This window comes from Pelobates fuscus, chromosome 3, assembly GCF_036172605.1.
Source record: "Pelobates fuscus isolate aPelFus1 chromosome 3, aPelFus1.pri, whole genome shotgun sequence".
Lineage (NCBI taxonomy): Eukaryota > Metazoa > Chordata > Amphibia > Anura > Pelobatidae > Pelobates > Pelobates fuscus.
The window spans coordinates 86,062,707-86,206,885 of NC_086319.1; positions in this window are offsets into that span (position 1 = coordinate 86,062,707).

Consider the following 144,179-nt stretch of genomic DNA (forward strand, 5'->3'; position numbering starts at 1 on the left):
TTATTAAAAGATTGGGCAGATGGAAATCCTCAGTCTACAACCGATATATTCCTCATCCTGAGAAAGAAATGAGGAAAGCTTTTAAAAGTTTGGCTTTGTAAATTTGATGCAATAAGTGTGTTTTTCTTTAATACCTTTTCACCCTCTTTGCATGAACCCGATTTACATATATTACTAATATGTTTCTGAACATATATATTATATTATTCACTCATTCACTCACTCTCTGGGCCAGCCTAAGACATCATGCTGCCTAGGTCCAACGATAAATGACAATGGGGGATAATGTATAATAAACACAGGTTACTGGCTATGGGGGGGATAATGTATAGTAAACACAGGTTACTGGCTATGGGAGGATAATGTATAATAAACACAGGTTACTGGCTATGGGGGGATAATGTATAATAAACACAGGTTACTGGCTATGGGAGGATAAGGTATAATAAACACAGGTTACTGGCTATGGGGGGATAAAGTATAATAAACACAGGTTACTGGTTGTGGAGGGATAATGTATAATAAACACAGGTTACTGGTTGTGGGGGGATAATGTATAATAAACACAGTTTACTGGCTATGGGGGAGATAATGTTTAATAAGTACAGGCTACTGGCTATAGGGGGGAAAATGTATAATAAACACAGGTTACTGGCTATGGGGGGATAATGTATAATAAACACAGGTTAATGGTTGTGGGGGGATAATGTACAATAAACACAGGTTACTGGTTGTGGGGGATCATGTATAATAAACGCAGGTTACTGGCTATGGGAGGATAATGTATAATAAACACAGGTTACTGGCTATGGGATGATCATGTATAATAAACACAGGTTACTGGCTATGGGGAGGATAATGTATAATAAACACAGGTTACTGCTATGGGAGGATAATGTATAATAAACACAGGTTACTGGCTATGAGGGATAATGTATAATAAACACAGGTTACTGGCTATGGAGGGATAATGTATAATAAACACAGGTTACTGGTTATGGGAGGATAATGTATAATAAACACAGGTTACTGGCTATGGGGGGATAATGTATAATAAACACAGTTTACTGCTATAGGAGGATAATGTATAATAAACACAGGTTACTGGCTATGGGAGGATAATGTATAATAAACACAGGTTACTGGCTATGGGGGATAATGTATAATAAACACAGGTTACTGGCTATGGGGGGATAATGTATAATAAACACAGGTTACTGGCTATGGGGGATAATGTATAATAAACAAAGGTTACTGGCTATGGGGGATAATGTATAATAAACACAGATTACTGGCTATGGAGGATAATGTATAATAAACACAAACACACACAAAAAAAAGAATGCAGCTTCAGAATTAATCTAAAATGTATGCTGTCTACGAGGTGATGTGGTGGAATCAGTAAAAATAAATTTACTAGGACAAGATTGCCACATGGTATGTGCACTTGCATATGTTGATGTATCGGTTGGTTGGTTGCACGTAGCTAAGATACAATCAACAGAGTACTGAGCAAGTGTAGGAATACAGGATATACAAGTATTTCCCCTCCTCCATTGTGCTGGGCAAGCCATGTGGTCAAACAGGAATTTAGTCTCTATTCAGTTGATTAGATAAGAGTATGTGTAGGTTGAAGTGATTATGGGAGGAGCTACATGCCTATATAAGGGACCTACACTGTATGATCAGGACTCAGACTTTGCTGTTTTTTGGTGACATTAGTCCCTCTGAGTCCCGGTCGGTGAACCGAATAAAGAATCTCTTCCTTCCTGAAGAAACCTGTGTCCATCTCTCTGTGCTTGGCTTCCGTCAGTTTCTCCGGTATCATTTGGTGCAATTGGCCGGGAAGCTCATCGTTCAATGGTAGCTGAGAAGCAGAGGCGTGAGACGGTCTATCTTTGCCCACGCTCTCTACGGCTGCACCCCTGAACTTCTGCGTGGACCTCCTTTCGTCTCGGCGCCACTGGTCTGTTGTCCAGGAGATCATCAGCCTCTACGTAGTAAGTGCTGGGGTGTCCCCGTCGATGAGTGTGAACCCAGGTTCAGGAACGAGGAGGTAAGACGACTACTGTTTTAGACGGTGGACCCACTAGGGGTATTGGATACCGATTGTGCGGTAGGCCCATAAGGGGTTATTTGTGTATGGAATCTGCCCCCTCCAGTGGAGGGAAGGAGCGAAGGCGCACCGCTCAATTAAACGCCCTGTAGTCAGCCCGTTTAATTTTGGTTTGGAGTCAGGCTGGGTTCTGTGTAAATAGCCCAAGCCGGACACCGGTGTCTTGTCTAGACTAGCGTTCTAGGGTGTATATTACGTTCGCTAGGTCGGAGGGACCGGGAGACTAAGCGGCGTCTGTGTAAATTCGGTCCGCTAGATCTCAACCTATCTTGGCTAAGTGGGAAGGCGTGTAAATTTGGAACCCACTAGATTTTTGATAGAGTATATAGACTAAGAGGGTGCTGTTGTAAATTCCGCCCTCTAGTTCGCTATATGTGGTGCTTGGGCAGCGTGGCTAACCAAAACGGATGTAAATAGTTTTAGGTAGTCCATCGAGGTACTGGCCAATAGATTAGTTGGGAATTGTAAATGTGTTAAAGATTGTTGTAGTAGCATGTATATCTTGCTAGATAGCGTGAGCTCTGCCGTCTAGCGAGAGTGTGAATAGTGTGTAACTGTATTATAGCGCACGGTACCATAACCATGTATAATAACTACTGATATTGTAAATAACTACTAATAACTGTCGTCTAGGTTGTATGTTTAACACCATAACCACTACTAATTGAACTGTGACTTTGAATTGTACTCTAACCAATGCTAACCGTACTATAACTACTGTTTGTAAAGACAATGTTACTGGGGTATGTTATAGACGGGTAATTCAGATATAGGAAATTATAGCGTGGTTGACTGTATAGTTTTGCCAAAAGGCACAGTAATAGTTATTTAGTGACTGGTGTAACAGCTGTGTGTGTACGGGAATTCCCTGAGTGTTTTGTTGTGTGCGTTTCGCTTAGTAACTGTACCACGTGGTGCTGTTGCCAAGGGAACGGGTGTGACCGTTGGAAGTGTGTTTGCTTAGTTTCTGTTGGAGACGATGCTTCATTGTTAGTATGGGTGCGTCAGATTCAACGGTTATGGATCCCTTAGGATGTATGTTGAAAAACTTTAAAAAGGGATACACTGTGTATGATTTTGGGGTAAAGATGTCTCCAACACGCCTGACTACTTTATGTAGTAGGAAATGGCCTACTTTGGTGGCTGCATGGCCACCACGTGGCAGTTTGGATCCTAATCTGGTACAGCGTGTACACGTGGCTGTATCAGGTAGGCCTGAACTTTACGGCCAGTTTCCGTATATTGATTGTTGGAAGCAGGCCGTAAATGACTTGCCAAAATGGATCCGGGTATGCCACGAGGAACAATGTCGCCTCATGGTGGCGAGAACTCGCTTGTCCACTAAGGCCGTAATTACGCCCATTTTGGACACACCTCCTGAATCCGAGATCCCCATGCCGCCCCCTTACTTCTCCTCCACAGGAAGAGGAAGAGGAGGTGCTGTTGGTAATGCTACTCCCCTTGCCCCATTGTCCCCACCTACCCCCTCCTCTAGCTCAGAGCCCAGCCCTCTTGTTTTAAACCCTCCCCTTCCAGTACCTACCTCCGTTAACCCCACCTATCCAGATTTGACGTCGTATCTAGGTCCTGGTCAGGCTCCTCCTAGCCCGGCCCGGAATATTTTACTCACTGATCTCCCCCTCAGTAAAGCGTCCCCTTCCCCTCGTCTTACTACCCCTCGACCGGAACCCCTAACTGACGTTTCTAAACGAAGCCCCATACTAACCCGACAACTGACCGGTATCCTCCAACCCCGACATTATCAAATGCCTCTCCGACTGACACCAGGCCCGACACACATTAACGGTGACGGACAGTTACAACACGCTGATCCTGTATTCGTCTATGTTCCCTTCACTACTACTGATCTATTTAACTGGAAGACCCATAACTCCTCATACACCTATAAACCTCAAGCCATGACGGATTTGTTTATCTCCATAGTCCAGACACATAATCCAACTTGGGCTGATTGCCAGCAACTGCTTATGACATTGTTTAACAACGAGCAAAGGACACGGATAAACCAAGCGGCAATTAAAGCGCTGGAAGAAGTGGCCCGTACACAAAATCAGGCCAACCCAGCAGTATGGGCCGCAGCACATTTTCCAAATACTGATCCGGAGTGGAATGTCAATGGCGCAGATATGGCCCATTTAAAAGCATACAGGGACGCTATTATTGTTGGCATGAAAGCAGGAGGAAAAAAGGCGATTAATATGTCTAAGACGTCTGAGGTATTGCAGAAATGTGATGAATCGCCCAGTGCCTTTTATGACCGATTATTGGAGGCATACCATTTGTATACCCCCTTTAATCCAGAGGCTCCTGAGAATTCCCGAATGGTTAACGCTACCTTTGTCAGCCAAGCCTACGGAGAAATAAAGCGCAAGCTACAGAAGTTAGAAGGGTTTGTAGGGATGTCCATAACCCAACTAATGGAAATAGCAAATAAGGTCTATATGAATAGGGAGACAGAGACGAAGAAGGAGGAAGAGCGAAAGATGCGAAGGAAAGCGGATATGCTAGCGGTAGCTATCGCAGGCGTAGATAGAAGGGAAAAGGAAGCGTATAGGGGAACGGATAAAGGTGAGAATAAGTGGAATGGGGAACCTTTGAGTAGGAACCAATGCGCGTAGGGAAGAAGGGCATTGGAGAAGTGAGTGTCCACGAAGGGAACAGTATGAGAGAGACAGACCTAGGGCAGGATATAGCAGTAATTATAGAGGTAAAGCGAGAGGTAGAGGAGGTCCTGGAGGAAATAGTGGGAATAATAGAGGAAGTGTTAGTGGAGATAGATATTACCCAGCAGCGGAGAGACCCCGCGAGAGAGAGGATAGGGACTTTGTGGGTTTGGCTGACACAGTCATGGAGGACTATTGATACCGACCAGGCTCCATCCCCCTTGGCCGAGCGGAGCCTATGGTCGATGTAGCAATAGGGGGAAAAAGGAGTTCTTTCATGATTGACACTGGTGCTGAACATTCGGTGGCGACTGACCTAGTCGCTCCTCCTTCAGGAAGAACTATCACCGTAATAGGAGCAACTGGAAGGAGTGCCGCTAAACCGGTTCTTAAAAGTCGAGTCTGTACATTGGGAGGCCACATAGTGAAACACCAGTTCCTTTATATGCCTGAAGGTCCACTCCAACTGCTAGGACGTGATTTGTTGTCGAAATTACAAGCACAGATAACATTTCTACCTAACGGAACAACATCTTTGAAGTTCAATGGACCCTCAGGTATAATGACAATATCTGTACCAAAGGAAGAAGAGTGGCGACTTTATACAGTGTTGACCAGCCAAAACCCTAAGAGTGATGAATCCTTGTTCAATATACCAGGAGTGTGGGCAGAGAATAACCCACCAGGACTTGCTCGTAATTTCCCACCAATTCGTATCGTGTTCATAGAAATAGCATGTCAGCAGGAAATGCTAGAATCCTGTTAAATGAAACACTGTAGCCAATAGTCTTAATAGAATGTATAAATGCTAAAAAGGCCTTGAGGAAACTAACCTTGAACGACTAACGTACCAGTTGCTCATTATGGACAGCTGCCAAAAGCCCCCTCCCATCGAGAGAGCTCCCTCGTGCCAGCAAGATGGTGCCGAAACCTGTAGGAGCTCGTCATGACGTCAGCTATGACATAAAGATGTAACACCCAACAGGGAGGGCATTTAACTAACCACTTTACACCTAAGCCAATTGACAATGTTTATTTGCCGATATCTTGATTTCTTTCAATGATGTAATTTTGCCTTTAAAAGGGTCTGCGAGCCCGCTTTTTAACAGATGCCATTAAATTTTCGGAAGTTCTTTCATTTAACCTGAACCCCGTGTGTCAGTGTGAATTTACTTCTGCGTATACGCAATTTAAACATCTCTAATTTGGTCAGGAACAGATAGTCATTCAAACTTATTGGTTTGCTTCAAAAATTCCCTTATCAGCTGGCGCCCAACTGTGCAGCCTGGGTTATGCCCTGCTAGGGCAGCCATCCGAGAAGACGTGGGGTGGATGAATCCTGGGGGAAGGAAGGAGATTGATCACCTCTGAATACATGGTTGAGTCTGCTGCAGCACCTGTCCCGGTATGTTCCAGCCCCTGTGATTGACCTGCCCCAGCGTCTGTGATTGGCTGCCAAGAGGTCATCAAAGACAGGTAATATCTTGCCCAGAGACCCCACACCTTACTTGTTGATACCTACTTTACCTGCACATACTGACTATCTGTTACCTGGGTGTGCTCTTATTGGTTTGTCCTTATTTTAGTGCCTGGGTAGTTTATTTGTTCATTTGCCTGTTTACCCCTTTTAGGTACCACGTGGCTGTGGTAGTAAGGAAAAAGGGGGGTGGATCTGTGGAAGTTTTCCTGGGGATCTTCTGTTTGCCTGTTTTCCTCTTTTAGGTGCCGAGTAGCTACGGCAGTAAGGAAAAAGAGGGGGGGAATCTGTGGAGGGGTGTAGACTCACTGCTTCCTGGGGGTTTCCCATAAGTGTCACTTTGACTGCTAGCCTCATTGGACACCACTTTACTCTGCTTGTTGTGTGCAGAGAGGTGGAACACTGCAGCCTCGAGCGCTGACGCTGGGTGTTCCAGTTTAACTTTTGTGGCAGGTGGATTCAGGCTGGTATTGCTGTCCCCATCACCACGTGGTAGTGGTACTTGCGGGTGGGTCTGCAGGTGTACTACGGGATTGAGGTAGGTGGCTTTTGCCACACGTGTAAGGGAAAGGGATTTTTTGTTAACCCTGTTTGAACTGTTGAACTTATTTACACTGTGATGCATGTACTGTATTTACACTTGAATATTGTTTTCATTGTCTGTCACGCTGGTTCCTGTATTTACTTTCATCTTACTCTCTGTATCATTTACACTTTCCCCTCCTATTTCTCTGTTCTGAGAGAAGTGATTGGTCCAATCCGCGGCTACCTTGGGTAGGCGGAATCAGTGACTAGTCTACGTTTTGGGAAGACGTACATTGGAATTTATTCTTGCGTAGCAGTCGAGCATTGTAGACATTCTCTTACTATTTCTCTCTCTCTCTCTCTATCTCGCTCTGTATCTGGGACGCCTTATATAGAGGGTATGGGACAGAAATTAGGAAAACCCAGTAAGGGGTGGTTCGCGTGTGATTTGGTAGAAGATAGAGAAGGTGAAGAGATGGTTAAGAAGGTTGATAAGATTGCTAAAGTCTGTGGAATTGCCGTACCTCCGTGGGGTAGATTGCAGCCAGAGAGCTAGCGTAAGTTACTGACAGAAAAGAAAGGAAAGCTTTCAGATCATGATTTAGTCCGGACAGCTGAGGCTTGGTACCGGGTGGCAAAGGCTATTCAGCAAGAGGGATGGATTGAGGAAGAGGTTGATCATAAAGGTGTAAAACTGTTTGTGTACTATAAAAACTTTGTTACAGGGAGGCTCTCCCAGCCGGCGCTCAGTTATGGCGCACACGAGGTGACCCCTCCCAACATCACTTCAGCAATGATTGAAAAGCAACTGACCATAGCTCCCGCTCCTAGTCCCCTCTCTGCCACTGCCCCCGTTTACCCAGTCCTGAATGCTGATGGATCCATATTTTCCCCACCATCAGTCCCGCAACTCCCATCATCCTCATCCAACCCTTCACCCCGTCCATCTCCCTCCAGCCCCTTCCACCCCTCCAACATGACGTCCCTCCGCCCGTCCCCACCCACACGCCCTCGTGCCTGTTCATTTTCCACTCCTCCCACTGACCCATCCCCTTTGCCTGTCTCTCCTCCTTTTGCCTCCCCTACTTCCCCTGTCCCACCTTCTCCTCCTCCTACTCCTCCAGCCCCGCCTACTCCACCCTCTCCCCCTCCTACTCCACACGCTTCTCATCCCTCCCCTTCCGCGTCCTCATGTCTGTATCCTCTGTATCCTTCCGCCCTTCCTGGTCCTTACTCGTCACCACCGCCCTACGCCTACTCCACCCAACTGTCTTGGCCCCTCTTATCCGTCACTTCCGCCTTATACACCCATTTCCCCTGTGCCTCCCGTAGTCACGCAACCAGCCCCTCTTACACCCGCCCTTGTTATGCCCACATCCAACATGGCCGCCACTTCCTCACTGAACCCAAACGTCACTTCCTTCCATGCCTCCAATATGGCGTCCCCCAGTAACACAGCACCTCTTATGCCGGTCCTTCGAATGATCTGCTTCCACCAACTCTTAGTACACCGGCAGCCCCAGCCAGAGGAGTGCCACTTCTGCCCCCAGCCTTGACACCCCAAGTAGTGCGCCCCCCGGGCATCCGGGTGACACAAGCAGATGAATCTAACTCGGTTAGCACTCATGGCTACCAGGTGCCACCGGATGCCAGGGAAGCTTCGCCCCAATCATCCCGGCGTTCTTTAAATGACCCTTTTGGCCGCAGGCTTCAGGGAGGCGAGGCCCCTGTAATGTATGTCACCTTTAACCCAACACAAGCCAGTACACTGATGAAATCGCTCCCTGACCCCGAAAAACAGCCCATGCCCTTCTACAGAGCAATAGTTCAGATTCAGCAAACTTACTCCGCCGCTTGGCGAGACTTACTGAGCCTTTGTGCCATTAAAGCTGGGGATGCCTACTGGCCTAGCATTGCCCGCCACCTCTGTACTAATTGGTTAGTCAGTGACACAGATTATTTGTCTGGTATTGAGTTCTGTGACCAACTGAGGGCCTGGGCCAAAGATAAGCTTGCAGATTTAGCAGCAGGCCTTACCGACATTGTCCAGGAAAAAGGTGAATCTGTAGAAAGATTTCATGCTAGACTTTTCCAAGTGTTCACTGACCTAGGGTTTGAACTCAGTAACAAAATACACGCTCAGATGCTTTCCGGTGCCTTTGTACTAGGCATCAAAGACTCTATACGTAAGGGTATTATTGCTGCCCGCCCTGAGTATAGAGTGGTTCCCCTTGATAAGCTGCTCCTAGTTGCCAGGGGCTTAGAAGCCGCACAGGTTCCAAGGAGACCCCATCCCACTCCCCTTATGGTGTCACGACCACCGATCCCTAAAGGCACTAAGCCTACAGATGGAATCTGCTTCAACTGTGGGGAAAAGGGCCATTTTAGGAGTGACTGCCCTGCACCCCTTAAACCCCAAAGATCAAACAGGCCTAAATCTGCCACAAAGGCCCCAACACCTCCTTCACCTGATTCAGCCCAAGAAGACTAGGATATTGGCAAGCCTGTATCATTAACCCCTGTTATGGCAGTATCTGCAGGGGAACAAGGGGGGCCATTAGCCACTGTTACTTTACCCATTGAAGGCCACCCCACCACATTCCTTGTTGATACAGGTGCAGCCCGAAGTGTTCTGCGAGAACAAGACCTGCCTGATTCTTCATTTCTGTCCAATATTGATGTCTCCTGTGTGGGAGTGGATGGTCTTTCAAGACAAAGTCCATTAACTACTCCTTTGCGGGTTGGCAGCTGCCCTAGTCTGCTTGCCCGTTTGTGGTGTCATCCACATGTCCCATTAACCTGTTAGGTGCTGATGTACTTTCCCGCCTGCAGGCATCACTCACTTTCACACCTGATGGCCAAGTGGAATTATCTTCGGCCCTGTCTGATTCAGATACCCCAGCCTTGTGTTCCTTACCTCTGATGCTTCATCTAGAAACTCCCCATGGTTATGCAGAGGACATGAGGGACAATTTTCCCGAATCTCTAATGAACAGTGTCCCTAAGACTTTGTGGTCCTCAGGCCCAGAGGACATAGGCCATCTTAAAGTCCCACCAGTGATGGTCAAACTCATTCCAGGGGCAAAGCTACCAAGAAAGTCCCAATATCCACTGAAACCAGCCCAAGCGGCAGCCATTACCAAGCAAGTCCAAGCACTGCTGGAGAAAGGGGCTCTTGTTAAATGTGAATCTCCATGTAATACTCTGTTGTTTCCTGTGAAAAAGAAGACACCCAAGGGTGAACCAGAGAAGTACCGAATGGTCCAGGACCTCAGAGCAGTAAATGAGGCAACAGTCCTGGACACCCCAATTGTGCCAAATCCACACACACTCCTCTCTGGCATTCCACCTTCTGCCAGATACTTCACAGTGATTGACCTGGCCAATGCATTCTTCAGTGTTCCCCTGGAACCAAGCTGTCAATACCTGTTTGCCTTCACACATGAAAAACAACAATATACCTGGACTGTTATGCCCCAGGGGGCACAGAATTCCCCGAGCCAAAAGCAATGAGTACCATCCTTGACCCCTGGCAGTCTGACCATCCGGAGGTTGTCCTACTCCAATATGTAGATGACCTGCTCCTTTGTGGAGATGATGTCCCCACAACAGAAAAATGCTCTCTGGATCTCCTCTGTTATCTTGCAGATCAAGGATGTAAGGCGTCTCTCATCAAACTTCAATTCTGCCAGCCTACTGTAATCTTCCTAGGCCACTGCCTGTCACATGGCACCAGACACCTCACACGTGATCGTGTCAGAGCAGTGTTGGCCATTCCACCTCCAAAGAGCACAAAGTCCCTACATGCTTTCCTAGGCCTCATCTCATAGTGCAGAGCCTGGATCCCTGAGGCCTCTCTGCTCATGCAACCCTTGTATGACGCTCTCAAATCAGCCCCCTTCTGCCTGTCACCAGAGGCACTTGACAACTTCTATACTCTTCAGCGAGCGATTGCCTCTGCCCCTGCTCTTGGCCTACCAAATTATGACAAACCTTTCAAATTGTTTGTATCTGAAAGACAAGGCCATGCTACAGGCGTCCTCACTCAACCACATGGTCCTGGCGGACGTCAGAGGCCTATTGGATTCTTCTCCTGTCATCTGGATATCGTAGCCAGAGGCACCCCCTCCTGCCTTCGTGCTGTCTTTGCAGTTCAAGAACTCATTGAATGTACTGGGGACCTGGTTCTTGGTCACCCTCTTACTGTTTTGGCACCTCATGACATTTCTGCGATAATTAACCAGGTCCAAATCAAACATGTCACAGCTGCCAGACACCTTCGACTCCAGTGTCGCCTCCTATTACCTGACAATGTCACCCTCCAAAGATGCCAGGTTTTAAACCCGTCCACTCTTCTGCCACTCCCTGAGGGGGGTACCTATTATGGATTCATCATGGACGAAGGATATGTCCTACTCCTTACACACACCCTGGCAAAACTGCTCCCCAATTTGCCTCCCTGTGACGGGCCTGAATATGCTTTTTGCACCATGTGGTACAAACCAACCATCAACCCTGACCCTCGCTATGAAGATGAACTTTTTCAATTGGTTGAGGTAACATTCACCTTACAGGACTTCTACTATGATAATGAAGGTAACAGCATGACTTTAGTCCAACTGCCATATGAACTTAAACATCTGTACCATCATTGGGCACAGCCATTCCACATGTCCCTGTAACCAAGTCAAAGACTAAGTCATGGGGTGATCTTGGGCCCATGGCAAAATTATGGGCCACCATGGATGATTCACAACTTCAAGAAATAGGTGTTGTCAAGTATGCACCAACTGAACATGAACTTGTAAGAGCATGGCCACGTTACTTTCTGGAAGAAGAATTTGAAGACCTGGTCATACAGCATGACTATGACCCAGAAACCCCCCATGACTGCTTTGAACAGATGAAAATGGAAACCACACACCTACCAACCGTGCATGAGGATCCACTAACAGACCCTGACATCACCCTGTTTGTGGACGGCTCCAGATATGCTGATGAAGAAGGAAAATATCATACAGGATATGCCGTCACCACAACAGATGAAATTATTGAGTCATCATCACTACCATCAACAAAGTCTGCACAAGAAGCTGAATTACAAGCTCTAACTTCAGCATGCAAGATCTCTGAAGGAAAACACGCCAATATCTATACAGATTCAAGATATGCACTGGGCGTGGCTCATGACTTCGGACTGATTTGGAAAACAAGAGGATTTCTCACCACTGCCGGTACACCAGTCAAGCACAGTTTTGCAATCAAGGAGCTGATGGATGCCCTCCTACTTCCAGAAGAAGTGGCTGTTTTTAAGATAAAAGCACATGGGAAGTTAGACTCGGATGAAGCAAAGGGCAACCATCTAGCTGATCAAGCTGCAAAGCAAGCTGCAAGAGGACCACAGGAAGTGGAAAGAAGAGTGTCCGGAAATGAAGAAACTCCAAGAAATGAAGAAACTCCAAGAAATGAAGAAACTGCAATATTCACTTTGCAGACTCTTCCAACTGACCTAAAGATCTTACGAGAACAACAAGCTACAGTAGCCCCTGAGGAAATACAAAAATGGAAACAGAAAGGGGCTGTTCTAAAAGATGGAGTGTATTACAACAACCTCAGATTCTGTCTTCCTAAAAGTTTGTACCCAGCAGTTGTTCAATGGGCGCATGGCCCTGCACACTTATCAAAAGATCTGATGAATGCTCTTGTACAGAAGTACCATGAAGCTCCTGGAATTACCACGCTAATCAATAACTACTGCAAAGCGTGTGTCATCTGTGCTAAATGTAATCCTGGGAAAACAGCTAAAGTCCCCTTGAAGCACCTGGCTAAGCCCATGTATCCATTCCAAAGAATCCAGATAGATCATATCCAGATGCCAAAGAGTGGCAACTACGAATATGCACTAGTAATAGTGGACATGTTCTCAGGCTGGCCAGAAGCCTACCCAGTGATTAACATTACCGCCAAAACAACAGCACGACGTCTACTTACAGAAATTGTGTGTAGATTTGGATTGCCGGAAGTCATTGAAAGTGACCAAGGTCCGGCCTTCACAGCATCAGTTACCAAAGAAATTTGGACTGCTCTAGGAGTGACTCTTGCTTTTCACACCCCTTACCACCCACAGAGTAGTGGTAAGGTGGAGCGTATGAATGGTACCTTGAAAACTAGAATGTTAAAAATGTCACAAGAAACAAAAATGCCCTGGCCTGAAAGCTTGTCAATAGCCCTGTTCAATGTCAGACATACGCCCAGGGGAAAGCCCTCATTGTCCCCGTATGAGATTCTATTTGGGACTGCACCCAGACTAGGTTGCTATTTTCCCCAACAACTGCAGCTTCAGACTGATGTTTTAGTAGATTATGTGACTGAACTTGCAAGTGCCTTAAACAAAATCCATGCCCAAGTTTTCTCTTCAATTCCAGATCCTGATTCTGACACAGGCAACCACAGTCTGCTTCCTGGTGATTGGGTCCTAGTCAAGAAATTTGTGCGAAAACACACTCTGGAACCAAGATTTGAGGGACCATTCCATGTTCTCCTGATCACCGCTACCTCTGTCAAGCTGGCTGGTAGGCCACATTGGATTCACGCCTCCCATTGCAAAAAGACACCCGCTCCAGAGGAAGCTAATTCCGCACAACCATGTACTTCTGGTACCTATGCCTCTTGATTGGCCTTCTTAAAGCCCAGCAGGTGGCCATTACTAAAGATGCTAGTGGGTACACCTTCTGGTATAATTCATCATGTACCCGTGTAGCCACCTTTACCTTTGATTATTGTGATATTGTAGATTGCCCATTCCCTAAATCACAGGTTCAAGCCATTTATAAAGATATACCACAAGCAAAAGACCCCTATGTTTGTGTAGTTGACAAACAGTGGGGGCACAACTGTAACCATTGGGGGGCGGCGGGATGGAATGCCGGGCCTGCCTGGGGCTACAAACCTAAAAGTGCTTTATCAAAAATAGATGACCATGGTCGATCCCTCCTTCAAAGAATTACTTTAAGAAAGCCTGGAGGAGGTACACCTATGAAATTAATGTTAAATATTGAACATCCTGGCCCAGAGGATGCTGATCAATATGTGATGGGAATGTATTGGAGAAGAGGCTCCTATAATAAACTAGGCCATTTCTACCTCAAAGACATGTGTCACTCTCCAGAGTGGCAAGGGGCTGAACATATGGTCCCAAATCCGCTAAAACCACATATCCAGTCCTTTAGGGACATGATGGCCATTGCTAACCCTTCTTTTGAAGATACTATGGCTGCTGAAACAGGCTTTAATGATATAAATTTGTGGTTAGAATGGATGAGATATAATGCCAATAAGCACAATAAAACCGCCTGTTATGTATGTGGAGGTGCCCGACCCCATCTTGGCACCGTCCCTTTAACTATCCCTTTAGAAATAGAAACCTGTTTTCTAAGTCTTTTTGCCTTTAATTATGGTTCCAACCAGTCCCTCTGCAAAGCATGGACAGCAGAATACTGTCAGGATCGGGACAGGGATCCAACACGCAGAATACAAACAGGAGCTAGGTACGTATACCGGACCTTAGAATGGCCGGACTAACGTAAGGAGAAAGCAAAGAATGGTCAGAGACAAGCCGAGGTCGAGGGAACGAGAGAACAGGTAAGCGAGAGACGAGCCGAGGTCAAAGGACACGAGAGTTAAGCAGGAACGAAAATACAAGCTGAGTCAGAACCAAAAAGACAAACAGTAAAAAGAGCACTGAGTGACCAGACAAGCTAGAACCACGACAGGGCAATGAACCATTACACAAATCCCTATTTTATACCTTGGCTCTTTAGTCGGGACGTGATTGCCATCATGACGTCGGCTCCTGAGCGCCGCGTCATAAAAGGAAGCGGGGCTATCGCGGCCGGCGTGTAAACGGCTATGAGAGCAGTGAGGATTGGGTGAATCAGCCCCCCTGAGAGGACGGCCATTAGAAAGTCTAACCTCCTCCGAGGTAGAGGTACCCTGACAGTACCCACCCTCTCAGAAACGCCCACCGGGCGGAAGGAACCGGGGCGAGACGGAAAACGAGCATGAAATGCCCTGAGGAGACGAGAGGCATGCACATCTTCCCGGACCACCCAAGACCTTTCCTCAGGACCATAACCTTTCCAGTCAACCAGATATTGCACCCTCCCCCGAGAAACCCGAGAATCGAGAATGGCCTTGACTTCATACTCCTCCTGACCCTCAACCTGGACAGAACGAGGGGAGGACACAGCGGAGGAAAACCTGTTACAAATCAAAGGTTTCAATAAGGAAACATGAAAGGAGTTCGGGATGCGCAGGGCAGGGGGAATAGCCAGACGATACGCAACCGGGTTTATACGAGACAGAACCCTGTAAGGACCTATGTAACGAGGAGCAAATTTCATGGAAGGAACCTTCAAGCGGATGTTTCTGGTACTCAGCCATACCCTATCACCCGGGGAAAAAAACTGAGCCACCCGTCTGCATTTGTCAGCGTGTCGTTTGGACACCGTGGAATTATGAAGAAAAATTCGTCGAGTCTGATCCCACAACTTCCTCAGATTGGCAACATGAACATCAACCGACGGTATCCCTTGGGCAATGGCCAATCTAAAATTGATTGGAGTTTAACCGGGTCCATCCTAAACCCGTCTCCAGAAATAACGTAACCAAGAAAGTTTATCTGAGATTGGTCAAAGCTACACTTCTCCAATTTGCAGTACAAACCATGTTGTAGAAGCTTACGCAATACCCTTCTGACTTGTTTGTGGTGAGTCTCAGGCTCTCTAGAGTGTATTAGTATATCATCCAAATAAACTATAACACATTCATGTTGAAATTCCCTAAGAACCTCATTAATTAGGTCCTGGAATACAGCAGGGGCATTGCAAAGCCCGAAGGGCATTACCGTATACTCATAGTGGCCATACCGGGTATTGAAAGCCGTTTTCCATTCGTCACCCTGCTGAATTCTCACCAAGTTATAAGCTCCCCTCAGATCTAACTTGGTAAAAATCTTGGAGCCTTTCAGTCGATCAAATAGCTCAGTAATCAAGGGAATAGGATAAGCATTTCTGATCGTTATCTTATTCAAGCCCCGATAATCAATGCAAGGCCGTAGAGTGCCGTCTTTCTTATCTACAAAAAAGAAACCGGCCCCGGCTGGAGAAGAGGATCTCCTAATAAATCCCTTGTCTAGGTTCTCCCGTATGTATTCCTCTAAGACTAAGTTCTCCTTAGTGGATAGAGGATATACAGTACCCCTCGGAGGCATAGTACCAGGCAGGAGTCTAATCTTACAGTCAAAGGACCTGTGTGGGGGTAAAGTATCAGCCCTCTTTTTATCAAAGACTGCCTTTAAATCCAGGTACTGAGATGGTATCCGTAAATCTGTGGACTGGTTAGAGTTACTTGGTGCGTCAACTACGCAAACCGGTGAGATTTTCTGTAAACAACCTCTCTTGCAGCCCTCATCCCAGGAGACTATCTCACCTTGTTCCCAATCAATAATAGGGTTATGCTTCTTAAGCCAGGGATACCCCAAGACTATTGGAACTGAAGGAGATGAGATAAGCAGGAGAGATATTCCCTCCTCGTGTAGAATTCAAATAGTTAACCTAACTGGTAAAGTCTCACGAAAAATAACAGGGTCTGATAATGGTCTACCATCTATGGCCTCAACGGCCACGGGTGTATCCCTTAGCTGAGATGGGATAGAGTGGTTCGTGACAAAGGCTTGGTCAATAAAGCTTTCAGCTGCTCCGGAATCTATCAATGCCATAGCATTAAGTACTCCCTTTTCCCAAGCTAAAGAAACAGGTAACAGAAGCCTATGATCCTTGTAATCATATATAGAGGACAAGATAGAAACACCTAAGGCCTGTCCTCTTGAGAAACTTAGGTGCGAGCGTTTCCCGGACGGTTAGGGCAATTTAGGCGTAGGTGACCTCTTACTCCACAATACATACACAGACCCTCCCTTCTCCTGTATTGTCTTTCACTTTCTGAGAGACGAGTGTTACCTATTTGCATAGGTTCTTGGAGAGCTAGAGTTGTAGATTCAGAATTCTGAAATGCGGGAGCTAGTCTTAAGGAAGGTCTATGAGTTCTATCTCGAGTGTTCTGCCTCTGTCTCATGCGTTCATCTATTCGAGAAATAAATGAAATTAATTCTTCCAAATCTTCAGGAAGATCTCTTGTGGCAACCTCATCTAGGATCACATCTGATAATCCGTTCAGAAATACGTCCATATAGGCCTGTTCATTCCACTTGACCTCTGCCGCCAAGGATCTAAACTCTAACGCATAATCCACAAGGGTTTGGCTATGCTGTCTAAGACGTAATAGTAGTCTAGCTGCATTGGCCTTTCTTCCTGGAGGGTCAAAAGTCCTCCTAAAAGTAGCGACAAATGCATTATAATTATAGACTAATGGATTATCATTTTCCCACAGAGGGTTAGCCCATCTAAGAGCTTTGTCAATGAGTAACGAGATTATGAATCCAACCTTCGCCCTGTCTGTAGGGTAGGCGCGGGGTTGTAATTCAAAATGAATCCCTATCTGGTTTCGGAAACCTCGACAGGTATCCGGAGAACCGCCATAGCGTAAAGGGGAAGTAACACGGGAAGAGGCTCCCACTGTGGCTACCTCTAGGCCTGTATTAGCAAGATGGTGTACGCATCTCCTCTGATTGATTACTAGGATGGGATAGCAATGCTTGCAGCGCCAGAGCCATCTGGTCCATTCTATGGTCCATGGCTTCAAATCTCGAGTCAGGAGAACCAATCTGAGCGTTTGTACCTGCAGGATCCATTGGCCCTGTCGTAATGTCAGGATCGGGACAGGGATCCAACACGCAGAATACAAACAGGAGCTAGGTACGTATACCGGACCTTAGAATGGCCGGACTAACGTAAGGAGAAAGCAAAGAATGGTCAGAGACAAGCCGAGGTCGAGGGAACGAGAGAACAGGTAAGCGAGAGACGAGCCGAGGTCAAAGGACACGAGAGTTAAGCAGGAATGAAAATACAAGCCGAGTCAGAACCAAAAAGACAAAAAGACAAACAGTAAAACAGACAAATAGTAAAAAGAGCACTGAGTGACTAGACAAGCTAGAACCACGACAGGGCAATGAACCATTACACAAATTTAATTGATGACTCTGCCCCTGCCGAGCCCTGATTCGTTGTTCGGAACTAGATTGACAGATCGGGACGTGATTGCCGTCATGACGTCGGCTCCTGAGTGCCGCGTCATAAAAGGAAGCGGGGCTATCGCGGCCGGCGTGTAAACGGCTATGAGAGCTGTGAGGATTGGGTGAATCAGCCCCCCTGAGAGGACGGCCGTTAGAAAGTCTAACCTCCTCCGAGGTAGAGACTTCAGGTACCCTGACAAATACCCTCTCTTAGTTGGAAATGTCAAACCCCCCTGACGGAGTTACAATTTACAAAGGTAATTATACTTGCTATACCAACTATGACGGAACTGGTAAATTTGTGGGTAACTTTCCAAAGGGTATTGTGCCACCTACAGAACTGTCCCTAAACACCTGCTACAGCATCATACCAGGTCACTGGGGGATATTTACTGGTTATGTGGGGATCTACTGATAAGATCTAGACTGGAGATTGAATGGTGGAGTGAGTGTGCCCTAGCTAAAGTCATTATGCCCATACACATTATTTCTGATAATCATGCTGACACACCCGGCCCACCACATATACCAGCCAGAGCCAAACGAGAAACCCCAGTAAAAGGCAGTTTTGACCCACATGTTTACATAGATGCCATTGGGGTACCTAGGGGGGTACCTAATGAATTTAAAGCTAGAGATGAAGTTGCAGTGGGTTTCGAATCACTGTTCACTATAGTCACTGCCAATAAGAACCTTAACTGGATAAATTATATCTATTACAACCAACAGCGCTTTGTTAACTATACCAGGGATGCCCTCCAGGGTTAAGCCGAACAACTACAAGCCACATCCCAGATGACCTTCCAGAACAGACTGGCCTTAGATATGATTTTAGCCGAGAAGGGGGGTGTATGTAAAATACTACCCGACACTATGACTTGTTGCACTTACATTCCAGAAAACACAGGCCCTAATGGTAAGGTCACCCTGGCCATAGAAAAATTAAATAAACTCTCAGAAGAGTTGAAAAGGAATTCTGGGGTGACAGATCCCTGGGAAAAATGGTTTGGTTGGATGACTGGTTGGCAAAAAGCTTTAGTTCATATTGGTATGGCTCTACTAATTTTTCTTTTTATTCTCGCTCTTCTCGTTTGTTGTGTCCTCCCATGCCTCAGAAAATTCCTACAGAAGACTGTAGACCAAACGACACCAACCTTTACTCATCTGGAAATTGGTGATCAAGATCTCACATCACCCTGCATTCCGCTACAAACTCTTCCCTATGATGATGAAGTGCAGAAATTCTAGGAAGGGACAGCTAAGGGATAGCTTCCGTCTGTATGGGTCAGTCTACTGTGTGGAGAAGTGGTGGACAAGCCACCGCGGGATACCCATGGAGTGAAGTGTTCGAGAGCCGTACTGACGGATGAGCTGCAGCCTATTAGGGTCAGATTAGGGATAGACTTGCACTTTGCATTAACACCAAATTAGCGGACATGGGGTTTTATATGTCTTTGGGCTAACAAATCTTCTGATATTAACAAATAAAGTTTATCCTTTTTAGTAATTAACACTCTATAGGGGGGACTGTTGTAGAATTATTAGGCCCCTTATAAAATATACCCTTACTGGGCCTCTTTAATACTATACTCTTATATTCACTTCTCAGGCCTCATAGTTTAAATCTTACAAGATTGCTTTGTTCATAGAAATAGCATGTCAGCAGGAAATGCTAGAATCCTGTTAAATGAAACACTGTAGCCAATAGTCTTAATAGAATGTATAATTGCTCAAAAGGCCTTGAGGAAACTAACCTTGAACGACTAACGTACCAGTTGCTCATTATGGACAGCTGCCAAAAGCCCCCTCCCATCGAGAGAGCTCCCTCGTGCCAGCAAGATGGTGCCGAAACCTGTAGGAGCTCGTCATGACGTCAGCTATGACATAAAGATGTAACACCCAACAGGGAGGGCATTTAACTAACCACTGTACACCTAAGCCAATTGACAATGTTTATTTGCCGATATCTTGATTTCTTTCAATGATGTAATTTTGCCTTTAAAAGGGTCTGCGAGCCCGCTTTTTAACAGATGCCATTACATTTTCTGAAGTTCTTTCATTTAACCTGAACCCCGTGTGTCAGTGTGAATTTACTTCTGCGTATACGCAATTTAAACATCTCTAATTTGGTCAGGAACAGATAGTCATTCAAACTTATTGGCTTGCTTCAAAAATTCCCTTATCAGCTATGTGAAAGAAGGGATTCGCTATGCAGGATATGCAGTGACAACCATAGACAAGGTGATAGAAGCTCGGCCATTGTCAAAAGGAACATCGGCACAGAAGGCAGAACTTATCGCACTCACACGAGCGTTACAATTGGCTGAAGGTTTGAGGGTGAACATCTACACGGACTCCAAGTATGCGTTTTTAACCACTCATGCCCATGGAGCCTTGTATAAAGAATGAGGACTACTGAACTCAGAGGGTAAAGAAATCAAGTACGCAGCTGATATATTACAACTACTGGAAGCCGTGTGGGAACCGAAAGAAGTTGGTATCATACATTGTCGAGCGCATCTGAAAGGTGATGGTGATGTAACAAAAGGAAATCGGATGGCAGATAATGCAGCCAAGCATGCCGCTGAATCAGGAAAACAGGAGTATGTGGAATGTATAGCTGCTCTCATACCGACCCCTCTGTCTCAATGGACTCCAGTTTATACAGCTCAAGAAGAAGAGTGGTTAAAGACTGAAGCTGGGAAGTATCTGGAGAACAATTGGTATCAGTTAGAAGATGGAAGAATAGTTATTCCAGCATCGCTAGCTGTAGAAATTGTCCAGAATTATCATAACGGGACACATTTCGGAAGAGATAGCATGGAAGAATCTCTTAGGAAGCATTTCTACATACCAAGATTGTCCAACTTGACTCAAGCCTTTGTACGAAGATGTGTGATATGTGCCAAGAACAACGCAAGGCATGGTCCAGTGAAACCACCGGGAGTCCAGTATATGGGAGGACTCCCTATGTCCGATCTCCAAATAGACTATACGGTAATGCCTAAATCCGGCGGACATCGCTACCTACTAGTAGTTGTGTGTACCTACTCAGGTTGGGTAGAAGCATGTCCTACTCATACAGAGAAAGCAGGAGAAGTTGTGCAATTCCTGTTGCGAGAAATAATACCCCGATATGGACTACCATGTTCTATAGGATCGGATAATGGTCCAGCCTTTGTTCACCAGTGCCTACAACAACTGACTCATATGCTTGGTATTAAGTGGAAGCTTCATACGGCATATAGACCTCAGAGTTCTGGGAAAGTGGAAAGGATGAACAGAACTATTAAGAACCAATTGGCAAAGATGTGTCAAGAAATTCAACTTAAATTGAATGTTCTTTTGCCAATAGCTCTGTTACGCATTCGTAATACACCTACCAGAAGGATGGGTCTCTCACCTTTTGAAATTATGTATGGGCGTCCACTACTTGGTAGGATGGGTCTCTCACCTTTTGAAATTATGTATGGGCGTCCGTTACTTGCTAACTTAAGGGGGGATTTAAGTCAGTTGGGTGAAGGAATTACCCGGCAGCAGGTTGTAGAGTTGGGTAAAACTGCGGAGCAGCAGCAGTAGATTCTTGGCAAGCTACACCAGATCCAGAGAATCCCTGCAAGATACGGTTAAAGCGTGTAACTCAGTCGAAGTGTCGAGGAGATATTGGGACTTCAAGAGTAAACAAAGAGATCAGCAAGTAGGTGTTTTGACGGCCATAATAAAGCCTGACCACCTACCCACGATACATAGCCAGAGTGTCTTGAAGGGACCTCTGTGAAGGGAAGAGAGGACTTGAAGGACTCCATTCCTTGCAGCCCTTTTATTTCCTGGAAGCTGAGGTGCCATCACACGGTCGAAGAATGAAGACAAAGATGTCAGGAGTGATGTGTTTTATAATGTATATATGTGTGTTTTTAATTATTCAGGAAGGTAGAGGTACCGACACACCTGGCTGTGAGGTTTGCATTAAGACTACAAAAACAGGTAATCATATTTCCCTGACCCTTATTTGGCATTCACAATATGAGTGTAAAGGATATGTATCTAAGTGTAGATACTTAGGTATAGATTATAGTGTATGCCATTTAGGAGTAGGAGAACCTAAGTGTTTTAGTCCAGAGTATCAACCCCGTACAATTTGGTTGACCCTTTGGAATGGAGACTCACAGGGGACCCTAATAAATAAGACAATACTAGAAACTGTACATTCTTCGGGTGTTCTGCTATTTGATGCATGTAAGGCGATATCAAGTGGTAGAAAACCGTGGAATGTATGCAGGGATCTTAAATGGGAAAGAACGTATGGGTCTAATGATAAGTATATTTGCCCCAGTAGTAAGAACAAGTATATAGATCCAAAATGCCCAAATAAGAATTATAATTATTGTCCATATTGGTCTTGTGTAGGGTGGGCATCTTGGGGACAGACAGTAGATAAGGATATGATTCTTACTAAGTTGCCTACCAAACCATATTGTAAGTCTATGGAGTGTAACCCAGTCCATATACTTATTAATAATCCTGAACAGTTTATACATAGGTTCGGAAACTTATTTGGGTTCCAGATATATGGAACAGGTTTGGATCCTGGGACAATATTATTTATAGGGATAGAGACCGATACTGTGGCAGCCCAGACTCATCAGGTTTTCCATTCTTTCTACGAGGAGATGAGTGTAGAGAATAAGATCCTCCATAATGCTAAGAACTTGTTTATTGATCTAGCCGAGAGTATTGCCGGTAGTCGTAATGTAAACAACTGCTATGTGTGTGGAGGTACTAATATGGGAGACCAATGGCCCTGGGAAGCAAAGGAGGTAATGTATTCCGGTTCTGAGACAATTGAACAGATAACATCTTCTCAAGCTGATTATCAAATGAGTGTTAGAGGTAAATCTGAGTGGCGATTAAAGACCTCCATTATAGGTTATGTTTGCATAGCAAGGAAAGAAATAATGTTTAATACATCTGTAGGAGAATTGACTTGTCTAGGGCAAAAAGCTTATGATGATGATACAAAGAATACAACTTGGTGGTCAGCTTCAAATGTCTCAGAACCACCTAACCCGTTTGCAAGTTATACCAATTTAAAGGATGTGTGGTTTGACCTATCTGCTACATCGAGTTGGAAAGCCCCAGCAAATTTGTACTGGATCTGTGGTAAGAAAGCCTATTCGGAGTTACCACAGGACTGGGAAGGGGCATGTGTGTTAGGTATGCTCAAACCATCCTTCTTCTTGTTGCCTATTGAAACAGGAGAGACTTTGGGAGTTAAGGTATATGATGTGAATCATAGAAAGAAAAGGGGAACCCTAAAGATAGGTAACTGGGAAGATAATGAGTGGCCTCCCCAGCGTATTATAGATTATTATGGGCCAGCTACATGGGCAGAGGATGGTACTTTTGGATATAGAACCCCAATATATATGCTCAACCGTATTATAAGGTTACAGGCAGTGGTTGAGATAATTACCAATGAAACATCGCAAGCGCTCAATCTCCTAGCGAAACATAATACTAGGATGTGGACAGCCGTTTACCAAAATAGATTAGCCTTGGATTACCTATTGGCAGTAGAGGGATGTGTACGTGGGAAGTTTAACCTAAGCAATTGTTGTCTTCAAATAGATGATGAAGGGCAAGCAATAGCTGAGCTTACTAGCCATATGGTTAAATTAGCGCATGTGCCTACCCAGGTATGGAAAGGGTATAATCCAAGTAGTTGGTTTGGTAACTGGTATGAGCAGTTTCGAGGACTTAAGGCATTGGTAGGTGGAGTCATGCTAATTTTGATGCTGTGCCTTCTCCTACCATGTCTGATTCCTTTGGTAGTTAGGTCTGTGCAGAGCATTATAGAGAATATAGCAGAGAGAAAGGCTGCTTCACAGATAATGGCTATATATAGGTATGAGGCTCTAAATCAGGGAGAATTAGTACAGGAAGAGGAATGTTGAGGGATTCGTATCTTTAGGGAGTCGCAAAGTCTGGTCTGGTTCATAGCAACCTGAGGTGTAAGCAAACTATGGTTAAGTGATGCATCTGGAATTGTGAAATATCAGAAGCATCAAAGGGGGGAATGTTGTGGAATCTCAGTAAAAATAAATTTACTAGGACAAGATTGCCACATGGTATGTGCACTTGCATATGTTGATGTATCGGTCGGTTGGTTGCACGTAGCTAAGATACAATCAACAGAGTACTGAGCAAGTGTAGGAATACAGGATATACGAGTATTTCCCCTCCTCCATTGTGCTGGGCAAGCCATGGGGTCAAACAGGAATTTAGTCTCTATTCAGTTCATTAGATAAGAGTATGTGAGGAGCTACATGCCTATATAAGGGACCTACACTGTATGATCAGGACTCAGACTTTGCTGTTTTTTGGTGACATTAGTCCCTCTGAGTCCCGGTCGGTGAATCGAATAAAGAATCTCTTCCTTCCTGAAGAAACCTGTGTCCACTTCTCTGTGCTTGGCTTCCGTCAGTTTCTCCGGTATGAGTGGGAGGGTCTGGAAGGGAGGGTCTGCTGCTGATTGGCTGGAATGTGTCTGCTGACTGTGAGGTACAGGGTCAAAGTTTACTCAATGATGATGAATAGGGGGAGGACCGAACATCGCATATGTTCGCCAACCGTGGCGAACGCGAACAAGCTATGTTCGCCGGAACTATTCGCCAGCGAACCGTTTGGGACATCACTAGTGGCAGCATAACACAACACAACAGGTAAAAATAAAACTAGTGGCATTATCATGCCACATTAGTAGGCATGTGCATGGGGAAAATTTTCGGTTCGGTTCGGCATTCCGAAATTCTGAATTTTCGTAATTCGGGACTTCGGCAATTCGGCACTTCAACACTTTGGAACTTCGTCACTTCAGCACTTCGGAGCTTCGGCAACTTCGGAACTTCTGCATTTCGGAATTTCGGGACTTCGGCACTTCGGGGAATTAATACCGTGGGAATTAGGGAGTTATCTACTTATTCATTCCTGTCTTTACACTGACTGGCTAAGTAACTTACATTTTATATGAATGTATGTTACTTGATTGTTGTAAGTGTTGCAAATTCTTACAGGTGAATCCTGGCTATGTTTGTATACTTTTTATTTAAAATTGTATACAATGTAACATTCTTCTTCTTTCACTGGGTAGATATATTAGTACTTAGGCAATACTGTGCTTCGGCACTTCGACACTTCGACACTTCAGAAATTCGGTAATTTCGGAACTTCAGGACCTCGGCAATTCGGAACTTCGGCAATTCAGCACGTACCCGAATGTCCGAATTGCCCGAAATTCGTCCGAATACATATTCGGACCGAAACGAATTGCACATGTCTACACATTAGTAATAGACCAGTAGACAGCAGCTATTTGACAGTTTTCTAGTAGCAAGACTAAACTAGGTTTGAAATCAGAACAGTAAAGAGTAGGAAGGTATCATTAACAAGATCATTAGCAAGAACAATGTGCCATTAAAGGGACACTATAGTCACCTGAACAACTTCAGCTTAATGAGGTTGTTCAGGTGAGTGCTACAGCTACCCGGAGCCTTTTTCTTGTAAGCACTGTATTTTCTGAGAAAATGCAGTGTTTACATTGGAAGCTTGGAACACCTCTTGTTGCAGTCAATCAGACGGCCACCAGAGGGACTTCCGAGTTCAGAGGCCCTAAAAAGGCCTCTCGTCCGATGCATTCTGGGTGAATGCATCAGACGGGCTATCAGCACACAAAGCACTGTGAACGCGCTTTGTGTGCTGATAGCCTGTCAGCACTGCTGCGGGCGTGGCTTCAGCTGACAGCTTCAGCTTCAGCTGACAGCTGAAGCCCGAACCCACAGGGAGCTGACTGTCCACAATAGTGGTTGAAGGGGGGGGGGGGGGGGAGACCTACTCTCCTTCCCCCCCCCCCGGCCCCCACCGCTGTGCGGCGGGTGGGGGCCCTAAAATTATCAATAAGGGGGGGACCTACTGTCCCCCCCCGGCCCCCACCCCTGTGCGGCGGGTGGGGGCCCTAAAATTATCAATAAGGGGGACCTACTGTCCCCCCCCCCCAAGCCCCCACCCCTGTGCGGCGGGTGGGGGCCCTAAAATTAAAATTATCAATAAGGGGGGGACCTATTGTCCCCCCCCGGCCCCCACCCCTGAGCGGTGGGTGGGGGCCCTAAAATTATCGATAAGGGGGGGGCCTACTGTCCCCCCCGGCCCCCACCCCTGTGCGGCGGGTGGGGGCCCTAAAATTATCAATAAGGGGGGGACCTACTGTCCCCCCCGGCCCCCACCCCTGTGCGGCGGGTGGGGGCCCTAAAATTATCAATAAGGGGGGGACCTACTGTCCCCCCCCCGGCCCCCACCCCTGTGCGGCGGGTGGGGGCCCTAAAATTATCAATAAGGGGGGGACCTATTGTCCCCCCCCGGCCCCCACCCCTGAGCGGTGGGTGGGGGCCCTAAAATGATCAATAAGGGGGGGACCTACTGTCCCCCCCGGCCCCCACCCCTGAGCGGTGGGTGGGGGCCCTAAATACAAAGGGGGGGGGGACCCTAGTTAACCCTCCCCCCCCCCAAAAAAAAAATTATCTCCCTACCTACCCCCCTCACCCTAAAAATAATGAGGGAGGGAACATTAACTAAAAACCTGTAAAAAAATAAAAAAATAAAAAGAGATAAAAAAAACTTACCATTCGATGTTTTCTTTCTTCTAAAATCTTCTTTCTTCAGCCCAAAAAAGGCCAAATAAAAATCCATAATAACCGACGCAATAAAAAAAAAAAAACAAAAAAAAACCGAGCGCAAAAAAAATAATCCATCTTCACCCATGGAGGGCTCCGCGCAGACTGTGCTCCGCAGGGTGGGCAAGGCTTATAAAGCCTTGCCCCGCCCTGCAATTAGGCTAAGAACACTCTGATTGGTGGGTTTAAACCAATCAGAGTGCTCTTTGTCATTTTACAAGCGTGGGAAAGTTCTTTGGAATTTTCCCACGCTTGTAAAATGACACAGAGCACTGTGATTGGATGGATTTCAAGCCATCCAATCACAGTGCTCTGTGTCATTTTACAAGCGTGGGAAAGTTCTTTGGAATTTTCCCACGCTTGTAAAATGACACAGAGCACTGTGATTGGATGGATTTCAAGCCATCCAATCACAGTGCTCTGTGTCATTTTACAAGCGTGGGAAAGTTCTTTGGAATTTTCCCACGCTTGTAAAATGACACAGAGCACTGTGATTGGATGGCTTGAAACCCATCCAATCACAGTGCTCTGTGTCATTTTACAAGCGTGGGGAAATTCCAAAGAACTTTCCCACGCTTGTAAAATGACAAAGAGCACTGTGATTGGATGGCTTGAAATCCATCCAATCACAGTGCTCTGTGTCATTTTACAAGCGTGGGAAAATTCCAAAGAACTTTCCCACGCTTGTAAAATGACACAGAGCACTGTGATTGGATGGCTTGAAATCCATCCAATCACAGTGCTCTGTGTCATTTTACAAGCGTGGGGAAATTCCAAAAAACTTTCCCACGCTTGTAAAATGACAAAGAGCACTCTGATTGGCTCAAACCCACCAATCAGAGTGTTCTTAGCCTAATTGCAGGGCGGGGCAAGGCTTTATAAGCCTTCCCCACCCTGCGGAGCTCAGTCTGCGCGGAGCCCTCCATGGGTGAAGATGGATTATTTTTTTTTGCGCTCGGTTTTTTTTTTTTTTTTTTTTAATTGCGTCGGTTATTATGGATTTTTATTTGCCCTTTTTTGGGGCTGAAGAAAGAAGATTTTAGAAGAAAGAAAACATCGAATGGTAAGTTGATTTTATCTCATTTTTTCTTTTTTACAGGTTTTTAGTTAATGGTCCCCCCTCATTATTTTTAGGGTGAGGGGGGTAGGTAGGGAGATATTTTTTTTTGGGGGGGGGGGGAGGGTTAACTAGGGTCCCCCCCCCCTTTGTATTTAGGGCCCCCACCCGCCGCACAGGGGTGGGGGCCGGGGGGGGACAGTAGGTCCCCCCCTTATTGATAATTTTAGGGCCCCCACCCGCCGCTCAGGGGTGGGGGCCGGGGGGGGCAGTAGGTCCCCCCCCTCATTGATAATTTTAGGGCCCCCACCCGCCGCACAGGGGTGGGTGCCGGGGGGGGACAGTAGGTCCCCCCCCTTATTGATAATTTTAGGGCCCCCACCCGCCGCACAGGGGTGGGGGCCGGGGGGGGACAGTAGGTCCCCCCCCTTATTGATAATTTTAGGGCACCCACCCGCCGCTCAGGGGTGGGGGCCGGGGGGGGCAGTAGGTCCCCCCCTCATTGATCATTTTAGGGCCCCCACCCGCCGCACAGGGGTGGGGGCCGGGGGGGGGACAGTAGGTCCCCCCCCTTATTGATAATTTTAGAAAGCGAGCTGAGCTGTCAGTCAGACAGCTCAGCTCGCGAACGCGCATTCCGCGCACATGCGCGGTAAAGCGCTCAGGTTCTTCATAGGGCGGCATTCAATGCCGCTCTATGAAGAACGCGATTGGTCCAGCGCGAAGCCGTCCCATTGGGCCCCGCGATTTCGTCATTTTGACGAAAAAGGGGGCGCGGCCTAGCGGGGAGCTCGGCGCTGGAACGGAGGTAAGTTTTTAATATAAAAACACCGATTTTTTTTTTTTTAATTAATGAAAGTTCATATAAAAGCAAGAAGGAAGGCTGGGGGACCTGTCTTTCTTGCTTTTATATGGTGACTATAGAGTCCCTTTAAGTAATACCAAGGTCTAGTTTAAAACAAAAAGAAAAGGCACAATAAGTTAGAAAATAAAAAGAGGTCTAAACTATATGTAACACACATAGAAGTAGCTAACAGAACCAGGTCAAAGAGAAAAAAATTGAGGGAGAGGTACAACTAGACTATCTTTGGTTGGGAAACCCCATTGGCACAGTTCCTGACAAAATGTCATGATAGAAGCAAAATTCCAAGAACTTGGTTTATCCCCTTAAGACCGCAGCCAAATGTACAAGTTGTGATCCAAAAAAAACGTAAACAAAACCTGGCATTTGCGCTATATGTCTGTCCAACCGTAATTCACCTCTTTCATATTAAATGCACCCACACTTATTATATATAATTTTATTCAGGGGAAACAGGGCTTTCATTTAACATCAAATATTTAGGTATGGAACATAACTTAATATGAATACAATATAAAAAAATGAGAGAAAATAAGATTTTTTTAAATTTTCTTAGTTCTATGTGACATTCTAACTGTGAATGTCATAATACCGTTTGCTTTTACTGCAATAAAATACACATATTTGTATTCAGCGATGTCTCACGTGTAAAACAGTACCCCCTATGTACAGGTTTTATGGTGTTTTGGGAAGTTACAGGGTCAAATAAAGCATGTTACACTTTTCAGTTTTTTCACATTGAAATTTGCCAGTTTGGTTACGTTGCCTTTGAGACTGTATGGTAGCCCAGGAATGAGAATTACCCCCATGATTGCATACCATTTGCAAAAGTAGACAACCCAAGGTATTGCAAATGGGGTATGTCCAGTCTTTTTTAGTAGCCACTTGGTCACAAACACTAGCCAAAGTTAACGTTAATATTTGCTTGTGTGTGAAAAATGCAAAAAACTAATTTGAAAGCCAATTTTGGCCAGTGTTTGTGACTAAGTGGCTACTAAAAAAGACTGAACATACCCCATTTGCAGTACCTTGGGTTGTCTACTTTTGCAAATGGTATGCCATTATGAAGGTAATTCTTATTTCTGGGCTACTATACGGTCTCAAAGCCAACGTAACCAATCTGGCGAATTTCATTGTGAAAAAACTGAAACGCAAGCCTTATGTTTGACTCTGTAACTTTTGAAAACACCCTAAAACCTGTACATGAGGGGTACTGTTATACTCAGGAGACTTTGCTGAACACAAATATTTGTGTTTCAAAACAGTAAAAAGTATTACAGCAAAAATACCGTCAGTGTAAGTGCCGTTTGTGTGCAAAAAATGCAATAGATTTCACTTTCCCTGACGATATCATTGTTGTAATACATTTTACGGTTTTGAAACACAAATATTTGTGTTCAGCGATGTCTCCCGAGTAAAACAGTACCCCCCATGTACAGGTTTTATAGTGTCTTGGAAAGTTATAGGGTTAAATATAGTGCTAGCAAATTAAATTCCCTATACTTTTGGCATGGGTTGTTAGGCAGGTCCCGCTAATTGTAATTAATTAGGATACCTAATTATGTAAAATTATTAAATACATATATATGTAAAATTATTATATATACACGTGTGTGGATATATATATGTGTATATATATATATGTATATAATTTTTTTACAATTATTTTTATTTATATATAGGTATACATATAGTGATGTATACGTATATACTTGGGTATATACATATATATTATTTCGTTCTACGTGTATTTTGCTATCAATATATATATATTAATATCAAAATACAGTTAGAATGAAATTACACACATATATATATATTTTTAATTATTTATTTTTATTTTTTTAATTTATTTTTTTTAACGTATTTATATTTTTTTATTATAAAATATATATATATATATAATTATAATTATGTATATATTTAATCAATATCCTTCTACGTGTATTTTGATATTAATACATATATATATATATATATATATATAAATATTAAAATACACTTAGTGTATGTGTAAATGTGTGTGTCTATATATATATATATATATATATATATATATACTTAGATCATCTATAATATATATATATATAAATGATCTAAGTATATTTTATTTTTAACTTTAATTTTTATTTTTTTTTACTTTAAGGGGTTAAGAGGGGAGGAGAGGGGCAGAGACAGTGTCAGCCAGTGATTTTACATCACTGGCTGACACACAGGATCAGTGATCACAGTGACAGGCTGTCACTGTGATCACCTCCTGCAGATCACGGTAATTGGCCACAGGGGGAGTGCCTGGGTGGCCAGGCATGCCCCCCACCGTGATCTGCAGGGGGATCCTGCCTGCAGTTACTATGGGTCAGCCAATAGGCTGACACATAGTAACCTCTGATCGCAGTGACAGGCTATCACTGCGATCAGATCGCAGGGAGAGGCTGTCTCTGCATTCAGATCGCAGAGACAGCCTCTCCCTGCAATCATACTCTGCAGATCGCGGTCACTGACCGCAGGGGGACTGCCTGGGGGGCCAGGCATGTCCCCCGACCGCGATCTGCAGATTGAAAATGCCGCAGCTCCATGTGTCAGCCGATTTTAAAATCGGCTGACACATGGTAAATACCGATCGCAGTGACAGCCTGTCACTGCGATCGGAAGCTGCAGACCGCGGTCCCCAGGCACAGGGGGCTGCCTGGGGGGCCAGGCATGCCCCCCGACCGCGATCTGCAGCGGCCATGTGCCGCCGGCCACGTGGGGGGTAAGACCGCCCAGGACGTACTATGCCGTCCTGCGGCGTTTAGAGCCGCCCAAATAAGGACGGCATAGTACGTCCTGCGGTCTTAAGGGGTTATGAGTTAGTAGTGACTCAGTTAACAGTACCAGGAACTGAATAAATGTAGGGGCTCCTGAAAGCTGAGTAATAGTATGTTTCCCAATTATTGATGCCATCAGCAGGCACATTCCTATTTTATAGGAAAGGCCACCAGTTTAAAGAAAGGTCTGCATGATTGCCACCACAGAACTTTACATAGAGAGCTCCCTATAGAAAGTAAATTGAAATCCTTTAGATGACAAAGAGAGAGATACCCTTGCAGCTCCCAAGAGTATAGCTTTGTCTGAATCCCTTTCTCCAGAACAAACCAGGGGGAGGGGAGTGGCACTGGAGGGTGTTTGGTTGCTTTGGTAAGGTGAAAACAGTTTAAAAAAATTAAATGCTTGGACTGATAGAAACTAGCTTTTTCCTTTGTGAATGGTCTATTTCTTATCCTCAAAAGGGCTTGAATTAACCTGAAGCATAAAATGTATTTTAGCCGAATTGGAACTAACTCTGTCTGTATGAATTGTCTATTTCCCATTCTCACAAAGGGCATGTATTAACCTGAGATAGAATAGATCCTTTAGCTCGATCACAACAAATTTTTCAGGGTCAGTGATCTATTTCCCATCCTTGTAAAAGCTGGATCAGGACTAGTTATTTTAGTGTGAATGTTCTAGTTTCCATCTTTATGCATGACCTGACCATTAGGGGGCAAAATGTACTTTATAAGGATGGGAACTAGCACTTTCAGTGTGAATTGTCTACTTCCCATCCATATACTGGACATGACTGTGACGGAGCTCCCTGTACCCTGGCTGAGTACTTCTGCCAGGATTGCTTCCTAGTTGGCACCGGGAAACCTGAAACGCTTCTGCCCCAGTTGCCGTGGCTTAAATGGGCCCCATCTGGAGCTTTTTCACCCGACCAGGCTGCAGTTCTCCTTCCAGGCAGGTATCATCCCCTATGCCTATTCTGTTGCTGCCCTTCTACCAGGCAGGTATCATACATCCTGCCTGCAAGGCATTTGCGGCTCTCAAGCCTAGCTCTTTTGATTTATCCCTGGGCTAGAGCCCTGCAGACAGCCCTGAAAATTGACCTTTGCTTGGGCCCACTGGATCCTTTCCCTCCCCCCCACTCCCTGACACAGCGGTGGCCAAAAGGTAGATCCCCATTTGTCATGCAACTCCAACAATCCTTTGACAGCTGTGGCTCTATTTTACTATGCTTGCAGGGTTGTATTTAGCAACGAGCAGTATTTGTATGTTTGAATGTAAGCATCCATGTATGGAGTCTGTTTGTGCGAAGGTAGGGATGTGTTTGTATGTGGTGTTGGTGTTTGAATGCAAGCATACATTTATGTGTTGTGTTTGTTTTTAACACAGAGGTGTGTTTGTATGTAGTGTTAACATTTCAATACACATACTGACACATAGACTGACATACTGACACACTAACACACACAGACACACTAACACATGCATACAGACACTGACAGACATACTGACACACACACACACCCTCAGACACACACACAGATACACATACTGACAGATATACTGACACACAGGCACACACACACACACATACACTGACAGGCATACTGACACACACACATTTAGACACACATGCAAAATTTACACTTTGACAGCCACACTCCAGATTCTTACCTTTTCCTGGAGGGTGGCTTCACAGGGGTCCAGTGCGCTGGTTGCGGTGGCTGGGAGTTGGGGTCCAGCTCTCCCAGCCTAGCCCTCTCTGCACTGCTTCTTCTGGGTTCTCCCTCCTGCTTGGCTCCGCACTATCTGGGAGAAAGTGACCGTCACTTCCTCCCACATACTGCTGAAAAAAAGAGAGGTGCCCGGTTGTGCTGATAAAGGGCCACAGGGCCCCTGCTTACAAATGCCCACCGAGTGGCCCTAACTGCATGGGCCACCCGATGGGCCCCCTTAGTGTGCGGGCCCGCTGCCCACAACAATTTATTTTAGGATCGGTGATCCTAAAAGAAATTGTTACAGGCAGAGGGCAAATGGGGCAGCTGCTCCCAGGAGTAAGTGGGCCCGGGGCAGCTGCCCCATTTGCCCTGCGTTAAAGACGGCCCTGCACACAGTTCCAAAATAAACTAACATAGAAAACTTAAAATTTTCTTAAGACTGGCCCAAATGCTCCTTACATGTAACTTATGGTGACAATTCACAAACAAAATACAAATAATTGGGTGGCGGAGTTAGACATGAACCCAAGCGGACGCACGATCCTCGAGCTCCGCTATCTTTTTATGAAAAACTACTGCTATGTACTTCATTCCTTAACCGTACGCAGTGGGACCTGATCTTCTGACAGGCACTCAACACCATGGGCCACAAATCCCAAAAACACGGACGGATAAAGCACTTAATAGCCGAGATATTGGCAAACTCCTCAGGCGCTCATAACATGTACTGCAGGAGGATGGCTCGTCATATTACTCTGAGGAATTTGCCTTTTATTTGGTAGCAGGTGCATCCTTTAATCCACTACCAGTGGCAAAGTCTGCCCCACACCTGAAGATCGAGAGCCGGTCACTGCAGCCCATATCAAGGGTTTGCTGGAGGAGCTGCACGCAAACATCACAGCAGACATCTCACAGTTCAAGACCTCTATAAAAAGGTCCAACAACAGACTAACCCTCTTGGAGACCACTACAAGCACCCAAGATTCCAGACTTGCATCCATTGAGCAGAAACTGGAGGTGCTCCAGAAGGCCCAGAGTGACACAGAGGCTAGAACTGAGGGCGCTGGAAGAATCATGGAGATGCTACAACTTAAAGCTTTGAGACGTCCTAGATACCATCATTATGGAGGAACTGCTGCCCTAATACTACCCAAACAAGCAAATGTGATGAAAACGGACGGCATGTTCAGGTTACCAAAACCACAGAACGCCCCGGCTTTGGCTACAAGTGGACCTTATAATCGGCTTCTAGCCTACCCAGGATAAGGCCTTGTTCCTCTTAGCAGCTCAGAGGAAATCTCCAATCCAGTTCAAAAGATCATCCCTTCTTGTTTTCCCAGATCTCATACGGAACGCGTTGGTATAGCGAAGGTCACTGAGACCGATGCTGCAGGTTATTTGGACTAAAGATGTCACATATCGCTGGGGGATCCCCAGAACACTGCTGTTTTCCTATCAAGGGAAGAATCACTGGGTGCAGAATCTCCTCGATGAGCAATATGGGACTCTTGGCAGATGCGGGAGCAAGGAATACCTGATTGTCAACCCTGGATCCCTCAAAGATCCCCATCTTCACACCACGCTCTTCCTCAAGTCACTCACCTGCAGTCACGGTCACTTGACTAATTCCATCTTTATGGTTGCCGAGCAGAGGGAGACGGCCTCATGGAGCCCGGAAAAAAAATTGTGATTTCTTTTACTTTGTGACTATCTCATAGTACATTATTTTTCAGTTTTTCCGAAAAAAAAAGTTAAAAAAAGTTAAAAAAATAAAAAAATAAAAAAGCACTACTTTCCATTGCTAGATTATGTTTGTTTTTTATATTATTATTTAACCTCACAACTTATACCATTGAAATATGTAAAGGACATTCTCTTGTTAACACTTCGTGTTTATCACCTGATCACCAGACCCAAGGGGAAATTATAAAGCCTCCTATGACAAGTCCCTTTAGGCATAAAATTGTAAATCTCTTCCCCACAATCTACGAGCTAAACCACACATAGTGTCAGGATCGTATCCTGACAACTATGTTTTATCTTCATTTATTTATGCTTCTTTAAAATAAGTTACAGTTCTCCACCACTAGTGGCCTCCCAAGCCACTAGTGACCTCAGTCCTCACCTGCATAGGACTAATTACAGATCATACAAAAGGCCACACCTGAGATTTCCAGGGGCCTTTACATTGAAGATAATGTTCTTACTGAAACACTTCATATCCTGGCTCCTGTGAACCTGCTTCACACTTACCTTCAAACCTGCTCCTAACAATCTGCTCCACTCTTACCTATACTTCAAACCAGCCTGCCTCTGTAACCAGCCTGCCTTTGTTACAACCCTACCTGTAAATTAAATACATTCTTTATTATTTGCAAGTAACCTGTTCTGTGGCAAGTATCCTATTTTGTGGCATATTACCTAAATTCTGTTTTGCCTCAAGTTTCATAATATGTTTAAAATCACTAATAAAGTACCTGAAGTCAACCCTGGCATTAGTCTCCTATCTGACCTGCTCAAGATCATGACACATAGTAACGACTATAGCATGGGACCGGGCTCATCAGCCACGGTTCGACAACTAACCCATACAACCTACTGGTGAGGTTTCGCTCTGTGAAAATCTGTCTGTGCACAAAAACAAACTTCTTCTCTTTGCTTACTGTATCTGTATTAAAGCTTGAATTCCAATATGGTGGGCGGGGGAGGGGGAGTCGATAACCAACACAAAAAAATCTCTCCTCTCTGCAGAATTAGCAATATGCAAATCTACCTGAATATGCAAATTAACAAGCTTTGCTATTCAGGTAATGCATATAGCTGTTGCTACCAGCAGAGGGTGGTACAAAGGATATTTAGCCAAATCTACTTAGTTTGTAACAAGCTTCAGCAGGACAGGAGAGCACACAAAATAATTAACAATGTACAGACACATTATAAACACCCTGCACCAATAATGGGTACAGGGTGATTTAGGAACCTGTGTAAAGTGTCCTTCTGCTCCCAGTGATGGTGACTACTGTCACAATGACCACTATGGGGCAAAAGGTCCATTAGTTGAATAGGAACTAGCTTGTTCAATATGAGCAAGCTAGTTTCCTTCCTCAGAAAGGACAGAGCCTTAGGGGATAGGAAATAGCCAAACCAATTACTGAGCGCTTCCCCTGCTCCTCCGTTAATACATGTCCTGTGTGAGAGGTTACTAGTGTGAAGATGAGTAGGGATCCCTTACTCTTCATGTGCAGCCTCACACAGACACTGAAGGAGCTGGGACAGCACTAAGTTTTACACCATCTATTACTGTTTCTGCAAGTCTGTTATTAAGGCTGACTGGACAGCAGAGGATAACGCTGGGACAGACACTCTGTCCTTGAATTTTAAAGCTTATACATTTTGTTCGTCTACCCATTCGAATGGAATACAGTCTGCCTTATTTTATCATTTGCCATTGAATACCGAATGAACTACTGAACAACTGACCAGCCAAATGTGGAGTGTGGTGCTTATTAACCTCATTGACCCTCTTAACACCTCTAACACCACAAACACCCTAACATTCTAAGCGGCCGACTGGGTGGTCGGCGTTCGTATTCACGAACACGTGGCAGCGGCCATCTTGGGATGCGAATGCGGCCAGCGGTGTTTTGTCGTCGCGAGCATGGAACTGAAATCAGACACTTGACGTCACGAACACCACTGGGACTTCCACTCCCCGTTAGGTTTGACGGGAATTGCACAAATGGAGCGCCGTTCGGTAGACATAATCTACCGAACCAACTACACTCACTGACTGTGCACGAATGGCTCAGTTCAACTATTTGAACATTACTTCGACTGTTTTAAATAGACTGGCCGCACAGCCTAACCATCTGGAACTATTTTGGGCATGAAGCCATGCATGCGGTCGGTCAAAAAGAGACTTCCGGGGATTTCTTGAACCCCTGCTCTGATCTGGGCGATTTTTGGATATGTTATTCACCCAGATCAGGGCTATCAGGGGATGTGTTGTGTCTTGGGGTACTTATGGGACTTTGTGAAAAATGCGTTTTTTCTGCCTGGAGACAATTAAGTTAATGTATTATCTGCCTTAATTAGCTCCCAGTCAGAGGGGAGGGATTGTGTGTAATGTATGGTAGTGTCCAGGGTCGGTGCAAGGATTCTTGCCGCCCTAGGCAAGAATACATTTGGACGCCCCCTTATGAATGCAACTACATTCCCTCAGAGGTTTATTCACTAAATTCTGAATTACACTAACGAGACATTTATGGAAAGAGGCGCACTGAGTAGATATTAAAGGTAAACTATAGTGCCAGGAAAACAAACTTGTTATCCTGGCACTATAGCTTCCTCCTCCGTCAAGCGCATCCCCCCTCGTGGTGCAGCAGGGGTTAAAACACCTTCTGTCACTTACCTGGGTCCAGCACCAATGTATTTTGTGCTGGCTTGGGTCCGCCTCCGCTCCTCAATGGCCGCGCTCGCAGTGGTATTTCTGTGACTGGACATCCCCGTGCATAGCCACTAGAGGAGTTAACCCTGAATGGTAACTATTGAAGTTTCTTAAAAATTGCAATAATTACCTTTGCAGTGTCACTTACACTATCTCACTAATACACACACTATATCACTGGCATACACACTTACACATTCTAACTCTAACTTACACACTAACACATACACATTCTCACTGACCTACACATTGTCACTTGCACACTCTCACTAACACACACAGTGTAACCTACATACTCTCACTTATACACACATTCTAACTTACACACTCTCACTGGCATACACATTGTCAGTTACGCACTGTAACACCACACAGTGTCACTTACACATACTCACTAACAGTGTCACTTGCACACTCTCCCTAACACATACTCACTAACAGTGTCACGTGCACACTCTCCCTAACAAACACACTCTCAGAGTCACATGCACACTCTCCCTAACACACACACCCAGAGTCACTTGCACATTCTCCCTAACACACATACCCAGAGTCACTTGCACACTCTCCCTAACACAGACACACAGAGTCACTTGCACACTCTCCCTAACACAGACACACAGAGTCACTTGCACACTCTCCCTAACACAGACACACAGAGTCACTTGCACACACTCACTAACACACACACAGAGTCACTTGCACACACTCACTAACACACATACTGTCACTCAAACATAAACTTTACATAAAGTCACACTTTATTTACACACACAAACACACCAATTTAACACACTCCCCCATTTACAAACATGCACACAATAAGCAATCCCCCTTAACCATGCCATACTTGGGTGCTGTGAAGAGAAGAGGTCCAGGCTGCAGGATCCAGGATGTTGCTCTTTCTACTGTGGGAGCAGGAGAGCTGCGCACTGTGAGCACAGGCTACTTCCTGCTTCCTTCACAGTGATTCCGGTGTTCACAGGCTCCCCTGCAGGAAGCACAGTGCTCTGCTCGGGTTACAGCAAACCCCACTGCCCGAGCAGGTAATCGTTTGCAGAGGAAGCCCAGCAGGTGAGTGGCTGTGCTGGGGGGTGGCTAAGGAGCCACTCACCCAGCACAGCATCCCCAGACAGCTACAGCAGGGCAGCCCACCGAGAAACCTCTCGGTGGGCGCCCCTTAGAGGTCAGCGCCCTAGGCGAATGCCTTATTCGCCATAATGGTAGCGCCGGTTGTGACGAAGTGCCCTTCGCCACTTTGTCCTGGAGAGGCCTGCTTGCCTGCCTCCTCCCCTGTGACTATGGCCCTGGACTGTATTGCCCTGGAAAACGTACATTTGGGCATAATGGATTTGTGTATACTGCTCCTGGCCCTTTTAATACTTGGGAGCAATGTGTCAACGTTTTAACTGGCACTTCGAATACAGTCGAAGTGCCAAAGCCGTCGAAGTACCAAAGCCGTCGAACTATCGAAGCCGTCGAAGTGGCCGCCATTACAGCCGAACACGTGGCGGCGGCCATCTTAAGGCAACCGAACGCGGTCAGCGGTGAACTGTACTTTCCTTTATCCTTCGACACCACAGCTGGAGACTAAGTCCCGTTTGAACGTTCGAACACCCGTTCGAATGGGACTTTATCATCTTTTCAGGGGAAATAGATCGCCACTCGACTAGCGATCACCGCGGAAGTTTTAACCGCATTTGACTTCGACACTTCGACAAAAGTCAAAGTGCGTTCGAATATTCGAACACCGATTTCGGATGGAACTTTACCGTTTTTCAGGACAGAAATAGACCGACCACACAGCCTGAATCTGTGGAACTGTTTTGGGGCATGCAAACAGGCGTGCGGTCGGTCCAAAGAGACTTTTTAATATCTCTGGAACCACTGGACGGATTCTCACCAATTTTGAATATGTTGTTCCACAATTTATGTTGTCCATAAAAATATAAGTTTTATTCCTGTGCTATGTAAAATGGGAAAGTTATGAAAGTGCATAAAAATGTATAAAAATGTATAAGTTTTAGCTTGGAGATAATTGAGTAGATACAGTAGGAAACTCAATTATCTCCCAAGCAGAGGGGAGGGAACCTGTGGGCTGTACTATTTTGTGATTGGTTATTTTATGCCTCCCCCTGGGTGTGTCCTGTGTGTACTTTTGGTAATAAAAAGCAGGCTGGGTGTCCCAGACCTCAGAGTTCTTCTTGACCCTTCAAAACGTAGCCTCGTCTCGTTATTGGAGGGAATTGCTGTATCACACTGGGGATTGCTATGCTCTGCATATTCCCCTGAGCTTAATCACTTAGCTCTTTTAAGAGCTTGTTCCGGATACGCTCTCCTGGAGGAGAGGTCTTCCCCACACGGTCCTGGAGGACAGAAGCCGATCCAGGGTGGAAGGAAGACGGCGCGGCTCCAGTTAAGCTACGGCGGTTGTGGAGTCTGCGATGGTTGTGGTGTCGTCTGCAGTGCTTGGAGTCCTCTGTAAGCGCTAGGAGCATCCATCAACGGAGGGTACTCGGTCGGAGTACACGGAGCTCCGTTACAGTGGTGGCAGCGGTGGGATGGCGTCCTAGTTTGAGGAGAAGCAGCTCAGAGACACTGGTAACGTTTGGAATTACAAATTGAGGGCAACGCTAGTATCCGTACAGCGCCCCTGGCTACAGCAGGATGGAATCAGCTGGTTTTCGGACAGCGTTCCATGATGAGGAGGAGGAGGAGGCCGCAGATTACAGGGATGCAGACAGAAAGGAACTCTGGTATGATGCCCTGGAAGACGCCCAGTGGCGGCAAGGTGAGAGTCTCCCCAGTGATGAGCAGCGGCTACAGAAGCGTGTGGCAATGCGGATGTATCTATTGGGAGAGCAGCCCCTGGATGAGTGGGTGACCAGACTAGAGACCCTGGTACGGCGAGAGATCTGGCTAGACAACGCATACCAGGCCCTCTGGTGGCATACCATTCGACTTACCCCCTGGACGGCCGAGCACGACTTACCGGAGGGGGATGATTATGATGGCCCGGGTCTATTATGGGATGCATTGGAGGACAGCATTGATCTTGGCAGCATGGAGGAGTCTAGGTTTTGGGACATCTACGACTACCGGATGGGCACGTATGTCTGGGCTGACGAACGCGATGTGAGAAAAGACATGACCCACCTGGTAACAAGGGAGTGGGAGCTGGAGCAGGACTACCAACACCTGCTCAGCTTCGTGCAGCCCCAACCTACCCGACAAGCAGAACCAGACCCCCCTGACTGGTCCGGCAATGCCCTCCAGATGGCAGGTAGAGATGGGACCGAGGTCTCTCTACCGGCCCTACAGGGATGCTGGGCAACCAACCCAGATCTCCAGCGGCAGCCTGTGTTTCCGGGAAAGGAGCACAGCGCCCCCTCTCCCCAGCGGCAGTGTGTACCCCAGGGGGCCGAAGGTGTCGTCCTTCCCCCCCAGCAGCAGTGTGTCCTACAGAGAACAGAGACAGTTGGTCCCTCTCTACAGCAACAGGACAATGTCACGGGAGTGGAGACAGGCGGTCTCCCTCTCCCGGGGCAGCCTGTGTTTCCGGGAAAGGAGCACAGCGCCCCCTCTCCCCAGCGGCAGTGTGTACCCCAGGGGGCCGAAGGTGTCGACCTTCCCCCCAGCAGCAGTGTGTCCTACAGAGAGCAGAGACAGTTGGTCCCTCTCTACAGCAACAGGACAATGTTACGGGAGTGGAGACAGGCGGTCTCCCTCTCCAGCGGCAGCCCGTGTTTCAGGGAGAGGAGCACAGCACCCCCTCTCCCCAGCGGCAGATTACCCCAACAAGGGGAGACACCAATCTCCCAGACGGCGCAGATGGGACCGTGGTCTCTGTGCCTGACCTACAGGGATGCTGGACAACCTGTCCAGATCCCCAACTACCCTCACCGGGACAACAGGAGGAGGGGGTAAGTACAAATTCCCCTCCCAAGCTAACTCCTGGCGTGACACCAGGGCTAACCGAGGCGACATTAACCCTCACTGACTCTTATGTTTCCCTGGCTACTGAGCCAGACTATGTTACCAGCACCCCAGTAGAAGAGCTGGCAGCTGGGCAGAGTGCAGTTGGCCTCTGCCCTACCTTTGTCCCTGATCCAGAGCCTGATGTCCTGCAGGCTACCCCAGCAGAAGAGCTGGCAGCTGGGCAGAGTGCAGTCGGCCTCTGCCCTACCTTTGTCCCTGGTCCAGAGCCTGATGTTCTGCAGGCTATCCCAGCAGAATAGCTGGCAGCTGGGCAGAGTGCAGTTGGCCTCTGCCCTACCTTTGTCCCTGGTCCAGAGCCTGATGTCCTGCAGCCTACCCCAGCTGAAGAGCTGGCAGCTGGGCAGAGTGCAGTTGGCCTCTGCCCTACCTTTGTCCCTGGTCCAGAGCCTGATGTCCTACAGGCTATCCCAGCAGAAGAGCTGGCATCAGGGCAGAGCGTCGCTGGCCTCTGCCCTTCAAGTCCCCTCAGCGTGTTGCCTCATTACCACAGCCAAATACCCAGGTGCAGTGACTGTTTGTTGTGGGTGGGCTGCTCTTGTACTTTGGTGTTGTGGGGGGGCTACTCTGGCATCTATTTATTGTGGGTTGGTGGATCGACTAACGGTGGCACTGACCGACAGAAGGTCAGGTGCCTGGTTAGTCTTCCCCTCAAAGGGGAGATGTGTGACGAAGTGCCCTTCGCCACTTTGTCCTGGAGAGGCCTGCTTGCCTGCCTCCTCCCCTGTGACTATGGCCCTGGACTGTATTGCCCTGGAAAACGTACATTTGGGCATAATGGATTTGTGTATACTGCTCCTGGCCCTTTTAATACTTGGGAGCAATGTGTCAACGTTTTAACTGGCACTTCGAATACAGTCGAAGTGCCGAAGCCGTCGAAGTACCAAAGCCGTCGAACTATCGAAGCCGTCGAAGTGGCCGCCATTACAGCCGAACACGTGGCGGCGGCCATCTTAAGGCAACCGAACGCGGTCAGCGGTGAACTGTACTTTCCCTTATCCTTCGACACCACAGCTGGAGACTAAGTCCCGTTTGAACGTTTGAACACCCGTTCGAATGGGACTTTATCATTTTTTCAGGGGAAATAGATCGCCACTCGACTAGCGATCACCGCGGAAGTTTTAACCGCATTTGACTTCGACACTTCGACAAAAGTCGAAGTGCGTTCGAATATTCGAACACCGATTTCGGATGGAACTTTACCGTTTTTCAGGACAGAAATAGACCGACCACACAGCCTGAATCTGTGGAACTGTTTTGGGGCATGCAAACAGGCGTGCGGTCGGTCCAAAGAGACTTTTTAATATCTCTGGAACCACTGGACGGATTCTCACCAATTTTGAATATGTTGTTCCACAATTTATGTTGTCCATAAAAAATATAAGTTTTATTCCTGTGCTATGTAAAATGGGAAAGTTATGAAAGTGCATAAAAATGTATAAAAATGTATAAGTTTCAGCTTGGAGATAATTGAGTAGATACAGTAGGAAACTCAATTATCTCCCAAGCAGAGGGGAGGGAACCTGTGGGCTGTACTATTTTGTGATTGGTTATTTTATGCCTCCCCCTGGGTGTGTCCTGTGTGTACTTTTGGTAATAAAAAGCAGGCTGGGTGTCCCAGACCTCAGAGTTCTTCTTGACCCTTCAAAACGTAGCCTCGTCTCATTATTGGAGGGAATTGCTGTATCACACTGGGGATTGCTATGCTCTGCATATTCCCCTGAGCTTAATCACTTAGCTCTTTTAAGAGCTTGTTCCGGATACGCTCTCCTGGAGGAGAGGTCTTCCCCACACGGTCCTGGAGGACAGAAGCCGATCCAGGGTGGAAGGAAGACGGCTCGGCTCCAGTTAAGCTACGGCGGTTGTGAGTCTGCGATGGTTGTGGTGTCGTCTGCAGTGCTTGGAGTCCTCTGTAAGCGCTAGGAGCATCCATCAACGGAGGGTACTCGGTCGGAGTACACGGAGCTCCGTTACACCGGTCCTGGGACCACTGTATGACTGTTTTTATTGGTTTATTCACTTTGTGTCCCTGTGCCCAACAAGGTCCACCTGGGTGTCACCCTTGTTGGGAAACTTGCATAAAAGGCCAGTGTGCCTCCATTAAAATTCAGATTTTCTTCACCATCAATCTAGAGTCTTGTCTATTATTGGGGGAAACTGCTATAAAGCTATCACTACTAGCTCTTGTAAGTGCTTCTCTACTTGGATGACTACCTGGAATTCTGTAATAACCCTCACACTTGGGAGAAGGACAACCTCTGGCGGTTGAAACCCCTCCACTCATCGGGGTAACCACTACAAATGCCCAAGGGTTTTGGTACTTATCACTCTCCACCAGGCCCAGACTGGCCATCGGGCATGCCGGCCTATACAGAACGCTATCCGAGCGCCATCCCTGCTGTGTGCCTTCATGGGCTGGTCTGAAGATCAAAGATCTCCCTCACCGGCCCACATGCAGTGAATGTTGGCCGCCGGCTGGGGAGGGAGGGAGACAGGAGAGGACCCTCTGACTTGCATCTCTGCCAGGTTCCTCTTGAGAGGTTGAAACGTTGGCGTGGTTACCATGACAACGTTTCGATCTCGTGAGAGTGAACTCTAGCCCTGTAGGCTAGAGTTCACTCACCACTAAGACCACCAAGAATGGCAGCACGGCCCTCCCTCCCAATCAAAAGGTAAGAAGGATACTATGCTTTTTTAATTCAAATGAAAAAATATATAGTTACATTAATCTATATCTTCCCCCCTCCCCCACACACACACACACAACACCTCCAAACATATTCACATACACACAGCACCCTCATACACAGCAACTCCCCCACACATAGCACCCTCACACACAGCACCTCTTACATACTCACACAGCACCCTCACGCACAGCACCCCCCCCACACACACAACACCCCTCACACAGCACAATAACTCACATAACCCTCACACAAAGCACCCCCCACACACAGCACCCTCGCATACACACACACAACACCCATACACTTTCCTCACACACACAGCATCCCTCACACGCATTGCACCAACTCACAGACACACTGCACCCCCCCAACCACCTAGACCTCTAAACACATTACATTCCAGACATACACCAGATCCCTTACACTACTCTGGGTCATCTACACACACACACACACACACACACACACTAGACCCCTATATACACTCTGAATCCACTTTTTTATTTAGAATAAAAAAATATATATTTACATTAATCTCCCCCCACCGCACACACACTATACCTCCAAACATATTCTCACACATCACCCTCACACACACATTGTGAGGAACGTACTCTGCTGGGTTTCGAACCCTGGTTTACATGGTGCTAAACCTCTTCCTCACCAGTACACCAGCCTGCCTTTTGCAAATTTACCTGAGATCTGATACCATTGCTTGTAGAGTCAAGGTTATCAGTGACAACTCTCTTCAGCTGTGTCTGGTCAGGTGTCTGGTTCTTGGCCTATAAAAGCCACTTCCTGTCTCTGTACCTTTGCCAGATTATTGTGGTTCCTGTACTCTCTAATCAAGCTTGTTCCTGTTTCTCCTACCTGTTGCTGAATTTGGACTGTTTTGACTTTGCTGCTTCTCCTTCCCATTGACCTCGGCTTGCCTCACTACGATTATCATCTTTCTGTTCCAGTCTCGCATCTCTGCTTAAGACCAGAAGGCCACTCAAGGCTCAGGGGCTCAACCACCTGGGTAACGAGTGGCTACCTCTGGCAGAAAACATTGCTGATCTGGCTACTGGACTCCAAAACTTTGTAACATCAATATCATTACACACATGCAGCACCCTCACACGCAGCACCCCTCACACACACACACACACACACACAGAAACCTTGCACACTACACCCCTGACGCACACAGCACCTTCACACACACACACATCACACACAGAACCCCCACACACACACACACATTACACTCCAGACACACATTAGACCCCTTACACAATTCTGGATAATCTACACACACTAAATACCTATATACACTCTGAATCCTCTATACACACACACACTAAATCTCCTATTCACGCTCTTGGTCCTTTAAACACACACTAGATCCCCTTCACACACACTACATTCCTGACATACAAACTCTAGATCACCTATGCACACACTAGTTTCCTTGTAAGCAAACAAATACTACATTCCCTAAACACACACTCTATACCTCTATACACACTATGCTCCCTATACAAAATCTCTCTTCCTACAGCCCCTAGCCGCACATTACCCCACCAACACAACTAAAACTGACCTATTTACACAGCATCACACCACAATCAGCTCACTTTACACACACACACACACAATCTCACAAACAGGCTCCAAATACATGGCCCTTTTGTTTCCTGGTATCCCACTTATGGAGACACCATAGACAAGTTACAAGCAAACACAGACCAAGCATGTTAATAAAAATGCTCGTGCTGTGCAGAACACAGGCTTTTATCTCATGCTAGAGCGCTTCAGCAGAGCTCTGCGCATGGTCTGCCCTGGAAGAGCATTGAACCAAAATGCTCACTTTGAGAAGGGGCGTGCTTGCTATTGGTGATGATAAAACACACATCCTCTGGCCCCCTTCTCAGTAAGCCATTGTGATTAAAAAAAAATGTCCGGGCCACATTTTTTCCCCAGTCCAGCCCTGCTCTCCACCAGCCTATGTAAGCTCAAACAGGCACATTAGAAGTGCTGATAATAGATGCCCTCTAGTGAACAGGTATCTTGTGAATAGGTTTGTGTTTTTTTGCACTTTACAAACTCTGTACAAGTGTTTAGTAACATATTTTAATCATTTATTGGAAATTATATGTTTTATGCTGTTGTGCAGAATGTGAAAATTGCTGCCCTCTGTGACTAATGGGAAATTAAAAAAAATAAATTTTCTCTTATGTAACTCCCTGGGACATTACATCATTTGACGCCGTGTCCTTTGAAATCATGTATATATAATTATGCAACTTAGCATGGCCAGTATTTTTTTAAAAAAAAGATGTCAATCCTAATGATAAAATAGGGTTAATGTGTAATGTAATACCAGGGCTTAACTTTTTTTAGTTGACATGAGACATTGGTGAGTGACAATATTAAGACAGTGTAGAGGGTAAAGGGGGGATTTTACTGTAGGTAAAAGAAGGAGTTAAAGCCTAGCCGACAGCTTTTTCAGCTGTGAACAAGCAGGTACCACTCGGGAGGTAAACTGTCACACTCACTAATATTGGACAGTTTCAACAAGTATGTCCCTGTCTGTCCAAGATTACTGCAAGGAAGTTATTCATTAATTATTAACCATGTATTACCTATGGATTACTACCCCTTCATATTTAATTAGCAACAGTCCGAGATAATTGTACCTACCAGACTGGATCAGAAAGCATAGACCGTTATGTTATGGCTTTTGCTCTGTTTCACAAACAAGTCTTATTATATGCTGCAAAAAACGTATTAGATGGGTAACTCACCCCTGCTTCTATAAAAGCACAAATCAAAGAGTACATGGCAAGCTGGGCTAAAAAATAAAAATACATGCAAGTGGTTAGCTGATATATGAAATATTTATATACCATGTGTTTTTTTTAAACATGAAAAACACCAAAAAGTATTTTTTTAACATTCAAAAACAGGTTTATTTACTTGTGAGACCACAAATTGGATTTATAAATTAGAATGTCCCTGAGAATTTAGATATATAGGCAAGACAACAAGCCCACTGTAAACAAGAGTATTTGAGCACATTAGAAATTAGACATGTGCATTTGTTTTCAGTTTAATCAAATTTTGTCCGAATTTCAGAATTCAAAAGTTTCAGAATTTGGCACAATCTGAAATTTGGTATCTTATCTTTACGTACAATTGCCATAATTAAGGGTCATAAAATAGGGAATTATCTGCTAAGCAACTAAAAAAACAAATGTAAGAAAAAGGGCTTTTCTTATTTTACATCTTTTAGCTTTTAAGTAGATAGCTCTATAATTGGTACCCTTATGTGGGATTGTCCGAATTTAAGAATACCAAATTATGGCGCTGTTTACTGTATTTCTGCCTAATTTGGTACCCTTATGTGGTGTTGCCTATTTAAGGGTACCAACATACACTTTAGTAGTGCACATTGTCGCAAACACTAATTTACCCGTAAATGCACACAGTCATATACACATTAATTTACACTTACAAGCACACTGCAGCACTGTCATTTAACCATACATGCACATCGTCATATACACAATCATTCACCCATGCATGCAGTCACATACACTGTCAATTTATCTATGCATGCACAATTATTTGCCCATACATGCACACAGTCACATGCACTGTCATTTACCTATGAGTGTTGTGTTGCTCCCTAATTCTAGTATCCTTAAATAGGACAATCACACATAAAGGTACAAAATTAGGGAGCTTTCTACTAAAACAAATTTTTGAAAATATTTTTTGGGTACTTTTCAAATCCTTTACAACTGATTGCCAAAAGGTTTTTATTTATTTTTGAGGGGTAAAGTATGTGTTTTTATGCTGTTGTGCAGGACGTGAAAATTGCTGCCTCGGTGACTTTGAAAACCACTGTATTGGCATGGCAACATTTTTTTTACACCCTGCACATTGATTTATTTTATTAAAAAATGTATGAACACAGAAACATTGATTCCCAAACAGGCACATGCATAGATAAGCACTTGCCTTTATAAAGAGACTTTGTGAACCTTTGTACAGAGACATAGGCAAACTCATAGTCTTGTTATACCTTTGTAAAAAATCATAGGCTTGCCTCAGTATAAAGCTATGGCAAGCCTATGCCTTTATACAGAGGCATGGAAAATGCTCTTCTGTCATGCAGAGACTTAGACAAACTTCTGCTTTTATACAAAACCATAGGCAAGTTTCTGTTTTTACATTGAGGCATAGACAAACCCATTCCTTTATGCAAAGGAATAGGCATCCAATGCCCTTATACAGAGGCCTAGCCAAGTACATGTCATTATACAGAGAATTACAGCCACTGCAACCAACAAGCTGGGGGGGAGGGGGGGGGGGGGGGGGGTTTGATGATCAGTGGCCTGGTCGAGCCCTGACAGATGCAGTGGTAGGAGTAAGTTAATTTGTTGGTGCTATGTAAATATAATAATAATAATAATAATAAAGGTTACTTCTTCACAGCTTTTCAGAGAGCTGTGCAGGGAGAGAGAGGAGGTAGCAGAGAGGAAGGAGAAAGCTTGGACCAGTTCCAGATTTCTGTCAGACTCATCCAGATTCCAATGTACCACTGTATATGCAAATAATTAAATAGATTTCAGTGTGAAATGGACTTTATTTATTTCATGTTTTTAGACATATAACTCAAAATCAGGTCAAAATGGAAGATGTCAATTTTTTCTGACTTCATGGATCAAGAAAGAATATCTTCAGCACTTTCCAACTTTGGCGATTTTTACATGGGAATGATCTTTCCTGCAAAGAAAAATATAATATTACAACACATAGCTGCCATTTCAGCCTACATGTTTATCAACCAACAAAAAGTTAAAGTAGATCTGAAAATATAATGCATGTATGTTGTGTTAAGATATTTTAAGACAAGTGTCAGGATATTCATACTTTTATGGTAGATTTCCCTTTAAATTTCAGACCATCAGATCACTGACAATTAGTGCGCTATTTAAATCCATTCCTGTCAGCGTCCCAGTGTACTCTGCTGCTTATAACAGCTGATTGTCTTGTAAGTTTGTACGCCTAACTCTGCTCTACTAACTTATTGATACTCCCATTAAACCATCTCCTTATTTGGACTTCTCTCCAATAAAAAAAGACTTTGCTTTCTGCTTGAGGGGATACTATAGTGCCAGGAATACAAAGCTGTATTCCTGGCACTATCAGTCGCCCTACCTCCACCCTCCTTTGCGCTCCCCCCACCCCCTTGCCCCAAAGGGTTAAAACCTTTTATTTACTTACCTAATTCCAGCATCAATGTACCTCTGCGCTGGGTCGATGCTCCGCCACCTCCTACGTCCTATGGAGCAAAATGTGACACTGGATGTCCTCATGCAGAGCATGAGGAAGTCCAGCGACAAATACCGGACCAAATGTCCATTTTAATCCAGGAAGCCCTATAGTGGCTGTCTAATAGACAGCCACTAGAGGCAGACTTAATGTTGCAATCTAAACTAGGTGCAAAAGGGACACTGCACCCAGACCACTTCAATGATCTAAAGTGGTTTGGATCCCTTTAATGACCGCACTAATTGAACTCAGATTTTGTTACTCCACAGATTTTGAACAAATTATATTAATTTTAATCTACACTTGAGTACTTCAAGACAAAGCATGGAATTTTTGCTATATGTTTCCTCAACTGTAATTTAAGGGTTTCTAATTATATTTACCTATACATATTAAATATGATATTTAAAGGACAGCAAGAAATAGCTTTCATTTAATATCCTATATTTATGGCTAACAAAACATTAAATGGGGAAAGAATGGAAGAAAAAAACATTTCAAAGTTTTGCTTATAATTATTTTACACTTTAAGTTCAAATAAAGGAAAAAAACTCAAAATAGATTAGTGTATCAGACCTGACTGTTAAATGTCTAATTTGTTTATGTTCTATATTCATTTTTGGTACTAAACGCTAACCCTATACCAACACCATCCCTAAACCTATGCTTACACTAACCTGCCCTAACCATCATGCTTAGCGCTACACTATCACTACCTCTAATACAGCATTACCACTAACTCAGCAATGACCCTTAACTTACCATAACCCTAAACCTAACATTAGCAGAGTGATTTCTCAGCTCACAAAGTACAGAGCACCCGGTGAGTGGTAGAGCGAGATCTCTCTCATGTTGGAGCTCTCTCATGCTGTCTGTGTCAATCACATTTGTGCATGCAGGGAGACCTTGGTTCTTTCACCATGCCTGTGCACGATTACTCAGCTGTGGGGATTTCAATAAGTTTAACCCCTTAAGGACACATGACGTGTGTGACATGTCATGATTCCCTTTTATTCCAGAAGTTTGGTCCTTAAGGGGTTAAAGGTCAACACTCACTTTGATCAAAACTAAAGGACATTCCATCCTAATGCTGTTGAAGCTCACTATAGCTCAGACAGCATGGTATATCCTAATGTCATTAATGGATTAAACAGACTGGATTTTATTCTTGGACTTTACTTGGCATGTATATTAACCATTTAGTTGATTAACTGACCATTTTCTGTCACTTCAAAAAAAAAAAAAAAAAAAGGACTCTCTGCTTGGTCTGAGAGCTGTAAAAATAAAAGGAGTAAAATAAAAGTGCTAAAAAAGAGATGCAATCTTGAAAGTAAGAGAGGAGAAGTAGGAGTTTTTGAGAGAGGTGTAAAAAATAAAAGAAGGAAAAGAAACGTGATAAAGGACCTTATAATTTAGGTTTTTGATGGTAACATTTGTTGGTCAGGAACAGAACCCATGTTTATTACATTGTGTCTATGTGAGATTAGTTCTCAATTTATGAACTCTCACTTTATGAACTAAGTTTCGGAACCAATTAGTTTGTAAAGTCGGGAACTACCAGTACTTTCTAAATTGTTTAATTTTTTCTGTTTCAAGTTTGCTTCTTTTACTAATTATGAAGTCCTGAAAAATGCAATGGATCTCCTAGAGTTCGTGATTTGCACTTATTATTCTAAAAAAACAGGCATGTCCAAGTCGCTTGCAATGCAGCCCACTTGCCCTCTGGGGAGCAAGGGAGGCAGGGAGCCCATTAATTACTGTGCTCTTTCTGCACAGATCCCAGGGCATGCGAGAGACCTGTGCAGGAAGAGCACAGCAGCAAACTCTGGCCACCACAGAGATTATCCACTCCAGCCCTCCCAGAGCAAGGTAGGGAGACTGGGTGGTTCTCTTAATTACTAAATGTATGTATACATGTGATTTTGTTTCGTGCGTGTGTATGCCAGTAATTATGTGTGTATGCGATTTAGTGTCTGTGATTGCATGTGTGTGGGCCTGTGACTGTTTGTGTATGTCTGATTATGTGTAGGTATGTTTGTGTGTATATATCTACTAATAATAATAGCACAACAATGCAGAATCTGCTAAAGACTCTATAGAAAAGAATTACATTGAGTTGAAGCGAATGGTCACATATAACAGAGGCTCTGTACAAACATTAAGCCTAAACAACTATTAGAGCTTTTTATTATGAAGACCTGTGTTCCTCACACCTCCCTTGTCTGACTGACAGAAGATGTCTCTAAATCAACACTCAAAGAAGACAGATAATTCAAGAATTTCAAGGTTTCACAAACATAATACCAATATTACTTCACAGGATAGCTCTTGTGTGAGAGTTTGTTCTCCACTGTCAGACACATCTGAACATGAGCTTTTCTCTCATCTCTGAGTCCTATCTGGCATCTGAACACAAATGCATCTAAAACTACAAGACCTATGATTTACTCTACAAACTAACTTCTGGACAATGTCATATATACACCGCAACAGCTACCTGTAAGAACAAACCATATTAAGTCCCAGATAGCACATACCAAAATTAAATAAAATTTCACCCTACATCTACATTTATGTAAGATCAATGAGGCTTTGATGGCAGCAACCTGCAAGCAGCACTCTGTCCATCACCCAATTGCTGGAATATCTCTATATGCTGATATCTCAGCCGCCAGAATGCTTAAGAGAAAATAATTTTGCAACATCACAACAGAGCTTCATATAGGTGGGTATATCACACACAATTATTGGTTTGGCAAAACAAATCCCTGAAGTCCATACACACTATAGTTTCTCAGGGATTAAGGCTTAGACCAAAGGAACCTTTCTTCTCCAACACCAGAATGCATTACACAAGTTATCACTATCATGGCACACTGAACCCCCCCCTCCCCCCAGTAAGTTTCTTACATGTGTGGTAAATTTTGCTGTGGCGAGTGGGTGTCCTTGTAGTTGTAATAGTGGTGAGTCTGGTAGGTGTGTGCTATAAGCTGACCGTAATGTGTCCAGTGTCTTGACTGGACACCAAGCATTGTCTGTTGGAAAGAGAGGAATGATGGTGGGGTGTAGGGACTGATTTGTTTTGGTAGATGGGATTGTGAGAACGTAATAGTCGTCTATTTTTGTGAGTTGTGAAGTTTTTAGGCTGTGAGTGGTATCCCCTTGACAAACGACAGTAAATTCCCTAGGTCTTAGGAACCCATAAAAAGCCAAATAGATTGCAGATTTGATCACCAGGTTAGTGTTGGGATCAAACGGGGATTCGTCGAGGAGGTTGCTTAGTAATCTAAAGATAGACCCATCTATAGGTAGTCTGGTGGTGATAGATGGAACCGATACTTTAGTGGTCCCCTTTAAGATTTTCTTTATGGGATATGATGATAAAAAAGGGGGTGTTAGGGAAATTTGTGAGGCTATGGTGCTGCACCCCGGTGAGGTATAATTTAATGGTGTTGTGTGAAAGTTTTAAATGTAAATGGCAAAAGGAGGCAAAAGCCACCATGGTTTGGTTTGAGAAATCGCCTTGTAATCCGAATTCAGCAGTAAATTTATTGAAAATGTTAAGTGCCCTAGTGTAGGTGATTGCAGTGCTTGGTGATAGTGCTTGGTGCGTGAGTGTCCTGGCGTGGTGCATAAGTGTGTTTAGTCCAAGATTAGTTTGTGAAAATTCGGTGTTCTGGATGGTTGATGGTGGGCTGACGGGAGTGCCTGGAAAAACACCTGAAATTGAGATCGATATAAAGCGTCAGCAGCCGTGTTGTGAATACCCGGGATGTGAAGGCAAATTAGGTGGAGCTGGACGGTTGCTGCCAACCAGGTCAGCTTGCGAATCAGCCGCATGATGGTAAGAGAGGATGAGCGCCCTTTATTGATGATATCGCAAGCTGACGAGCTGTCGGAATAACACTTTACTGCCTTGCCGGACCAGAGGTGACCCCAAGTATGTGCGGCTGCCACAATTGGGTAAATCTCAAACAGAGCTGAAGTTTCTCTAAACCCCGGCAAGGCATCCGTCTTAGCTGGCCAGTGACCCCTAAACCAGTGATTACCAAATATAGCTGCAAACCCCCGTGTTGGCTGCAGCGTCAGTGTAAATGCAGGGAGAGGAGTCTGAGAGGGGAGGGATAAACATGGAGATACCGTTCCATAGGGATAAAAACTGCCCCCACATGAGTAGGTCAGCTTTGGCGTGCTGGTCCAACGCAATTGGGCAGTCGTCCGGTACCCCATGAAGCAGGCAAAGGAGCCTGGACACGAACGATCTGCCCTGCGGAACGATGCGCATCGCGAAATTCAGGGACCCCAATAGGGACTAAAGTTCTTTCCTGGTGCATACATCGCTCCGCAGGAACATGTCTATTTCCCCTCTCAGGCGGACGTGTTTTTCAGTGGGAAGGCTGGCGCGGAAGGTAGCAGAATCTAGCTCTATGCCCAGAAAAGTGAGTTTAGTGGTGGGGCCAATTGTTTTGGCGGGAGACAAAGGTACCCCGAGGTTGGTGAAAAGTGCAGAGGTGCTGAGGATATCGGTGGGTGTGCGTGTGCTTGGTTCTATGATGAGGAAGTCGTCCAAGTAGTGAATGACTGTGTGACACCTAATAATGTTCAGAAGCAGCCAGCATAGCGTTTCCGCGAAAATATCAAAGAGTTTGGGGCTGCTTCTGGAACCGAAAGTGAGACGCGTGGAAAAATAGTACCTGTTTCGCCATTTAACACCGTGCAAGTGCCAAAGTGATGGGTGCATGGGCAGCAGTTTGAAAGCGTTGGTAATGTCTGTTGACAGTTGACATGATGGATTGTATGGCGACGTCTATTTTAACGTATTGTAGTGAAAATTTGTGTGCGGGGATAAGTGCGTTGATGCTAGGAACAAAAGAGGAGTGCGGTGCAGATAAATCGATAATCATACGTTTTTTATTAGAATACTTGTGTACAGCTATACCGATAGGGTTAGTGCGCCAGGAGGAAAACGGTGAGGAGGTGAAGGGGCCGATCATGAATCCTTGAGTGATTTCAGTGGAGAGGAGAAGATCCGTGGCCTCTGGGTCTAGACAGGCTGATAGGAGATTAGGGCATTCCAGTATCCCTGGGGGGAAGGCTACGAGACCCGTGAAAAAACCCTGAGTAAACCCTGTTATTAGTTACTCCACCAGATGTTTGCTTGGATGGTCTTTAAGGTAAAAGGCCAGGTTGTGGATATTAACATCGGTTAGTCATTTGTTAGGGGACAACCTGGCCAGACACATGGTCTTCATGTGTGCCCTGAAACAGATGGCGCAGATGTGCAAGAATCTACAAGCGCTAAAGCTGCAGGAACCTGCATTGAAGTTGTTGCACACCTGCGCCTTCCCCAAAAAGGAGATGGGCCTCCCCAGTTTGTCCCTCTGGCCGCCTTCCTGTTTAAGTGGAAGAGGATTGAGGGGTGGTAGAGGGGGTGGCTGGGTCAGCCATAGAAGGGCACAAATCAGCCAAGTGGGTTGAGGAATTGCATATAGCGCAGGACGGGGGCCTCAGACCAGCGAAATGGCGACAGAATAGTTCCGTATCCATCTGACACCAGTTAATTCTGACATTAAACTGTTTCAGATGGGTCACCGCTTTCGCTGATATCGATTTGTGATAATCATCAGCCCCCGTACTTAACACCCAAATCCACCACTTTATGGAGATAGAGGTCCAGTTCCTCAGTTTGGGTATATCCCAAAGGCCAACACGAAATTGGGGATAGACAATTTTTTGTTGAGCCTTGGATCTCTGGTTTTTAGGACCACTGAGATGTTGCCAAAATTATAAGCCCTGTTCTCCAGTACGTCTTGGGAGGCAATAAGTAATTACACCAGACACACATCCTTCCCATCTAGGATTTCTTTCCTAAAGGAGTCTGGGACGGAGTGAGCTGGTGACACAAAAGGCGACAGTACTGGAGCAGGAGCTGGAGGGGGAAGTGTAGGTACGGGTGTTGGTGCCATAGGTACAGCCGGGATTGGGGCTATAGGAACAGGGAGGTTACCTGGGGAGGCTATGGCACTTTCCACCTTGCTTAACCTGCTGTTTAGGGTCTGCAGGTTGGACAGGATTGCCGCAAGGGTGTCCTGGGTAGCAATGCCAGCGCCAGAAACTTGGCTTTGAGAGCTTGTGCCTGGCCTAGGCTCTGGGGCTTGGTTGGTTAACAGTCTGTATAATTCCGCCTTTCGGGCTGTAGCCAGAAAGGGGATGCCTCTGAGCCTAAGTTCGGCAGTGATTTTAGGTATTGTCCATGCTCTCAAAGAGGTAGAGGTAGAAAGGGCGAGAGAAACTCCTGGGGACTCTGGTCTGATAGGGGTTGATATAATATCCTCATCAGGTACCTCGTCCATGGGAGATGTGTCTTGTGACATTCTAGAAATGAATTAAATGAGTTGGTTTTAGTAGGGGTGTTACGGTTGCCTCCAGGCTGGCTGGAAGTTGGACCGTAGAAATGGATGCTCCTAGCGCTTACCAAAGGACCATCAGCACCGCAGCCACCATAAGCACTTCAGACTCCACGAACCACCGCTGCTGGGCTGGTATCTCGCCGTCTGCTCTGCGCCCTGGACCTACGACCAGGCTCCAGGTTCCAATAGGCGAACCTCTTCCTTCTGTCGAGCGAAGCAGGATCAGGAACAAGAGCTCTTACAAGAGCTCAGTAGCTAAGGGAGTATGCAGAGCATAGCAATCCCTGTAGTGATTATAGCTGTCCCCTACAAACATGAGTCGAGGCTGCAAGTTAGAGGGTCAGAAGAGGTCTGAGGTGCTGGAACACCCAGCCTGGCTTTTATTGAGGTTACATGCAAATAGGACACTCCCAGGGGGAGGCATAAAATCACCAATCACACATCTGGTGCAGCCCACACATTCCCTCCCCTCAGATAAACAGTTAAACCAATTATTACATACAGTAAAAATACAGTTTTTACACACACACTGTAACTTTAAAACCATACATCCAATTTCAATAAAAGTTGCATATTCCGACTCAGCATACATCAAACATAAACACTTCCAAAAATCAGCCAAATCCCTCCAGTGGATCAAAAGTTAGCTGGAAGTCCTTTATGACCGACCGCAAGCACAATTTCCTGCCCAAAACAGTTCCATAGATTTGGGCTGTGCGGTCGGTCAATTTCATGCGAAAAAACGACTAAGTCCCATTTCGAACGGGACTTAGTCTCTGGAGCTGCAAGTTCCGTATGGGAGAAGGTAAGGGTCAGCGGTGTTCGGCAGAATGTGTAGCCGATTTTAGTTCCACAGAATCTTTAGCATACACCGCTGACCGTATTCGAGGAAACAAAGATGGCCGCCGCCACGTGCAATTAACCGGCAGTAACCTCACAGCCTGGGAGGTAAATTGCCTGCACACTTTAGCTTCTGGGTGGTCCGCCTGTGTGGTACTTGGTTCAGTAAGCCCTATTTACTGAACCAAGTGGGGGAAAGCCAGGAACAAGTTATTTTAAAGGTCTGGGGACATAGTCTTAAAGGGGCATTGTTCAGCAAAGTCACAATATGTCCCCAGACGGTTCTTAAAGGGCCATACACACCAATACAAGTTAATACATTTTCAGGGGCACAATCTTCCAGGGGCCATAGTCATGAGGCAGGAGGCTGGCAAATAGGCTTCTCCACAATCCAGGGAAGCAGGGCAATTTTTCATTTAAAGGGCCAGTTACAAATAGCCATTTGTAACCTATCTCCCCTTTTGGAGGGAGACTAACCAGGCACCTGACCTTCTGTCGGTCAGTGCCTAAGTTAGTCTCGCAGCCCACCCACAAATAAACATTGGCAGAGAAGCCCCCCCACAATAAATAGTACTGGCCTGTAGGTCCCAGGTTGTATGGTAACAATGCAGCACCCGCTGCTTTCCTGGCGCAGCTGGGCAAATAGCTGGTGGTACTTGGGGGGCAGGGGCCAGCGGCACTCTGCCCTGGTGCCAGCGCTTCTGCTGGGGTGGGGGGTTTGCAGGCCAGACCTGTAACAAGGGGGTCTGTAGGGCAGAGGCCAGCGGCGCTCTGTCCTGATGCCAGCTCTTCCGCTGGGATAGCTGGCAGAATGTCAATCTCTGTGCAAGGGTCAAAGGGAGGGCAGAGGCCAACTGCACTCTGCCCCGCTGCCAGCTCTTCTGCTGGGGAAATTAGGGCATCGTCCTGCCCGGGGGCAAAGGGAACGTGGGGGTCAGTGGGGGTTAACATCTCCACTGTTAACCCTGGGCCCCAGTTAGGAGTTAGCTGAGGAGGGGGGAATTGGCTTACCTCCTCCTCCTGATACTCCTGCGGCCGTTGGGAAGGGAGGTCGATGCTCTCCGCTTCTTGTGGAACATGCTGCGGCTGGGGAGAGAGACCGGTTGTCTCCTCTCCCTGGAAGGCACACTCTGGCTGGGGAGGGAGGTCGATGCTCTCCCCTCCCTGTAGCTGGGTCTGTCGTTGGGGATCTGGGCCGCCTGCCCAGCATCCCTGTAGGGCCGGTAGAGAGACTGCGGTCCCATCTCTACCTGCCTGCTGGGGGTCCTCCCAGGACCAGTCTGTGAGGCCTGCTGCCGCGGGTATCTCCGCTTGGGGTTGGGGAAGGAGACCGGTTGTCTCTTCCCTCTGCACGGTGCACTGCCGCTGGGGAGGGAGGTCGTTGCTCTCCTCTCCCTGTAACTCAGGCTGCCGCTGGGGAGGGAGGTTGTTGCTCTCCGCTCCCTGTAACTCACCCTGGGGTTGGAGATCTGGGCCGCCTGCCCAGCATCCCTGTAGGGCCGGTAGAGAGACTGCGGTCCCATCTCCACCTGCCTGCTGGGGGTCCTCCCAGGACCCGTCTGTGAGGCCTGCTGTCTCGGGTATCTCTGGTTGGGGTTGGGGAAGGAGACCGGTTGTCTCTTCCCTCTGCACGGTGCACTGCCGCTGGGGAGGGAGGTCACTGCTCTCCTCTCCCTGTAACTCAGGCTGCCGCTGGGGAGGGAGGTCGTTGCTCTCCGCTCCCTGTAACTCACCCTGGGGTCGGGGATCTGGGCCGCCTGCCCAGCATCCCTGTAGGGCCGGTAGAGAGACCTCGGTCCCATCTCCACCTGCCTGCTGGGGGCCTTTCCAGTACCACTCCATGCAGTCCTCTACTTTGGGTTTCTCTGGTTTGTGTTGGAGGAGGATATCGGCTACCTCATCTCCTTGACCACGTCTCACCATGAACAGGATGAAATCGTGCTCGAGATCATGTGACCTCTGGTTCTCTTGAAGCAGTTGCTGCACAGCTGCATCAACAATCTCCTTCCGGGGATTCGGGCCATATTTGGCTATTCTTCTCAGTACCTCAGTAACAAAATCTACGCCTTCATATCGATAGAACATGACTGCTGGTGGGGACGCTGTACGGGTACTGGCGTTGCCCTCACTAACTCTCATACGATACCAGTGCTGTTGGGGTGCTGCTCCTTGCGCTAGGACGCCATCCCACCGCTGCCACCAAATGTTACGGTTGCCTCCAGGCTGGCTGGAAGTTGGACCGTAGAAATGGATGCTCCTAGCGCTTACCAAAGGACCATCAGCACCGCAGCCACCATAAGCACTTCAGACTCCACGAACCACCGCTGCTGGGCTGGTATCTCGCCGTCTGCTCTGCGCCCTGGACCTACGACCAGGCTCCAGGTTCCAATAGGCGAACCTCTTCCTTCTGTCGAGCGAAGCAGGATCAGGAACAAGAGCTCTTACAAGAGCTCAGTAGCTAAGGGAGTATGCAGAGCATAGCAATCCCTGTAGTGATTATAGCTGTCCCCTACAAACATGAGTCGAGGCTGCAAGTTAGAGGGTCAGAAGAGGTCTGAGGTGCTGGAACACCCAGCCTGGCTTTTATTGAGGTTACATGCAAATAGGACACTCCCAGGGGGAGGCATAAAATCACCAATCACACATCTGGTGCAGCCCACACATTCCCTCCCCTCAGATAAACAGTTAAACCAATTATTACATACAGTAAAAATACAGTTTTTACACACACACTGTAACTTTAAAACCATACATCCAATTTCAATAAAAGTTGCATATTCCGACTCAGCATACATCAAACATAAACACTTCCAAAAATCAGCCAAATCCCTCCAGTGGATCAAAAGTTAGCTGGAAGTCCTTTATGACCGACCGCAAGCACAATTTCCTGCCCAAAACAGTTCCATAGATTTGGGCTGTGCGGTCGGTCAATTTCATGCGAAAAAACGACTAAGTCCCATTTCGAACGGGACTTAGTCTCTGGAGCTGCAAGTTCCGTATGGGAGAAGGTAAGGGTCAGCGGTGTTCGGCAGAATGTGTAGCCGATTTTAGTTCCACAGAATCTTTAGCATACACCGCTGACCGTATTCGAGGAAACAAAGATGGCCGCCGCCACGTGCAATTAACCGGCAGTAACCTCACAGCCTGGGAGGTAAATTGCCTGCACACTTTAGCTTCTGGGTGGTCCGCCTGTGTGGTACTTGGTTCAGTAAGCCCTATTTACTGAACCAAGTGGGGGAAAGCCAGGAACAAGTTATTTTAAAGGTCTGGGGACATAGTCTTAAAGGGGCATTGTTCAGCAAAGTCACAATATGTCCCCAGACGGTTCTTAAAGGGCCATACACACCAATACAAGTTAATACATTTTCAGGGGCACAATCTTCCAGGGGCCATAGTCATGAGGCAGGAGGCTGGCAAATAGGCTTCTCCACAATCCAGGGAAGCAGGGCAATTTTTCATTTAAAGGGCCAGTTACAAATAGCCATTTGTAACAAGGGGCGTCTGAGAAAACTATTTCAAGGGGTGGGGGGGAGGGGAATAGCTTATATGAACTGGACTGTAGGATTATTGCCGAAGCGAAAAACTTAACTTAGACTAGTGACGGTTGAGGCCCTGCTAATGCCAAGTGGCGGTGAGAGGCTCTATCTATGATTTGGGTGAAGTGGATTATGTTGCCACGGATGTGGTGGCGGGATGTTGGCCTCTCGGTGACATTTAAAAGGTTTCAAACGTGTGGCCGTGACGAGTGAGGCCCTGACTACGGCCCTGTAGAAGGGCGAATGAGGCGATTAACTATGATTTGGGCGTAGGGCCGTACCTCCGTGTTGAGGTTTGGGAGATGATTTGTAAATGCCTCGGTGAGCTAGGTCTGGCGTTCAGACCCTGTGAGCCAGTTCCCGTAACAATTATGGGGTAATTGGCGTTTTATGTGCTGGTAGGATACTAACCTTGATAGAGATTATACCCGTGGACTTGTTTCTTCAAGTGTATGAGAGAGAGGTCCAGTGGTTCGTGATGTCGTAGCAGAGCCTAAGGGGTTTGAGACAGATGTAGATCTGAGTGAGCGTGGCGAAAGGGTGCCATATGAGTTAATGGGGGTGGCATGGACCGTGAAGGCTGTCTGTGGCCTTTTCATGGGAAACTGAAGTACTATATTGAAGATTTAAAGAAAACTATAACTGGATAAGGTACAACTATCGAGGATTCCTCCGAATTTAGACGGGCAAGTTGTTGATGCTATCGTAGTAGAACCTAAGGGTTTGAGACAGATGTAAATCTGAGTGGGCGTCACGTATGAGCGCAGAGTGAGTTGACAAGTGTAACTTGTTGGCTGCCTGAGTTACCTCAAACAGAGAATAAAAGTAAAAAATAAATACTATACCTGGATTAAAGGACAAGAAGCAGGGTTTGAAATATAGAATGAGCGAAAGGTTGGTACTAGCGTAGAAAGGAAACTGGATTAAGGATAAGAACCCCAGTGTTTTATTGCAATTTTGCCGTACTATGTGGCAAAGTGCGATCTGTGGAGATCAAAGAGATTTATTTTTAACAGGGCAGAGATTATTTTGCACGTTTAAGGCATAGTAAAATATTATGTAAATAGTAATTAATAGCAGGGAAGCTGTATGTTTTACAGAATAACAGTAAGTACCATAAAAAACCACTAGGTGGCGATGTCAGTCCAATAAACTAGGTATGTGAACTGCTACACAAAATATATTGAAAAAGTATGAATGAACATTTGTAATACATATGTAATGCATAATATGGAAAACTGGCAATACTTTTCTTTCCCCCATATAGTAAAAGCATGGCTTCTTATAACAGTATGAGTTTTAATTCCCATATATGTATACCCCTGGCATTAAATAAAGTTTTTCGGATTTTAAGACCGTGAGGGGGTGTGGGGGGGGGGCGTGTAGAACCCCCCCAGACGGGTGTTTGAAAGAGACCGTGGCGTGAGGGGAGCGTGGGTGGTCCCCGGTAAGATTCTTCTGTCATTAATGTTCTGGCCCCCTGCTGAACCACCGAGCAATGTGGAGGGGACCGGAAATGAGAGGACTCACGATTAGGCAGCAGGTCACGGGGGATTCTGCCGGACCGCCGGTAGCACTGAGCAGGACCGCCGGTAGCACTGAGCAGGACCGCCGGTAGCACGGAGGATTCAGCCATGCAGCTGATACAGGGGACGTCCGGACCGGAAATGACGCAAACGTGAAGACTCGCGAACCGGAAGTAGAACAAGGAACACTTGAACTTGAACGTCAGAGGTGAGTAGGGGCTGGGTGTTTAAGTAGGGGACTTACTCCTCCTACAAATTCAGGCCTAATGGCCTTTCTACACATACATATATATATATATATATATATATATATATAGATGTGAGGAATAATTTAATCAATGAGGGATAATGTAATGAGGGATAATTTAATCACTGCAGGAATTAATTATATGTGATTAAATTATTCCTCACATCTATATGAGATATAGATAGGTCCTAGTTACGGCCCTATGGAATGGGTATAAAAAAAACTATAGAATTATAAATATAGTTGATATTAAAATATTAATATAAATAATATATATTATTATTATTATTATTATTATACATGTGAGGAATATTTTAATCACTGCAGGAATTAATATTGTTTGCATTCATGTACTACTGAAAATTCTCAATAAATATGACATATTGAAAAAAAAACAGAATATAACTATATTACATAATGAGCTCACCTAAACTTACTTATAAACACTATGCTGCCTGACAACCCCTAAATCCTCTAGAGGGCCTTCTTTGGTCACATGTTTTTTATATAGATATATATCATCGATAAATTATTTGTCCATCCATTCTAGACTTTTACAGGAAAGGATTTCTTTTGATCTGTGAGATGTCAAAGCACAAGGCAATTAAAATATAAAAATTATATTAATTCATATTAATTTACTTACATATTTTTTAAACAAAGTACACATTCACTTGTATATATAATTCTATCAGTTCCACATACTGGAGCAAAGATTGGTAGGCACTTCCGTCCATATTTTGAACAGTTTGGCTAGAAAGAAACATAGCATTAAATTACAGTCTGATGTTCACAAAATTAATATTTTGCAGTAATGTCACTAAAACTCCTGTTCTTGGCAAAAGGGAAAGATAATAAATATATTTTAACACTATTGTATTTCAGATATTACTATGTATTCTATTCAATTTGGGTATGGGTTAATTTCTTTTCTTATGAGCAGAATCTTGGGTTCCTTTAGGGGCTTCTACTGTCTGTGTGTGTCTCCCTGTCACTCTGCCCTCTTGTGTGTCTTAATGTCTTTCAGTTTGTTTCAATATTATGTGATATTACTGTATAGTAGATCAAGTGTGTCTGTGAATTTTTTCTATTTCTGAGCAATGCAATAGTTTGGGAAGTGTTCCCTCTTTGGGCAATGTTGCATTTATGGTCACAATGTGAGTTTTGGGCAATGCGTCAACATACGGGTCAATATATCAGAAACAATCTAACTATGGAAGCAAGAACAAAAAAAAAGGGGGTTGGGGACAAAATATGAGGTAGTGCAATAACACAGAGGATAATATTTATGGAGGTAATATAACAGAACATGTAACAAAATGTAGGGCAATGCAATTATTCAGGAAATGTGTCAGTATAGTGACTTTACTCATTATATACATACACACATGTAATTACCTCTCTTCCACCAGCATGTACATATCCTGTAATTAGAGAAGAAATAAAAGTTTATACCAGTAAAGTGTTAAACGTTGTAGATCTTAGTATATTATAATCTGTAAATAGTGTGTTTAAAGGACAAAGCAGCCAAGCCCAAAAAAAAGGAATTTCAAATATGTCTTATATATTTACATGTGTGATAGTTTTTTTTTTTTGTAGTCCATTAAAACAATGAAAAAAAAAAAAAAAAACTTGTTCCAAAAGGTTATTTTGAATTCTCTTTGGGTCACTAATATTTTAACATCATTAATATTTATAATTCTATATAGTTTGTATATACCCAGTCCATAGGGCCGTAACTGGAAACTGCTGGTGCAAGAATTGAAGAAGGGCTCTCTGTCACTCCTAATTCACCTTTGCTCTTCCTTGCTCCCCCTTGCTGCTCCTCCTCACGTTCCCCTAAGCAATACACCTGGGTGGTATGTGTGTCGTGGCTGTGTGTGACTGAGTTTAATATATAGGTGTGTAGTTTCATGTGTGTGATTGTGTGGGGCTGATTAAGTGTGATTGTGTGTGCAATTGTCTGAGAGGGAGACAGGCACACAGAAAGTGAGAGCCCAAAAAAGGACATCCAGAGAGGGTGAGATAGAGAGAGAGAGAGAGAGGGAAGGAGAGAGGCAGATAAGTTAGTATATGACCTAATGCTCCCATTATGTACAAGACTCTGAAAAACTAAATGTCCACATCTTCATGAATAGGTGGAGTGCTTGTAAAGAAGGACCTATGGCACTTATCAGCCTGTTATACTAATTTTAATTTTAAAATTGCATTTCTTTCCCTACAGTACAAGCAATTTTTAGTTTGGAGCCCATAAAAGTTCAAATCCTGAAAGCAGAGAATGACTTTACAACTAATCCTTGCTACTATTTTAAACTGTGCAAATTACCGGCCTATTCACTAAAATTTAATTATGAAAAGATGGCTAAAATGTGGTTAAAATAACCAAATTTCAACTAGATATGCAATTCCCATATTCACTACAGGCAAATCAAGGTAATATTTGGTTGTTGTAACTGGATAAGACTTACAGATTTACTCTAAAGAAATGAGGTAGAATTAAAATACTCACGCATGCACACCCACCCTTCCAAACACCCCCTCTCCCCCTTCAGAAAATCTTTAGAAATCCACTCACACAAATTAATTTTGTGTTATATTAGGGTATAACGTACCCAGAGCTCAAACCTTCCACTCACTTACTAACCAGTGGAGAATGTAAGTTCAACCCTGTTGAGTAGAAATTCACTCTGTTGAGTGTGCCATTATGAAATATAGAAACATACAATGTGACGGCAGATAAGAACCATTCGGCCCATCTAGTCTGCCCAATTTTTTTAAATACTTTAATTAGTCCCTGGCCTTATCTTATAGTTAGAATAGCCTTATGCATATCACATGCATAAAATACTGTCATTAGTCCCTGGCCTTATCTTATGGTTAGGATAGCCTTATGCATATCCCACGCATGCTTAAACTCCTTTACTGTGTTAACCTCTACCACTTCAGCTGGAAGCCTATTCCATGCATCCACTACCCTCTTAGTAAAGAAATACTTCTGGATATTATTTTTAAACCTTTGCCCCTCTAATTTAAGATGATGTCATCTTGTTGTGGTAGTTTTTCTTCTTTTAAATATAGTCTCCTCCTTTACTGTGTTGATTCCCTTTATGCATTTAAATGTTTCTATCATATCCCCCCTGTCTTGTCTTTCTTCCAAGCTCCATACATGTTAAGTTCCTTTAACCTTTCCTTGTAAGTTTTATCCTGCAATCCATGAACCAGTTTAGTAGCCCTTTTCTGAACTCTCTCTAAAGTATCAATATCCTTCGGGAGATACGGTCTCCAGTACTGCGTACAATACTCCAATGTGAGGTCTCACCTGTGTTCTGTACAACGGCATGAGCACTTCCCTCTTTCTACTGCTAATACCTCTCCCTATACAACGAAGCATTCTGACAGCATTTCCTGCTGTACTATTACGTTGTTTGCCTACCTTTAAGTCATCAGAAAAATTCACCCCTAAATCCCTTTCCTTGGATGTTGAGGTTAGGACTCTATCAAATATTCTGTACTCTGCCCTTGGGTTTTTACGTCCAAGATGCATTATCTTGCACTTATCCACATTAAATGTCAGTTGCCACAACTGACCATTTTTCTAGTTTACCTAAATCATTTGCCATTTGGCTTATCCTTCCTGGAACATCAACCCCGTTACATATCTTAGAATCATCAGCAAAAAGACCATCAAGACCTTCTGCAATATCACTAATAAAAACATTAAAGACAATGGGTCCAAGTACAGATCCCTGAGGTACCCCACTGGTGACAAGCCCATGCTTCGAATATACTCCATTGACTACAACCCTCTGTTGCCTGTCATTCAGCCACTGCCTTACCCATTCAACAATATTGGAATCCAAACTTAAAGATTGCAGTTTATTGATAAGCCTTCTATGTGCAACAGTGTCCAAAGCCTTACTGAAATCTAGGTAAACAATGTCTACTGCACCACCCTGATCTAGTATTTTAGTTCCCCAATCAAAAAAATCAATAAGATAAGTTTGGCATGATCTTCCTGAAGTAAACCTATGTTGTCTCTGATCTTGAAATCCATGTGTTTCCATTACTTTCCCCACTACTGAAGTAAGGCTTACTGGCCTATAGTTGCCCGACTTCTCCCTACTACCTTTCTTGTGAATACGCACAACATTTGCTAACTTCCAGTCCTCTGGGACTACTCCTGTTAACAATGATTGGTTAAATAAATCTGTTAATGGTTTTGCGAGTATACCACTAAGCTCTTTTAATAACTTTGGGTGTATTCCATCAGGTGCCCTAGACTTATTTGTCTTTACTTTTGACAGTTGAAATAGAACCTCTTCCTCTGTAAACTCACATGTAACAAATGACTCATTTGTCCTTTTTCCTAACTGAGGCCCCTTTCCTTCATTTACATCTGTAAATACCCAACAAAAATATTATTGAGGCTGTCAGCTAGACCTTTATCCTCTTATACATACCTTATTTATTTTGTTTTTAATCTAACTAATCCTTGTTTTACTTTCCTTTTCTCATTTATGTGTCTAAAAGATGTTTTGTCCCCTTTGTTTACTGACTGTGCTATTTTCTCTTCTGTGTGTGATTTGGAAGCTCTTATAACTTGCTTACCCTTTTTCTGCCTAATCTGATAGATCATCTGATAGACACTCTGTTTTTTTTATAATTACTAAATGCTAACTCTTTGTTTTTTACTATTTTGGCCACATCTGCGGAGTACCACAGTGGTTTCTTGAATTTTTTGCTTTTACTGACAAGCCTAATGCAATTTTCTGTTGCCTTTAGTAGTGCAACTTTTAAATAATCCCATTTCCCTTGGACTCCATTTAAATTGCTCCAGTCTGATAATGACTCTTTTACACATATTCTAATTTTAGACAAGTCTGTTTTTCTAAAGTCTAAAACGTTTGTTTTTGTGTGGTGTGACTCAGTCACTGTTCTTATATTAAACCACACTGACTGATGATCACTGTATCCTAAACTTTCACCTACAGTAATATCAGATACCAAATCTTCATTTGGTAACACTAAATCTAGTATGGCCTCCTTACAAGTTGGCTCCTCAACGACTTGTTTTAGAGACTCCTGGCACAAGCAGCTATTTTGGTTTTACAATTCACATCAGGAAGATTAAAGCCACCCATGATGATAACTTCCCCCTTTATTGTCATTTTAGCAATTTCCTCAACTGGTAGATTATCTAACTCTTCTATTTTTCCTGGGGGCCTATAAATCACACCTACACAAGTTAATGAAGGCTTGCCATGGCAGTTAACTTTTAGTCCTTTATAGTAGATTAGGACATTACATTTTGAACCCTGATGTACCCATTTATAAAAACTATTTTTTCCTAGCAGATAGCTAATTATAGATTTATTTGCAATCTTTAAGCTTGCATTAGATTTGGCCACTATCTGCCTACAAACTCAGTTCAAATAATCTGTGTAAATGCAGTAGAACTGAATATGCAGCTGGATAGTGACCAATTCTGCTGAATCTGAGCTTTTTCTCAGTTCTCTCTACAGTGCAGTTCCAGATATGAGTCATTCAGTGGTATCTGTACAGACTACATGCAAGGTAATTTGTAGACTGTTTTTCAATATCCAGATGTTAATAAATCCTGCAAACACTGCCTGGATTTTAAAGTCTGAAAGTCCCTGAACGTCATGTGTTATTGCTATTAATTTGGACTAAGAGCATTCAGACTTCAAAGAGCATAAAACAGAATCTCTTTCCTGGTGTTACTCACTAAAGTGATACTAAGTCATGCAAGGCTTGACTGATGCACTTTAATATACTTGGAATAGGAGGTTTATCAGATTTATGATTAGGTTTCACAGTTTTGTGCCAGGGCAGGATTTCCCTTTACCAAAATCTATGCCTGTACCGCTCCCCTTATGTCTTCCTGTATAGAGAAGTGCCAAAGCTGCTATAGTAAGTAAGTAAATAAATAAATAAATAAAATAGAGCTTGTTTAGTGGTGTCACATTATAATTTTTAACAAGGGGGATGGGATGTATTACCCAGTAGAAAGAAAATACAGTCAAATTGCATGGAGATGCAGATGATCAAACAGAAAGAAACACTTAACTAGTGATTATATAAATATAAAATATTTTGTTGGTAGATTTATTTTTCATTTTTCCAAGTTGAGTTCTAATGCATTGTTGCCTTAGATCATTTTAATATCTCATTAGGTGCTTAGCCAACTACAGTTTATATAGGATATGAGGACTTCTAATCAAGCGTCTTTCTCAAGTTTACGTTTACATTGAAGGGTTAATCCAGACTCTAGTGGCTGTCTACCAGACATCCTCGCGGAGTCCAGCATCATTACAGATCCCCATAGGAAAGCATTGAGTAATTCTTATCTATGGGCGGGTTTGAATGCACACGCGTCTCTGGCCGCGCATGCGCATTCGGCGCTGATGTCGGCAGAGGGAGGAGAGGTCATCAGCACCGAGGGAGCCCGGCGCTGGTTTATGGTGAGTGGTTGAAGGGGTTTTTAACCCCTTCAGTTCAGCGGGAGGGGGGCCCTGAGGGAGGCGGGACCTATTAACCCTATAGTGCCAGGAAAACGAGTTTGTTTTCCACGCACTATAGTGTTCCTTTAAGGCTACAGGGCTAAAAGAAGAAACCAGAAAAGAACAAAAACATTTAAATTAGGTTGTGAAATAGACAATATGAGGGCACAAGGACACAGATGTTTATATATTGTAAGAATGTATGATAATATAATTAAATATTTGAGTGCACATACCACCTAAAAGTGCATGCTCTCTTACCAAGAAAGAACATTCTGCACCTGGAAAGAGGACATCCCAGCCTATCTGCTACTCTGCTGTAACACCTTTACCAGCTAAGAACTGTTTTCATCATATTGCTAACTGCTGTTGAAATGCTTTGAATAAAGCTTAATGGAGACCCTGCAGAAAGCAAGGAATATTTATTTATTCAACTGCAGTATTGCATCAGAAGCAAGTTGGTGAGTTTCACAGATAAATACATGTAAATTATTTTCAGAAACACACTAAGGGATATTAAAATTAAGGTCAAAAGAGCCAAACTAGATTCAAATCTAAAAATTAACAGTCACTTTCTCCCAGCATCTAACGTCATCACAGACAATCCATACCCATCGGGTGGCCCTAACAGCATGGGCCACCCGATGAACCCCTTAAACGGCGGCCCCGGCGGATTGCCACGCGGGCCAGGGCCTCAAAAGATGGCGGCAGGTCCCCGGTCGCAGGGGTCTGCAAGGCGGTCAGAGCTCCTGAAGTGAAGGGCCCGGTCGCAGCTGCAACCCCTGAGACAGTGGTATGTACGCCACTATATTACCACCCTATATTAGTAAAAATAGGAATAAAGATATTTCTACAGCCTACCAGATAATCCCTAATACATTTTGCCCCACCTAGACTAAGGTTCACAGAAAGAACAAACAAAAAAAAAAGAGAGAGTAAAACTCCTATACCTCGGGGTATAAGATCCCTACACACTAATTGAACCGAAGGTAAAGAGAATTATATAATATATCGTGGGCTAGGAAACCTAAACCCTGCTTAGTCGTATTATGAATAGAGGGATTGGCTCTGCTGCCTCACTGACCAACCAGCTTACTAATTAATTAATGCCACTGCATAATCTTAGTATGATTCTAAGATAAACTAAGTAAAAGGTAAATAGCCTAATTCCCTCGTGCACCCAAAAATAAGAAGAGTCCATTATTGAAAAACAAAAGAGAAAAAGTAGAGAAGCGTTTTATTTTGTTTTTGTTTTTCAATAATGGGCTCTTCTTATTTTTCGGTGCACAAGGGAATCAGGCTATTCACTATCTTATCAGTAGTATGTAAATAATAATTTTTCATTTGTATGTTTTGAATCTATGGTCCATTTATTTCAATATACTCCTTTAACCCCTTAAGGACCAAACTTCTGGAATAAAAGGGAATCATGACATGTCACACATGTCATGTGTCCTTAAGGGGTTAAGGGATTTTCCAACAATTTAGGTTCCTTTTCTTTACGTTTAGGACCTTTTTTTCTGGTTAGAAGTCAATTGATACTAAATTCTAAAGCACAGGACTTTTTTTGTGTAACAGTGTCTTCTGTTCCCTGGCACTGTATTTCCATTCAGTGTTTTATTTTATTTTTTTTGTTCTTCTTTTTACACTTGAATTTATTGAGCTTTTTTCTCACATTGTAAATTCCAGCACATTTCCAAGGTACTAAGTGTAGTATAAAGAGTATCAAGGTGAAATGACATTGGACAAACCATTGTTATAGAATAATACATCATACACAGATGAATGGAACTTGCTTACTTATAGGTAATTACAAAAAAAGTCAATAAAACATATTGAAATAAGGGATTTACATTAAAAATAAATAATTTTATTAAAGGACACGGAGGCTCATATTATGCTTATCTCTTTCTTTATTATACCTCAGCAGCAAAGAGAAGGTATAAGATATTCATAGAAAAAAACTCAATAAGAACAGGTTCTCAAAGGGTTAACATAACATTCTACCCTTAACCAATAGGAACAGTCCTCTTGTCCATAACCACCCATGTGACCTTTCCTCTCCCTCTTTCTTTGCTGCTGCCTCAGCTAAGTACCACCTAATTTTCTTCTCTCTAGTCAGAGGAATTTTATTGCTTAATTTGCTTGAATTTATGTACTGTTTATGTATTTTTCCACACAGTTTTCATCCTTAGGTATACCCCTTTAAGCCAGCGTGTCAACACGCTTTGGAGTTTTCTTCACTCAGCGGTTTACCGCTTCAGGCGGTAAACCCACCCCCTCCCTCACCGCTCCGGGTAGTTTATTACCCGTTCCATATCCCATCCTTCCCCCCTGAGCGCTCACCGCGACCGTTTTCTCCGGCGCGAGCGTTTCGCGGCTGGTAAACGCTCGCGCATGCGCATTGGCAGCCGCACAGAGCGGCAGCCATTACCATTAACGGCTGACAGGATTTTTCCCGCCTTTTTCCCGACGCCCTCCTGTGATCTGAGGGGCGGGCGGGAGTGCGCGGATTGGCTGCTGGCTGGGGCTTGCAGCTTACCAGTGCTCCCTTGCGGCCATTCCGGAGGGAACACTCGGTAAGCTGACAGTCTTTTGCTTGTGCCTTGTCCTATCACTCCTAGCCAGCCACATTAATCAGAATTTCTTGTACCAGGAAACTCGGTGAATAATTCTGTGTATATATACAGTTTAAGTGTACATTCATAATAGTTACACATACACTCTGTGGTTATTCAGTTGCTTGTGCAAACTGAATATTACACAATTTCTCTCACTCCCTTCAGCCTATATATCTAGCATGCTGAACCCCAGAGCCCAGGAGACTGGCACTCCTACTACTGCCAGCAAGAACACCAAGCTCCAGGTGTCCCCTGCCACGCGCCCACTCTCACCACAGAGAGAGGACGCGGCTTCCATGGAGCAGCTGAACTCAGAGGAGTTCCATACGCTCCTGGACGCGACCATGGCCAAGTCGGTCACACAGGCCATATACACGGCTATGGGGGCAATGTCAGACAACCTGACACAGTCCATTAGTAACGCCATCCTGGCGTCTAATCACAACCCTAGCGGCCTCCACCCCAAGGCCCAAGATGACAAGCCTGCTTCCCTCACCGGTCGCAAGGCCACTGAAAAGACCCACCACGTGGGCAGACGAACCTCCAAAACACATATGACGGACAGGTTGCGCCCTGTCACTAATGAGGACGTGGGGCCCCCACGTAAACGAGCCTCCCACCGGGCAAAAACGGTGAGGAAATGGAAACGGGCAAAAGCCCAAACTGAGACATCCGACTCTGATTCGGAACTGGAGGAGGTACTGAACGAGTCTGAAGAAATAGACTCTTTTGAATCGGAGAACTCCTCTCCGGAGCGCAGCCTGGCAGCAAACCCTACCAACACGGGTAAGGCGGCTAAGGATGACTCCATCATCCTGGACCCTCAGGGCGAGCCCCTCTTTAACCCGGACGACCTACAACATCCTAGGTCTACCGAATGGTTTCCGGCTGACCATGTGGCCCAGTATATTGCGGCCAGGATTAGGAAACCCCTGGATAAAAATACCAGGAACAAGCTAAGGGCGGAATGTCCACGCCCGACGGTCCCTGATATGGCCTGTGCCACACCAGAAGTGGACCCAAAAATTGCCCAATTCCTGGGCAAAGCTGGCTGGAAGGCCAAAAAGGGTTTGGATTATTCGCTGCGCCACTGCCAGGACAAGGTGCTTGACTCCTTGGGCCCCAGCGCAAAAATCTTCGATATGGTCGAAGCGGCACTTTAAGGTGACACACCTGTAGACCTCCTGGCTATTCGAGAATGGGCACAGTGCTCTATTTGCCTCATCGGCAATTCCAACGCTGCGCTAAGCACAGAGAGGCGAAAGGCGATCCTCATGAAGATCGACCCGAAACTGGTCAACATGGCCATATCTGAGCCTGGTACACAGGCAAAAGGCCTCCTTTTTGGAGACAATTTTGTGAAAGAGTTGGGTACCTATGTGAGCACATTTACAGCCCTGGACAAGGCGCAAACAAATCTCAAACGAGTGTTCTCACCAAAGGTTTTTGGGGGGGCTGGCAGACATCGGGGCCGTCTGTCCAGCCGCTCATCACGGGGCTCCTACCGGGGCTACCGAGGCCCCACTACATCCAGGTTCCCACAGACAGAAGCCAGGAATCCTACACCCTTCTTTCCTGTCAGGGGCAGATCATGGCAGTCCAGAGGACACAGAGGTGCAACATACGGCCGACGGCCTTATGGTAAGTTCTCTTCCCCTACCTTATTCTGGTATAACACATGTGGGAGGCAGACTATCCCAATTTTTCGGGGCATGGCAAAGACTCACGTCCGATGCCTGGATCCTCAACACAGTGCTAGGGTACCACATAGAGTTTGTGCAAAACCCGATACAATACACTATACCAAGGCAGATGGTGTTTGCCCCCCAAGACAGGGAACTAGTGTCGAGGGAAATCGGAACACTGACGGAGAAGGGCGCGATCTACCAGGTCGCGCCTCACTCCCCAGGCTTCCTGAGCAACCTGTTCTTGGTTCCCAAAAAGGGCGGCGGCGTGAGGCCGGTGATCAACCTACGCCCTCTCAATACATTCGTACGATATCACCACTTCAAAATGGAAGGGATCCATTGCCTACGAGACCTTCTCCGGCTGGGGGATTGGATGGTCAAACTGGACCTCCAAGATGCCTATCTCACCATCCCCATCGCAGAGGAGTGTCACCACCTCCTCCAGTTTCAATGGAACCAACAGACATGGAGGTTCCGGTGCCTACCATTTGGCCTCTCATCAGCACCATGGTGCTTTACAAAACTGCTAAAACCGGTAGTGGCACTGCTGCGCAGCAGAGGGGTGCGCATGATCATATATTTGGACGATATGCTGATCATGGCACAGGATGCTCTTCTACTTCAACAACATCTATCCTGGGCACTATCCCTCCTTCACAATCTGGGATTCCTAATCAACTGGGAGAAATCGGTTCTAATCCCCTCCCAGTCCATGGAATTCCTAGGATTCACTATAGAGGCAGTCCAAGGGACCCTAAGCCTACCACGTTCAAAGATCAAGACTATCAAGAAGGAGATTCGCAGAACGCTGGCTCGTCCAACGCTCACCGTGAGACAACTAGCCAGAATAATCGGACTCCTCTCAGCCTCCATACAGGCAATCTTCCCGGGCACCCTACATTACAGAGCCCTGCAGAGACTGAAAACAGCACAACTACAATCAGGTCACTCCTATTCAGACTCCGTGCCACTCGATCACACAGCCAAAGAGGAGCTCAGGTGGTGGCTCCAGCACATGGAAGCATGGAATGGCAGAGCAATCTTCAGCACCGCCCCAGATTGCATAATAGAATCCGATGCCAGCACGCGGGGCTGGGGAGCGCGTTGTGGTCCTATCTCCACGGGAGGAAGATGGTCCCAACCGGAAAAGGCACTACACATCAACAGCCTGGAACTTATGGCAGGCTCTTTCGCGCTGAAGAGCCTCTTGGGTCCCAAAACGCACTGCTCCATCATTTTGCGGATGGACAACATATCAGCAGTCCAATACATCAACCGCCTCGGCGGCACCAGATCCAAAATCCTGGCAGACTTAGCCACGGACTTCTGGCAGTTTTGCTTGGAACGCAACATATCAGTTCAAGCCGAATACATTCCGGGACTCTCGAACACCGTAGCAGACTGGAATTCCAGATACCTACGGGATGCCAGCGATTGGCACCTGAACCGCGCAACGTTCTTAAAACTTCAGACATTATGGGGCCTGATGTACATGGACCTGTTTGCGTCGAGATTGAATACTCAACTTCCGAAATTCTTCAGTTGGAGACCGGACCCAGAAGCAGTAGCTACGGATGCATTCCTCCATCCATGGCCGGTCAGAAGACTATACGCTTTCCCTCCATTCACTCTACTGGCACGAACATTGGTACACCTCGACCGCTCGCGGTCGTCCATGGTCCTCATAACACCATTCTGGACAACACAGCCTTGGTTCCCTTCACTCATGGAGATGTCCATAGATGTTCCCAGATTGCTACCAGAGCATCCACACCTCCTTTCGGATCCCGAAGGGAATCCACATCCACTGGTGATGCAGGGTCAACTCAAATTGCTAGCGTGGCTCCTCTCAGGGGACCCTGGGTCATACCAGATGTTCCACAGACAACTCTCGAACTATTGGCGGGAGCCTGGGCTCCAGGAACACGGAGATCCTACAGTAGGGCCTGGAACGCCTGGAGTGGTTGGTGCATGGAACAACAAGTGGATCCCGTATGTGCCTCTGTGAATTATATGCTACGTTTTCTCACACTCCTATACGACCAAGGCCTGGCGTATCGGACGATCAACGTTTACAGATCAGCGATCTCCGCTGGACACAAAGGCTGGGAAGGATCCCCAGCGGGCAAACACCAACTGGTGTGCAGACTCCTACGTGGGGTTCGATTTGCCAGACCCCCACAACCCCGATACACATCAGTGTGGGACGTGAATCTAGTCTTAAACTTATTAGAAAGATGGCCACAGAACTCTTCTCTCACACTGAAGCAACTATCAGCGAAACTGGCCATGCTCTTCTGCCTGATCTCATGCAAACGAGTTTCGGATGTTCGGGCACTAGACGTTGATGCACGCTCGTTCACCCCAACGGAAGTAACATTCAACATCTCCAGACGTACCAAAACGACGATTTCATCAATATCATACCCAGCATTCCCTCATAACGTAAACCTATGTCCAATAGCCTGCCTGAAGGAATATGAAAAACGGACACAGGCATTTAGAAATCCGAGACACCACGAACTGTTTTTGGCCATCAACACGCCACACCAACCAGTATCCTCGGTAACAATAGCCCGATGGGTGAAGTGGATAATGACCACCGCTAATATAGACACGTCCATATATGGCGCACACTCCACCAGGGGAGCTATGGCGTCCAAAGCGTTCACTTTGGGATGCAGGTTGGAAGACCTATTGCGGACGGCGGATTGGTCCCGTGAGTCCACCTTTAAGGATTACTATTTTCACCCTACAGACCACATATCATCGACAGTCATTGCACAGCTTTGAACTAGCATAATATGAGCCTCCGTGTCCTTTAATAAAATTACCAGATTTTACTAATTACATGACGTAAAGTCATGATTTTATAAAGGACACGGAGGCGAATATTCGCCCACCCGGTAAGTATGTCATTTCAAAACAGTTGTAAGACAGAATTGTATGCCCACCCGATATATCCTGACATGCAGGTAAGGTTGAGTTGGTCTAGATACGAGTCGATTATGTACCATAAGTTATATTACATACCATAGCACATACAACAGGCAAGTTAATCTGTACAGATAACGAATACATAGAGTTAAACAACACCAATGTGGCAAACAGTTGCGAGACCATATTTTACCACTTCTTTTCTCTATCCCATTTCAGCTTGAAGATCAGATATCGAAACCTTCAGATGACCAGTTGTCAGCACAGTTCATACGGATAACTTCTACAGTTCAGTTGCATAGAAGAGTTCGTTACAAGGGATAAAGTTTCCAAATTGTTCTTCTCAAGTTATGATGATCCAGCTTCGGCATGACCAAAGAAAGAGGGAGAGGAAAGGTCACATGGGTGGTTATGGACAAGAGGACTGTTCCTATTGGTTAAGGGTAGAATGTTATGTTAACCCTTTGAGAACCTGTTCTTATTGAGTTTTTTTCTATGAATATCTTATACCTTCTCTTTGCTGCTGAGGTATAATAAAGAAAGAGATAAGCATAATATTCGCCTCCGTGTCCTTTATAAAATCATGACTTTACGTCATGTAATTAGTAAAATCTGGTATTTCATAACCAAATTGCATTAGGGTAAATTAGCCAAGTTAGGTAAGACCTCAAGGAATCTCAATATAATTTTCAGTTTGACCAACCTGGTCTAAATTGTGCATTATGTGGATCAAAAAGAACAAAACAGCACTTTCTTCCGTTAATAGACCCCCATGAATATACTTTAACATTTACCTCCACATTAATAAACTAGGTGAAGTTAGTATATTTCTATTTGCTACAATGTAATTCAGAGCTCTTGTCCCCAAGTATCATAATATTAGGTGTCATTTTGTTGGTATATATAGCATATAAATGAACAGTTTACTCACCTGAAAGCAGGACAACAGCCAGCAAAGTTAAGTACATAGCCTTCATGATTTTGCTATATCTTCACTTACTCAGACTTGCCGTAGTAATTGTATGGATTCTAAAACAACTGGAAGGCAGCCTGTATATATACTGAACTGGCCACACCCACAGCATACCTAAAGGGGAACAGGGCCGGTGCAAGGATTCTTGCCGCCCTAGGCAACGATCAATTTTGCCGCCCCCTCTTGAATGCAACTACACTCTCTCAGAAGTTTATTCACTAAACTATGAATTCAGTGAATTGGAAATCGAATTGCATAGTTTAAGCAAAAACAGCTGAACTGTGACAGTAGCGGAGTTGGCAAATTCTTCTAAATGGTATAAATTTTGCCATTTGTTTTTTAATTAGGTCTGATCAGCTGTCCCTTTCCTCCATAGTGCCCAATCTCTCTCATTAGCGTTTATCCCCAGCGTTCTCCTTTGTGTCTGTTTCCAAAAGATTGCAGTCTCTATGTTCATGATTTATCTGCTCACTCTATGCCACATATTCTCTCCAGCCTATTTATTAAACAGTGGGTTGAAAGATAACTTGAAACATTTAGGCCAAAACAGAAGAGTTGTATAAAGTCATCTCAACTTTTTTCAAATCACTTTTTAGTGAATAGACTCCTAAGTGTCTAAGGGAAATCAGAGAGACCAGTGATAAATTTAGAGAAAGGGAACAGACCGGGAAGGCAATAAGGAAAGGGATAGAGAGATTGTTGAGGTTTTTAGGAAACCTATACAGACTAGGAGACATTTTAGAAGAGACACAGTGAGCAGACATTTAGGGGGAAAAAAAGAAACTGTCCAATATGAACACACACATTCAGTACACACAGGAATACATACATCCACACACACACACACACACACTGCCAATACATACATCCATACACACACACACACACAGACTGCCAATACATACAACCATACACGCACGCTGCCTAATATATACATTCAACCATACACACTCACTGCCCATTATATACATACTGCCCAACACATACATCCATGCGCACATACTGCCCAACACATACATCCATATGCACATACTGCCCAGGTTACATCCTGGCTTTCCCTGTCTGCAGGAAGCAGAGTGCTCTGCTCGGGTTCTGGGGATTCTACAGATCCCCCTCTCCCTGAGCAGATGATCGGCACTGCAGCAACAGAGAGGCAGAGGGAGCACAGGATATGGGTGCGCTGGGGGGTGGCTAAACAGCCACTTACCCAGCGCTCCGACCCCAGGCAGGAGAAGCCCGCTGCCCACCCACAGGAGCAGCCCACCCAGAAATCCCGGTGGGCGCCCCCTGCAGGTCGGCGCCCCAGGCGAATGCCTAATTTGCCTTTATGGTAGCGCCGGCCCTGAATGGGAATTATCTCAGAGGCAATTGACCAAGTTCTGAACAAAAACCAGGGCTGGTGCAAGTATTTTTAGCTACAGAGGCGTAGATGCATTTTACTGCCCCCATTCTCCCCAAAAATGCATCTGCACGTGTGTCCCTTAACCCTCCTCTTAAATTGCTTTTGTGTTTCTAATCCCCTCTTTTGAATGTCTTTTCCCATTTAGTGTATCTTATGCCCTTTTTGTTTTATAATCTTATCCCCCATTTTCCCCTGTGTGTCTTACACCCTCCTTGTGTGTCTTTTAAACCCCTCGTTGTGTGTCTCTTACTTCCTTCCAGTTCCTTTGTGTGTCTCTTATTTATAAATGAACCATAGTTTAATCGAAATAAAATCTAAAGAAGTGTAAGAATTTAGGAAAATTTACTTTTTTATAGGTACAGTATTACATTATTTTTAATGTGAATATCGTAATTCTTACAAGTGTGAATAGAATAAATCACGTATATTTGTATTCAGTGATGTCCAATGAGTACAACAATGCCACCATGTACAGGTTTTCTGTTTTTTGTTTTTTTAAGTTACGGGCCAAATATGAGGTTTTTCTTTTTCAGTTTTACCCTTTGGGTAATACAAAGGGCGTATTTTGATTTTATTTTTATTTTTTTGTGTAGCCACTACATCATGTATCATTAGTAGCTTGTTTAACCCCTTAAGGACCAAACTTCTGGAATAAAAGGGAATCATGACATGTCATGACAACCCCTTACGGGGTTAACAAGCTAATAAGGTCTTTATTGTTATATTATATTTATGGATACTCTTTTAAAATGATTTAATATTTTTGTATAAACTTTTATGATTGTTTTTTTCAAAAGATTAAAACATCAAAATACATCATATATAAAAACACATAAATGAAAATATTTTTTTAAATATGAAATCAATTTAAAGTTTTTTCCAGAAAAATTATCTGGAAAGCTTATCTAAAATATACAATTGAGGCCAAAGGTGGTAGAGGCAGATGATAAAGAGTAATTAGGACAAGTTATAGTCAGTAATCCTGAATAGCCAGCAAATCAAGTTACTTACAGAGTTTAGCTCTGTATGGTAGACTCTGGAATAGTCTGTAACAGAAACCAGGAAGAGATCATCAGGGAGGGAAAGAGTGGCTAAAGGCATTCCGAACGTCTTTATTATAACATTCTAGGTGATGTTTGCAGGCTGTGGGGAGGGGTCCTACAAGGATAGTGCTTGCCATAAAGACTCGTGACATCCTCTGATTCAAATGTCTGAGTATTAGAGAGCTGTTTAAAAAAATATCCGATAAAATCTTAAGTGTAAATTCAAGAAAAGTCTACGGCTTCTCTATGCCTGTTTTTTTGCCATCGTGTTAATATATGGCAACTTTTTTGTACCAGGTTTTGGTCTTTCAGTAAACCAGACATGGATGTATACACTTACTAGTCAAATCTACTCTACCCTGTATATATCAGATATACTGAACAAAGCACTTTAAATTTGTGCATCCTTTCTCTCGAAGCGCACTTTCATTATGCATTGTGGACAGCATGTACATATCTTTTTTCTCAGTGTACCAAAGGGCCAGCACTTCACTATGGCAAATTGCTGATGTGTTGCCTGTATAATTTTTGCCCTTTGTCAGCTTCTGGGGGTTTGAGGGCTTTGCATTTTCTTTTCGGTCTTTGCCACATGTTAGCTACCAAAGAAAAATACATTTTAAAACAAAATCCTCTGGGGGCGGAGCTAGCCTGCCAAGCAAAGCAGACGTGCCTGCTAAGAGCTCCTGAGCCTGAGGCCAAGATTTGGGTGATAACGCCCGACCACCCAAGCGTACCAGCTGTGGATAGCGATAACCCTATTCAGGGGGTCATGCTGCATCGGGGGATACCCGTTGTGAGACCCTCCGTGGCTGAACCGACCACATCGCAGACTGCGGCCTACACGGGTGGGAGCCGTGGAGAGGCGGCCGCTCTCCCGGTTCTCTGGCCGAAGAGGGAGCACTCTTGCATTGTCCTCCCCCCCCCCTGGACCGGTGGGGGATATCCCGGTCCCTGCCGAGCTGGACGACCGCAGCCCTGGACGAAACAGAGGTAGCGGCGACACCCTCGAGCAGACTACAAGCGGCGATACCCAAGATGGCGGTACACACGAGTAAGCCAATCGAAATAATTCAAGAAGCCGACATCCTGGTGAGGCTAGAGGCCACATTTGCAGCATTTTGGGAGAAGCTAAATGACCGTCTGTACACTACACAAGTCCCGGTCGCAAAATCACCCATGACACCATCGTACCGCTCCTGCCCGACTGGCTTGCCCACCCAGATTAAGCGCGCCAAAACATGGCGCCGAAAACGACGTCCCATCCTACCGACAGGGACACACAAGCGTAGCCGACCTCCAACGGTCACTGCACCGCACAAGACAACGCCAGCCCCACCAAAAACAGCAACCAAAGAGCAACAACCTATAAGGACCGGCAAGAACCGACTTACCTGCCCGAGCAGGGGCCATACAGCACCGGCAAGCATCCCGAGGAACCCTGAAAGCGGCCAACGTCCACGCTGGTGGTTGAACACCTCTATGACACACTCGGACTGCACAGCTGAGAAGGGTGAGCCCTCGTGCGGGACAGAAACCCCTGAAGGCATAGGTTAAAGGGGACCAGCGGGGACATGAAGACTGGGATACACAGCCTCCCACATTAGCATGCTCTCTCACCCGGGACTTACACAACCCCACAACGGCTTTATTACCCAATCGGCACATCAAGCTGCAAGGAAAGCGGCTGGGAACCGATGATAACTAGTTGTAACTGTGTTCTGATAGTTTTATTTTGATTTTGGCCTGTTGCCTTAAGCTATATTATTTTACTGCACTTCAAATGTTCATGCTAGTTCAGGAGGGGTCAATACTGCAGTGACTTGTTTTACCATATCAGGTGTACCCAGCATTGTTGAAGATAACCCAGGCTCAATGTACCCCTATAGGTCTCTCAATGTTGTTTGTTTTTCAACTTATGATTTATAGCACTGCAGACTTCCCTGACCTAAGGCAGCAAGAGTTACTTAAGCTTGATGAGCCCTTAACTATTCCTCTGTAACCCTGTCTGACACTCTTGATTAAACTTTGGTTAAGCCATTAAAACAGGGCACTCTAGCGAGCTAAGCAATTTTTAACAATTCTTAATTATTAGTATATACTCTCTGTATGTTTGCAGTCTTAAGCCTGATGATCATAACGTGAACCTCTACAACAGACATACAAAGTTAGCGTGTATTAAGCTTATTTACACATCATAAAAATTGTGCCTTTTTCCAAATGCCATGCAATTGTTAACATATACATGTTTTTTTTAATCGCCTGTAACTGCTATCGTGGCATTGCACGCATTTTTTGTTATTCCGTGCACAACAAAAATAAAGAATTAAAAAAAAAAAATAAAAAAAATTCTGCTTATGTAATAATTGTCGATCTATATATGGTAGCCTTTGTTCAGTAAGGGTAGGACTAGACACAGTCTTGCCTTTTGTGAACACAGAATAAGGGCTGCCTGGTTGAATAACTTTACTTTACCTTCATAAATGCAAAATATCCAGGTATAACCTGTACTGCATTCAAACAATTTATACAATTCCAACCCATAGCATGAATGTTTAGGTGGAATATATTGCTTAAAAAGCAATCTTACTGTAAATCTCATTAGATTCATCTACACAGATGTTCTGGTCAGTGGTGTAATTTTCTAAAAACCTTTCAGCCCCTGGCTTTATCAGGGGCTGTACTCTTGTATAACCTGTCATACAAGGTCATTTCTATGGGGGCACTGGGAATTATCATTCATTGTAAAATGCACCGAAGCTGTTCATACCAATCCCTCTTAATTATTATTGGAAAAAGAGGTGCAGCCAGGATGGGCTGGTTGAATCAGTAAGAATATGCTGTTTGTGAACTAAAATGCTGATTGTAGCACCATAACTAGAAGGCTCTATATCAGAGGCTGTTAGAGAGTCAACTTAAGATATAGCAAAGGTATCACTGTTTGAATCACGCATGATAATGTATAAGCCTATTTTGTGTAATAATAACACACCTTGATGCTTATTAACCCCCTAGTGACCAGACCGCTTTTCAATTTTCTTACCATTTGGGACCAGGGTTGTTTTTACATTTCTGCGGTGTTAGTGTTTAGCTGTAATTTTCCTTTTACTCATTTACTGTACCCACACATATTATATACCGTTGTTCTTGCCATTAAATTGTCTTTTTAAAGATACCATTATTTTAATCATATCTTAATTGACTATAAAATATATAAAATATGATGAAAAAAACAAAAAAAACACCTTTTCTAACTTTAACCCCCAAAATCTGTTACGCATCTACAACCGCCAAAAAACACCAATGATAAATAGTTTCAAAATGTTGTCCTGAGTTTAGAAATACTCAATGTTAATATGTGCTTGGCTTTTTTTTGTGCAAGTTATAGGGCTTTAAGTACAAGTAACACTTTGCTATTTCCAAACCATTTTTTTTTTTAAAAATTAATGCAAGTTACATTGTAACACTGATATCTCTCAGGAATCCCTGAATAACCCTTCACATGTATATCTTTTTTTTAAAAGAAGACAACCTAAGGTATTAAACTTGGGGTGTTTTAACTCTTTTCATGCAACCATTTTACCACCAATCAATGCCAAATAAAAAAAAAAAAAAATGTGGTGATTTCTTTGACACACACAGCAATTTAACAATACATATACTGAGAACTTTAAGGGTTACAGACAAAGAACACCCCAATATGTGTTCAGCAACATCTCCCAAGTACAGTGATACCACCCATTTATAGGAGTGTCGGCTTCTCTGGGGGCTTAAAGACCTTATTTAGAGGGTGCACCTTCCAGTTTTCCAACTAGGAAATTTACCATCATGCACCCATGTCCTATTTGGGACATTTCTGAAGCCGGCCAATGTATTTACCCCCATCAAACCATATATTTTTGAAAAGTAGACACCCTAAGGTATTTCAAATAGTGGTATTTTAACATTTTTCATGAACTAATTTTACCACCAGTCTTTGTCAAACTTTTGGGTACTCATTTTTTTGTGTTATTTTTCTCTCACATTGTACTTTAGGCATGGATTCCAGTTCCTGTTATGTGTTACTGACAAAGAACACCCAAATATGTGTTCATCAACCTCTCCCAAATACAATAGTGCCCCCAATGTACACGTTTGTATGGGTTTTTGCAAACTTACAGGGGTCAAATGTAGGGCTTTCCCCTTTTCCATGTTTGCGCATTGAAATTTGCCAGATTGGTTTGCTGGGCCTATGTTGCCTTTGAGACCGTATGGCAGCCCAGGAATGAAAATTAACCCCATCATGGCATACCATTTTCAAATGTAGATAACCCAGGGTATTCCAAATGGGGTATTTACAGTCTTTTGTAGTAACCACTTAGTCACAAATGCTGGCCAAATGTAGTATTTTTTATTAATTTTTTGCATTTTTTTTACACAAAAATTGCACTTTTACTGGTGATTTCATTGTCGTGATAAGTTTTACTGTTTTAAACACTCATATTTGTGTTCAGCAAAGTCTCCCGAGTATAACAATACCCTCCATGTACAGTGTAACTGATGCCCTGTTCGTTGGATCTATCATTTTGTTATTATTCTGAACTTTTGGTTACAATACTCTTCACCTAAACCGTCATACGAATTCAAACGAACAAACTGTACCCAATTTGTTCGTATACTGAACAGTTTATAGAACGTTTCGACCACCCAAGACAGTCGTGTGCAGTCAATTGACTTATTTGACACTATGCCAAACCGCAACCCCAACGTTCTAAGTGGTTCACTGGGTGGCCGTCGATTCGTATGCACGAACACGTGGCGGTTGCCATCTTGTTTTATCAAATGCATCCAGCGGGATTTGGTCTTCGATTGTCTGTAACTATTTTCGGACACTCAATGTCCCGAACACTGCTGAGACTATGTGAACTATTGTTCGACATTTTACTCTGAGCGAAAGAAACCGGCCGCACCAGCTAAATTAATGGAACTATTCTGGGCAGGTGCCTCGTGTGCGGCAGGGCAGAAATGGGATTTCCATCTAACTTTTGAACCCCCCGATTTGGATGATTTTTAAACATGTTGTTTCCCTAGGTCGGGGTTATCAGAAAATGTATGTTTTTTTGGGTTCGGATATGATCTTCCGGTATTTCAGAACATGTATAAAAATTTTAATTTATTTGTTTGGAGATAATTTAATTGATACAGTAAATTATCTCCCAAGCAGAGGGGAGGGATTGTGTGTTATGTATGGGAGTGTCTCATTGTCTGACTCTATGTTTATTGGTTGTTCACTGTATGTCCCTGTGCCCAGTTAGGTCCACCTGGGTGTCACTTTTGTTGGGAAAAGTTGCATAAAAGACCAGTGTGGCCCATTAAAGATCAATTCTGCTCAAGATGTAGCCTTGTCTCGTGCTTGTAGGGAACCTGCTTCATAGCTAATCACTAGCTCTTGTAAGAGCTCTACTACACCTTCGACTACCTGTTTGGCTGAGATGACATCTGGAGAATGCTGCAGCACCGCTCTTTCCAAGGGAAAAGGACGTCTCTAATGACATACACCCTTCTGATACTCTGGTTGGCCGTTACATAAAGGCTTTAAGGTGTTTTTGAAGGTTACTGTCACGGTAGTGTACCCCAACACGCAAGATTTAGTCCAACGAGAAACAAGATAAAAAAGATACGTCTTACTGGGCCTTAGAATGGCTGGACTCGGCATAGACAGGGAAAAGACAGAGTCAAGAACGAGCCGAGGTCAAGGGAACAGAGAGACAGCGAAAACAAGAACTAGCCAAGGACTGGTACACAGGAGTCAGGAAACCGGCGAACAAGACAAAGCAGGGATAAAGAGAAAAACGGAGTCAGGTACAAAGCCAAGGTCAAGCACAAAAAACCACTAATAGACGAAGCAAGCACTACAGGGAACTGAATCAGAAACCACGACAGGGCAGGGAGCGAAGGGAAAGATGAGTATAAATACCTTAGTGTTTAATTTGATTGGCCCCTGTCATATCCACGTCCCCAAAACGTGAGTGTATGGGGAATGTGGAATAACATGGGCCAATGGGAGACCATTTTGTATTTCGGCTCCCACTGTCCCTTTAAAAGTGCGCCCAAAATGCGCAGTGCGCTCCCAGTGCCAGGCGAGTCACTTGGCCGCGTCTTGCGGTCAGTGCATGCCTTCCGGATCTCCCCATTGGATGAGCCGCGCGCGGCTTGTGCAGTTGCAGGACCGCGCGTGCCGGGGACAGAGGACCTCGCCCGGCCCCCAGAGAGGTTAAGTACCGCTACAGTACCCCCCCCCACCAAAGACACACCCACCGGGCGGGGAGGACCCGGCCTGGCAGGAAAACGAGAATGGAAGGAGCGCAGAAGGCGAGGAGCGTGAACAGCGTCAGCGGAAATCCAACTGCGTTCCTCCGGCCCATATCCCTTCCAATGCACCAGGTACTGGAGGCAACCCCCGGAGAAAACGAGAGTCAAGCACGGCAGCCACCTCAAATTCCTCATGACCCTCCACAGAAACAGGAGGAGGACGAAGAACATATCGGGTATAATGGTTACACAGGAGCGGCTTCAACAAGGAGGTGTAAAAGACGTTAGGAATACGCAGGATACTGGGAAGATCCAAGGCATAAGAAACAGGATTAACTTTATGCAAGATACGAAAAGGACCGATAAAACGGGGAGCCAGCTTCATAGAAGGCACACGAAGGTGGATGTTGCGAGTAGAAAGCCAAACCCTATCCCCCACAACATAGGATGGAGCCGCTCTGCGATGTTTGTCAGCCTGAACCTTTTGACGAGCAGCAGAATCTACCAAAGAATGCGTGAACGTGCAGTTGCAGGACCGCGCGTGGCTTGGAAAGAGGACCTCGCCCGGCCCCCAGAGAGGGTAAGTACAGGTACAGTTACAGGGTTAATATAGGGCTTGTCCAATTCAGTTTGCCAGATTGGTTTGCTGGTTCTGTGTTGCCTTTTGAGACCATATGGTAGCCCAGGAATGTGAAATAACCCCATCATAGTATTTCAAATGGGGTATTTCCAGACTTTTTTAGTAGCCACTTAGTCACAAATACTGGTCAAAGTAAGCGTTTTTTTTTTTATAAATGTTTTTCTTTTTCAATTTATATATCTATATTATACCAATGTTATGTTTTGTCCTGATGAAAGCTCCATGTGGGAGCTGAAACGTTGACTTTTTAAATGGATTGAATAAAAGTTACATTTTATTTGAAAATCTCTATAAACTCCTTGGAGTGCGGTCATTTCTGCTATGTCTACATGATCCTTGCCAGACCAGCACCGGGCACCACAGGATTACACCAGGAGTGCAAGCCCTCGCTATTTGTGTGTATATATATATATATATATATATATATATATATATATATATATATATATATATATAATTTATATTTATATATATTGTGACAGAACCATCCGTCTGCCTATTGTGGTGGATTCGTCTATTTCCTGCACGTCCATGTAAATGGCTGTTTCCAATAGCACAGCCATACGAATGACTGTTTTCAACGAATAAAGCTACCGAACGGATGGCCACCCAGGATGGAAGTGTGCTGCTGGTTAACCTCTTGATCCCAATTAGAATGTTGTGGTTAACCGCAGACACTTCTCAATTAAACCGACTTCAGGGTGGCCGTCGTTCGTATGTCGACCACGAGGCAGCGGCCATTTTAAAACGCACGAAAGCCCAGCGGTGTTCGGCTCTGATTTCATAGAACTAAAAACAGACATTCTTTCTGCCGAACACCGCTGAAACAACGGGTCACCTGGCCGTCTCGACGAACGTGTACGAACACTGGCTGTTCGGGAGTTTTACCATCGACGAAAGGACTTAACCCAGATAGCCTTCCCATGGAGTCAATCGCATACCGAAAGACTGTAGGAACTTTGACTCCATGGCGATTGAACTATGCGTATGGGATCTGAGCGCTATTCGCCAATAATATGCCTTCAGATCCAGACTATCTGGGGATATGTGATGTGGATGTGAAATGTACAGTTATTATAAAGTTATGTATTTTTATGTACTTTCTGGTTTTGGAATTAAAATGGCGATGGGTCTTTGTCCTGGAGATAATTGTATTTCTTCCCAATTATCTCCAGGGCAGAGGGGAGGGAACCATATTGCATTGTGGGAAAAGCCTGTGACTGTATGTCTGGAATGTCCTCCTGTGCTACTGTAATTTCAGTCTTCCATTTGGTCCCCTAGGGGAGTGTCCACCAAGTGGGAGACCTGCATAAATACGGGCAGGTAGCCCACAGTAAAGCCAGATCCTGTTTGACCCTCAATGCGGAGCTTCTGTCTCGTTATTGGGGGGATTTATTATTTACGCTTAGAGACTGCTTATTGGAAACGTAAGCCGCTTGGTGGATGTCGTGGTTCGGCTATTAGCGGCGGTTCGTGGAGTTCTGTTCGGGAGTTGGAGTCCTTTCACGGATCCCGTTCAGGAGATTACCGCTTCCCCTGGTTATGGTTCGTGGATTATAATTTATACGAACGGAGAATTGATATGGTGAGAGGGGAAGGTGAACTAAACGGGGGTGTCTTAACATATATATATATATATATATATATATATATATATATATATATATATATATATATATATATATATATATATATCTATGGGACATGGGGGGTGGTTGCACTCACCTGAACATGCTTAAATGGGGTGCTGCTGGGGGCCATATTATACAATAAACAATACACAAGATCCAGCGCACTCTCCTATCTACTAAACAGCAACTTCAATGTTGACAGATTGTATTAGTTTTTAAAAGTTTTTTTTAAAAACACCTTATCTAGGCAAAAAATAATGGGGATTTAGTTACATTATATGATCATACATTGCATAAGCCTGCCACAACGTCAATGTACCCCATCTTTGGCAGGTCCTACTCTCACAGTCTAATGTCTGCTCTTATGAGATTAACCCACTTACTTGGGAAAAAAATTCCTTCTGAGGCTCTCTTCAGTACAAGGCTAAATAGGGAGCTGAGATGAGGCACCTGTGACAGGGAGGGGTGCAAAACCAAGGAGTTGGCTAGACTCCCAAATATATATATATAAGTATAGATGAAAATGTATCCACACTTACCGTAATTTTCCTTTCCTGGTCATAGGCCATGGCAGCACAACAATGGGTAGCTCCTCCCTATCCCTAATTAGACAGGAACAGAATTAAATCAGGGGTATAAATACCCCCTCCCACCAATGAACCCTTAGTCTTTGTTAACAGCAATATCCCAGGGCGGGATCTAAGTGCTGCCATGGCCTATGACCAGGAAAGGAAAATGACGGTAAGTATGGATACATTTTCATCTTTCCTGGCCATATCCATGGCAGCACAACAATGGGTAATACCCAAGCAATAACCCAGGGAGGGAATAAAGAAAAAACACAGACTTTTTTAAATGCTGGTGTATTAGAAAACATACGTGCAATAGAAATTAATCAAGTAGAGTAGACTGCGGATAAGACTGATTTGCCAAAAGAGTCTGAGTGGCTGGCTTTAACGTCAATCTGGTAATGCTTTATAAACATGTTCGGAGAAGACCAAGTGGCTGCTTTGCAAATCAGTTCAGGTGACAAATTAGCTACTGCTGCCCAAGATGAGGAAAGGGACCTCGTGGAGTGGGCCTTGAGCCCATCAGGAATTTTCATCTTTGAAGCATGGTAAGCCTGAATGATGGCGGCAACAATCCATCTACTGATGGCCATCTTAGAAGCCTGAAGCCCACTTCTGGGACCGTTGAGGATGACGAATAGCCTTTGAGAGATCCGCCAGGCTGAAGATCTTTGTAGATAGACAGACAGACATCGAACAAGATCTAACGGAGAAGGCAGAGGTTCAGCATCCTCAGTAGAAGCCTCCGAATGAAGAGCAGGGAGTACTATTTCTTCGTTAATGTGAAAAGCTGACACCACTTTAGGACGAAATTCGGGAACAGTCCGTAAAATAACTCTGTCCTTATGAAAAACTGTAAAGGGCTCTTTAGTTGATAAGGCATGGAGTTCAGACACTCGTCTACCACCAATAGAACCGTCTTAATGGTGACTAACTGAGGAGAGATGGATTCAAGAGGCTCAAATGGAGAATTGCTCAGAGCTTTTAACACCAAGGGAAGATCCCATGGTGGGGCGAAGGGCTTGATAGGAGGCTTGATTTTTAAAACTGCAGCCATAAATCTGATCACGTCTGTGTTCAAGGCCCATCTTTGATCCGTAAGGGCCGAAAGAGCTGAAATATATATATACCTTCAGGGTATTGTAGCTTAAACCCTTATCAAGACCGGATTGTAGAAATTCAAGAATCTCCTTGGAGGAGATAGACTGAATATTCCTGTGGTTGGATGCAGCCCAGGAGGAAAAAACGTCCCAGATTCTGTAGTAAGTGGAAGATGTAGAGCGTTTCCTTGCTTGTAGTAGAGTATCAATGACAGCATGAGAAAATCCCTTGCAGATCAATCTTTCCCTTTCAATTTCCATGCCATCAGCTTGAGGGAGGCAGGGTCTGGGTGGAGGACAGGACCCTGACATAGAAGGGAAGGAATATTCGGAAGCTGCCAGGGGTCTGCACTGCAAAGGCTCAACAACAGAGGAAACCATGGCCTGCGAGGCCAAAAGGGGGCTATGAGGATGATGGATACCTTCTCCTGCCTCAATCGTCTCAGAAGGGGAAAGATGAGGGGTGTAGGAGGGAATGCGTAACCTAGGTGAAATTCCCAATCGATTGAAAGAGCATCCCTTCCTGATGCTTGGGGATCGAAGTTTTTTTAAAAGAAGCGCTTCACATTCCTGTTCTTGTGTGTTGCCATTAGGTCGACTTGTGGCATGCCCCATACTTGAGAGATGTCTTCGAACACCTTGTTTGACAGACTCCATTCCCCTGGATCTAATTCCACTCTGCTCAGGTAATCTGCTATGGAATTCTGGACTCCCGGAAGATGAATCGCTGATAGGCCCGCTAGATGCTTCTGGGAGAAGGACATTAGCGGCCTCATAATGGACATCAGTTTTTGACTCCTTGTTCCCCCTTGATGGTTTAAGTAGGCAACTACAGTGGAATTGTCTGATCTGATCTTGATCCACTTGAAGCGAATGAGGGGCAGAAGAACCTCTAGAGCTTTTAGAACTGCCAAAAGTTATAATTGGTTGGAGGGAGTCTCTGTTACTGGAAAGGACAATTTCCCTTGGATAAACTGATGTTGTAGGTGAGCACCCCATCCCCACTGGCTTGCATCTGCGGTAATAACTGTCCATGTGACGTTCCCCAATGGAAACCCTCGGAACAGGGATTTCTTCTGTAACCACCAAATCAGAGATTGATAGACGTGAGGGGGAATCTTGATAGGCTGAAGTGGATTTCTCGTTCTGAATTGTAGGAGGAAATTCTTCTGGAAAACCCTCATCCTCCATTGGGCCCAACTTGTCAGTCCGATGGTGGAGGACATCGTTCCTAACAGGCTCATGCATCTTTCTGCTGAGGTCACATTGGATGCCAACATGTCTTTGACCTTGTTCATCAACTTCGTACCTCTTTCTGGAGACAGTCGCACTGTGCGGACAGTGTGTTGAATATGGCCCCCAAATATTTCATCTCCTGAGCCGGCTGTAATTGGCTCTTCTTCTCGTTTATCTTCCAACCATGATGGCGTAGGAAACGTAGACAAACCTGCCCATGGGTCTGAAGGGTATTTGAGTCTTCTGCCAGGATGAGGATGACATCTAAGTAATGGTAAATGGCTATGCCCATTTTCCTGAGCTCCGCAATTAAAACAACCAAGACCTTGGGGAATGTTCTTGGAGCCGTGCTGAGACCGAACGGCAGGGATCGGAATTGAAAATGCCCTTGTTCCACCGCAAACCGAAGGAATTTCTGATGTTCTGGAGCAATGGGGATGTGGAAATAAGCGTCTGCCAAGTCTATAGAAATCATCCATTGGTGTGGAAAAACGACCTTTATGAATTGAATAGACTCCATCTTGAACTTCCGGATGAGGAGATGCTGATTTAGTCTGCTTAAGTCTAAGATAGGTCTCCAACCACCTGAAGCTTTTCTGGTGAGAAACAGGTGAGAGTAAAACGCTTGACCTTGCTGTTGCTGGGGAACTGGAATGATGGCATTTCCTTCCTGGAGTGTCGAGATGAAATCTTTTAAGGCCTGTCTTTTTTCTGCGTCTCCTGGCCATTTGGTCGTTTGAAAGGAGCAAGCTGGAGGGGGTCTGAAGAATTCTAAATGATATCCTCTTCTTATGATATCCAACACCCATTTGTCTGTAGTGGATAGTTCCCATGCGTCTTGGAAGAGTAACAGACGTGCCCCCACACCTATTGACTGGGGGGGGGGGGGACCAGTCATAAAGATCTGGGGTTCTTGTGGAACGAAGCACCTCTAGACTTACCGCCTCTGGTAGAAGACTGTCCACCTCTCCAAGGCTGGGGTCTTCCATGCTCTCTTCCTGGCTTGTAAGATCTGGCATCTCGAAAGTAGAAATAGTCTGGGTATCGTTTGGATCGAAAGGAACCTCTGGGTTTATGATCCTGTGGAAGAAAAGCTCTTTTGCCTTCGGCAGCTCTCTTAATACTGTCATCCAAGTTTTTCCCAAACAACATGTCGCCATGGAAAGGTAAGGCACATAAACTAGATTTCGAAGAGGTATCTGCTATCCAGGACCTTAACCATAAAGCCCTTCTGGCTGAAACGGAGAGGGCCATATTTCTGGCAAAGGCCTTAACCAGATCCACCGAAGCGTCAGAAGTTAAGTCTACTGCAAGCTTTAGATCGTTTAGACTGTCCAGAAGACTGGATCTGCTCCTGCCTCTTTGGATGTCTGCTTCTAGATTCTCCATCCAGATCTTTAAAGCTCTGGAAACTGAAGTGAGAGCGACTGCTGGATGGAGGCCTGTGCCAGCAGCCATGTAAGCCTTGGCGAGGTTCAGATCAATTTTTCTGTCCATAGGGTCTCTAAATGAGCCTGCGTCATCAACCGGTAGAGTAGTGTGTTTGGCCAGTCTTACTACGGCCGCATCTACCTTAGGAGCCGAATCCCAACAGCTGGAGTCTTTCCTCTCAAATGGATAAAGACGAGCAACTCTGCCTTGAGATGTCAGTTTTCTGCGAGTATTAGACCATTCGTCTTGAATCAGCTCCTTGATTGTCTCATGAGCTGGAAATGTGGCTCTCTTTTTCTTCAGATCAGCGAAAAATCTACTGGAAGTAGAAGGTTGCTTTGAGGATATTTCCTTGAGACACAAGGATTTGCGAACTCTGGATATTAAATGATCAACTTGAGCAGGCTCCATGAATTCTGGGGCATAAGATTCTTCCTCTGAAGAAGACAGCCCGTCCCTGTAGGAGTCCATGGACTCATCTGAGGATTCCTCTTGAGGAAACCCGAAGGATTCAGCGAATCTGGTTCTCTTGTGGGACTTCCCAGCTTCTCTGATGCCCCGGGAGACCGCCTGCTTGATAAATTCCATCATATCTGGAGTAGGGGCAGTAGTAGAAGTGCTAGCAGCTGTAGACAGGCATTCTGCGCAGAGACGTTTGCCTTCTAGTGGTTTGTTGCTGCAGGCTTCGCATCTCCTCTTCATAGGCGACTTGCCTTTGGAAGTTCAGGATTCTTTTATTCCCGTAGAGCGGTCATAATAGGGAAATACAATTAAACCAGGCACTAATTTGTTTGGTATAGATAAAGAGAGAGAGAGAGAGAAAAAAATAATGATGATGGCTTACCTATAACATTTAGATTGTGACCTTTGTTTATGGACGGATGCCTCAGAGTCCGATGAGAAAGACTTGTCCATCTTCCCTGTTATAACATAGGAAAGAATTGAAATATTTATACCCAAAAAAGTATAAAAATTCAATATGTGAAAAAAGGGGATGTGCCTTTAAGAAATAAAACCATACCTGAGTTACAGAAAACTGGAGGCTTGAAAATAAATGAACAAAAACTGGAACAAAAGATGCTGCAAGAGCTCCCAGGTGTCCAGGCAACCTGAAACAGGTAAAGAAATTCAATTTCGGCGCCTTTTTAAAGGCGGCGAATGACGTCACATATGACGTCACCGCGAACCCAGAAGAACGCCCCGCGCATGCGCAATTACACCGCGCATGCGCGGAAGACCGTATGACGCGCCCCTGATCCGCGCATGCGCGGAAACGTCTACAGACGCAGCCACCGGTCCGCGCATGCGCGGAAGAAGCATGACGCGGCTGACGGACCGCGCATGCACCCGCGTAGGCGCAGAGCACCAAGAGGACGCCGCCAAGATGGCGGCAAGCCGGTAAAATTTCTAATCTTTTAAAGGGGAAGAGAAGAAAAAAAAAAAAAAAATACAAAATCCTTATTTTGAAGGAGAATGAATGGCACATACACAAAGAGGTGGAAGGGGGAAACCTGACAGCCCTAAGTAATTTAATACATAAAAAATGCATTTAAACTTACTGTTCCTGTCAGGTAGAGGTGAGAAGAATCTTCTGAAGATGAGGTTCTTCTGCCACTTCCTGCTACCGCTTGGTTACTGCAGGGAATGTTCCTTATTGGCAATTTTTTCCTTGCTACCCCTAGGGTCACTGCAAGTGGCTCCCGGTCACTAAAGGAGCATCTCCAGGGGGTTATCCTTTGCGCAGGGCCACGTACTGGAGACTTCCCAAGGAAGAGAGGCTGAAACTCCCTTGAGGCCGAAGGTAAAGACCCTCAGGTAAGCCAAAAGAAAAAAGTAAGTTCACAGTCTATACTGACTGGAGTCCTATAGGGATAGGACAGGAAAAAAAGACTAAGGGTTCATTGGTGGGAGGGGGTATTTATACCCCTGATTTAATTCTGTTCCTGTCTAATTAGGGATAGGGAGGCGCTACCCATTGTTGTGCTGCCATGGATATGGCCAGGAAATATATGTATATACATATATATATATTTGTGTTAAGGGCTCATGATAGTACAGAAGATACAAACACTGATGGTATTAAAAGAGCAAGTCGGTTGTGGTGTGCCGGAACCGACGATGAGGTAGGCCTGTAAATAAAGAGGGCCCACCAAGAAGAAATGTAAAGAGAAAAGGAGTTAATAATGAGGAGTGGGTGGGAGGGTGATGCAGCGCTGACCTCGAACGATATGGAGCCAGGTAAGGGGTGTCCCTTAAGTAGGGAAGAGGTGTGTCATACGCCCCTCCCACAATTACAGGCCAAAAGGCCTTAATACTTGTGTTAAGGGCTCATGATAGTACAGAAGATACAAACACTGATGGTATTAAAAGAGCAAGTCGGTTGTGGTGTGCCGGAACCGACGATGAGGTAGGCCTGTAAATAAAGAGGGCAAAAGTAGAAAATCAAATTTATTACATACCAGCAATATACATACTTTAACCAGACATGTCTTGAAAGGCATTTCTTACTTCTTGTACCGGGTTAGGTATGTATCTAGAGTAAGCCGATGATTTCCAGCGCCCTAGTGACTTGATAACATGAACTGGAATGTTTGCACTGGATGCTGTGGAGGCCGCTCCTATGCGGAAGGAGTGGCCCAAATAGTTAGCTGATTTGAGGCCCAGCTGTGCAAGTAAAGACCTGACGTGTGTCATAAAGGTGGTGGTAGTGAGTACCGAACCTTGTAGACTGAAAGTGGTTGAGATGGTGGTTCGTTGTTATGCTGGGTATATGAGTCCAGTAGTTGGACGGGGCTCCACCTGTTGTGAGTAGGATAGTACTTAACCTCTACTGAAAATGCATGTTGACTGGTTTTGGAGTGAGGCAGAGTCAAGATATAATAGTCCATGTGTTTTGTTAAGTGTGAATGAAGTAGGATGTGAGTGGACTGTGTTGTGCTGATGGCGGTAAATTCTCTTGGTCTCAAGAAACCATAAACAAGGCTACGTATATGGCGGTTTTAACGATGAGGTTTGTGTTGTTGGCAAAGGGTTTAAATCTAGTGAATTGTATAAGTCTTTAAAAATATGGAAATCTATGGGTAGCCTCTGGGCCGTACGTGGGGGTTCGGATCTCTGAATACCCCTAAGGGTGTTCTTAATTGGTAGGAGGACACTTGATTTGTCTGGTTGTAAAGTTAGCATGTGATGTTGGATGCCTGTCAGATATGGTTTGATTGTGTTGTTTGATAGTTTGAGTTTGAGGTGGCAAAAAGAAGCAAAGCCCAACCAGGATGTCACGATGAAAGGTTGTAAGATGTTGTGTTCAGAAAGGAATCTTTAAATCAAATGAAAGCTCTATCGTAAGTTTCCCGGGTATTAGTAGACAGTGCTAATTGGGACAATGTTCTGCTATGTTGCATAATAGCATCTAGTCCATTACTAGATGGTGGAATAGTGGGGTGTTCATGGCTGTGAGTGCGGCTGACGGGAGTATTTGACGAAAAGCCTGGAAATTAAAGCGAGACAAATTGTCAGCAGCAGTGTTACATACACCTGGAACATGAATACAAAACAAGAGAAAATTATGACATGCAGCCAGCCAAGTGAGTTTCCTCAAGAATCTCATAATAGTCAGTGATTTGGATCGGCCTTGTTTATAATGTGACAAGTTACTTGGTTGTCTGAGTAGCAACGTACAGACGAACCTGCCCATAAATGCACCCATGCCACGGCAACCGTCATGATGGGATATATCTCAAACAGAGCTGAGGTAGTGTAAAAACCCTCCAGGTCCTGAACTTCTGAAGGCCAGCTGCCCCAAAGCCATTCGTTCCTGAAAAAATGCTGTAACACCTGTGGTAGACGCCGCGTCTGACCAAATGGTAGGTGAGGAGTCAGACAATTTTGGAAGGAACATGCTTTTACCATTCAAGGTGGTTAAAAATTTTCTCCACATAATTACGCCTGCCGTGGCTTGGGTATCCAGGGGTGACCTGTGTCCATCATGTCTAAAAGTGGGAAACATGTAAAGGAGTTGTGAGATGAAAGCCCGGCCTTGAGGTATGATGCGAATGGCAAAATTCAGTGACCCAAGCAGAGACTAATTCTTGCGGTTGCAAGTACCGAGTTGTATGTAGAGATTATGTTGATCAGAATGTTTTCTACCTTGGGCGTGGCAGGCTAGCTTGCATGGTGGCTGAGTCTAGTATGATACCCAGGAATGTGATGAAGGTATCTGGTCCTTCAGTCTTGGTGGAGGAGACTGGGACACCCACCTGTTCGAATAGACTGATGGTTTCTTTTAGGCTACTGGGAGGGGAAATATTCTCCTCGACCAGTAAGAAATCATCCAGATAATGTATAACTGTAGGGCATCTGGCTATATTTAATAAAACCAGCATAGGGTTTCGGCGAATACGTCGAAAATGGCCGGACTACTTTGGAACCTAAATGTTAAACGTGAGCAAAATAGTAGTTCCCTGCCCACTTGATACCATGCAGGTGACACAGTGTAGGGTGGATAGGCAGTAACTTGAAAGCATTGTGATATCAGTCTTACTGAGCCATGCTCCGGCCCCTGCCTGCATGATAGCCGTAATGGCGTGATCTATGGTGGAATATTGCAGTGAAAATTCCTCAGAGGGTATGAGGGAGTTCAGACTAGGAGTGGCAGAGGTGTGAGGTGTTGATAGATCAATGATAAGTCTCTGTTTGTGAGAAGATTTCCCCGTGACAATACCGATGGGGTTTGTCCGCCATGTGGTGAACGGAGGGGACTGGAAGGGCCCCCATAAGAAGTCCTCTGCCACTTCCTGGCTATGAGTGCCTCCACCGCTGTAGGGTTTGTTGTGCGGATTGTAAATTAGGACATTCCAGGATTCCGGAAGGCATGTGTATGAGGCCTGTGTGAATCCTTCTGATAGACCCGAGATAATGAATTCCACCAAATGTCTAGATGGATGATGTGGCAGTAATGTCGTAAGTACAGAAATGTTTATTGATGTTAAGTATAGTTTTGGGATACATTTTATTTGGACACAGATTTAGCATGTGCCCTGAAACAGATGGCTGGAGAAAGTGATTGCAACTCAACCAGTGCTGGAGGGGTCGCAGCGGCCGACCCAGCCATGGTAAGGGGTGTAGTGACCGATTCCCCAGGGGTGATACTGGCAGGCTAACTAGGCCTGAAAGGCGAAAAATTAATCTTGTTTGTGACAGGTGAGGCCCTGCTAGTTGCCAAGTGGCTATGAGAGGCTCTGTCTATGAGTTGGCGCGAGGGGTTATTGAGGCCACCCGTCGTAGTGGCAGGAATCGTAGGCCTCTCAGTGATAGTAAAAGAAAACAGGGGGAGGGAGTGACAGGTGAGGCCCTCTCTATAATATTGCGAGGCGGCTTACTCACGTGTGGCCCGAAGGCGTTTGCCTCCGAAACGTTGAGGCGGGGTGTTGGCCTCGCGGACCACTAAACGATAGGCAGAAATGCCAAGAAGGGAGGTACCTATTTGGGCCTATACCCCTAACTTGCCAGTACTCTATGGCCTAGAAGAATGAAACGTATGTGAACTACAACGTGAGCAGGCTTACGTACCTGGTAGTATGTATGAAGTTTTGAGATTCGACAGGTATGAAAACCTGGATAAACCTAAAAAGGGATCGAGTGAGAATGGATCCTGTGAGACCTGTGTAATCTGTATAGGCTGGGATTAGGCTTCTAGCAGTATGTGTGGGAGGTGTAAAATCTATGAGTATGATAGTGACATGACTGCCCATGCTTGGTGACAAGCGTTACGCTGAGTCCGATACCTGGCAGCAGGGGATTGGCCGTGTAATGTGTATATATGGAAGGTGATCAGATGATATGCATGTCACTAAACTGATCTGGGAATGCAAGGGACTTTTTAATGTGAAGTGACAATATGCAGAATCATAAATGTTGCTGTAAAGTGACGTATGAATGTATGAACCAGAACGTGTGATTCAAAAACCGAAAGTCTTGTGAGACGTATATGCCGTGTTCTTGAATACTCGGGTTACGTCGCCTGAGTGTGTCAAGAAAAGGCCTGAGTTTGTAAATGCCATGTGAAATTATGTGAAATGACAATCTATGCAGAAAATGTTGTAACGTGACGTATGAGTGGTTGAACCAATGCGTGTGATTCAACCCGAAACCCTCTGTGGAAGGTAGGACCGTGTTCTTATATACTCGTGGTATATCGTATGAGTATGATAAGAAATGGCCTGAATAGTTAGTGCCATGTAATCGTAATGTACATGGTTGTAATAACATCATATCTCCATTATACTCTTTGAAAATAGGACCGTGTCCTTGAACTCGTGGTATGTCGTACGAGCATGACAGAAAAAGGAGCCGTAATGTAGGCTAACCATAACAGTAATATACATGTAATATCTGCATTGTAAAATAAAATAACTTATTATTAAAACCATATATATATAATAAGCAAACTGAAACAAAATAGACAACCTAAGATCGTGTAAAATAAGTATTTTAAAGTTTAACCGATAACTGTGCAGGAAACGTATGATTGGTTGGATCAGTACGTGTGATTCAACCCGAGTATGCATGAAAAGGAATTAAATCCTTGTGTCATGGTTAACAACAAAGAAATGAGGCCTGTAACGTAGGCTGATTTAATTGTAATGAAATGGATAATTATAAAAAAAACTCCAGTAAGCGTGGGAGTCCAATGTCTATACAGAAATGTTAGCTGGTTTCATACCCTTGATGTAATAAGTGATACCTTAAAAATAGCATGAAAATGGTCTGTCTATTTAACCAAGCAACTTTTTAACCAAATGTAAATACATAAAATGATGAAATGTAACTCACGAAAAAGATCTATGTGAATACATAGCAGAATAACCGAATCTTAGTATGAAGGGAAACAGAAGTTAGCATGAATAGCTTAACCGTATGCATTTTAATGCGAACAGCAATCGTGCATAGAATATACTATGAATAAGTGCCGACCAGAAAACACAAACCGAAATGACAATCGTTTAAATGAAGCAAGGTTGTTTTTTACATGAAATGCAATAATGTCTGAGAAGCCTGTAGTACACTGAATGACCGGTAGGGGTCAGTGTGTAGGCGAAAATGCAGTGGTTTGATGGTTTGTACATGAAATGCAATAATGTCTGAGAAGCCTGTAGTACACCGAATGACCGGTAGGGGTCAGTGTGTAGGCGAAAATGCAGTGGTTCGTTGGTTTGTACATGAAATGCAATAATGTCTGAGAAGCCTGTAGTAGACTGAATGACCGGTAGGGGTCAGTGTGTAGGCGAAAATGCAGTGGTTTGTACATGAAATGCGATAATGTCTAAGAAGCCTGTAGTACACCCAAAGACCGGTAGGGGGTTTAAACGAATGATATGCATGAACATGCAATGGTTTTAGAACAGACTTAGACAAAATGCAGCCGTAAAGTGAGGACCTGACCCGTGCATGGTGCCGTGGGACTGATGCCTGGCATAACGGGTAGGTTGACTTACAGTTTGTGAGTCACTTGGACACCATCCACGGCGATGGATTGAAGAAAGAAGGTGGTAGGCCGGAAAAGCCTGTGGCTGGATTCCTGACACAGCTCTGCTTAAAAAACCTCATGGAGTAATCAGGTAAAATGGCGTCTGGATGACCCGGAAGTGGAAATGATGCAGCGCTGACCTCGAACGATATGGAGCCAGGTAAGGGGTGTCCCTTAAGTAGGGAAGAGGTGTGTCATACGCCCCTCCCACAATTACAGGCCAAAAGGCCTTAATACATATATATATACACACTTATATATGCACACACACACATATAATACGTGTGTATATAATATGTATATATATATATATATATATATATTTGTCGCCGGTGAAAATAAGACGAGTAATAGTATTGTTGGAATAATAGGATGTGGTACAAGTTGGTTGTGGTGTGCTGGGACTGATGTTCGGATAGTCCTGTAAATAAAGAGGGCAAAAAGCTAAATGGATAAACACATTAATACGTGTTGACAATACATAACCAATACTTTAAACGCCTCCCTCAAATCCCTCTCTATTGTGAGATGTTATAGCATTCTTATGTTGCAGTCAGTGGCGTACACATGACCCATGGGTCTCTTATTGGGGGAATTGCTATATCACTACAATGGATTGCTATGCTAGTCATACTCTCTTGCTATATCACTACTAAGCTCTTTTAAGAGCTTGTTCCTGTCTTGCTCTCTGAAGGAGTCTACGGTGGTTATGGTGTCGGCAGGAGTGCATGGAGCACTCAGGAAGCGCTAGGAGCATCCTTCAACGGAGGTACCCAGACGGGGTGCCAGGTGATACGTTACAATCTGTGTAACACAATTCTACGTGCTGGATCATATAGTAATTCTGACACTGCCACAAAAATGTCTTTACATACGGCCTTCACTAGGCCGTCTTCTCATACGTTACATAGGGCCCACCACGAGCATTCCCCTACAACTCCATTTCGGCCCCTCATTTAGGCAATTACGTACGATTATGGCCTTCCTATACCACCCTCTGTTAGCATACAGTCACAGACACTTGCTGGATCTCCAAAGTTCGTTTCCCGCTAGTAAAAATATATGTACAACATACTCTCACACACACTATTGGTCCTTCTTATGGAAGGACACACAGTGGGAACTCACACATAGGTACAACACGTTTAATTATCTTCCCTTTCCACATGTTGATGGGACTATGGTTATATACATATTTTGTTCCCTTATTGTCTCAATTCCACTATCTATACTTGTTGCTCTGTTGTTGATGTCCTTGTTCCTTGTCCTTGTTGATGTCCCTTATCTCCATTAACACTTACTCCATTAACACTTACTCCATACTGGACACATTCCCATTAGTGTACCCTTATAGAGGTTCCTCTCTATAAGAATCCATTCTCAAGCTCAACCACACTAGTTGAGCCAGGTACGTACGTTCTATGTACCTTCCTTAAATTCATTATGCTCATATTCTCCTACATTCCTTAGGGATAGATCACTGCCTGTATGGCCCAACTCATAGTTAGAGCCTCGCTTCAACCTCTATAGGTTATTAGACAGGGCCTCACCTGTCATGGCCACTTGTATTGAAGCTCTTAATTGTCACCAAGAGGCTAACATTCCTACCACGCCATTCGGTGGCTTCAGCCCCTCAGTCAAATCCATGTCTTGAACCTCTCAAAGCCACTTGGCATTAGGTAGGTGTAACGGATCGACGGGCACCCCGACTGGGTACCTCCATTGAAGGATGCTCCTAGCGCTTCCTGAGGACTCCAAGCACTGCAGCAGACACCACAATCACCGAACCGGAGAAGCATTCAAATGCTCTCAAGCATATGAATGCTGTAAACAGCTGAACAGTAAAAGCATACAATCAGCTTACACTCCTGGCAATCAGCATGCAATCCAATTCCCCCAATAACGAGACGACACTTCGTTTTGAGGTCAAGCATAACCAACTGTACTGGCACATACAGCCTCTTTTATTCCCAATCCACAAACTTAGTACTGCCCACAGGGTTTTACAGAGCAACCAATAACACACGTACATTACAGAAAACACTCCCAGCAATTACACACAAGCACATTTTCCTGCCCAAAACAGTTCCATAGATTTGGGCTGTGCGGTCAGTCTATTTTACACAGAAAAGTCCCATTCGAATGCACCCCAAAACCGATCTACTTATTCGGCCTGGGTGTGAAAATTTTTAAAACAGTGGCCAATACATAGGCCGGGCTGAGAGGGGCAATCAGGGCAGTAATAACTGATCTCAGCTCTTACGCCCCTCTTGTAACACACCCTGCACCTTTTCTGTGGGTTTTTCTTTTTGGGGGTTGATGGAATCCTGAAGCAGAAGTGACATGCCTCCATGCTTCTGCTAGGCTCCTCTGATGCTCCCCCTCTGTGGCACTCAAGCAACCCAGAAATGAGCTGAAATTGAAATGATAGAAACATGCATTTCAGCTCAGCATTTGCCTTTTCATAAATCACAAAGGCATTGTGGATTGCGGTCTGCATTACATTTATACCCACTTTTTTATACCATGCCCTGGTCTTTTGCATGATCAAATACGGCTGCATCAGTTGATCGGACAGGTCAACTCCCCCCATATGCCGATTGTAATGCTGAATGCAGACTGGCACCTGTTTAAATTCCTCTCTGCCATGTACTGTGACCCTGCGAGTGCTTTCACCATGGATGGTGGTTAGGATGAAAACCTCCTTTTTATCGTGGTACTTGAGTGCCAGCAGTTTATTCTGGCAGAGAGCTGTTGTTCCCTCCCCTATTTTATTTTTCCCCGCTAGAGTCTTTGGGAAACCTGTGCGACTTTTCCAAATAGTGCCACATTCCACAGTCTCGAAGCAGTACAGCATTTTTAGAAGCGGGATACTATTGTACATTATACAAATTACCAATATACAAGTGATATCCCTTGTTTAGTAATGGCTTTATTAAGTCCCAGATAATTTTCACACTTGTCCCTACTATATCTGGGCAACCTGGGGGATTAAGGTGGCTATCCCTTCCTTCATATACATGGAAGGTGTACACATATCCACTGCCACTTTCACACAATTTACAAAATTTTATCCCATATCGGGATCTTTTGTATGGGATGTACTGTTTAAACCCCAGTCTTCCCTCAAACATCATGAGGGATGCCGCAATAGAAATGTTTTTTTTTTATTTTTCATTAAAGTCGGCAATAAGAGGGCGTATTTTATATAGAAGATCATACTGCGGTTGACTTTTTGGTGGGCACTTCGTATTGTCACTAAAGTGCATAAATCGCAGTATGTCTTCATATCTGATCCTACTCATTGACTGGGAAAAAATGGGGGAGGGTATGGCAAATGTGATTTTTAGACCAATACATCCTAATTGTGTTTTTTTTTAATTATTCCCATTAGCATTGTCAGTGCCCAGAATTGTTTAAATTCTGGCACACTGGATGGATTCCATCTCTCTTTCCTGGGGATAAGAGACTATTGGTTGCGTGCAAGATACTGCTCAGCGTACAGATTAGTCTGGGTGACTCTCTCTCCAAAAATCTCATCCCCCAAGAACAGCTGCATACAACCCAGCGCATTATAGCCAGACATGTATGTACGTAGTGGGCATTGGATAGCATTCCCTTCATCCCCCATAAAACCATAACTTACCCCTTCAAATAACGACAGACAACTTCTTGGAGAAAACAGGCCACAGCATTTATTAACACAACCAAATACTGTATAACTCCTTTTAACATATAACGAAATAATAATTATCATAAATTAACATAAACAATTTGCATATAGTCATACAGTAACCAAAGAAACCGTCCTTGCCAATCTAACTTCCCCAAGGCTCTCACCCCCCCCCCCCCCGGCATAATAAAAACATCTTCCTTTTCAGGGCTCCCCACCCATAATGCTCCCCACTGGTCGACTTACAACCCAGTGGGGACACGTCCAACCTGGTACCTCCTCCAGGTTCACCATAAGAGACAGGGGGAGGATGAGACCCGGCCATTATCCCCCTTTTTCATCTAATCTACCAAACCATCCCTTATTTGGCAAGGACACCCCCCCGCCTCGCTTTGACAACCCCCCTGGGCCCAAAACAGCAAAGGGAGGGTGGGCGGGAAACTTGTTGCTGGCCCGGCTCCTAAGTGGCACTGAGGTCAGTCTAATCTGTCACCACCCACTTCCTCACATCTCACACTCCCACATGTAGCATACAGCCAATCATGCTTTATCCATCCCACACTCATACATGTGCCCCTGTCCGCTAAGCTGCGCACTCTCCCTGGGGCCTGTACAGGTCAGAGTACCACTGGCTCCTGCTTATAGTGAGTGGCTTTGGGTTTTATTTTGATTTATTAGGATTTATATTTGGTATCTTAATATATTTACTTTTTTGTTATGCTGTTCTTAGTTAATATTTAGTATCATATGTTTTCTACTTCTATATATTTATATGTTATATATTTTTTGTGTTTAGTTATATATTTCTGATATATATTTAATTCTTCCTGATTATGTAGGTTATGTGTTATTGTAGGTAGATATTTTGATTATGATTGAATTCTTTCCTTTCGAATTGTTGCTTCCCCTGTCTCCTTGGGGAGCCCTTTCCTTTTCTGTAGTGGGTTTGAGGGGTTTCTTGGGGATTCCTTCCAGTATGCCTCCCACCCCCTTCCCTCGCTACCCCACTCTCTTTGTCCCGCCATTCTTCCGCGGGCTACATGCGTTGTATCGGGGTTTCAGGAGACTAGCCTCTGGCTGTCTCCTGATTTCCCTGAACCCCTTTGTAATCTACCGGCAACCGAGGTACTTGCGGTCGGACGCGAGTACCCGGCGACCGCTCTGCTCTCCCACGTGGCCGCCTCACGCGCCACATTGCCGCCGCCGCTCTCAGCTCCTTCTCAGAGCCGCGGGCGGCCGACCGGGTGCGACCGGGTGGAGGAGAGTGCGCCTACTCGCGGCCCCTCCTCCGTCCCACGGTGGTCGGTTCTCGTTTTTTGTCGCCCTGCTGGCCGGTGGATTACTTTCAGGTTTGCCTTCGTTTTTTTCAGATATGGATTTTAGTTTTATTTCAGTGTATATCTGTGACTGCCATTCCATATTAGGACTTCAAGATGCCCTGTGGATCTACAATTTTTAGGGACCCGTACTCAGAGGTCCCAGTTACTCATTCGATACCCACTGTAAAGCGCTACGGAATTGGAAGGCGCTATATAAATACATGTTAATAATAATTTTATGGTAATACACAACCCATTGATTGGCCAGCTATGTCTGTGCCCCATTGATTGGCCTGCTATGTCTGTGCCCATAAGAACAGCCTGCTATGTCTGTGCCCATAAGTGTGCCCATAAGAATGGCCTGCTATGTATGTGCCCATAAGAATGGCCTGCTATGTCTGTGCCCATAAGAATGACCTGCTATGTCTGTGCCCATAAGAACGGCCTGCTATGTCTGTGCCCATAAGAACAGCCTGCTATGTCTGTGCCCATAAGAACAGACTACTATGTCTGTGCCCATAAGAATGGCCTGCCATGTCTGTGCCCATAAGAATGGCCTGCTATGTCTGTGCCCATAAGAAAAGCCTACTATGTCTGTGCCCATTATAACGGCCTGCTATGTCTGTGCCCCATTGAATAGCATGCTATGTCGGTGCCTAATTGAATGGCCTGCTATGTCTGTGACTATTTGCTTGGCTAACCTTTCTGTGTCCATTCGTTTGGCCTGCTGGGCCTGTGCCCTACTGCCTACACCATTTGTACCGAACCTTTTGGCCTGGGGTAATATCACTGAGGGAAACCCAGTGCCCATAAGAACGGCCTGCTATGTCTGTGCCCCATTGAATAGCATGCTATGTCGGTGCCTAATTGAATGGCCTGCTATGTCTGTGACTATTTGCTTGGCTAACCTTTCTGTGTCCATTCGTTTGGCCTGCTGGGCCTGTGCCATACTGCCTACACCATTTGTACCGAACCTTTTGGCCTGGGGTAATATCACTGAGGGAAACCCAGTGCCCATAAGAACGGCCTGCTATGTCTGTGCCCATAAGAACGCCTGCTATGTCTGTGCCCATAAGAAAAGCCTACTATGTCTGTGCCCACTATAACGGCCTGCTATGTCTGTGCCCCATTGATTGGCCTGCTATGTCTGTGCCCCATTGAATAGCATGCTATGTCGGTGCCTAATTGAATGGCCTGCTATGTCTGTGACTATTTGCTTGGCTAACCTTTCTGTGTCCATTCGTTTGGCCTGCTGGGCCTGTGCCCTACTGCCTACACCATTGGTACCGAACCTTTTGGCCTGGGGTAATATCACTGAGGGAAACCCAGTGCCCACCAGTGACATGGAGATAGGTGGGTGTCCAGACAAACACCATTGCCATAGTGTTCAAGAGGACACCAGAATACGGCCATCTGAATATGGTGGGAAGGGTGAAGGCCCTAAACCTCATGCCTGAAGGGCAAAGTTTCTTATGAAGACCCCGGACACATACACGGTTTACTCTAAACCAGCGACGGCACATCTCCAAGGAGAACTTCGCACAGGCAAGGACCGGTACTCAGACTCCTACAGGAGAAAGCGGTGTTTTTTCCTTGTCTTTACCAGCTACTCTGTATCTGCCTCCCGGAATCCTTATAGGTTCAGTAGTTTTTTCCTGCGTTAGGTTAGTTCCAGGCCCTGTCCAGTGGGACTTACTTTTCTTACCTTCCGGCCTGCTGTTTGCCTTCTATCCGAGATAGAATTTGAGTGTTTCTCTTATCTACGTTAATTGTTGCTTTTTTGTTTTTTCATGACTTCCTTTTCCTTTTCGCTCGGGCCTGACTTGACCTCCTCCGACCTCCCGGGCACTCGTGGATCGTGGAGAACGTCTCCAGCTTTCCTCAGACTACCAACGGTCTACCTGGACCCCGCACACGCGCACAGGATCTGGATAGTCGGTTGATAGTTTTCCATCGTTGTTTCCGAAGATTGCTCTCAGCCTTATGCTGGCATTAATGATTGGTGCGCCCTTCAGTTTGGTCACCCTGAATCTCTAGGGACCACGGGAGGGTGTGGCCCTCCATCACCTCGATCTGAGTATATTTATGTTCAGGAACAGAGGGCGAACCCTATCATACAGAACCGGATACTGATTTGTTATTGGAGGGCGCAGCCCCTCACTCGTCCTCAACCAGATACTGGGCTGGATACAGAGGACAGGTTGGGAGGACCCATTCTCATAGAGAGAACCGGTCACGGATGTAGACTCTGCTGTTGGTTACTATCAGGTGCGGCCCGCTCAGGCTAGCAGCCGGACGCTCTCACGGTATGCGATCACAGTAGTAGAGAGCGCGGCTCTCTCATACACTCAACGCTCTACAGTGCCGGCCATTTGTTCATCACACAGGCTTGTACCTGTGCAAGACATTGATGACTACATAGAGGGGCGTCCCTCCTGCATTCAATTAGAGCTGACATCCACGCTACTGACTTCGTTCTAGAGGACTGCCTGGTCCTGCAAGAATTACATGTTTAGACTAGATCCCTCTATTCTATCTCCTGTAATGGATCTACTGGATCCGGACCGCTGTAAAACACGCAAGAAATACTCAGAGGTATAACGGGGGGCGTCTGCCACTTATTTACACACACTCCTGGAGGTGTTAAGGCTAACGGATGGCCCTCCGGTATTATGAGAGTGCAGGTTTTTTTGGCATATTCTGCATCATATAATACAGAGATTGCTTTCTGTTTTGGATATCCAGACCATTACGAACAAACTGCGCAGACAGTTTGTTCCCATGTCAAGATGTCAGGAGATACAGAGACCTTCATGGAGCAAACGGGCACTGCCTTGCTTGGGTAACAAGATTATGGAAGGCCTATTACCCGGTCTGAAGGTAAAACCGTACGTATGGATCACATGGTAAGACCGGAAACCCCGGTTGTCTTGACTTCCCTGGTCATTATGATCTTGGGATAAGATGGCAGGACTGCCCCGTCTCCTCGGAGCGCGTACCTGGTGAACATGGTTCGGAGATAGAGGACCCTCCGTCTATGCTCTATTTATCCCTCACGAGAGCCGTTTTGTTGGATTCGCGCTAACCTATTTTTCAACTACCGCCGAGGAGACCTACGAGACTTTATGGAGGTACCTGGTGTGCCCCGACTCCTACACAGACATCTTTCAATCTTGGGCGAGGGCATTTCTGGATGGAAATCTACGTTCCTGTTTGCTTTTCCCATTCCTTTGAAGAATTCTGGGATTCACTATTCCCAGAGTAGTCGACCACCATTTCCTCCACACAAGTTCAGTTCGGAACCCTGAATGGACATCCTTTGGAGACTTTTCTCTACTGCGTCCGAGGATTACACAGTCCATTTGGAATATTGGCATCACTTAGAATACGGCTGGTTTGGCCACACTCTTGCCTGCATTATGAATTTATCCTCGGATGAGACATCTCACCGGGTAGGACAGGAAGGAACGGAAGATCCTCCTCGGTTTTCTATTTCGATTTTGGTGGTGGACTTTCCTTGAGATTGGAGATTTACCTGCAAGGCCGCATCGCCGAATGACCCTGGCACGATCGGAGGAGCAGCCTTACGGATCATGAGTTGAGAAATGGGGCAGGTTCTTCTCGCGACCCTAAGTCCGAGATTGGCCTTCGATATTATACGACTACAGGAATATGGCTAATAGGTCAGCTTGCCAGTTTATGGACCGACTGCTAGGAAACGGGTCGCAACACCATGTACAATGGATTTACCAGCGGATGGTGCTTTTTCCGTATTTGAGATGCTTCGTCGACCGGCATCTGTACTTGGAATGTCCAATTAGGATTACTCTGATATTTCCTGGAATAGATACCAGCGACACAAACAGCGTTGGATTGGTGAACTGAGCGTTGCAACAGCAAATACAAAGCCTCCTGTCATGTTATAAAATTGTAGATTATGCTAGCTTTAGTGTACCTATAATCTTAATTTTATTAATGACAGGAGGCGAGTATTTCCCACCCATTCTTGTCCCTCCCTTGTTTAATGTTATAGTTTAGATTATCAGGTACGTATGCAACTCTGTTTGTTGTCTCTGCTACCTGTCGCTTGTTCCTTATGTCTGTGTTTTCTCATAAGTAGAGTTGGGATATCTACATATTAAGGTTAATTTTGGTTGCTACATTGGGTACCTACATGTTTATTCAGAGTACATTTAATTACATTTAATTGGATAATCAACCTGTTCGATTCTGTTTTTCTCTCGTTTCAGTTTACAGTCCATCTACACTATCTAGTTTGACGGTTACTCTCGGGTGGTGGACATCGTTATATTCATCGTATCTAGGACTTTGTTTCTTCCCCATGATGTTCTCTGCCTTTTATTCTGTTTTGTCGCAGCTTGAAAGAGGAAATGATGCATGGGGAGGGGAGTTTTATAGTACCTAACTTTTTTCTGATTGGTTGTTTTTCTGTGCTGCTGTGGAGTTCTAGTAAGGAGAGACTTAAGCAAATACTCGCCTCCTGTCATTAATAAAATTAAGATTATAGGTACACTAAAGCTAGCATAATCTACAATTTTTTTTTACCCCTAACTCGCTTATTACTAAAATTCCCCAATTCCCACTAAATTCCACCCACCCAACTAAATCACAAATTAATAAAATAAAATATTAAAATTTAACCCCTTAGGGTTACTAAAAAAAATCTAATTTAACCCTTGAGGGTAAAAAAAAAACTAGATCACAGTAAAGTGCTGTGAGCTGTATATTGATCACTGCTGGTAGTGATCAATCAGCAGGGAAAGGGTTGATTTTTTTAAAAGAAGGGTAAAGGGGATTTGGATTTGACACAATTTATTCGCTTCAGGGACACAAAATAACAACAATCCGTCTCTCTCCACTTCAAAAACCCACAAGTGATGGAGGGAGGCGGATCTGATATCCCAGCAGCATTGTGAACGCTGTGACTGACTGTCACAGTGATCACATGGGCTGGGACATCGCCATTTGCTGTTGCTGGTCTGCCACTGACTCAGAGGCACCCAGCAACAGCGTTAACCCCGCTGCCGGCACTGCAGTGATCTGGGTTTAATTTTAACGCATGATGGACCGGGTCTGTCATCCGTCGTTAAGTGATTTCCCAGCATGACGGACAAGGTTCGTCATCTGTCATTAAGGGGTTAAATATCTGAGAACACGTTCCACCTAGGCAAGCATGCTCTCTTTTCAAAAAAATAACATTGAGCACCATGAGATTATATCATGCAGACGGATGGTATATGACCTCACTTTCACAATATATTATTATTATGATGTTTATATAGCGCCATCAAATTCCGCAGTGCTTTACAATAGGTGGACGAACAGACATGTAGTTGTAACCAGACAAGTTTGACACACAGGAACAGAGGGGTTGAGGGTCCTGCTCAATGAGCTTACATGCTAGAGGGAGTGGGGTAAAATGACACAAAAAGGTAAGGATAGTATTAGACTAGTGACAGTTGCAGAAGAGGAATCAGTCAAGGGTAGTGTTGTCGCGAACCCGAAATTTTCGGTTCGCGAACGGCGAACGCGAACTTCCGCAAATGTTCGCGAACCGGCGAACCGCGCGAACCGCCATTGACTTCAATGGGCAGGCGAATTTTAAAACCAACAGGGACTCTTTCTGGCCACAAAAGTGATGGAAAAGTTGTTTCAAGGGGACTAACACCTGGACTGTAGCATGCCGGAGGGGGATCCATGGCAAAACTCCCATGGAAAATTGCACAGTTGATGCAGAGTCTGCTTTTAATCCATAAAGGGCAGAAATCACCTAACATTGACACCTGTCCTCAAAGCCCTGCCCTGATACACACTGACACAGAGCAGAATAGAGACTGTTCACCGTCCACAGAGACCATGATACACACTGACACAGAGCAGAATAGGGACTGTTCCCACTACATAGGGTCACTTGGCAGATATGGATTGACACCTGTCCTCAAAACCCCTGATACACACTGACACAGAGCAGAATAGGGACTGTTCCCCCTACATAGGGTCACTTGGCAGATATGGATTGACACATGTCCTCAAAACCCCTGATACACACTGACACAGAGCAGAATAGGGACTGTTCCCCCTACATAGGGTCACTTGGCAGATATGGATTGACACCTGTCCTCAAAACCCCTGATACACACTGACACAGAGCAGAATAGGGACTGTTCCCCCTACATAGGGTCACTTGGCAGATATGGATTGACACCTGTCCTCAAAACCCCTGATACACACTGACACAGAGCAGAATAGAGACTGTTCCCTGTCCACAGAGACCATGATACACACTGACACAGAGCAGAATAGAGACTGTTCACCGTCCACAGAGACCATGATACACACTGACACAGAGCAGAATATGGACTGGTCCCCCTACGTAGGGTCACTTGGCAGATATGGATTGACACCTGTCCTTAAAACCCCTGATACACACTGACACAGAGCAGAATAGAGACTGTTCCCTGTCCACAGAGACCATGATACACACTGACACAGAGCAGAATAGGGACTGTTCCCCCTACATAGGGTCACTTGGCAGATATGGATTGACACCTGTCCTCAAAACCCCTGATACACACTGACACAGAGCAGAATAGAGACTGTTCCCTGTCCACAGAGACCATGATACACACTGACACAGAGCAGAATAGAGACTGTTCCCCGTCCACAGAGACCATGATACACACTGACACAGAGCAGAATAGAGACTGTCCCCCCTACATAGGGTCACTTGGCAGGTATGGATTGACACCTGTCCTCAAAGCCCCTGATACACACTGACACAGAGCAGAATAGGGACTGTTCCTCCTACATAGGGTCACTTGGCAGATATGGATTGACACCTGTCCTCAAAACCCCTGATACACACTGACACAGAGCAGAATAGGGACTGTTCCCCCTACATAGGGTCACTTGGCAGATATGGATTGACACCTGTCCTCAAATCCCCTGATACACACTGACACAGAGCAGAATAGAGACTGTTTCCTGTCCACAGAGACCATGATACACACTGACACAGAGCAGAATAGAGACTGTTCACCGTCCACAGAGACCATGATACACACTGACACAGAGCAGAATAGGGACTGTTCCCCCTACATAGGGTCACTTGGCAGATATGGATTGACACCTGTCCTCAAAACCCCTGATACACACTGACACAGAGCAGAATAGGGACTGTTCCTCCTACATAGGGTCACTTGGCAGATATGGATTGACACCTGTCCTCAAAACCCCTGATACACACTGACACAGAGCAGAATAGGGACTGTTCCCTGTCCACAGAGTCCATGATACACACTGACACAGAGCAGAATAGAGACTGTTCCCCGTCCACAGAGACCATGATACACACTGACACAGAGCAGAATAGGGACTGTTACCCCTACATAGGGTCACTTGGCAGGTATGGATTGACACCTGTCCTCAAAGCCCATGATACACACTGGGGGGAGCTACTGTCCTCCCCAACCCCTGCGCGGTGGGTGGGGGCCATAAATCACAATGGGGTGACCTACTGTCCTCCCCCCCTCGGCCCCCACCCCTGCGCGGTGGGTGGGGGCCATAAATCACAATGGGGGGGCCTACTTTCCTCCCCCCCGGCCCCCATCCCTGCGCGGTGGGTGGGGGGCATAAATCACAATGGGACGGACCTACTGATAGGAGTGGAGTATTGTTCATATCAGTTTAATACCTTCCGCGTCTACTATCATTGTACGTGTAAATGGCAGAGATTTTTAATTGATGAATCACCTCCCCTTTTTAGGCCAAGGTGGGAAGATGCTTAGACCACTGGTATATTGGTGCCATCTTGGAGGATTTTAATTTTTGGTTTGGTTTTTGAAGCCACAGTGCTGCACCAGTGGGCCTAAAAATTAGGCATGTACACATGCCTGAAAAATTTGGTATTGTTGTTTCACAGGCAGAAAGTGCCCTAAAACATGGCGGCTTGAACCCTAGTTGGTGGCGGATAAGTCACGCAAGTCAAACGTCATTCAGAGCTAAAATACAGCAGCGTGTGGACCATTTTTAGCCCAAGGCAGCTCATCTCATCAGGCCTTTTTTAAGCGAATGTATCGCCCAGTGTCAGTCCCTTCGGGATCCATCCCTCATTCATCTTAACAAAGGTGAGGTAATGTAGACTTTTTTGACCTAGGCGACTTCTCTTCTCAGTGACAATACCTCCTGCTGCACTGAAGGTCCTTTCTGACAGGACACTTGAAGCGGGGCAGGCCAGAAGTTCTATCGCAAATTGGGATAGCTCAGGCCACAGGTCAAGCCTGCACACCCAGTAGTCAAGGGGTTCATCGCTCCTCAGAGTGTCGATATCTGCAGTTAAGGCGAGGTAGTCTGCTACCTGTCGGTCGAGTCGCTCTCTGAGGGTGGATCCCGAAGGGCTGTGGCGATGCATAGGACTTAAAAAGGTCCGCATGTCCTCCATCAACAACACGTCTTTAAAGCGCCCTGTCCTTGCCGGCGTGGTCGTGGGAGGAGGAGGAGGATGACTTCCACCTCTCCCCCTGTTAGATTCCCGTTGTGCTGTGACATCACCCTTATACGCTGTGTAAAGCATACTTTTTAATTTATTTTGCAAATGCTGCATCCTTTCCGACTTGTTGTAATTCGGTAACATTTCCGCCACTTTCTGCTTATACCGGGGGTCTAGTAGCGTGGACACCCAGTACAGGTCGTTCTCCTTCAGCCTTTTTATACGAGGGTCCCTCAACAGGCAGGACAGCATGAAAGACCCCATTTGCACAAGGTTGGATGCCGACCTACTCATTTCCCGTTCCTCCTCCTCACTGATGTCATTGAAGGTATGTTCTTCCCCCCAGCCACGTACAACACCACGGGTACCAGATAGGTGACAACGAGCACCCTGGGATGCCTGTTGTGTTTGGTCTTGCTCCTCCTCCTCCTCCTCAAAGCTACAATCCTCCTCTGACTCCTCTTCCTCACAATCCTCTTCCAGCGTTGCCGCAGGTCCAGCAAGCGATGCTGATAAGGCTGTTTCTGGTGGTGATGGTGACCACAACTCTTCCTCTTCCTCTTCACGCTCATCTACAGCCTGATCCAGCACTCTTCGCAGGGCACGCTCCAGAAAGAAAACAAATGGTATGATGTCGCTGATGGTTCCTTCGTTGCGACTGACTAGGTTTGTCACCTCCTCAAAAGGACGCATGAGCCTATAGGCATTGCGCATGAGCGTCCAGTAACGTGGCAAAAAAATTCCCAGCTCCCCAGAGGCTGTCCTAGCATCCCGGTCATACAAATATTCATTAACAGCTTTTTCTTGTTGGAGCAGGTGGTCGAACATTAGGAGTGTTGAATTCCAACGTGTAGGGCTGTCGCAAATCAAGCGCCTCACTGGCATGTTGTTTCACCGCTGGATATCGGCAAAGTGAGCCATGGCCGTGTAGGAACGCCTGAAATGGCCACACACCTTCCTGGCCTGCTTCAGGACGTCCTGTAAGCCTGTGTACTTATGCACAAAGCATTGTACGATCAGATTACACACATGTGTCAACTTGCCCAACTTCAATGCCGCTATCAAATTTTTTCCGTTGTCACACACCACTTTGCCGATATCCAGTTGCTGTGGAGTCAGCCACTTTTCCACCTGTGCGTTCAGGGCGGACAGGAGTGCTTGTCCGGTGTGACTCTCTGCTTTCAAGCAAGTCAAACCCAAGACGGCGTGACACTGCCGTATCCGGGATGTGGAATAGTACCTGGGGAGCTGGGGGGTGCCGTTGATGTGGAGCAAGAAGCAGCGGCACAAGAGGACTCAGCCGAGGAGGTTATGGAAGAGGATGGAGTAGGAGGAGTAGAGGAGGTGGCAGCAGGACTGCCTGCAATTCGTGGCGGTGTCACCAACTCCTCTGCAATGCCACGCATTCCTTGCTTGTCAGCCGTCAGCAGGTTTACCCAATGCGCACTGTAGGTGATATACCTGCCCTGACCATGCTTTGCAGACCAGGTATCAGTGGTCAGATGGACCCTTGCCCCAACACTGTGTGCCAGACATGCCATGACTTCCTTTTGCACAATCGAGTACAAGTTGGGGATTGCCTTTTGTGAAAAGAAATTCCGGCCGGGTACCTTCCACTGCGGTGTCCCAATAGCTACAAATTTTTTGAACGCTTCAGACTCAACCAGATTGTATGGTAAAATCTGGCAGGCTAATAGTTCGGACAAGCCAGCTGTCAGACGCTGGACAAGGGGGTGACTTGGTGACATTGGCTTCTTACGCTCAAACATGTCCTTGACAGACACATGACTGTGGGCAGATGAGCGGGAACTGCTCAAGGCGGGAGACGGAGTGGCGGATGGTTGAGAGGGGGCAAGAAGGACAGCAGTGGTTGACGTGGCTGAAGATGCTGGACCAGGAGGAGGATGGCGGCTTAAAGTAGGCGTGCTGCTTGCACTCATGTGTTTATCCCATAGGCGTTTGTGATGTGAGATCATGTGCCTACGCAAAGCAGTTGTACCTAGGTGGGTGTTGGACCTCCCACGACTCAGTTTCCTTTGGCACAGGTTGCAAATGGCATCGCTGTTGTCAGAGGCAGACACACACAAAAAATGCCACACTGCTGAGCTCTGCAATGACGGCATTCTGGTGGTGGACACAGCATGCGTTGATTGGCGTGCTGTCGGGCTGACCCCGGGTGCCGATGCATGCTGTCTGACTGTGCCACTAGCTCCTTGCGACGACCCCGCCCTGCTTCCAACTCGTCTCCTCCTCCTCTCTGTCTCCCCATCTGAACTTTCACCCTGTTCTTCTTCTTGCCGAGCGGGCACCCACGTGACATCCATGGACGCATCGTCATCATCAACCGCTTCGCTTGTATCTGACAACTCAGAAAAGGAAGCAGCAGCGGGTACAACATCATCATCATCACACTGTACCTCCATGTGTTTAATGCTGCCTGCCTGAGACATATCCTTGTTATTTACATCCTCTAGCAATAATGGTTGCGCATCACTCATTTCTTCAAACGGGTGTGTGAATAACTCCTCTGACATACCAAGTAAAGCGGCTGTGGTGCTAGTTTTGGTGGTGGCGGCAGGCGGGTGAGTGGTATCTTGAGAGGTGCCTGAAGCTAAGCTGGAGGAGGATGGTGTGTCAAGGTTCCGAGCGGAGGCTGTACAAGATTGGGTGTCCTGTGTTAGCCAGTCAACTATGTCCTCAGAACTTTTCAAGTTCAGGGTACATGGCTTCTGAAAACTGGGCATTATTCTAGGGCAAAAGGGAATCACAGCACCACGACCACGACGGCCCCTGCGGGGTGGCCTGCCTCTGCCTGTCATTTTTTGGGGGATTAGTGGTACTATGTGTGCAAGCTACTGTGAGACCAGATATGATTGGCAATGTGAACTTTAACAGTTCTGCAGAGCACACACTGTAGGCCTGACACACCCGCTTGAAGACAAGTAACTGCTATTCAAGCTATAACAGTGAAAAATAAATTTTGGTTTTAAAAGCACGCTATAGAGACACCAGATATGATTGGCAATGTGCACTGGAACAGTTCTGCAGAGCACACGCTGAAGGAAGGACTGACAGAGCCGCTTGAAGGACACTGACTGGCTGCTATTAGCTTACACTGGAAACCTTTTTTCTTTGGAAAAGCACGCTAAAGAGACACCAGATATGATTGACAACTGTCAAAGCACGCTGGCACAGGTCTGCAGAGCACACGCTGAAGTAGGCCTGACACCCAGACGCTTGCAGACAACTAACTGATCTTCTATTACAGTGAAAAAAAATGATTTCTTTAAAATCTAAAGCTTAAGCTATTGTTAAAACAGATATGAGTGGTGGCACTGACTGTGCAAATGGGCAAGGCATCCAACCTGACACAGAAGCTGGCAGGCAGGCAACTGCTCTTCTATTACAGTGAAAAAAAAAATATGTATTTTAAATCTAAAGCTTAACCAATTGTTAAAACAGATATGAGTGGTGGCACTGGGCAAGTAGGCACAGTATCCAATGTGAACCTCACACAGAAGCTGGCAGGCAGGCAACTGCTCTTCTATTACAGTGAAAACAAATTATTTATTTTAAATCTAAAGCTTAACCAATTGTTAAAACAGATATGAGTGGTGGCACTGGGCAAGTGGGCACAGTATACAATGTGAACCTCACACAGAAGCTGGCAGGCAGGCAACTGCTCTTCTATTACAGTGAAAAAAAATATTTATTTTACATGTAAAGCTTAACCTATTGTTAAAACAGATATGAGTGGTGGCACTGGGCAAATAGGCACAGTATCCAATGTGAACCTCACACAGAAGCTGGCAGGCAGGCAACTGCTCTTCTATTACAGTGGAAACAAAATTTTGGTTGTAAAAGCACGCTATAGAGACACAAGATATGAGTGGCAACTGTCAAAGCACGCTGGCACAGGTCTGCAGAGCACACGCTGAAGTAGGCCTGAAACACAGACGCTTGCAGACAACTAACTGCTCTTCTATTACAGTGAAAAAAAAATATTTATTTTAAATCTAAAGCTTAACCAATTGTTAAAACAGATATGAGTGGTGGCACTGGGCAAGTGGGCACAGTATCCAATGTGAACCTCACACAGAAGCTGGCAGGCAGGCAACTGCTCTTCTATTACAGTGAAAAAAAATATTTATTTTAAATGTAAAGCTTAACCTATTGTTAAAACAGATATGAGTGGTGGCACTGGGCAAGTAGGCACAGTATCCAATATGAACCTCACACAGAAGCTGGCAGGCAGCCACCTGCAATTACATTACACAGGAAAAAAAAAAAAATCAGCCTGATGTTATAGCACTAAAAAGGGCTTTTTGGGGTGCTGTCCTTACAGCAGAGATCAGATGAGTCCTTCAGGATTGTAGTGGACACTGAATAACCTAGCCTAGCTATCAATTTCCCTATCTAATCAGCAGCAGCTAAACTTTCCCTCCTCTCACTAAGCATGCAGCTTCAGAATGAATCGAAAATGGATGCTGGGAGGGAGGTTGGAGGGTGTGGAAGGGAGGGAGTGCTGCTGATTGGCTGGAATGTGTCTGCTGACCGAGAGGCACAGGGTCAAAGTTTGCCCAATGATGACGAATAGGGGGCGGATCGAACTGCGCATGTGTCCGCCCGCCGCGGCGAACGCGAACACGCTAAGTTCGCCGGGAACTGTTCGCCAGCGGACAGTTCGGTACATCACTAGTCAAGGGCTATTAACAGTTTAATTGATATATACAAGACTGAAAGACAGAATGTCCAGGGCTTAATGAATAGCGTATGTGGGAGGAGTTAGGAAGGGCCTTTGGCACCTTTAATGCTCAATGAAAAACAGATACCTTTTAACTGTACAATTGTAATTAATGCATGTGGCAATATGCTCATATACAAGGTTATTTACTAAGGTTATTTACTAAGGCAGTAGTTCCCAAACCAGTCCTCAAGTAGTTCCCAAACCAGTCCTCAAACCAGTCCAGGATTTAGGGATTACACACTTGTTTCTAAGGTGTTTTTTATTTTTCTTATTTCTAAAAACACCTTAGACACAACTGGGTAATACCTTAATCCTGGACTGGTAGGGGTGCCTTGATGAATGGTTCAGAAAACGCTGTGTAATGTAAGTCATAATGCAAAGCAAATTTCATACTTAAGACCAAAGTAGCCAAATTAGAAGCACAACTAACTTGGATAGATTTTCAAGCTTGACTATTTTGACCTTAAATTTGAAATTGACTTACAATTCCTGAAAATTCTTAATTTAGCAAATAACACTGGTTTAGATAAGCTGTTTATATTTTGCTCACAGTTTCCTAACATATAGCCAGATTACAATACTAAACAAATATCTATGAGCAGAGTGTTCAACTATTTTCATTTATATTTTTATTGTATTCTTCTCACTGAAAGCAGAAGAAAAATGGGGTTCTTCTTTTTGTACTATTGCTATTTATACTATATTTTCTGAGATGCATAGGGGAATGGATACCATTTAGTAGCTCATACTTTGTATCCCCATTATCTCTGTAAAATAACACATACAAAAGAAAAAAACATAAAATTTACTTAGAGTACTAGTAACTTTGCGAAAACTTGGGAAAGATCAAGTTCTGAAAACAGAGAAAAACTTTTCATCTAAACAGATCGTACCACTTTTGCTTGTTTAATTTGGCTAATTCACTAAAACCCTAATGGGGCCCAGATGGACAAAATGTGGTTAAAATAACTAAATTTCAACCAGATTTGCAATTCTCCTATTTACTAAAGTCAAATTTGGTTGAAATTGTGTCATTTCAACTGGATGCGCATATCTGATGAAGAACAATCCAGTGTTTGCTTTAAAATTAGGAGTTCTCACTTACGAATCCTATATAAAATACAGAAATTAAATATTTATCAAACATAGATTTAAAACCAGATTTATTTTAAATAAATATAATAGAATGAAAATTTGAAAAACTAACTTGCTAGATTTTTGCACGTAAATCTTAAAAAAATCCACAAAAGCATACAGTCGGCAAAGGGACTTTATGCTTTAATTATCAGGGCATAATGTACCCAGGGTCCAAAATTTCCATTCACCAACTAGCCATTGGTGAATGAAAATTCAGCCCTGTGAATTATAATACCACCTCTGGTGAGTGTCAGGTGCCATGAGTTGCCATTGATTCTCAATGCTGTAGTGCATAGAGTGCTTGGGGTGTTCCTTTAACCCCTTAAGGGCCAGTGATGAAATTATTCAGTCATGGGATCTGGTTTATTCGCTCAAAGTGAACACTGCAAGCAAGCATTTAAATGGGGCTTTAAATCCTTGATGGTACAGCAGGAGTGCCCAGGTGAGAAGGAGAATAGCTCTTTCCCCTTCTCACCCAGCACCCGTGGTGGCAGGTCATCTGTCCCCAGCAGGCAGCTGAAGGAAATGCAGGAGAGGTCTTGGAGATAAACCCGTGTGACCTCCTGTACATCCTGTACTGCCTACGAGTACTGGAGAACAAGTGAGCGATGTGGACAGGCCATAAAAAAGAGACCAATTGTGTGAAGCAGGGGTCAGAAGTGCAGAACAGGTGATTGAAGCGGGGAGAGAAGAGGGGAACAAGTAAGGAAAGGGGTAACAAGGGAGGGAAGTGTATACAGAAGAGGGGTACACATAAGGGTTGGTAATAAAAAAGAGGGGTACAAGCAAGTGAAAAAGATAATGAAGAGGGGTATGAGTAAGTGACAGGATTAGGGAAGAGGTGTACAAGTGAGGAATGGGAATAAAGAAGAGAAGTACAAGAAAGGGATGGGTAAAGAAGAGGGGTATGAGTTAAGGAAAGGGAAACCAAGAAGAGGGGAGCAAGTGAGAGAAGAGAAGGAATGAGAAGAGGGTTACTGTGACGAGACCAATCTCGCCACTGTGCATTGGAGGAGCCTGGTTGCCTGCCTGCTGCCTTTTGACTATGGACCGGCATTTAAATACTTTATTTTCCTATGCAGAAAGATCTATTCATGTATTTCTGCTCTGGCGTTCTGTAGTTTCTCGGATTTACTGAATTAACTCATTTATCCCAGATAGCTATGCCATGGAGCCTATTCGTGTAATAAAAGACTTTGGCTCCATGGCAATTGAACTGTATGTGTGTGGTCTGAGAGCCATTCAGTAATAATGTGCGCTCAGACCTAAGCTATCTGGGGATATGTTAGATGTCTGTATTTTATGTAATAAATGTAACCTTGTGTATTTTATTGTATTTTACTGTCTTTTTTACTGCCATGTGCTTAATGGAGTCTTGCCTCTGTCCTTGGAGATAATTGGATTACTTCCCAATTATCTCCAGGATAGAAGACTCTGTGGAACTGGCTTTGGGCAGAAAAGCCATGCTTCCTTTGGTCACAAAGGACTTCGATCTATCTTTTGAACCAATGGACCAATGTGGATTTTGACATATGTTCATATTTGGAGTATGCTGATTCTGAAAATGTAAGTGTAAATGTATGTTTATGTGAATGTGATGCATACTTTTAAAGTTATGAATAATGTGGAAAAACTGTATTTCTGTATTTCTGAGTGTATTGTACGTGTTTATTGGTTGTTTTCCAGAACCCTGTGGGTGGTACTAATGTGTTTATAAGAACAATAAACCCACAGCTCTGTCTGTTCCTGCTTGACCCTCAAAACGGAGCCTTGTCTCGTTCTTGTGTGGATTTATTGTATGCTGTTCCAGTTTGACTGCTAGCAGTGTAAACCTATTCATATGTTTTTTCCTATTCAGCTGTTTACAGCATTCGTATGGTTCCAGGTTCAGCTGTTTACGGCATTCATATGCTTCTCTGGTTCGCTGTATTGGTGTCTACAGTAGCTGTGCCTGTGTCTCTGGAAGGGAAGATCTCCTAACCGGCGCTTTAACCCTTTTATGCCTGGGGGTGCCATTACAGTTACATTTGGAGAAAGAGAGAAATTTTAAACACAGTGCACAAACACACCTATACATGCACACTAAATACCCACACATGCACCACTGAAACTTCACGTAGATATGCTCCTGCATACACACTGGCACTCTATTAAAATACACCACTAAATTCACACACTAGCACAAAAACACCCAACATTCACATGCTGTCACTAACACTTCACACATATGCATTGCCATATACACTGAAATGGTCACATTTCCCTATCCACCCAGTCAGGTTGCCCCAACTCACCTCCCTGTCATACCCACTCGCTCTGTCAGATTCATACACTTGGCCACGTAACATGTCACCTACCCCCAATCACTTTGCACTTAATGCCATCCAACCACACCCCTAGTCATAATAACCATACAGTCATACCCCAAACTACTCACATTTATTGATCCAATTCCAATTACATAGACCAAAATAGTAACATTCATCCATCCAATCACATACACCAAGCTACATACATATGATGGTCTAAGGTCCATTGAGGAACTTGCCTTGGGACAATGGAGAGGGTCTCTATGAGCTGGAGCTATTTTTAGTTGCCCCAGACTGACAGGTGAACTACATGCAGAGCATGTATACATTTTTGTCCAACAAGCAGTTTATTTTTCAATTTCTTATTATAAATTCAATTCATTTAAATCTGAGTGAACATAGTTTGGATAGTGAATTAATGAATAAGCGGACACCTGAATGTTCAGGTCCGGCGGGTTCAGCCTAACTTTGAAAAAAAGTCCGGGTTCGGGCTCGAACTTCACCCCGAACCCCATTGAAGTCAATGGGGACCCGAACTTTTGGCCACAAAAATGCCTCTAAAAAAAAAATCCTGGAAAGGGCTAGAGGGCTGCAAAAGGAAGTAAAATGGGGGTAAGAGTAGGACAAGTGTCCAAATGTGGATAGGGAAATCACTTAAAATAACTTAAAAATTTAAAATACAGCTGAGCCATAAAATAGCACTAGATGGAATCTTTGATTTTAGCTTTGGAAGAACATAAATCAAAATCTATAGCGTGGCTGTCAGGAGGATCACCAGCATTATCCATTTGAGAGAGGGTTGGAGTGCAAGGTATTCTCTTTCATTGTTCAAACTGAGCTCAACTCCTGATGCATGGAGAAAAGGCTTCACAAGCCTCTGCTATTGTGTACATAGTTTATACTAAGTGACCCATAGGTTGAGGAGGCGGTGACCGTGTCGGTGTAGGTGGAAGCGGCGGTGGAGGAGGAGGAGGTAGCCAACACTGTTTATATATATCTATTTTTTATTTTAATTGGGGTAGCCCCCAAAATATTTGGACATATAAAAAAGAAACATTTGCAGCCTGCAGTGCATTTCTTGCAGTCTTGATGCATGGAGAAATGCTCAACTCCTGATGCATGGAGAAAAGGCCTTCACAAGCCTCTGCTATTGTGTACATAGTTCATACTAAGTCACCCATAGGTTGAGGAGGCGGTGACCGTGGTGGTGTAGGTAGAAGCGGCGGGGGAGGAGGAGGAGGAGGTAACCAACACTGTTTTTTTATATATCTATTTTTTATTTTAATTGGGGTAGCCCCCAAAATATTGGGACATATAAAAAAAGAAAACTTCCGCAGAGCGACGGACCCGTGCGTGCTGCATCTGAAACTCCACTATCGCCTGCTGCTGCTCGCACAGTCTCATGAGGCGGTGAGCGGGAAGACCGAAGTTACGCTGCAGCGCAGACAGGCGAGCAGCAGCAGGCTGAGAATGCCAAAAGCGCGCACAGATGGCCCGCACTTTCTGCAGCAGCTCTGATATATCTGGGTATACACCGTGGCATCACAAGGGCCATCAAGAACTTGCTCAACTCCCATCAAGCCAAGATCACCCAGCTCGTCATGCTAGAGCACTTTTTCAATGTGCTCCCCAACGAGAAGGCGACGACGCATTCGTATGTCAATCCATATCAACTTTGATGCCATTGACTGCGCCTACCATGGTGACCACGGGTAATGGGGAATCAGGGTTCGATTCCGTACAGGGATCCTGACAAACGGCTACCAAATGAAAGGAAGGCAGCAGGCGCGCAAATGACCCACTCCCGACGTGGGAAGGAAGTGACGACAAATAACAATACAGGACTCTTTGAAGGCCCTGTAATTGTAATGAGACCACTTGAAATCTTTTAACTCTGATCAATTGGAGGGAAGTCTGGTGCAGAGCCACTGACCTGTGTGTGCTGCAGCTGAAACTCCACTATCGCCTGCTGCTGCTCAAACAGTCTCACCAGCATGTTCAAGTGGAGTTCCACCTTGTGGGCACATCGCATATGAGGCAGTGAGCGGGAAGGCCAAAGTTACGCTGCAGCGTAGACAGGCGAGCAGCAGCAGGGTGAGAACGCTGAAAGCGCGCACAGCCGCTACAGTGAATGTCACATTCTGTTCCAAGTTGCCGATCAGTCTGGTGATGGCTTCTGGTATCCAGTACTCTTTTTACTGAAGCTGCATCAGGGTCCTGGTATGTGGCCGCACAAACTCTGGTACTCAACACCAGGGGGCATGCGGTTACTCTGCAGCAGACCCTGCTAATCCATTCCACACTGTGACTCCTAACTTCTACATCAGGCATAGTGGGTCCCGGTCGTCTGACCGCCACCCAGACAGTGTCTGGGTCCTGGTCACCGGACTGCGAAACTGCGAATGGCTCGTTAAATCTGTTATGGTTCTTTTTATCGCTTCAACTGTTACTTGGATAACTGTGGGAATTCTAAAGATAATACATGCCGACGAGCACTAGGGGATGTCTGCTCCGCTTTTGCACCCTGCTCCCTCTTATGCTGTACTTGTGCCTCTGTGCGACCAGCGCCTCTTCCTCCAAACTGCACACGTCACTCGCATGACCTTGATTCCATGTGGGGTCTAGGACTCTCAGATATATGAAGAGCACGCCCAAAATGTACTATTTAGCAGATAAGCACCCAGAAATAAGAATTTTTACCACTGCGCTGTAAGCGCACTATTAGACGCTTTGATTTGACTCTCAGATATGAAGAGCACGCCCAAAATGTACTATTTAGCAGCTTAGAACCCAGAAAATAAGAACGTTTAACAAGTGCGCTTTAGCACAATTAGACGCTTCGATTTGACTCTCAGATATGAAGAGCAGGCCCCAAAATGTACTATTCAGCAGATTAGCAGCAAAACAATTAGAATGTTTACAATTGTGCTGTAACCGCAGTATTTGACGCTTCTATTTGACTCTCAGATATAAAGTGCACGCCCCAAAATGTACTATTTAGCAGATTAGCACCCAGAAAATACAAATTTTTACAAGTGCGCTGTAAGCGCAATATTAGACGCTTCTATTTGAATCTCAGATATGAAGTGCACGCCCCAAAATGTACTATTTAGCAGATTAGCACCCAGAAAATTTGAATTTTTACAACTGCGCTGTAAGCACACTATTAGACGCTTCAATTTGACTCTCAGATATGAAGAGCAGGCCCCAAAATGTAATATTTAGCAGATTAGCACCCAGAAAATAAGAATGTTTACAAGTGCGCTTTAGCACGATTAGACGCTTCGATTTGACTCTCAGATATGAAGAGCAGGCCCCAAAATGTACTATTTAGCAGATTAGCAGCAAAACAATTAGAATATTTACAATTGTGCTGTAACCGCAGTATTTGACGCTTCTATTTGACTCTCAGATATGAAGTGTATGCCCCAAAATGTACTATTTAGCAGATTAGCACCCAGAAAATACAAATTTTTACAAATGTGCTGTAAGCGCACTATTAGACGCTTCTATTTGAATCTCAGATATGAAGTGCATGCCCCAAAATGTACTATTTAGGAGATTAGCATTCCGAAAATTTGAATTTTTACAACTGCGCTGTAAGCACACTATTAGACGTTTCTATTTGACTCTCAGATATGAAGTGCACGCCCCAAAATGTACTATTTAGCAGATTAGCACCCAGAAAATTAGAATTTTTACAACTGCGCTGTAAACGCACTATTAGACGCTTCGATTTGACTCTCAGATATGAAGAGCAGGCCCCAAAATGTACTATTTAGCAGATTAGCAGCAAAACAATTAGAATGTTTACAATTGCGCTGTAACCGCAGTATTTGACGCTTCTATTTGACTCTCAGATATGAAGAGCAGGCCCCAAAATGTAGTATTTAGCAGATTAGCACCCAGAAAATAAAAGATTTTACAAGACGCTGTAAGCGCACTATTAGACGCTTCTATTTGGGTTTCTGATATGAAGAGCACGCCCAAAATGTACTATTTAGCAGATTAGCACCCAGAAAATAAGAATGTTTACAAGTGCGCTTTAGCACGATTAGACGCTTCGATTTGACTCTCAGATATGAAGAGCAGGCCCATAAATGTACTATTTAGGAGATTAGCATTCAGAAAATTTGAATTTTTACAACTGCGCTGTAAACGCACTATTAGACGCTTCGATTTGACTCTCAGATATGAAGAGCAGGCCCCAAAATGTACTATTTAGCAGATTAGCAGCAAAACAATTAGAATGTTTACAATTGCGCTGTAACCGCAGTATTTGACGCTTCGATTTGACTCTCAGATATGAAGAGCAGGCCCCAAAATGTACTATTTAGCAGATTAGCAGCAAAACAATTAGAATATTTACAATTGTGCTGTAACCGCAGTATTTGACGCTTCTATTTGACTCTCAGATATGAAGTGTATGCCCCAAAATGTACTATTTAGCAGATTAGCACCCAGAAAATACAAATTTTTACAAGTGTGCTGTAAGCGCACTGTTAGACGCTTCTATTTGAATCTCAGATATGAAGTGCATGCCCCAAAATGTACTATTTAGGAGATTAGCATTCAGAAAATTTTAATTTTTACAACTGCGCTGTAAGCACACTATTAGACGTTTCTATTTGACTCTCAGATATGAAGTGCACGCCCCAAAATTTACTATTTAGCAGATTAGCAGCCAGAAAATTAGAATTTTTACAACTGCGCTGTAAACGCACTATTAGACGCTTCGATTTGACTCTCAGATATGAAGAGCAGGCCCCAAAATGTACTATTTAGCAGATTAGCAGCAAAACAATTAGAATGTTTACAATTGCGCTGTAACCGCAGTATTTGACGCTTCTATTTGACTCTCAGATATGAAGAGCAGGCCCCAAAATGTAGTATTTAGTAGATTAGCACCCAGAAAATTAGAATAGATTAGCACCCAGAAAATAAAAGATTTTACAAGACGCTGTAAGCGCACTATTAGACGCTTCTATTTGGGTCTCAGATATGAAGTGCACGCCCCAAAATATACTATTTAGTAGATTAGCACCCAGAAAATTTGAATTTTTACAACTGCGCTGTAAGCACACTATTAGACGCTTCTATTTGACTCTCTGATATGAAGAGCAGGCCCCAAAATGTAGTATTTAGCAGATTAGCACCCAGAAAATTAGATTTTTTACAACTGTGCTGTAAGCGCACTATTACACACTTTGATTTGAATCTCAGATATGAAGAGCACGTCCCAAAATGTACTATTTAGCATATTCGCACCCAGAAAATAAGAATGTTTACCACTGCGCTGTAAGCGCACTCTTTGACGCTTCTGTTTGACTCTCAGATATGAAGTGCACCCCACTAAAATACTATTTAGCACCCAAAAAATTCTAAGTTTTAAAACTGCAATGTGACAGGAGTATTTGATGATTCTATTTGACTCTCAGATATGAAGTGCACCCCACTAATGTACTTTTTAGCACCCAAAAAGTTTTAAGTTTTAAAATTGCAATGTGACAGCAGTATTTGATGATTCTATTTGACTCTCAGATATGAAATGCACCCCACTAATGTACTATTTAGCACCACAAAAACATACTTTTTAAAACTCAGATGTAACCGTGGTATTTGACGCTTCCATTTGGCTCTCAGATAAGGCCCTGGGGAGTCAGCACAGCTAAATGGACAAGGGCACATGTATGAGTGCGTGGATGGTGCTAGTGATTGGCTATATGTGTTTAGGGGAGTGGTTATGGGTTTGTAGTGGGGCAGGGATCATCTTACCTCAGTGCCAGGGCCGTTTGAAGGAATTTGGGGGCCCCAAGCAAAATGGACATGGAGGCCCCGCGAACCCCCTCCCCCCACACGCACGCAAAGCCTACAGGAACCACAGCATAGCCATACAGTTTAAGTTCACCCACACTTTATATAAATAAAAAAGGTTTACAGTGCAAATACTGCTGTTGCATATAATGTGCATAAAATTTTTACATTTTCAGCTTAACATGTGCAAATTATCTAAAACCGCTGTGCACGTAGTGTGAAAAAGCTCCCTGTCCTGCCCCCTGTCCTTTAGGGCTCTCTCTTCCGTCCCTTAGAGCTCTGCCCTGCCCCTTAGTGGTCTTTCCTCCCCTGCCCCCCGTGTTCTCTTCATCTCCGCTTCTCCTCACCCCCTCCCTGTGTTCTCCTCATCTCCTCACCCCCCTCTCCCTGTGTTCTTCTTACTCCTCCCCCTCCCTGTGTTTTTCTTACTCCTTCCCCCCTCCCTGTGTTCTTCTTACTCCTCCCCCTCCCTGTGTTTTTCTTACTCCTTCCCCCCTCCCTATGTTCTTCATACTTCCCCCTATTTTCTTCTTACTCCTCCCCCCTATGTTCTTCTTACTCCTCCCCCCTCCCCCTCCCTATGTTCTTCTTATTACTCCTCTCTCCCCCTCCCTATGTTCTTCTTACTACTCCTCTCCCTCCCTCCCTATGTTCTTCTTACTCCCCTCCCCCAACTGAATCTCCTGTACCGCGCGGTACCCGGCCGGACTGACAGCCAGGAGGAAGAGGAGCTCGGCCACGCTACAGGGAAGTGGAGGTGACAAAAGAGGAGTGCTGCAGCCATCTGAGCGCTCTCTATAGAGCGCTCAGGCGGCTGCAGCCTTATAGGAAGCACCGGCTCTGCTCGGGGCCCCGGGCCAGCTCGGGGCCCCAAGCAATTGCTTGGTTTGCCTGCCCGCTAGCGACGGGCCTGCTCAGTGCCTTTTGGGATTCTGGCCAGCAAACAACTTCCCAACCACCCTACCTTTTTGTTCCGTCACAGCTAGTGGTGAGCGTGTCCTTGCCAACAGGGTTGGGGAGCAAATGGAATGTCAGGAGATGGACATGGTAGGTCTCAACCGCCCCTGCTCTGTAAGGTAAACTTTTAAGTTACCGAATAGGACGTGCCCACCGGCTGGTGGTAGAGCATTTAAGATGATGGGAATTTTTGGTGTGGACGAGGGGGGAGGCGAGACACCAGTGGGTAAAGTTTTGGTGCATAGGCACCTGGTTAAGTTTGTTGGCAAGGATGGTTATTTAAGTTGGAGGCTGTAGGGCAATAAGTGTAATTTATATGTTAATTATGGTATGTATATATATATTTATGTGTTTATTTATATTTGAATTGAAGAAAAATAATAAAGTTCGGATGAGTCCTACAGTTGTAAGTTTAATAAATGCTGTGGCCTGTTTCATCCAATATTCGTTGTTTGTCATTATTGGGGGGAGAATTGGGGTAGTCTCCTTACTTAGTTGCACCACATTCCCCGCTACGTACATACATGAAGTGCACCCCACTAATGTACAAGTTTGCAGAATTCTTTCCTAAGCTGTCCCTCAAAGCGGCAACATCCTCTCCCTACACTAATAAGACCTCATGTGCGTGAGGCACTACGCGACTCCAGCTTATATATAGAGGTGGTTCTCATGCTGCACTGGCCAATCACAGCCATGCCATTAGTAGGCATGGCTGTGATGGCTTCTAAGGGCACACAAGTCAAACGCTTGTTGATTGGCTGCCCTGCAGCCTTTGAAAACACGCCATTAAATTGCCGAACACCGAACTCCAACCCGAACATACAGTGATATGTCCGTGTTCGGGTCCGGGGTCCAAAAACCGTAATGTTCGGTACGAACCCGAACTTTACAATCCGGGTTCGCTCAACTCTATTAATTAATTTTAGACAATAAATAAATAGCAAGTACCGTTACTGGGTAACAAGGAAAATGCTTAAACAGACAACAAACTAGTTGTTTGGTCAAATACATTCTGACCCTAGAATATTCAGGAATGTATATTACCTTTGGCATTTGTTTGTTTAATTAGATGTATCTATCAGAGTGTCAACAAAACATGTTGTAATACAGGATGCATTATAATAAAAATCTCAGAAAGCCTGTTAGTTTACAGGAAAAACAGGAGAAACCAGAAAAGAATAGATTTCTTAAAAGATCAGAGTTAAAGGTCTGCCATAAATACAAATGTGGAATTTCTTCACAGCCCAAATGATTGCTAGATTAGTGCAAGAAATGTTTTTGGGCCACAATCTAGAGCAAGGGTTCTTAAAAGGTAAATCCCCACCTGTGGTACAACACCCACGATGCTACGCCAGCTGGGGTTTTACCATTTGCAAATTCTTGTAGGGTTGTATTTGTGAGCAATGTTTGAGCATTTAGCAAGAATAAGGGCAGCCTGGTGGAACAAGATGGATAACTTTACCTTCGTAAATGCAAAATACCGTAAGAGTTATTATGGGTGTATAACATATTTAAAATATATATAACAGTACCCAGAAATAGTGCTTAAAACTATTTATATAATGTATACAATTTAATTCCATAGAGTGAATGTTTAGGTGGCATATATTTTTTAAATATTAATCTTCCCTTAAATCTCATTAGAGATTGATCTACACAGATGTTCTGGTCAGTGGTGTAATTTTCTGAAAATTTTTCAGACAGGTTTTTTATCATGGGCTGTAATCTTGTATAACCTGTCATACAAGGAGTCATTTCTATGGTGGCTCTAGGAACTATCATTAATTGTAGAGAACACAGCAGATGTTCATACCAATCCCTCCTTATTATCCATGGAGGAAAATGTGCAGCCAGAATGGGGTGCTTGAACCAGTGAGAACGTAAGTTGGTTGTGATATCAAAAGATGCTGAAAATGAAGGTATTTCAAAATATTATATGGAGGAAGGGTGGCAGCACCATAACTAGAATCCTGACTAAATGGCTGTATGTGAGAGGCTGTTAGAGAGTCACTATCAGATATAGCAAACGTTTCACTGTTTTATTCACGCATGATAATGGATAAGCCTCTTCTGTGGAATAATAACAGGCCATGATGCCTATTAAAAAAGGGAAAACATTTTTTAACTTGTACCGAACTCTAACTCTCTCAACTCCTACTTCCTACAAACAAAGTGAGTATAAACTACCCAAAAAATAAAACTAATGTGAAGAATTGATCCAAACAGACCTATCTCAACACAAAAAGCTGCAATCAGATCTAAATAGCACAGAAAGTGTTATATATATATTAGTACACTAACAAATACCAGTAAAACAAAAAGAAAATACAAAATAACTGGTCAGGTTCACAGTGGTTGACTTGTGTCCATGTTTCTTTTAAATAGTAATGTTTGAGTAACCAGCTACAACAGCAGAATGCAGAAAGGGATCAGAAAGAGAAAGTAGCAGAAAGGTAAAGGGGCAGAAGGAGCCAAGGAGGAGAAGACAGTGTCAGAAGAAAAAGAAGACTGTGTCAAATGAAGGAGAAATATAGGAAATAAGAGCAGGAAGGACAAGTGAAGTTATCCCTCCACTTCATTCTGGACACCACATCATAAGGCTTTGGTACCTGGGCCTGGCAGGGAATCATTGGACCTTCTCATCTCCCCTGGTAAAAAAAAAAGTTAAAGTATTGTCAGGAAGCACAGAGTGCCATTGGATAGGGGTGTCAGAGATTGGCTACAGCAGTTAGATGGCATTCTAAGCCAATCATTAGCTTCCCATATATAAAAAAAAGTTAAATATGTTTATAAACCGGGAACTAGCAATTGGCTTAGAGCGTCAGCACCCATGCCTGATGTCAATCCAAAAAAAAAAACATGGGGTATCACCCTGAATGATGATGTTGAATGAATATGTCTATGAATATAACTGGGGAGGTACCTCCTACTGCTATTTATACTATTGCTGGGTTGACTATGCCCAAGTGGAGCTTTGGAAAGTTAGCGAGGATAACTTAATGCTTGACAAGGCTCTAATGGGGAGACTCACCCTAGATAATTTTGCCTTAACCCGAATAAGTAAGGGCTATAGAAGCAAGTTACTTCTAACACTAATGCCCTGCCTGTGGAGTTTTATAAAGTTAAACCTTTCTGAATAAAAATTTGATTTTCCACAAACAAAAAAGGTAAGTTAAAGAGGCTCATGAGGGGTAAAGAAAGCATCCTACTAAAAGTTCTAAAAGAAAGGAATGTCAGAGGGATGTCAGAGGGATGTCAGAATGTTTTCTGATAGGGCATGGGTTGAGGAGAAAGTGGCATGAACATAAGTACCAGCTAAGTATCTCAACATTGGAAATCTACAGTAGGTGCCATGGGGTCTAGACAAGCAGATCTAGGTTAAAGAGAAAAACATTTGGATCATCACATAATCATCCTCCAAGATGACCAAAATGTGCTTTGGCAAGGTAGACTATTTAACTAGTAAGTGGAGCCATATAATATATGAGGAGATCAAGTTGACCGAAGGGGAGATCTCCTCCCCCCCCCCCCCCCGAACAGCCACCCCTCTCTGCACTCTGACAGTAAATCTCCCTCCCTGCACAGACCCTTCCCTCCCCTTTACAGATCCCCTCTCCCCCTACCTCCCCTGCACCCTGACAGTTCCATTCCTCCCCTGTACAGATCCCATCTCACCATTCCTCCCCTGCACTCTGACAGTCAGTCCCCCTCCCTGCACATATTTCCTCTCTCCCTTGCACCCTGACAGTCCCCTCCCTTCCCTGCACCATCCCCCTTCCTCCCCTGCACCATCCCCCTTCCTCCTCTGCATCATCCACCTCCCTTCATGCACTCTCAGACCCCCTCCCGCACCCTCCACAGACCCCCTTCATCTCTGCACCTTCACAGCCCCATTTCTCCCTGCACCCTCACAGCCCCTGTGCACACACCCTCACTCTGTCTCTCTCCACCTTCAACAGCCCCCTCTCTGCACCATTTACAGCCCCCCTCTACACACCCCATCCCTCCCTGTCAAAGACGACAAGTTTATTAAAGCGCTTCAATTTTTTAAAAACATGTATAAAATGCTTTTCACTCCTAAGTTATTCCTTTCACACTAATAAAAAGTTAAATGTACTGAAGCACTTCAGTAACAATAATATTTTAAAGGAACACCCCCCCCCCCCCATAACATTACTGTTGAGTGGATATGCCCCCAATAAAGTACGTGCATTAATTTTTCAGGCATTTATTTATTGGGTGAATATCTTAAAAAAAGCTTGAAAAAGTTGTAAACTGTGTTGGGCTAGAGACATTGAGTACTTAAAAGAGGTATGTCCACAACTACACCAGACATGATGTGGGTTAAGATAGGCGTGGCAAAATCAGGGGCAGCCCCAGGTGGCAAAAGCTCTAGTTATGCCACCGCTCTCCCTCATCTTCTCTCTCTCACTGTTTCTCTGCATTGCTGTCTCATTTTGTCTCTTGCACCCTCCCTTCTCTTCTTCAGTCTCTTCCATTCTGTCTCTCCTTTGCTGACCCTCATTCTTTGTCTCCCCCTCGCTGTTTCTCACCCCACTGTCTCCCTCCTCTCTATCCCACCCTTGTTTGTGTTGTAACCCTCATTATTCCTTCAAGGTATTTATATTATTATTATTATTGTATTTAATTTTGATAGTGGTTTCATTTAAATAAATCATAACCCATTAGTGTACTTCAGAATCACAGATTAAAGAAATAGGAGAAAACTAAAGTGGCAGCTAGTGATGTAAAATTTTCCGTTCGCGAACGGCGTACGCGAACTTCCGCAAATGTTCTTGAACGGGCGAACCGCCATAGACTTCAATAGGCAGGCAAATTTTAAAACCCACAGGGACTCTTTCTGGCCACAATAGTGATGGAAAGTTGTTTCAAGGGGACTAACACCTGGACTGTGGCATGCCGGAGGGGGTTCCATGGCAAAACTCCCATGGAAAATAACATAGTTGATGCAGAGTCTGGTTTTAATCCATAAAGGGCATAAATTACCTAACATTCCTAAATTGTTTGGAATAACGTGCTTTAAAACATCAGGTATGATGTTGCATCGATCAGGTAGTGTAAGGGTTACGCCTGCTTCACAGTGACAGACCAAACTCCCCGTTTAACGCACCGAAAACAACCGCAAACAGTCCATTTGCACAACCGCAAACCCCACATTTGAGGAACGTTCGTGTGTGGGGGTGCTGGAATGACGTGGGCCAATGGGAGCCTTAATCAACTTTTGGCTCCCACTGCCCCTTTAAGAGCGAGCTTGTGACTCGAGCCGTGCTCCTAGTGCGAGGCGGGCCACGTGACCGATCACTACGATCAGTGCACGCGGCTAAGTCAGAAGAGGAGATCAAGCCGCATGCGGCTCGTGTGGAGGCAGGAGTGATCCAGCCACGCGCGGCTCAAGCTTAGGAGCCAGGTCGGTCCCAGGATAAGGTAAATACAACCACAACCACTTATTCCAATCACACACCTTTCCTAACGTCCTATCCCATTAAAAGCATATTACCACGTATTTAATAAAACAGATAGACCCCCTACTTCATCGAGGTTACCGATCGATGGTTCGATATTCTGAGCCCTCTCTGATTTACGGTACACGACTATTCGATATTCCCACAAATTTTATATAGCATTTTATGTTTGTTTGAGACCACCTTAAAAATATTGGATATCGCTAAAAATCATGATCACTATATACTTTCTCTACAAACCTCTAAAACGAACCAAACTACTCATCCATCCACTATACCACTTTATCCCACCTAGAACTAGTGCCCAGTTAAAATACTTGACACTTACTTACCCACACTCAGTCATGCCACACACATTTCACCACTACTCTCACTGAATCCCTCTGACTATGGCTAAATTCATCTTCTACATCAGAACACTACTCCTAAGATTGGGTTGTATCCATGTCTCGGGTCTTTCATTTAGAATAGGGGCAGCTTCGGTCTCCTTCAACACTGACACTCCAGTGCATATTATTAAAAGAATGGGCAGATGGAAATCCTCAGTCTACAGCCGATATATTCCTCATCCCGAGAAAGAAATGAGGAAAGCTTTTAAAAGCTTTTAAAAGTTTGGCTTTGTAAATTTGATGCAATAAGTGTGTTTTTCTTTAATACCTTTTCACCCTCTTTGCATGAACCCGATTTACATATATTACTAATATGTTTCTGAACATATATATTATATTATTCACTCACTCACTCACTCTCTGGGCCGGCCTAAGACATCATGCTGCCTAGGTATAATAAACACAGGTTACTGGCTATGGGGGGTAATGTATAATAAACACAGGTTACTGGCTATGGAGGGATAATGTATAATAAACACAGGATACTGGTTATGGGAGGATAATGTATAATAAACACAGGTTACTGGCTATGGGGGGATAATGTATAATAAACACAGGTTACTGGCTATGGGGGGATAATGTATAATAAACACAGGTTACTGGTTGTGGGGGATAATGTATAATAAACACAGGTTACTGGTTGTGGGGGGATAATGTATAATAAACACAGGTTACTGGCTATGGGGGGATAATGTATAATAAACACAGGTTACTGGCTATGGGGGATAATGTATAATAAACACAGGTTACTGGCTATGGGGGATAATGTATAATAAACACAGGTTACTGGCTATGGGGGATAATGTATAATAAACACAGGTTACTGGTTGTGGGGGATAATGTATAATAAACACAGGTTACTGGTTGTGGGGGATAATGTATAATAAACACAGGTTACTGGTTGTGGGGGGATAATGTATAATAAACACAGGTTACTGGCTATGGGGGGTAATGTATAATAAACACAGGTTACTGGCTATGTGGGGATAATGTATAATAAACAAAGGTTACTGGCTATGGAGGATAATGTATAATAAACACAAACACAAAAAAAAAATAATAATAATACAAAAAAAAAAAAAGAATGCAACTTCAGAGTTAATCTAAATGGTATGCTGTCTAGGAGGTGGGAGGGTCTGGGAGAGAGGGTCTGCTGCTGACTGGCTGGAATGTGTCCACTGACTGTGAGGTACAGGGTCAAAGTTTACTCAATGATGACAAATAGGGGGCGGACCGAACATCGCATATGTTCGCCATCCGTGGCGAACGCGAACAAGCTATGTTCGCCAGGAACTATTCGCCAGCGAACCGTTCGGGACATCACTAGTGGCAGCATAACACAACACAACAGGTAAAAATAAAACTAGTGGCATTATCATGCCACATTAGTAGGCATGTGCATGGGGAAAATTTTCGGTTCGGTTCGGCATTCCGAAATTCGTAATTTTCGTAATTTGGGACTTCGGCAATTCGGCACTTCAACACTTCGGAACTTCATCACTTCAGCACTTCGGAACTTCGGCAACTTCGGCACTTTGGAACTTCGGGACTTCTGTTGCAGCCGCTTAGTAGATAACTCCCTAATTCTGACGGTATTAGGGAGTTATCTACCAAAAGGCTGAAAGACCTAAATTGGTCTTTCAGACAAATTTACTAATACTAAGTAAAAATGACTTAGTATTAGTAAATGTTGCCCCTACTCGCTATACCGCGAGTAGGGGTGTACCGCGAGCCTGTGGCTGCTCACTGTTTTAAAAAAATAAATAACAAATAGGATTATTTTTTTTTTGCGCTCGCTTTTTTTTTTTTTAATTGCGTCGGTTATTATGATTTTTTTATTTGGCTTTTTTGGGGCTGAAAAAAGAAGATTTTAGAAGGAAGAAAACATCGAATGGTAAGTTATTTATTATATTTTTTACAGGTTCTTAGTTAAAGGTCCCCCCTCATTATTTTTAGGGTGAGGGGGGTAGGTAGGGGGATAATTTTTTTTCGGGGGGGAGGGGGTGACTAGGGGTTTGGGGACCACTAGTCACCTGGGGGGAAGGGACATTTTTTTAGGGTCCCCACCCGCCGCTCAGGGGCGGGGGCCAGGGGAGAGGACATTAGGTCCCCTCCTTTTATTAGTATTTAGGGCCCCCACCCACCACTCAGGGGTGGGGAACAGGGGGGAGGACATTAGGTCCCCCCCTTTTTAGTATTTATGGCCCCCACCCGCCGCTCAGGGATGGGGGCCAGGGGGGAGGACATTAAGTCCCCCCCTTATTTTACTGTAGGGCCCCCACCCACTGCTCAGGGGTGGGGGCCAGGGGGCAGGACATTAGGTCCCCCCTTATTGGTATTTAGGGCCCCCACACACTGCTCAGGGGTGGGGGCCAGGGGGGAGGACATTAGGCGCCCCCCCTTATTTTACTGTAGGGCCCCCACCCACCAGCACAGGCTGCTCACTGTTTAATAGACATGCCCCTACTCGCGGTATAGCGAGTAGGGGCATAATTTACTAATACTAAGTAATCTTTACTTATTATTAGTAAAGTTGGCAGAAAGACCAATTTAGGTATTTCAGCCTTTTAGTAGATAGCTCCCTAATACCGTGGGAATTAGGGAGTTATCTACTTATTCATTCCTGTCATTACACTGACTGGCTAAGTAATTTACATTTTATATGAATGTATGTTACTTGATTGTTGTAAGTGTTGCAAATGCTGACAGGTGAATCCTGGCTATGTTTGTATACTTTTTATTTAAAATTGTATACAATGTAACATTCTTCTTCTTTCACTGGGTAGATATATTAGTACTTAGGCACTACTGTGCTTCGGCACTTCGGCACTCTGATACTTCGACACTTCGGAAATTCGGTAATTTCGGAACTTCGGGACCTCTGCAATTCGGAACTTCGGCAATTCAGCACTTCGGCAATTCAGACATTCGGAAGTACCCTCGGAAGTACCCTCGGAATTCGGAAGAAATTCGTCCGAATACATATTCGGACCGAAACGAATTGCACATGTCTACACATTAGTAATAGACCAGTAGACAGAAGCTATTTGACAGTTTTCTAGTAGCAAGACTAAACTAGGTTTGAAATCAGAACAGTAAAGAGTAGGAAGGTATCATTAACAAGATCATTAGCAAGAACAATGTGCCATTAAGTAATACCAAGGTCTAGTTTAAAACAAAAAGAAAAGGCACAATAAGTTAGAAAATAAAAAGAGGTCTAAACTATAACTAGACTATCTTTGGTTGGGAAACCCCAATGGCACAGTTCCTGACAAAAATGTCATGATAGAAGCAAAATTCCAAGAACTTGGTTTATGAGTTAGTAGTGACTCAGTTAACAGTACCAGGAACTGAATAAATGTAGGGGCTCCTGAAAGCTGAGTAATAGTATGTTTCCCAATTATTGATGCCATCAGCAGGCACATTCCTATTTTATAGGAAATGCCACCAGTTTAAAGAAAGGTCTGCATGATTGCCACCACAGAACTTTACATAGAGAGCTCCCTATAGAAAGTAAATTTAAATCCTTCAGATGACAAAGAGAGAGATACCCTTGCAGCTCCCAAGAGTATAGCTTTGTCTGAATCCCTTTCTCCAGAACAAACCAGGGGGAGGGGAGTGGCACTAGAGGTTGTTTGGTTGCTTTGGTAAGGTGAAAACAGTTTAAAAAAATGTAATGCTTGGACTGAGAAACTAGCTTTTTCATTTGTGAATGGTCTATTTCTTATCCTCATAAGGGCTTGAATTAACCTAAAGCATAAAATGTATTTTAGCCGAATTGGAACTAACTGTCTGTATGAATTGTCTATTTCCCATTCTCCTAAAGGGCATGCATCAACCTGAGATAGAATAGATCCTTTAGCTCGATCACAACAAATTTTTCAGGGTCAGTGATCTATTTCCCATCCTTGTAAAAGCTGGATCAGGACTAGTTATTTTAGTGTGAATGTTCTAGTTTCCATCTTTATGCATGACCTGACCATTAGGGGGCAAAATGTACTTTATAAGGATGGGAACTAGCACCTTCAGTGTGAATTGTCTACTTCCCATCCATATACTGGACATGACTTTGACGGAGCTCCCTGTACCCTGGCTGAGTACTTCCGCCAGGATTGCTTCCTAGTTGGCACCGGAAAACCTGAAACGCTTCTGCCCCAGTCGCCGTGGCTTAAATGGGCCCCATCTGGAGCTTTTTCACCCGACCAGGCTGCAGTTCTCCTTCCAGGCAGGTATCATCCCCTATGCCTATTCTGTTGCTGCCCTTCTACCAGGCAGGTATCATACATCCTGCCTGCAAGGCATTTGCGGCTCTCAAGCCTAGCTCTTTTGATTTATCCCTGGGCTAGAGGGGTCATGCAGACAGCACTGAAAATTGACCTTTGCTTGGATCCCCTGGATCCTTTCCCTCCCCCCCCACTCCCTGACACAGCGGTGGACAAAAGGTAGATCCCCATTTGTCATGCAACTCCAACAATCCTTTGACAGCTGTGGCTCTATTTTACTATGCTTGCAGGGTTGTATTTAGCAACGAGCAGTATTGGTATGTTTGAATGTAAGCATCCATGTATGGAGACTGTTTGTGCGAAGGTAGGGATGTGTTTGTATGTGGTGTTGGTGTTTGAATGCAAGCATACAGTTATGTGTTGTGTTTGTTTTTAACACAGAGGTGTGTTTGTATGTAGTGTTAACATTTCAATACACATACTGACACACACATACAGACACATAGACTGACATACTGACACACTAACACACACACAGACACACTAACACATACATACAGACACTGACAGACATACTGACACACACACACACACACACACACTCAGACACACACACAAATACACATAATGACAGATATACTGACACACAGGCACACACACACACATACACTGACAGGCATACTGACACACACACATTTAGACACACATGCAAAATTTACACTTTGACAGCCACACTCCAGATTCTTACCTTTTCCTGGAGGGTGGCTTCACAGGGGTCCAGTGCACTGGCTGCGGTGGCTGGGAGTTGGGGTCCAGCTCTCCCAGCCTAGCCCCCTCTGCACTGCTTCTTCTGGGTTCTCCCTCCTGCTTGGCTCCGCACTAGCTGGGAGAAAGTGACTGTCACTTCCTCCCACATACTGCTGAAAAAAAGAGAGGTGCCCGGTCGTGCTGATAAAGGGCCACAGGGCCCCTGCTTACAAATGCCCACCGAGTGGCCCTAACTGCATGGGCCACCCTATGTGCCCCCTTAGTGTGCGGGCCCGCTGCCCACAACAATTTATTTTAGGATCGGTGATCCTAAAAGAAATTGTTACAGGCAGAGGGCAAATGGGGCAGCTGCTTTGGACCCCCAGGAGTAAGTGGGCCTGGGGCAGCTGCCCCATTTGCCCTGCGTTAAAGACGGCCCTGCACACAGTTCCAAAATAAACTAACATATAAAACTTAAAATTTTATTAGGACTGGCCCAAATGCTCCTTACATGTAACTTATGGTGACAATTCACAAAAAAATACAAATAATCGGGTGGCGGAGTTAGCCATGAACCCAAGCGGACGCACGATCCTCGAGCTCCGCTATCTTTTTATGAAAAACTACTGCTATGTACTTCATTCCTTAACCGTACGCAGTGGGACCTGATCTTCTGACAGGCACTCAACACCATGGGCCACAAATCCCAAAAACACGGACGGATAAAGCACCTAATAGCCGAGATATTGGCAAACTCCTCAGGCGCTCATAACATGTACTGCAGGAGGATGGCTCGTCATATTCCTCTGAGGAATTCACCTTTAATTTGGTAGCAGGTGCATCCTTTAATCCACTACCAGTGGCAAAGTCTGCCCCACACCTGAAGATCGAGAGCCGGTCACTGCAGCCCTTCTCAAGGGTTTGCTGGAGGAGCTGCACGCAAACATCACAGCAGACATATCACAGTTCAAGACCTCTATAAAAAGGTCCAACAACAGACTCACCCTCTTGGAGACCACTACAAGCACCCAAGATTCCAGACTTGCATCCATTGCTCCAGAAGGCCCAGAGTGACACAGAGGCTAGAACTGAGGGCGCTGGAAGAATCATGGAGATGCTACAACTTAAAGCTTTGAGACGTCCTAGATACCATCATTATGGAGGAACTGCTGCCCTAATACTACCCAAACAAGCAAATGTGATGAAAACGGACGGCATGTTCAGGTTACCAAAACCACAGAACGCCCCGGCTTTGGCTACAAGTGGACCTTATAATCCGCTTCTAGCCTACCCAGGATAAGGCCTTGTTCCTCTTAGCAGCTCAGGGGAAATCTCTGATCCAGTTCAAAAGATCATCCCTTCTTGTTTTCCCAGATCTCATACGGAACGCGTTGGTATAGCGAAGGTCACTGAGACCGATGCTGCAGAACAGACACACAGACACACAGACACACAGACACACAGACACACAGACACACAGACACACAGACACACAGACACACAGACACACAGACACACAGACACACAGACACACAGACACACAGACACACAGACACACAGACACACAGACACACAGACACACAGACACACAGACACACAGACACACAGACACACAGACACACAGACACACAGACACACAGACACACAGACACACAGACACACAGACACACAGACACACAGACACACAGACACACAGACACACAGACACACAGACACACAGACACACAGACACACAGACACACAGACACACAGACACACAGACACACAGACACACAGACACACAGACACACAGACACACAGACACACAGACACACAGACACACAGACACACAGACACACAGACACACAGACACACAGACACACAGACACACAGACACACAGACACACAGACACACAGACACACAGACACACAGACACACAGACACACAGACACACAGACACACAGACACACAGACACACAGACACACAGACACACAGACACACAGACACACAGACACACAGACACACAGACACACAGACACACAGACACACAGACACACAGACACACAGACACACAGACACACAGACACACAGACACACAGACACACAGACACACAGACACACAGACACACAGACACACAGACACACAGACACACAGACACACAGACACACAGACACACAGACACACAGACACACAGACACACAGACACACAGACACACAGACACACAGACACACAGACACACAGACACACAGACACACAGACACACAGACACTGTAACGGAGCTCCGTGTACTCCGACCGAGTACCCTCCGTTGATGGATGCTCCTAGCGCTCTCAGAGGACTCCAAGCACTGCAGACGACACCACAACCACCGCAGGCTCCACAACCGCCGTAGCTTAACTGGAGCCGCGCCGTCTTCCTTCCACCCTGGATCGGCTTCTGTCCTCCAGGACCGTGTGGGGAAGACCTCTCCTCCAGTAGAGCGTATCCGGAACAAGCTCTTAAAAGAGCTAAGTGATTAAGAGCTCAGGGGAATATGCAGCGCATAGCAATCCCCAGTGTGATATAGCAGTTCCCTCCAATAACGAGACACGGCTACGTATTGAGGGTCAGAAGAGGTCTGAGGACTGGAACACCCAGCCTGCTTTTTATTAGGATCAGGTACATACAGGACACTCCCAGGGGGAGGATGAAATTGACCAATCACATGCATGGTAACACCCCCACGTCTCCTCCCCTCAGATAAACACATAACCCAATTAAAACATACATTATTTTACCCAAGTTCTGGATGTACCCCAAAAACAGGGAGTACAGCTTTAAATCTGGTATCCCCAAATAGCCCTTGTTCAGGGGAACAGTCTGTCCAAAAATCAGCCCATTCGGATGGATGGTTCGGGAGATACAGAGCTCCAAAGTTTTGACCGACCGCACAGACCAACTAGCCGAAAATAGTTCCATGAGTTTTGGCCTTGCGGTCGGTCTCCGTTCGCACGGTAAAATAGACGAAATTCTTGTCATCCATTCGCATCTTTGTGGTCGCTAGAACCCCCATACTAAGTTAAGTATAACTACCGAACGGCCGGTCGTTCGGTAGTTTCCGTGCGTAATTCTGGATGTCTGGAGGTCTTAGCGGTATTCGCCTGTTTGCGCTGCCGATTTCAGTTCCATGCGTTCACAGGCAAACACCGCTGTTCGCACGCAAGATGGCCGCGAACACGTGGAAAAGTCCCGAAATGGCGGCCACCTATTCAGAGCACAAAGAATTCGCATGAAATCATGCGAACGGCTGTATTCTCCAGTAATGTGATTCTTATGCAATATATTCGCCTAAATCTCCTGGCTGTTAGGTTATATTAGTAGTCCAAACCTACAGCATAGATAAAGGGAAAAAGACAGTCTAATACAAGTCCATATGCCTGAATACAGGGTTTACAGTGCAATATAGTCCAGGACCATAGTCGCAGGGGAGGAGGCAGGCAAGCAGGCCTCTCCAGGACAAAGTGGCGAAGGGCACTTCGTCACACATCTCCCCTTTGGGGGGAAGACTAACCAGGCACCTGACCTTCTGTCGGTCAGTGCCTCCGTTAGTCGATCCACCAACCCACAATAAACAGATGTCCGAGTGGCCCCCCCACAACATCAAAGTACAGGAACAGCCCACCCACAACACACAGTCACTGCACCTGGGTATTTGGCTGTGGTAATGAGGCCACATGCCGAGGGTACTTGAAGGGCAGAGGCCAACTGCACTCTGCCCAGATGCCAGCTCTTCTGCTGGGGTAGCCTGCAGGACATCAGGCTCTGGACCAGGGACAAAGGTAGGGCAGAGGCCGACTGTACTCTGCCCAGCTGCCAGCTCTTCTGCTGGGGTAGCCTGCAGGACATCAGGCTCTGGACCAGGGAAAAAGGTAGGGCAGAGGCCGACTGCACTCTGCCCAGCTGCCAGCTCTTCTACTGGGGTAGCCTGCAGGTCATCAGGCTCTGGACCAGGGACAAAGGTAGGGCAGAGGCCGACTGCGCTCTGTCCAGCTGCCAGCTCTTCCGCTGGGGTACTGAGACCATAATCCGGCTCAGTAGTTAAGGGAACCTGGACGTCAGGAGGGGTTAGCATCGCCTCCGTTAACCCTGGTGCCACGCTAGGAGTTAGCTGGGGAGGGGAATTTGTACTTACCCCCTCCTCTGGATGTCCCGGTGAGGGTAGTTGGGGATCTGGAAAGGCTGTCCAGCATCCCTGTAGGTCAGGCACAGAGACCACGGTCCCATCTGCGCCGTCTGGAGGATTGGTGTCTCCCCTTGTTGGGGAAAGCTGCCGCTGGGGAGAGGGGGGGCTGTGCTCCTTTCCTGGAAACACAGGCTGCCGCTGGAGAGGGAGACCGCCTGTCTCCACTCCCTTACCATGGTCCTGTTGCTGTAGAGAGGGACCAACTGTCTCTGCTCTCTGTAGGACATACTGCTGCTGGGGGGGAAGAACGGCACCTTCGGCCCCCTGGGGTACACACTGCCGCTGGAGAGGGAGACCGCCTGTCTCCACTCCCTTACCATGGTCCTGTTGCTGTAGAGAGGGACCAACTGTCTCTGCTCTCTGTAGGACACACGGCTGCTGGGGGGGAAGGACGGCACCTTCGGCCCCCTGGGGTACACACTGCCGCTGGAGAGGGAGACCGCCTGTCTCCACTCCCTTACCATGGTCCTGTTGCTGTAGAGAGGGACCAACTGTCTCTGCTCTCTGTAGGACACACTGCTGCTGGGGGGGAAGGACGGCACCTTCGGCCCCCTGTAACTCACGCTGTTGTTGGGGCGCAGGGACGGAATACTTTGCCCTCACTGCCCGATATTCTGCTTCCATCTGCAGATACTCCGCCAGTTCTCTCCTCACTATTGGTACAATTTCCTCTGTTAGGAGGGGCCCGTAGATAGCCAACCGCCGCTTCAGCATAGCGTCAAACTGTACGTGACTATACCAATAGTCCAGTTTTGCTTGGTGTTCCCAGGATGCTGTTCCTCGCACTAGGGAAGCCATCCTGTTGTAGCCAGGGGCGCTGCCCAATGGCTAGCGTTGCCCTCAATTGTAACTCCAAACGTTACCAGTGTCTCTGAGCTGCTTCT